This window comes from Bos grunniens, chromosome 13 (assembly GCF_055505025.1).
Source record: "Bos grunniens cultivar Pamir isolate PY7600 chromosome 13, Bosgru_T2T1.0, whole genome shotgun sequence".
NCBI classification, from domain to species: domain Eukaryota; kingdom Metazoa; phylum Chordata; class Mammalia; order Artiodactyla; family Bovidae; genus Bos; species Bos grunniens.
This window is the reverse complement of record NC_141177.1, coordinates 77,426,337-77,542,890: the sequence shown is the minus strand read 5'-3', so window position 1 is coordinate 77,542,890 and position 116,554 is coordinate 77,426,337. Positions and strand designations below refer to the sequence as shown.

Genomic DNA, 116,554 nt, shown 5'->3' with positions numbered 1-116,554 from the left:
AGTCGCTTCAGTTGTGTCTGACTCTTTGCAACCCCATGGACTGTCACCGGTCAGGCTCCTCTGTCCATGGGATTCTCCAGGCAAGAACACTGGAGTGGGTTGCTGTGCCCTTCTCCAGGGCATCTTCCAGACCCAGAAATCGAACCCGTATCTCTGGCCTCTCCTGCACTGCAGGCAGGTTCTTTACCCACTGAGCCTCTTGGGAAGCCCCAAAGTGTATTGTAGGAACAATTAGAAAATTTTGAATGTGAATGTAAATTAGATATAATTGTATCGATGGTAAATATCCTGAGCCTAATTATATTGTGATGATGTAGGAGAATCCCTTTATTCCTAGGAGCTATACACTGAAATATGTGAGGAAAAGGGTTGCATTGAGCACTTTTTCTGTGTGACAAATCCCCACAAAAGAGCAGCTATGTATTTAGTTTATTTTTCTATTTAGACTCAGCTCCCCTGGGAAGTTCCTGTGAGCTCTGTTGGGGTCCCTTGTGTGTCTGTGATCAGCAGCCAACGGGTTGGACAGCTTTGCTTCTGGGGTGAGTCTGGTGGTTGGCTGGAGTGACTAGAACCCTGTCTTTGTCCCACCAGCAGGTAAGTCCTGATTATTCACAGGCAGAGGCAAAGTTCCAAGAAAGATACAAAGAGAGAGGAAGCCTGTGAAGTTTCTTGAGACCAGACCACAGAGCTGATACAACCTCACTGGTGATGCATTTTCTCAAAGCAGTCACAAGGTCTGCTCAGAGTCTGGGGGTGGATACCTCTGCGTCACAGTGGGGAAAGCTGAGAAGTCACATTGTAAAGGGCCTGGCTGTGGTGAAGGAAAAACTGTGGTCATTTGTGCCAACTACCACAAGGATGGATTGGTGTTCCTTCAATTATACCTGAAACATTTCTATAGGATTAAAAGCCTTCTAAATATAAAGCTTCAAAATCACTGTGGATGGTGACTGCAGTCATGAAGTTAAAAGATGTTCGCTCCTTGGAAGAAAACCTATGACAAAACTGGCAGCGTACTAAAAAGCAGAGACATTACTTTGTCAATAAAGGTCCGTCTAGTCAAAGCTATAGGTTTTCTGGTAGTGGTGTACGGATGTGAGAATTGGACCATAAAGAAGGCTGAGTGCCATAGAATTAATGCTTTCAAACCGTGGTGCTGGAGAGGACTCTTGAGAGTCCCTTGGACTGCAAAGAGATCAAACCAGTCAATCCTAAAGGAAATCAACCCTGAATATTCATTGGAAGGGCTGGTACTAAAGCTGCAATACTTTGGCCACCTGATGCAAAAAGCCAACTCATTGAAAAAGACCCTGACGATGGGAACGATTAAGGGCAGTGGAGGCTGGGGAGGGGTGGCAGTGAATGAGATGGCTGGATGGCATCACCAACTCAATGGACATGAGTTTGAGCAAACTCTGGGAGACGGTGAAGGACAGGGAAGCCTGGCGTGCTGCAGTCCATGGGGTCACAAAGAGTTGGATATGACTGACTGAACAACAACAACAAATAAAAAGTTGAAGAGAGAAATGGAAGATAGCACTAGAAGTGAGATACCAAGAGAAGTTGTGCTGTGTGCTTAGTCGCTCAGTCCGACTCTTTGTGACCCCCTGGATTCTAGCCCACCAGGCTCCTCTGTCCATGGGGATTCTCCAGGCAAGAATACTGGAGTGGGTTGCCATGCCCTCCTCCAGGGGCATGTAACTTGTAAAGTTAAGTTTATATTATTGTCTAAGTCCATTCAAACGTACAGTGATGAAAGTCAGAATATTGTTAACATCTGGGTAATGGGTTATTGGAGTGCTGGTAATATACTGCTTCTTGATCTGAATAATAAAAATTTCATGCAGCTGTATACACTTAGGATATGCACTCTTTTTGGTAGGTATGTCATACTTTAATATTTTAAACTATACTTTGAAAAGTAGAAAGAGCAATGGCCTTGAAGCGAAAACCTGATGCTGCCACCAACTCCTTCTGCAATACTGAAAATGTCCATTTAATTCCCTGGGCCTCAGTTTCCTCATCTGTAAAAGGAAACCTGATGAATTCTAGTTGGCCCCTACCCACCTCTAAACCCAGAGATGCAACTCTGATCAGTTTCCTTTCTTTCTGCCTAGAAATTATTTGTCAGAAGTTTTTAAAAAAAACCTATGATATATAATATATAACATGGTAATTATACAAATTATAATTATATATTTTCTCCTCCAGCTATAGCATGTCTGAGAATTTATTTTGTTTTGCACAGAAATAATTATAGCAAAGCCAAAGCAATAAAGGAGTCTCTTTTTTAGTACAGATGAGCACTACAGAGGCCAGCTATTTGCAGAAATCAGTAGATGGGCAGGACATCACATTTTAAGGTCACACTAGAAAGGTAGCCAAGGACCCTGCCACATAAGGAAGAACCATCGTGAACCCTTTCAAAGAGCCAACCCTATTTCACCACCACTCCTGCCCATGCCTGAGAAGAACAGCCCTCCCCCAGGAATGCAGCTTCTCCCCCTCCTGGGTCACACACTCAGGGGTCCCTTGGGCCCTGTGTACAGCCAGGGGCTCTAAGGATGAAGTGAAGAGAGACACAGCATCCCTCTGGTTCTCACACGTGTGTGTGTGTGTGTGTGTGTGTGTGTGTGTTAGAGCCTCAGGAGCTGGAACAACGCTGGAAGTCCAGGTGTCCCACCAGCCTAGCTGTTGCTTTAGTGGGTAGAGCCCCCAGGAGCACCTCTGAGCCTCTGAGAGTGGTGATTTTCTCACTTGTGAGCACTGTGACCCCTGCACAGTTCAAAGGACTCTAGTGGAACAACATTTTGGAGTTTTTGTTTGTGTTTCCTTCAGGGCTTAAAGTCTACCTCTCGGGATCCTGACAGCTACTATTTTCTGCAGTTTTCTGAAAGCTGCATCCATGGGAAATATATTTATGGAACCACCACCAAGTGACTTCATAAGTGAATGAGACAGACCAGTTCCCTGCCCTCACAGACACAACCTGGAGTCCTTCATCTATTGGACAGAGAGACCCAGAACCACTCATCTTGCCTCCTGTGGGAGTGACAGTGGAACCTGAGAACAGTTTACAGATGAGGAAACTGAGCCGTTTGTTGCTTAGTCCCTAAGGTGGGTCCAACTCTTTTGTGACCCCATGGACTGTAGCCCACCAGGCTCCTCTGTCCATGGGATCTCCCAGGCAAGAATACTGGAGTGGGTTGCTATTTCCTTCTCCAGGGGATCTTCCCAACCCAGGAATCAAACTCAGGTCTCATGCATGGCAGGTAGATTCTTTACCACTGAGCCACCAGGGAAGCCCATAAACTGAGCTGAGAGAGCTAAAGTAACTTGCCTGAGAGGTTACATGGCTGGTCAACAGAATCCATTCAACCCCATTTTGCTGCAAGTCCTCCATGGATGGCCCTGAGACGAGGTGGTAGAGTGTGTCCATCTCTTAGAACAGGGACTGGCAAAAGCTAAGTCATATGGTCTAGCTGTCTGCGTATTCTGCTGTTCAGTTTCTCAGTCATGTCCAACTCTCTGCAACCCCAGGGACTGCAGCACACCAGGCTTCCCTGTTCTTCACCATCTCCCGGAGCTTGCTCAAACTCATGTCTGTTGAGTTGGTGATGCTCCAACCATCTTGTCCTCTGTCGTCCCCTTCTCCTCCTACCTTCAATCTTTCCCAGCATCAGGGACTGTGCCAATGGGTCAGCTCTTCGCATCAGGTAGCCAAAGCATTGGAGTATACAAGGTCTTATTAAAACACTGCCACTCGGGACTTCCTGGTGGTCCAGTAGTTAAGATTCTGTGTTTCCACTGCAGGGGGCGTGGGTTTGATCCCCGGTCGGGGAACTAGGCTCTAGCATGCCACATGGCACTGTGGGGAAAAAAAAACAGCCACAACCGTTCGTTCATGCATTTTCTTTGACTGCTTTCCTGCTGCAACAGCAGAGTTGACCAGTCACAACAGAGGCCTGACAGCCCACAGAGACAAAGACATCTGCTCTCTCTTCAAAGACTTGCCGCCCGCCCTCACAGCACGTGGATTAGGGCAACGCGAGACCAGGAGCACAGCCTCCAAGTTTAGTGGCTTAACATATTCTTTCAAGTTTATTTTTCCTTAAAAAGCCAAAAATAGAGTTGCCATATGAGCCAGTAGTCCCATTCCCAGTCCCAGTAGGCATATATTGGAGAAAAAAAAACTCTAATTCAAGAAGATACATACACTCCTGTGATTACAGCAGTATATGATTCACAGTAGTTAAGGGATGGAAGCAAGCTAAATGTCCACCAACAAGTAAATGGATAAAGAAGATATCACTGCAGATGGTGACTGCAGCCATGGAATTAAAAGATGCTTATTCCTTGGAAGAAAAGTTATGACCAACCTAGATAGCATATTGAAAGGCAGAAACATTACTTTGCCAACAAAGGTCCATCTAGTCAAGGCTATGGTTTTTCCTGTGGTCATGTGAGAGTTGGACTGTGAAGAAGGCTGAGCGCCGAAGAACTGATGCTTTTGAACTGTGGTGTTGGAGAAGACTCTTGAGAGTCCCTTGGACTGCAAGGAGATCCAACCAGTCCATTCTGAAGGAGATCAGCCCTGGGATTTCTTTGGAAGGAATGATGCTGAAGGTGAAACTCCAGTACTTTGGCCACCTCATGTGAAGAGTTGACTCATTAGAAAAGACTCTGATGCTGGGAGGGATTGGGGGCAGGAGGAGAAGGGGACGACAGAGGATGAGATGGCTGGATGGCATCACTGACTCGATGGACGTGAGTCTGAGTGAAGTCTGGGAGTTGGTGATGGACAGGGAGGCCTGGTGTGCTGTGACTCATGGGGTCGCAAAGAGTCGGACACGACTGAGCGACTGAACTGAACTGAACTGATATATAGATATAGATATAGATATAGATATACACACAAAGGATTATTACTCAGTCATAAAAAAAATGAATTTGAGTCAGTTGTAGTAAGGTGGATGAACCTAGTGTCTGTTATAGAGTGAAGTAAGTCAGAAAGAGAAAAACAAATATTGTATATTAACACATATAAATGGAATCTAGAAAAGTGGTACCGATGCACCTACTTTCAGGGAAGGAATAGAGATGCAGATGTAGAGAAAGGACCTGTGGACGCAGCGGGGGAAGGAGAAGGTGGGAGGAACTGGGAAAGTAGCGCTGACATACAAACACGACCACACGTGAAAGATAGAGCTGGGGAGGCACTGTGTGCGCAGGGAGTGCTGTCTGCTGCTCTGTGACGACCTAGAGGAGTGGGATGGGGGGAGGAGGGAGGCGTAAGAGGCAGAGGATAAACACATAATTATGACTGATTCAGTTGTCGTACGGCAGAAACTAACACAACATCGTAAAGAAATCTCCCTCCAACTAAAAAATAAATTTAAAAAAATCTTCAAAAAAAGCTGTGGTAATATATGCAGTGGAATACTACTCAGCCATAAAAAATAATGAAATAATGCCATTTGCAGTAACAGGGATGGACCTAGAAATTATCATACTAAGTAAATTAAGTCAGAAAGAGAAGGACAAATACCATGTGATATATGTAGAATCTAAAGTATGATACCAAATGAACTTACTTATAAAACAGAAAGACTCACAGACATAGAAAACACACTTACGGTTATCAAAGGGGTAACAGGGGTGGGGGCAGGATAAATATTGAGTTTGGAATTAGCAAATACAAACAAAATATACAAAATAACTTAGAAGAGAAGTCAAAGACAAAGGAGAAAAGGAAAGATATACCCATCTGAATGCAGAGTTCCAGAGAATAGCAAGAAATAAGAAAGTCTTTTTAAGGAAACAGTGCAAAGAAATAGAAGAAAACAACAGAATGGGAAAGACTAGAGATGTCTTCGGATAAGGCAATGGCACCCCACTCCAGTACTCTTGCCTGGAAAATCCCATGGACGGAGGAGCCAGGTAGGCTGCAGTCCATGGGGTTACACAGAGTCGGATACGACTGAGTGACTTCACTTTCACTTTTACCTTCATGCATTGGAGGAGGAAATGGCAACCCACTCTAGTGTTCTTGCCTGGAGAATCCCAGGGACTGGGGAGCCTGGTGGGCTGCTGTCTATGGGGTCGCAGAGTCGGACACAACTGAAGCGACTTAGGAGGAGGAGGAGAGATGTCTTCAAGAAAATTAGAGACAAGGGAACATATCATGCAAAAAATGGGCACAGTAAAGGAAAGAAACAGTAGGCACCTAATAGAAGCAGAAGATATTAAGACAAGGTGGCAAGAATACACAGAACTATACAAAAAAAGACCTTAATGACCCAGATAACCACGATGCTGTAATCACTCACCTAGAGCCAGACATCCTGGAGTGTGAAGTCAAGTGGGCCTTAGGAAGCATCACTATGAACAAAGCATGAACAAAGCAAGTGGAGGTGATGCAATTCCAGCTGAGATATTTCAAATCCTAATGATGATGCTGTTAAAGTGCCACACTCAATATGCCAGCAAATTTGGAAACCTCAGCAGTGGCCACAGAACTGGAAAAGGTCAGTTTCCATTCCAATCCCAAAGAAAGGCAATGCCAAAGAAAGTCCAAGCTACCACACAATTGCACTTATTTTGCACACTAGCAAAGTAATGCTCAAAATTCTCCAAACTAAGCTTCAATAGTATGTGAACTGTGAACTTCCAGAAGTTTAAGCTGGATTTAGAAAAGGCAGAGGAACCAGCCATCAAATTGCCAACATTTGTTGGCTCATCAAAAAAGCAAGAGTTCCAGAAAAACATCTACTTCTGCTTTATTGACTATGTCAAAGCGTTTGACTGTGTGGATCACAAGAAACTGTGGAAAATTCTGAAAGAGATTGGAATACCAGACCACCTGACCTGCCTCCTGTGAAACCTGTATGCAGGTCAGGAAGCAACAGTTAGAACTGGACATGGAACAACAAACTGGTTCCAAATCGGGAAAGGAATATGTCAAGGCTGGTCACCCTGTTCATTTAACTTCTATGCAGAGTACATCATGCAAAATGCAGTACTGGATGAAGCACAAGCTGGAATCAAGATTGCCGGGAGAAATATCAATAACCTCAGATATGCAGATGACACTACCCTTATGGCAGAAATTGAAGAGGAACTAAAGAGCCTCTTGATGGTAAAAGAGGAGAGTGAAAAAGCTGGTTTAAAATTCAACATTCAAAAAACTAAGATCATGGCATCCGGTCCCATCACTTCATAGCAAATAAACGGGGAACAATGGCAATAATGACGGGCTTTATTTTCTTGGGCTCCCAAATCACTGTGGACAGTGACTGTAGCCATGTAATTGCTCCTCGGAAGAAAAGCAATGACAAATCTAGACAGTGTTTTAAAAAGCAGAGACATTACTTTGCCTAAGAAGGTCTGTCTAGTCAAAGCTATGGTTTTTCCAGTAGTCATGTATGGATGTGAGAGTTGGACCATAAAGAAAGCTGTGTGCCAAAGAATTGATGCTTTTGAACTGTGGTGTTGGAGAAGACTCTTGAGAGTCCCTTGGACTGCAAGATCAAACAAGTCAATCCTAAAGGAAATCAATCCTGAATATTCATTGGAAGGAATGTTGCTGAAGCTCCAATACTTTGGCCACCTGATGCAAAAAGCTGACTCACTGGAAAAGACCCTGATGCTGAGAAAGACTCAAGGCAGGAGGAGAAGGGAATGACAGAGGATGAGATGGTTGGATGGTATCACCGACTCAATGGACATGAGTTTGAGCAAACTCTGGGAGATGGTGAAGGACAGGGAAGCCTGATGTGCTGCAGTCCATGGGGTCTCAAAAAGTCAAACACATCTGAGCAACTGAACAACAACGTATATAAAATAGATAACTAACAAGTTCCTGCTGTATAGCACAGGGAACTATTACAATATCCTGTAATAAATCATAGTGGGAAAGAGTATGAAAAAAGAATATATATGTATAACTGGATCACTTTGCTGCACAGCAAAAACTAACAATATTGTAAATGAACTATACATCATTTAAAAAAAAAAAAAAAGGTTATTTCTAATCACACACTAGCCTAGCTAAGGTGTTCTGGGCAGAGTTGGAGTGGGGTAAAGGCTCTGTGCCAGGAATTCAGGCTGATCATTCGTCATCCTGCACAGAAATATCCAGCCACCAGGCTGAGTTCCACTAGCCAGGACTCAGTCACACGGCTGTATCTAACTGTAAAGGATATTGGGAAATGTAGTCAACTCGTGTGTCCAGGAAGAAGAGGAAACAGGTTTTGGTGAACATCTAGCAGCCTCCACCACAATCCCTAAATGCTAATCATTTTTACACCCAGAAAAGCCTCTGGTTTTGACTTTGCAAAAAATCTGATTTACACCTCACATACGGTATGCATGAGTGTAACGGTTTTTTTTAAATTGAATCCTTATCTTTTTGAGATATATACTCAACTATGTATCAGTGAAATGATATGTCATGGATTTGCCTCAAAATAATTTGACAATAGAAAGTTAGAGTACAGATTTGGTCACAAGTTTTGTTGAAGTTGGGTTATTTATTATACCCTCTTTCAGTTCAGTTCAGTTCAGTCGCTCAGTTGTGTCTGACTCTTTGTGACCCATGAATCGCAGCATGCCAGGCCTCCCTGTCCATCACCAACTCCTGGAGTTCACTGAGACTCATGTCCATCGAGTCAGTGATGCCATCCAGCCATCTCATCCTCTGTCGTCCCCTTTTCCTCCTGCCCCCAATCCCTCCCAGCATCAGAGTCTTTTCCAATGAGTCAACTCTTTGCATGAGGTGACCAAAGTACTGGAGTTTCAGCATCATTCCTTCCAAAGAACACCCAGGGCTGATCTCCTTTAGAATGGACTGGTACCCTCTTTACTTTTGTATATATTTTTAAGTAATAAAAATGTATTTTAAAAGACTATACTAAAACTACCCTTTGCTATCTTCCAACAGTTTTAGTAAAAAAAAAAAAAAAACTATATATATATATATTAAAAACAATAAAATCCTGATCATAATAGACTACAAGGTTCTCTTCAGTTATATTAACTATAGGTGTTCTGGCTTGTTAATTTCTCTTATTTTACCCAACTATTCCAGTCAAACAAGCCTGTCTGCAAAAGAAATGGACTAATAGTAAAAGATAAAATTTGTGAAAGAATAGTACAATCAAGACAGAAGAATTAATATTTACAGATCTGCTACTTATAGTAGGAATAGTCTAAGGAGAGTTAATTCATTAAGTGAGGTCTGTATAAAAATCACATGCTGTATCCATTAAACACAGATTAAACATCTACTTCACGCAAGGCTCTGTGCTCAGCTCTAGAAATATAATGAGAGGAGGCAGCTGTCCCGGTCTTGAGGATTGTACTTGTCAGGACAGGTTGAACTAGCTGCGTAGCGAACATCCCCAAATCACAGTGGTCTTGAACAACAAAGTGTATTTCTTACTACACAAGGTTACGTGCTGGTATTCCTGGTGCAATAGCTCTCTGCTGAGCAGTAACTCAGAGATTTGGGCTCCTCCCAACCTCAAAGTCCTTTGCCTACAGAAAGCAAAGAGAGTGTGATAGATGGTCACTTAGTGTTTAATGGCCAGATCAGAAAGTGACAGAGCTCTCCACCATCCCACCTGGACCCAGTACTGCTGAAAAGTGTTCTCTAGCTGTGAACAAAAGAAGAGAAAAAAAAACCTGGGTACTGGTGTAAGGGAGATGTGCTCTGGAATGTTCTGCCACAAAGGTGATCCAAGTCTGGTATAAAGGCAGACACACAAACAGACACATTCTACTAATGCACAGTTAGATCAATAATAAAAGATACGAATAAAGTGCTATGGAAACTCTTAAACAGGTAGGATTTTTAAAGTTTCCATTAACTGTTGGTATGATTTCCTAAATGTGCTCGACACTTAATTTGCTTGGGCTATTAAATTTATAATTCTTTTTCACAAAACTTGCAACCCAGTTTTCCCTAACTCCTCAAGAGCAGAGCACTGCCTGTAGCCTTGTTTGGGAACAGTCATCACAGGGCATGGAGATTTATCAATACTAGTTATGTGTGCTTACTAGAACATAAACTCACCTGGAATTTGGATTTCACAGCATGCAAGAATTTTAATAGGATTCATTCATACATTTGTTCGACATTTTATACAGACTTTAGTCCCCAAAATTCAATTTACAATTTTTACAACATTTTACAAAGACTTTGATCTCCAACTCTCCTTTTACACGTTTACAAGAATTTACACTCGCTGCAAGCATTTCTTTCCGATGTTTTTGTAAAAGTTATTTTTCCTAGGATCCAAAAAAATGTTCATTTTAGATGAGAGGAGAGGAGGCTTACATGTGGAGATTGTGTTTGATGGAAACACAGGATACAGCAGAAGTGACTGGATTCTAATTTAGACCAGCCTGCCTCAGGCAATTGGGAAAGTCATTTGTCCCTGTGTGCCCACATCACAATCTGGCACAACTGGGGGTTAGAGCCAGCCTAAACTCTCTCTGGACACAGGATTCCTGTTTGCCATCTTAATTTACACATTCCATCAATGTGCTGATTAGCCTGGACTCCCTCACATCTTTCTAAGTGATTCTAACTTGGAAACACACAGGAGGATCCCTGTGGGATCTCAGAGCCGCTGGGATCTCCTCTTTGATCTCCCATCTGAATCCGGGACCATCTATTGTTTCAAATTCTTCCTCAGCGCTCCAGTTGACAATTATTGGCATTTTAGAGCCTGCGGATTGCAATAGGATGCCTAACAGACCCGCTGCCTAAACATTTAAAGCGCTCACTCCCTCCCAAAGCCATTGCTCCCTTCCCAAAGCCCTCCCTGCCCACCACACACAAAATGACTGAAAAGGAGAGAAATGGAGTGCTTTAAGAATCTGTCAATGAAAGTGAAAGAGGAGAGTGAAAAATTGGCTTAAAGCTCAACATTCAGAAAACCGATCTGATCCCATCACTTCATGGGAAATAGACGGGGAAACAGTGGAAACAGTGTCAGACTTTATTTTTGGGGGCTCCAAAATCACTGCAGATGGTGACTGCAGCCATGAAATTAAAAGACGCTTACGCCTTGGAAGGAAAGTTATGACCAACTTAGATAGCATATTCAAAAGCAGAGACATTACTTTGCCAACAAAGGTCCGTCTAGTCAAGGCTATGGTTTTTCCTGTGGTCATGTATGGATATGAGAGTTGGACTGTGAAGAAAGCTGATCGCTGAAGAATTGATGCTTTTGAACTGTGGTGTTGGAGAAGACTCTTGAGAGTCCCTTGAACTGCAAGGAGATCCAGCCAGTCCATTCTAAAGGAGATCAGCCCTGGGTGTTCTTTGGAAGGAATGATGCTGAAGGTGAAACTCCAGTACTTTGGCCACCTCATGTGAAGAGTTGACTCATTGGAAAAGACTCTGATGCTGGGAGGGATTGGGGGCAGGAGGAGAAAGGGACGACAGAGGATGAGATGGCTGGATGGCATCACCGACTGGATGGACGTGAGTCTGAGTGAACTCCGGGAGTTGGTGATGGACAGGGAGGCCTGGCGTGCTGCAATTCATGGGGTCGCAAAGAGCCGGATATGACTGAGCGTCTGAACTGAATGTGTTAGTAAGATGCTAGGGTTGGTTAGGATTTTAAAGAGGCTCACAAAGCATCTCCAGAGCAGTAACTATCTCTTCTGGCCCTTCACACAAAACCAACCGGTGCACCAAGCTTTGGGCTTCCCTGGTAGCTCAGCGGTAAAGAATTCCCCTGCCAATGCAGGAGACACACGGATTCCCTCCCTGGGTGGGGAAGATCCTCTGGAGAAGGAAATGGCAACCCACTTCAATATTCTTAGCCTGGGCAGTCTCAGGCACAGAGGAGCCTGGCAGACTACAATCCACGGAGTTCCAAAAGAATCGGACACGACTTAGCGACTAAACAACCAAATACTACACTTTAACCACCGCTATTCAAATACTGTAAAAGGCCAGGGCGAACACTGCCCCCACCCCGACCCCCGTGAACTTTCGTAATGATAAAAGTGTTTTCGGTCTGAATTTGGTGAAGACTTGGCTGAGGTGCCTTGTATAAAGACAGGAACTCTCGGAAGGGAGTTGATTTAAGAATCTTACTTGAGTTTGTAAGGATGGGAGCGGGGGAAGGGGGCGTGTCGTAGAGAAAGGTTTGTTTGTTTAATTTCAGTCCCCAAGGGAGAATGGAGAGGCTCCATCGCCGGGACATTGGAATCCAGGATGCGAGGTGCGCTTGGAAATTGGGGAAATTTGGGAACGCCTAGGCTGAAGGTTCCGCTCGCGGGGAGAAAAGGACGGGGCGGGCACAGGGGAGGAGGCAAGGAGGGACCCGAGGGGAGGCGGTGGAGGCGGAGTATAAAAGGCCCGGCCAGCCCGGGCGCCCGCCACTCCGAGCCCCTTGGAGAAGGCGGGCGCCCGGGCAGGATGCGCGGCGCCGCTGCGGTGAGCTGAGCCCAGCCCCGGACTCGGCTCTCTCGTGCATCCGAGGCGAGGACCGCGCGCCCTCTGCTCGACCCTCGAGCCCTTCCACCGGCCGGCTGTCCCCTGCGAGGCATGAGCGGCGCGCGGGAGCCCGAGGTTTCAGCGCGGTCATGAGACGCTGGCCCAGGAGCGGCAACTGGGCGACGGCAGCCCCCAGGGCCCCTCCGGGCGCGGCGCCTCCGGGATGAGCCCCCCGACCCGCGCCGGCCTGAGCTGAGACTGGCCCCCACTGCCCCACCTCCGTCCTGCGCGCCCGAGCCGCGGGCACCTCACCCCTGCCGCTTCTTGCCGAGACACCTGCGCGCTGGACCAGACGGACGCCCGGCGAATCGGACTCGCCTCCCTTCCCAGGCTCTACCCACCGCCGCGGGCGCCTGAGCAACGGTGCTCTGTGAGCAGGCAGCCCACCGTCCGGGAGCGAGTGTCAAGACCTTTCTGGAACGACCCCGTCTCTTCCCCCTCGTACATACGCCAGCTGCAGGGAGGGGCGCACAGTCGCCGGCAGACACCTGGCTGGGCCGGTGCCCTCTCGGTTCTGCATCACCACAACTCCCAACTCCACTTGTCAATAAAAGTTTCCAACCTCGCCCAGGCACCCCCCACCACCCCAAAGCCCCGGGCCTCGGCGCGCGCGGGGCTCTGCCCTCGCCGGCCGCAGCGACCTCGGCAGCGGGGGCGCGCGCTCGGCGCAGCCCGGCAGGCGGACACGGACTCCGGAGGGGCTCGCGGGTCACCTCCAGTGACAGCCCCCGCGCACCCGGGGCCCCCGTCTGGAGCCGGCTCTCCCGAGGACTCGGCGGCGGGGCGGCGCGGCCCGCGGCCGGGAGGAGCGCGGGGAGGAGGGGAGGTGGCTCGTCGGGTGAGTGGCTACGGGCGGCAAGGGCGGGGGAGCCAAGCGTGGAGGTAACTGCGGGCCGCCGCTGAAGCCCTCCTCCTCCTCCTCCTCCTCCTCCTCCTTCTCCTCCTCCTCCTCCCGCTCCCCGCGCTCCTCTGGCGGCCGCTCCCGCTACAGCTGCGGCGCCGCGGCCACATCTGCGGCGCCCATGTGCGCTCGGGGGCTCGGCTGCGCCCGCCCCGCCGCCGCCCCCGCTGCCCGCTGCCCGCAGGGTGGGCCCCGGCCCGGCCCGGGCCCCGGGCGGCCCGCCGTCCCCGCCGCCGCCGCCGGGGAGCGCCGGGGTTCGCTCCGCCGCCGGCTTGGACGCCCCCGGCCCCGCCGTGGCTCCGCCGTGGTGCGGCGGCGGGGACGGCGGTGGCGGCTCCTGCTCCCCGGGCCTGGCGCGCCCCGCCGCAGCCAGCTCCAGTGCCGCAGGCTCGGGGAGCGGGGCCCCGGCGGGGGCCGAGGCGGGAGCCGCGCTGCCGGACTCCCGGGCTCCGACTCCTCCTCCCCCGCCGCCGCCGCCGCCGCCGCCGCCGCCCGCCGCGCCGGGTCCTAAAGCCGCACGCCTGCGGAGGATGGTGCGCCTGGCGGCCGAGCTGCTGCTGCTGCTGGGGTTGCTGCTGCTCACGCTGCACATCACGGTGCTGCGCGGTTCCGGAGCCGCCGACCGGCCGGACGCGGCCGCGGCCAACGCCAGCCGGACCCCGCTGCAGGTGAGTGCGCCGCCGGGCAGGGGCGCGCGTGGCGGCCGGGACCCGGGTGGCCGGGTGCTGACCTCGCACCTGAGAGATGCGGGGAGGCGGGTCCCCGCTCCACCAAAGAACAGATTGTTTGGGCAGTTGTTTGGCCGGGGCCACCCGTCTCCAGCCTGGACGGAGCGGGCTAAGTGCTTGGAGGCTGAACCATTTCGGAGGTCCGGGGGCACGCTCCTCCGGGTCTGTCCCCAGGTACCTGAGCGTGAGACGGGCGGAGGAGTGTGGAGCACGCATGTGTTGGCTTTGGGGTGCTTTCAGTCTTCGGTTGCCCTTCAGAGGCGAAGTGATGTTATTCTGAGAGGCGGGGGCGGGGGGAGGAGCGGGAGGAGACCTCAACTTAGGACAACCTCCAAACGAGGTCTGGGAGGAAGAACCCGGTTGAATCTGCCAACTCAGAAAACAGTGGCAAAGGTCAGGAAATAATTTCCCAGAAGAAAGTATCCCTGGTCGCCCACGTGGTCCCCGATCCAACCTTGCACCTTCCTAGCCTGCGGAGGGCGCGGAATCAAGCCACCTGTTGTACTTTGAGATGGCATTACCTGGGGCTTTAAAACTTGACAGCAAAAGACTTCTTACAGCGTTCTGCCCCTGTTGAAGGTCGCCTTAGGAATGGAATTCTGAGGGTCTGTGCAGCTCCAACGCAGTGGGGGGGGGGGGGGGGTCGCAACTAGGGAGGAGATAGCAGGCCTCAGACGCAGAATGGATTCTCCGGTTTCCAAATAAAGAGTTGCCTAGGTAGGGATTTTCTGCCGCTCCCTTGGAAAATACCTTTCCTTGGGTCTGTCAGAGGTGTTGACAACTGTCAACGTGGGGCATGGGTAAAGAAGTCAGCAGGGATTTTCCAAGGAGGCAGCAGGAATTCACTTCTAAAATCTCCTCCTCCAAGCAGCCCCTCTGAAAACTCTGTACTCTGTAATGTCCAGATAAGCAACATCCATTGTTGCCAAAGGGTTTTAAGATCATTGCCCTGTTGATTCTTCCCTCACATCTTTATGCAGTGTGTCACCTAAAAACCCTAGTGTAGAGAGATTCCCTTAAATACGTCCAGAGTGCTTTCCATGTGCTAGTTTTCAGTTCTTTGCAGAACTTAACTAATTTAATGATGTACTATATTGTTAATATCCCCCCTCCCCCCGCATAGATGCAAAAACCGAGGTACAGAGGTTAAGAAACTTGCAAAGTTTACACATCCCAAACTCGTGGTTTGTTACACCATGTTCTCTCTCTGGCAGGATGTTGTAGACTAAAGCAAGGTGATCTTTAGGCAGGAATGTAAAACCAGGAATGAAAAAGAATGCACCCCAGAGCCTAAAGTTCTTTTAACCTGGGGATATTTCTGAAAATGTCCTAATTTTGTGAGGTCCTCTCCTCTTCTCTGGTGGGCAAACAGGTTCAGTGAAAGCCTGACCCGATCTCTTTGGGGAAACTGAAGACACCCCCATTCCATAGATGGTGGTACACCCACCCACTGTAACACTGGGAACAATGCCTAATATCTTCAAGAATTCTGGAAGTCATATTCTATACATGATGCTTTCTTTCCTCATGGACTCATGAAAAGCTGTAAAAATGATGTTCTATGGAAAAGTAAATTTGGCAGATTTTTTTATGAGGTGTTTGCTATCATTAGAATAACCTAGGCTTGGCCTTTTCCGTTTGAATGTTAAAGTGATGAGAGAAGCAGCTGGTGGAAGTGGCCACTGCAAAGGGGAAGTGGATTAAATTCTCAAAAGAGCCCGGGGCTGAAGGACTATCCCAGCAGAGCAGAAGAAATGGGGGATTTAGAAAGAACAAGGCTCCTAGGAGTAGCTTGAGTCCCAAGTAGCTGGTAATCCATCAGCTTTCAGCTTATCTTGTTAATCATGTTTGGTTATTCTGTCCACTCAATTAACTTATTCAGACAGATTGATGAGTTTAACAGTTTAGTTCATAATTTTACTCTCTTTTGTACTTTGTTATTATAAAAGTTTTACATTCTTCCTGATTAAAGTTATTCCTTTGGCCCTCTGACTCTCAAAAGTATTACGATTCAACTGAAGAGAGTGTATTCTGCCAAGTGAGGAGGTCTGCAAAATACACTTATTAGTCTGTGGTTTTCAGGGTTCGGGATATGAATTCACTAGTAGCAGGTGTATTTGAAAACAAAACTGTGGGCACCATATTCTGTATGTTTACTGGTGATGTTTAACCCATCTTAAACTGCATTTAAACTTAAATGGCTGTGGGATAGCTTACGCTGCTAAAAATCATCCTTTGCAATCCAAAAGTTCATCAATCTTTATGTTACATTATTTTTATCTCTGCTTAAAATATTCTAAAATATGAGGTTGGAGTCAGAAAGACACAATGGTAGCTCTGTTTACCCAAACTGTAGTATATCGAGGAATATTGAGTCCCAGGGACAGGGGAGCCTGGTGGGCTGCCGTCTATGGGGTCACACAGAGTCGGACATGACTGAAGTGACTTAGCATAGTATTGATTATTTTTTAGCCTGGGGTATTTCAGTTGTTTTCAATGTTGTGTTAGTTTCTGCTATACAGTGAAGTAACTCAGCTATATGTACGCGTACATCCCCTCCTTTTTGGATTTCCCTCCTATTTAGTTCACCATAGCACACTGAGTAGAGTTCCCGTGCTGCACAGCAGGCTCTCATTAGTTATTTATTTTATACAGAGTAGTGGATATATGTCCATCTCAATCTCCCAGTTCATCCCTCCTCGCTTTTCCCCCTTGGTGTCCATGTATTTGTTGAAGGTCAAGTGTAGTATTTGTTCTTACCAGGTTAATATTTGGGAACATTTACAAGAGATGCACCTTTGTTAAAGAGCTGACATATCAAGGGCATCGAATAGAATAGAAGTAAGAATAACAATAGTAGCTAAGATCTGTCAAATGTCTTTTATGTGTCATGCACTATTCTTAGCACTTCTCATATGTTTTCTTTGTAAATCCTCACAAAAATCTCATGAGTTAGGCAATATTGTTATCCCTGTTTCAAATGAAAAAACTAAGGTTAGGTAACTTGGCCTGAGGTTGCAGAGCCAGAAGCTGCTTAATTTGTTGTTATCTTATGAGTATAAAAATCTTTGAAGAATATTTGTGTTCCAAGCTCTTGATAAAATTATGCTGGCTACAAAAGAAAGGGTAACAATTTACACTATCAAACACATCTTGACAGTGTTATTGTGTCAAATATGAACACATCTATCTGTCTGCATGATGTATACATACATACACACACACGTAAACATGACTAACCATGGGTGTTTTTTTTTTGGTATTTTCAACATGCTATGCTGTGCACAGAGTCGGACACGACTGAAGTGACTTAGCAGCAGCAGCAGCAGCATGCTGTGCTAAATCACTTCAGTCATGTCCAACTCTTTGCAACCCCATGGACTTTAACCCACCAGGCTCTTCTGTCCATGGGATTCTCCAGGCAAAAATACTGCAGTGGGTTGCCATGCCCACCTCCAGAGTTTCAACATACTAGGAGATAAATTTTTGACTTTGTAAACTGTCTCTATACCGTTAGGTATACTGTTATGAGGCAGTAATATAATGCTGTTTCTATTGGTTATGTGGTTCATAATAATAATAAATAAGAATGTTAGTCTTTATACTGTTTTCAGTATTTTAACATATAAGAAATTTTACAGTTGTCTGTAACAGCTATATAAAAATGCATAGAAAAATCAATTTTTTCACCTTTAAATGAAACCTTATCTCTTCTTGTCTCATGTTGATCAGATACTCAGATTAGCTCTTTCATATGTCTTTAATTGATAAATGGTAATAAAACAATTATATATAATCAAAAGCATCCTGGAAGACAGAATATCCCACAATAGACCCACAGGCAATGACAATAATAACTGTATCCCTTTAACATATGTTAGTCACTCAGTCCACTCCAATATTCTTGCCTAGAGAATCCTGTGGACAGAGGAGCCTGGAGGGCTGCTGTCCATAGGGTCGCACAGAGTCGGACACAACTGAAGTGACTTACATTGGAGAAGGAAATGGCAACCCACTCCAGTATTCTTGTTGGGAGAATCCCAGGGACAGAGTAGCCTGGTGGGCTGCCATCTATGGGGTCCCACAGAGTCGGAAACGACTGAAGTGACTTAGCAGCAGCAGCAGCAGCAGTCACTCAGTCATGTGTGACTGAGTCATGACTCTTTGCAACCATATCGACTAGAGCCCACCAGGCTCCTCTGTCTATGGAATTCTCCAGGCAGAATACTGGAGTGGGTAACCATTCCCTTTTCCAGAAGATCTTCCTGACCCAGGGATCAAACCCAGGTCTCCCTCATTGCAGGCAGATTCTTTACCATCTGAACCAGCAGGGAAATTCAAATGAGTGCTTCTCTACTAAAGCTCAGGTTCAGAATCATGAATTTTTATAGATTTTATATAGTAAAGCTAGAATTCATTCAAATAATGTGACTTAAGAAAGTATTTGAAATCATCAAACTATTTTTGCAATAACATTAAAGCAAGCCAAACTCTGAAATGTAACTGTTTTTGTTCTCTAACTCCTAACCCCCATCATCCATCTACTTGCCTTCAATAAAACTATTTAGTATCTTGTACTCACTGCTTCAGTCAAGAGTTGATCTGAGCTATGAATAGCAGTAAAAGCAAAAGCAACATTTATTTGTACTTAATGCTACTGAGTTTCTTTACAATGACCCTATGAGATAGATAGTATATATACCCTCATTTCACAGATGAGGAAATTGGACCCACAGAGATTTGAGTAACTTACCCAAGGTCATACAACCATGATGGGCAGGGCCAGGATTCAGACCCAGGCAGGCTGGAGTTCTTGTTCCAGTCCCTGACAAGACTCCTCCAGCTCTGAGTCAAGTCAACAACCTTTGTGTTTCTTATTTTGTGACTTGCCTTGCCCATTTTCCAGGTAGACTGTGTTCTCTTATCTCAGGAATTCTTTTTAAATTATGGCTAACTGGCTCTGCTGTCCCTGGGATTCTCCAGGCAAGAACTCTAGAGTGGGTTGCCATTTCCTTCTCCAATGCATGAAAGTGAAAAGTGAAAGTGAAGTCGGTCAGTCGTGTCCGACTCTTAGCGACCCTGTGGACTGCAGCCTACCAGGCTCCTCTGTCCATGGGATTTCCCAGGCAAGAGTACTGGAGTGGGTTTCCATTGCCTTCTCCAACTTAACTATTACTACATAATAAATCATCCCAAAACACAGTAGCTTAAAACAACCACATTTTATTTGCTCATGAGTTCATGTCAGCAATTTGCCCTGGGCTCTGCTGGGTGGTTCTTCTGCTGCTCTTGCCTAGGCTTCTTCAACTGGCTATCGCCTTCTGTTGGCTTGACATGGGCTAGGTAGTCTAAGAGGACCTCAATAGTACATTTGATAGTGGTGTTTGCTGTCACCTATGAGAAATAGATTTAAGGGCCTAGATCTAATAGATAGAGTGCCTGATGAACTACAGAATGAGGTTCGTGACATTGTCCAGGAGACAGGGATCAAGACCATTCCCATAGAAAAGAAATGCAAAAAAGCAAAATGGCTGTCTGGGGAGGCCTTACAAATAGCTGTGAAAAGAAGAGAAGCGAAAAGCAAAGGAGAAAAGGAAAGATATAAACATCTGAATGCAGAGTTCCAAAGAATAGCAAGAAGAGATAAGAAAGCCTTCTTCAGCGATCAATGCAAAGAATAGAGGAAAACAACAGAATGGGAAAGACTAGGGATCTCTTCAAGAAAATCAGAGATACCAAAGGAACATTTCATGCAAAGATAAGCTCAATAAAAGACAGAAATGGTATGGACCTAACAGCGGCAGAAGATATTAAGAAGAGATGGCAAGAATACACAGAAGAACTGTACAAAAAAGACCTTCATGACCCAGATAATCACGATGGTGTGATCACTGACCTAGAGCCAGACATCCTGGAATGTGAAGTCCAGTGGGCCTTAGAAAGCATCACTATGAACAAAGCTAGTGGAGGTGATGGAATTCCAGTTGACCTATTCCAAATCCTGAAAGATGATGCTGTGAAAGTGCTGCACTCAATATGCCAGCAAATTTGGAAAACTCAGCAGTGGCCACAGGACTGGAAAAGGTCAGTTTTCATTCCAATCCCAAAGAAAGGCAATGCCAAAGAATGCTCAAACTACTGCACAATTGCACTCATCTCACACGTTAGTAAAGTAATGCTCAAAATTCTCCAAGCCAGGCTTCAGCAATATGTGAACTGTGAACTTCCTGATGTTCAAGCTGGTTTTTAGAAAAGGCAGAGGAACCAGAGATCAAATTGCCAACATCTGCTGGATCATGGAAAAAGCAAGAGAGTTCCAGAAAAACATCTATTTCTGCTTTATTGACTATGCCAAAGCCTTTGACTGTGTGGATCACAATAAATTGTGGAAAATTCTTCAAGAGATGGGAATACCAGACCACCTGATCTGCCTCTTGAGAAATTTGTATGCAGGTCAGGAAGCAACAGTTAGAACTGGACATGGAACAACAGACTGGTTCCAAATAGGAAAAGGAGTTCGTCAAGGCTGTATATTGTCACCCTGTTTATTTAACTTCTATGCAGAGTACATCATGAGAAACGCTGGACTGGAAGAAACACAAGCTGGAATCAAGATTGCCGGGAGAAAATCAGTAACCTCAGATATGCAGATGACACCACTCTTATGGCAGAAAGTGAAGAGGAACTCAAAAGCCTCTTGATGAAAGTGAAAGTGGAGAGTGAAAAAGTTGGCTTAAAGCTCAACATTCAGAAAACGAAGATCATGGCATCCGGTCCCACCACTTCATGGGAAATAGATGGGGAAAGAGTGGAAACAGTGTCAGACTTTATATTTCTGGGCTCCAAAATCACTACAGGTGGTGACTGCAGCCATGAAATTAAAAGACGCTTACTCCTTGGAAGGAAAGTTATGACCAACCTAGATAGCATATTCAAAAGCAGAGACATTACTTTGCCAACAAAGGTTCGTCTAGTCAAGGCTATGGTTTTTCCTGTGGTCATGTATGGATGTGAGAGTTGGACTGTGAAGAAGGCTGAGCGCCGAAGAATTGATGCTTTTGACTTGTGGTGTTGGAGAAGACTCTTGAGAGTCCCTTGGACTGCAAGGAGATCCAACCAGTCCATTCTGAAGGAGATCAGCCCTGGGATTTCTTTGGAAGGAATGATGCTAAAGCTGAAACTCTGGTACTTTGGCCACCTCATGCGAAGAGTTGACTCATTGGAAAAGACTCTGATGCTGGGAGAGATTGGGGGCAGGAGGAGAAGGGGATGACAGAGGATGAGATGGCTGGATGGCATCACTGACTTGATGGACGTGAGTCTGAGTGAACTCCGGGAGTTGGTGATGGACAGGGAGGCCTGGCGTGCTGCGATTCATGGGGTCGCAGAGTTGGACACGACTCAGCGACTGATCTGATCTTATCTGATGCTCTTTCTTCATCCTCAAGGAAGTTATCCTGCATATCTTTACATGGTGGACTCAGAGCAGACAGAAAAGGCCGAAATTGCAAGGCCTCTTGATGAACTTATAGGAAAGTGAAAGTCATCAGTCATATCTGCCTCTTTGCGACCCCATAGACTATACATTCCATTGAACTCTCCAGGCCAGAATACTGGAGTGGGTAGCCTTTCCCTTCTCCACGGGATCTTCCCAGCCCAGGGATCAAACACAGGTCTCCCACACTGCAGGCAGATTCTTTACCAGCTGAGCCACAAGGGAAAGCCAAGAATACTGAAGTGGGTAGCCTATCCTTTCTCCAGCGGATCTTTCAGAACCAGGAATTGAACTGGGGTCTCCTGCATTGCAGGCAGATTCTTTACCAACTGAGCTATCAGGGAACACCAATCTAACTTCAGCCTCATTGTATTGATTAAACAAATCACTGAATCAGCTTAGATTCTAAGGGACCAGAAATTGACTCCTCTTGATGGGAGGACCAGCAATGGAGCATGTGTTCAGGGATGGGAGGAGTCATTGTGGCTGTCTTTGCAAAATACTTACCATATTAACCTTTTAGGTCAGAGACTGCAAATGTTGAACCACTCTTGTATTCATCTTTTAACATTGTTTATGCTGCCTTTGGTCATGCAGAAACTTTTTATTCTAAGTGTAATCAACTCTGGATCATTTCTAACATGACTTTTAGTTTTCAAGCCTTACTCAAGAAAGAGTTCCTCAAATAAAGATTGTCAAATATTGAAACATATTTTATTCTAATGTTTTTTAGTGTTTTTGTTTTTCTTGTTTAGAACTACAACTTACTTTGAAGTTATTTGTGGGTTTAAGATAAAGATAAAACTTTGATTTTTGTTGAAGTGAATAGCCACTTGTCCTATCATATTTGTTAAATATTTTGTTCTATATTTGTTAATACAAAATACCATTTTTAACATATACTAAAATTTTCACATATACATTACTGGGATATACATATATATATATATATAAATACATATGTAAGAAACAAATGTATATACATATACAAAAAACAAATGTTTCTTGACATTCATTTTTCTATTAATGTTTTATACCGTATAACACTATAGTTTTATTTCATGTAGTTTCATAGTATGTTTTAATAGGGAAAATATACTTTTATTAAAATTGTTTACTTAGAAATTCTTATGAAATGTCTATTTTCAAACAGATTTAAGAGTTATTTTGTTTAAAAACTCATTGAGCTTTTACTGAGAATTGCTATATATATTTTGGGGAGGATAAATTGACAAGAATTGAAAATTTTATAATATTATCCTCTGTCTCAGGACATGGTTTAGGTATCTCTGTTTCTTGAGTGAAGCTTCATAGCTTTCTTCATCTTTCTTTTCACATTTCTTTTGACAAGCTGTTTTCAAAGTTTGGCTGCTATTGTGAATTTTTCATTTTATTTCCTGTTATGTTCTCCAATTCATTAGTTTTAGAATCTAGGAAAGCTATACTTAGCAATATGCACTTACAGTTTTCTTGGTGTGTGCATGAGAGCTAGCAATATCCATTTCTGTAGTAATATCATTGTGGTTTCATGGTGTGCGTTAGAAACCCTTTTTTGTTCACTTTAGCACTTTAAATATTAAGAATTATCTATTTCTTATAAGATTGTTAGAATTCACTCATTGTTAGCCCTCTTGGGTTTGGCACCTCTTCGACTGAGATCACTGATTAATGTTCCATGTTATTCCCTGGTCAACAGCCTATTCAGATACTATAACTTTTCTCTAGTCATTTTTGATCATTTATACTTTCTCAAACATCATATGTTTTATTGGATTTTTAATCTATCAGTATAAAGTTTTATATAATGCATGCATATTTTGCAAATATTTCATGACTACACTTTATGATATACAGTTCTTTATGATATACAGTCTTAAATCTCTTTATAAGACCTATCAAGTCAAGGTGGTTAATTATACTGTGAAAACCCTTCATCTTGATTTACTTATTATTTACTTAATCTGCTTATTCCTCAAAGAATTCAATTACATTCTGACCCTACCACTGTGCGTTTTTCTGTTCTCCTTATCATCCATGAAGTTTTGCTTTACTTGTTTAGAATTCATGGTGTTAGGAGACAAAACGTCTTTTTTGGTGGGTTTTTGGGGGGGATAAGAGGGACCAGTCTAGTGGCTTTCAGGATCTTAGTTCTCCTACCAGACCAGGGATTGAACTCATGCCCTCCTCAGTGAAAGCAAGAGTCTTAACCACTGGACTACCAGGGAATTCCCTGGTGGTTATGTTTTTGTCAAGGTGAAATTCCTCATATATCTTTTTATTGACTTTTCAACATGTTTTGATAGTAATTTTGCATCTCTTGCTTATTTTTTTTCTCTTGCCATTCATTGGGTATCTTTTTCCAACCTTTATTTTCAGCCTTTCTCTCCCCTTTTTGTTTAAATATCTGTCTTATTAATAACCAATAGCCAGTTTTTCTTTTGTCATGTAATAGATCAATGAATGTAACCCACCTGTATTTATTGTGATTACCAGTAGATTTGAAGATATGTTTTCGGTTTTATTTGGTGTTTTCAAATTTTCTTCATTTTGCCTCCCACCTTCCAATTTATCTATGTGAACTTTGGCAAGAGAGTTGGCCTAGGTCTAAATGTCCTCATCTCTTAAATAGGTATACAAAAACTATTCCTTGTGTTGTAAGAATCAACACTGAATGCATGCGAGTGCTCTGTTAGAGCTTGGCACTTAAACGTTTAGTAAGTATTGAAATATTATTTACTTAGTTTATTATTCCTCAAGTTTGGAGAGGGTTTTATCTCTCCAATTCTTAACATTTTAGCAAATAGATTTGAAATCATACTTTTCTATCAATGTTGAGACTCAATGAGTATTTATAATATAACCTAAATTTTCCCTAGTGGCTCAGACAGTAAAGAATCTGCCTCCAATGCAGGAGACTCAGATTCAATCCCTGGATTGGAAAGATTCCTGGAGAAGGGAAAGGCAACCCACTGCAGTATTCTTGCCTGGAGAATTGCATGGAGAGAGGAGCCTGTTGGGCTACAGTCTAGGGGGTCACAAAGAGTCGGACATGAGTGACTTTCACTAAACTTTCCCAAAACAAGATTCTAACCTGCCATTTCTTTCTCTTATCTCTCTCAAATTTTAATCACATTATCTGAATATTTAGTGCTAGGTTATTCATTTTTCTTTCATTTCTAATATCTTCCTTCTTTCCTTCATTATTTTTCATTTTTGCTGTCTTAGGAATAATTTCTTAGCAGTAGTATAATTCTCCCAATCGTTCAGTTCAGTTCAGTTCAGTTGTTCAGTCATGTCCAACTCTTCACGACCCCATGAACCGCAGCACGCCAGGCCTCCCTGTCCATCACCAACTCCCGGAGTTCACTCAGACTCACGTCCATCGAGTCAGTGATGCCATCCAGCCATCTCATCCTCTGTCGTCCCCTTCTCCTTCTTCCCCCAATTCCTCCCAGCATCAGAGTCTTTTCCAATGAGTCAACTCTTCGCATGAGGTGGCCAAAGTACTGGAGTTTCAGCTTTAGCATCATTCCTTCCAAAGAAATCCCAGGGCTGATCTCCTTCAGAATGGACTGGTTGGATCTCCTTGCAGTCCAAGGGACTCTCAAGAGTCTTCTCCAACACCACAGTTCAAAAGCATCAATTCTTCGGCGCTCAGCCTTCTTCACAGTCCAACTCTCACATCCATACATGACCACAGGAAAAACTATAGTCTTGACTAGACGGACCTTTGTTGGCAAAGTAATGTCTCTGCTTTTGAATATGCTATCTAGGTTGGTCATAACTTTCCTTCCAAGGAGTAAGCATCTTTTAATTTCATGGCTGCAGTCACCATCTGCAGTGATTTTGGAGACCAAAAAAAATAAAGTCTGACACTGTTTCCCCATCTATTTCCCATGAAGTGATGGGAAAGGATGCCATGATCTTCGTTTTCTGAATGTTGAGCTTTAAGCCAACTTTTTCACTCTCCACTTCACTTTCATCAAGAGGCTTTTGAGTTCCTCTTCACTTTCTGCCATAAGGGTGGTGTCATCTGCATATCTGAGGTTATTGATATTTCTCCCGGCAATCTTGATTCCAGCTTGTGTTTCTTCCAGTCCAGCATTTCTCCTGACGTACTCTGCATATAAGTTAAATAAGCAGGGTGACAATATACAGCCTTGACGAACTCCTTTTCCTATTTGGAACCAGTCTGTTGTTCCATGTCCAGTTCTAACTGTTGCTTCCTGACTGGCATACAGATTTGTCAAGAGGCAGATCAGGTGGTCTGGTATTCCCATCTCTTGAAGAATTTTCCACAGTTTATTGTGATCCACACAGTCAAAGGCTTTGGCATAGTCAATAAAGCAGAAATAGATGCTTTTCTGGAACTCTCTTGCTTTTTTCATGATCCAGCAGATGTTGGCAATTTGATCTCTGGTTCCTCTGCCTTTTCTAAAACCAGCTTGAACATCAGGATCATTATTTAGACTTAACTATAAGATTTATTTTTTTTAATTTGTCTGCTGCTGCTGCTTCTGGAATCTCGTATCTTCATCTTTTATTTTGCTGGAATACATTCTCAAAAAGTTCTCTCAGAAAGGTTTTATCAAAAGATAAACTCTTAGGTGTTCCCCGGAGGTTTAGTAGTTAGGACTTAGCAATCTCACTACCTGGGCCCTGGGTTTAACCCCTGGTCAGGGAACTAAGATCCTGCAAGCTGTGTGGTGTGGCCAAAAGAAACAATGAAACAGATAAACTCTCAGATTCTAAAATTTTAAGTACATCTTTATGTGCTTCTCACACTTAAATGCTAATTTGGCTGTTAGTTTTTTTCTATCTTGTTTCCCCTCAGAATTTTGAAGATGTAATGCAAGTTTTTTTTTATAGCATCTCATGTTTCAGTGAAAAGTCTGATGCTTTTTCTTTGTAGGTGATTTTTTAAGTGGAAGCTTTTAGGGTTTTTCTCTTTGTTCATAATGCTCAGAAATTTCATTGGCTTGTGCTCAGAATTAGGGCCTTTGTTGTTAGTCCTCTTCAGCATGTGGTGGGTGCTTTCAATCTGAATCCTCAAGTTTCTCTTCAGCCTGAGAAAGTTGCTTATTTCCAATGTCCTTGTATTCATCTTCTGGAGCTCCTGGTAGACTTTGACACTAATGTTAGGATTTCAAAATCGAGCGGTCTTCCACATCTCTGATGTTTTTCTCTTTGCATTTTTCTAATGCAGTTCATGTCTTAGCCGAATCCTCCAGCTTTGGCAACCCTAGTGTAGCTCTTTCACTGTTTATCAGTTCCCTGCCCTTACCCTTTTCACCTAACTTCTGTAGCTTCTTCTCTTTTCTTCCCTTCTTTTCTCTTCCTTCCGTCCTCCCCTCCTCTGCTCCTTCGCTTTTTTCTCTCTCTACATATTTAAAACATTTTTAATGATGAATAATTTACATACAATAAGATGAATGCATCTTAAAGATTCAGTTCCATTTTTGACAATTATATATACCTATATAACCACTATCAAAATTAGATACAGAACATCTCCATCATCCCCAAAAGTCTTCGAGTGCACCTTTGTAGGCAATTTACACCCCCCCCCCATAAGCAACCAGTGTCTTACTCTTATCACCATGGATTAGTTTGCCTCTTTGAGATCTTCACGTAGATGGAATTGTATGGTGTGCATTTGTGTGTGTGTGCGTGTGTGTGTGTGTGTGTGTATTTGTGCCTGTGTATGTGTCTGGGTTTCTTTTGCTTAACATATTTTTTTTGGTATTCATTTTTGTTGCTGTGTACACCAGTAAGTTTCTCTTCTTTATTGTTAAGAGGTATTCCATTGTATAACTATGCCACAGTTTATTTATCCCTTTCCCCAATGATGGTCATTTGGGTTGTTTCCAATGGTTTGGATGCTTACTGTAAATAAGATCATATTAACTTTTTTGTACAAGCCGGGACATAGGTTTTCATTTCTTGTTAGTAAATACTTGCTAGTGAAACTGACACAGGCTCTATTCTTTGCGTTGCTCTGGGAATTCCTCTGAAGAAACGTGCTTCCTCTGGCAGTCTTTCTCTCACTTTCTCAACTCTGTAATGCTTCACTTTCAATTGGGTACCATCTGTTTCATATCTGCCAGAAATCATTCCTTCTTCTATAGACGTTCCCTCTCAGCTTTCCAATTCTGTTGGGAATTTATTCTTCTATTTCATCTTCTTTTTCAGTAGAATTTAGAGAAGGAAAATAAGTAAATGAAAATACCCAGTCTGCCACCTTGAATTGAAACACTGTAATTTTATTTTTCACTTCTTTTCCTGTATACAAACCAGAAGAAAGTTCTGTTATTTGTGCAGCCCCTTCATTCATTCTTTCCCAGCCATGGTCTAAAAGGCATTGATTTTGAGGCTCAGAAGTCATGAGAACTATCCATTCAATTAAGAAGAATCTATTATGTTTTTAAAGCCTCCAAAGGAAAGAATCCTGTTTGTACTTGCATAAGTACTTTATATATATATATACACACATATATACATATATATATATATGTAATTGAAGTATAATTGACTTACAATGTTTCAGATGCACAGCAAGGTGATTTGGTTATACAAATACACATATATCATTTTTGAAATTATTTTCCATCATAGATTATTACAAGATATTAACTGTAGTTCCCTGTGCTATACAGTAAATCTTTGTTGCTTGTTGTGTATCTATTTTTTAATTAGAAATCTAGCATTCTATTCACTCTAAGTCAAACAAGTGGAATCAAACTGTCATAATTTTTTAGCTAGGCAAAAATTCACGTTTTCAAAAATATATATATTATCCATATTTATATATGGATACAAAAACTTTTCTCCTACACTTGATAAAGTCCTGAGAAAGAACATCAAAAAAAAAAAGAAGAGATGGAGAAATTGGAGAACATAAATGAAATGGGAGCACTGAATTTGAAATAGAAATAGTGAAACAAACTAGCTAAACGATCATCATATAGTCCAGTTGTTTTTAACATGACTGCTCATTACAAACATATCTGGAGAAAAAAAAGCAATACCTGAGCATTTGTGTTTTTCAAAAAATTTCACGATAATTCTGATATGCATCTGGATTTTAAAAAGTGATTACAGGTTTTTTCTATTAGACTCTAGTTTTGGTGATACAGAGTTCTATTATTTTTCTGTTGACCAATCATGATACAGTGGTATAAAGTAAGTAATAGTTACATAATCACAATAATAAAAGATGTTTATCAGTTTTCACCATCAATAGCCAGACAAAAAATAAAAAATAATTACAATTGCAAGCCATAATGGAAACATGATTAACTTAACAGTATAAAGTAATCACTAACAATTTGGGAGAGTCAAGCAGAGTGACATGGTAAGTGGAAGTGCACACACACACACGTTTCCACCCACCCAGCCAGTCTATGTCTTTTGGTTGGTGCGTGTAATTCATTATACTTAAGGTAATGATTGATATATATGATCCTATTACTGTTTTCTTAATTGTTTTGGTCTTATTTTCTGTAGGTCTTTTCCTTTTTCTTGTGTTTCCTGCCTAGAGAAGTTCCTTTAGCATTTGTTGTAAAGCTGGTTTGGTGGTGCTGAATTCTCTTAACTTTTGCTTATCTGGGAAGCTTTTGATTTCTCCATCAAATCTGAAGCAGAGTCTTTCTGGGTAGAATGTTCTTGGTTGTAGGTTCTTCCCTTCCATCACTTTAAATATATCATGTCATTTCCCTCTGGTTTGTAGAGTTTCTGCTGAGAAATCAGCTGATAGCCTGACGGGAGTTTCCTTGTATACTGTCACTTTTCCCTTGTTGCTTTTACTATTTTATCTCTGTGTTTAATTTTTGTCAGTTTGATTACTATGTGTCTCAGTGTGTTCCTCCTTGGGCTTATCCTGCCTGGGACTCTCTGTGCTTCCTGAACTTGGTTGACTATATCCTTTCCCATATTTTGGAAGTTTTCAGCTATTATCTCTTCAAATATTTTCTCAGGCCCTTTTTCTCATTCTTCTCCTTCTGGGACCCCACTAATGCGAATGTTGGTGCCTTTAATGTTGTCCCAGAGGTCTCTTAGGCTGTCTTCACTGTTTCATTCTTTTTTCTGTATTTTGTTCTGTGGCAGTGATTTCCACCATTTTGTCCTCCAGGTCATTTATCTGTTCTTCTGCCTCAGTTTTTCTGCTATTGATTCCTACTAGTGTATTATTCATCTCTGTTTAGTTCTTCTAGGTCTTTGGTAAACATTTCTTGCATCTTCCCATTCTTTGCCTCCATTCTTTTCCCAAGATCCTGGATCATCTTCACTATCACTATTCTGAATTCTTTTTTTTGGGAAGGTTGCCTATCTCCACTTCATTTAGTTGTTTTTCTGGGATTTTATCTTGTCCCTTCATCTGGGACATAACTTTCTGCTTTTTCATTATGGTTAACTTTCTGTAATATGTTTTGTGACACTGTGCTTCTTCTTGCTTCTTCTGTCTGCCCTCTGATAGCTGAGGCTAAGAGGCTTGTGTAACCTTCTTGACGGTAGGGGTTGGCGATGGGAAAAACCGGGTCTTGCTCTGGTGGGCAGGGCCTTGCTCAGTAAAGCTTTAATCCAATTATCTGCTGATGGGTGGGGTTACTCTCCCTCCCTGGTAGTTGTTTGGCCTGAGGTGACCCAGCCCTGGGGTCTATGGTAGGGTTAATGGTGAAGTCCAAGAGGGTTTACGCCAAGGGGGACCTTGCAGTACCCCCATCCCTGTGGTGAGCCCCTGCCGACCCGCACCGCCACAGGAGGCCCTCCAACACCAGCAGGTAGTGGTGGTTCAGTCTCCTGTGGAGACACTGTTTCTCTTCTCTGGGTCTTGGTGCATGCAAAATTTTGTTTGTGCCCTCCAAGACTGGAGTCTCTGGTTCCCCAGCCCTCTGGAAGGCCTATAATCAAACCCTGCTGGCCCTCAAGGCCAGATTCACCAGGGATTCCCAATCCCTTTGTTGGATCCCCAGGCTGGGAAGCCTGATGTGGGGCTCAGAATGTTCACAACAGTGCAAGAACTTCCTTGATACTATTAATCGCTAATCTGTGGGTTGCCCACCTGGCGGGTATAGGACTTGATTTTATTGTGATTGCACCCCTCCTACTGTCTCTCTGAGGCTTCTTCTTTGTCTTTGGATGTGGAGTATCTTTTTTTTGGTGGGTTCCAGCGTCCTCCTATTGATGGCTGTTCAACAGCTAGTTGCAATTTTGGTGCTCTTGTAGGAGGAAATGAGTACATGTCCTTCCACTCTGCAATCTTGATCTGGAAGCCTGTACAAGTACATTTTTACAGCCATCAGTGACCGAATATTTTTTTCTCTACTGTGTCCTTTAAATCTTTTTTGACACATCTTAATATCATGTTAGCTGTTCTTTTCCCACTATTTATTCCCTTTTTAAGAAACATCTCATGCAGGACTTGAAGGTTATTATTTAATAGTTATTCTCCACATTTGATTATCTCAGTTTTTAACTTGTCTTCGTTGATCTAATTTTACAATGTTTTACTGGTGTACGTGATCCTCTTATTTCTCTTTCGTCTGCGGACATCTATGACCTTGGCTCAGGATTCTATGATTCACAATGGAAAGGGCAGTGATGAAGCCCCTTTCTTCAGTGACAGCTAAGGGTACCTCACTGTCTGTGCTCATTCCTCAAAAGGCAGATTATTTAAGGGCTGGGACTGGGATGTCAGCTTGGTTCCCAGGACTGAATGCAATGAGGTTGAAGAAGCAGCAAGGGAGTGTGTCACTGAAAAGAAAAACTCATTTTGCATTTTATTTAAACCTTGTCTGTACTACTCTTCCATAAGAACGTCATAAGAAGCCCTAGACATGAAAGATATAAAGCTTAATTTCTTTCTTTCTGTGGTGTGCCAGTGCAAATGTTGGGTAGAGTGCGATGCGAAGAAAATAGACGTGCTAAGTGCCCAGTGCTCCTCTTTGGACTAAGCACTCACTGCCCGTCCTGATCAGTGACCTGACCATGTAGCCTTGTGGCTCCTCCCCTTCCCCACCTCTTTCCCTTTCTCCTACCAGAGCTTCCTGGGGATATCTCCCAAGGACCGCTTGCTCTTTGTCTCAGGGTTTGATTCTGGAAGAAACTAAACTAAAAAGCGGTAGTCAAACCTCAGCCGTGGGATCACTGGCCACTTCTTCAGGTGCAGGAAGATGTACAGTGTGGGGTTTCCATGAGGTGCCTGCTGTTTCTCGCTGCTGTTAACAAGGCTGACGTCTGTTCACCTCAGAAAGGGATGACCAGTGAGAGCAACAGAATCAAACCATGCCATCCCCTCCCAGAGCGGCTGGGCAGAGCGGAATTCCAAAGTCGTAGGAATGGCAAAGGTCAGGCCTAGGCAGAGCCTGTGAATGGCTTGTGTGTGGAGAGATGACTGTTGTTTTCCTCAGGAGAGCCTTGTCCCGTGCTTGTTTGCCATTTTAGGTGGGAGGATGAGCGACGGTGGGAAGCCCTCAAGGGTGTGTGAGAGCACCTTCTAATGGCTCAAAAAGGTAGTGGTCAGGGTTCCTGGGTAAATGGAGCTTTGGGTCAACTCCCCAGGCACAGACCAGCATGTGTCACTGGAAAGTTGTTTCTGTAAACTGAGTAGAAGTGAAAACACCAGGTTCACTCCTTCCTGTTGAACTGACCCCGGCACATCTTAGTAAACCAAGTCATCTCACACAGAGCCCTGTCTCCAGCTGATGCACCTCCGTCAGACAGCAGCCCTCCTGGGCCCCCCTTCCCCAGAAGGAACAGCGCTTCAGGGCCGAAGGAGCAGGAGAATTTCAGCTTCGTGTCTGGGGCTCTGGGCTGCCAGACTCACAGTCTGGAGCACCTCGATCCCAGATGTGCAGCAGAAGTGACCCTGGAAAAGGCAGGTTGACTGTGAATTCAAGAGGCTGCTTCCTGCTGTACACTTCATCTCTATTTTTGAAAATACCAAGGTGTGGCTAGAACCTATATGAAGCACGCCAGGGGGGCTGGAAATGATGTCATAGGTCACCCAGGTGCTACCTTACTCCCACCAGCATCAAGAGAGAGCATTCACGCCAAAGCCAATGAAACAAAGCGCATGCCTTGGCTCCCAGCCACCTCTTAGAGACTGTGATGAGGAGACAACAAGGAGGAAAATGGCAGTTGTGTTATTATTTTTAAAAAATACTGTTTTATTAAGGTATAGTTGGCATACAATGAACTGTGCATACTCAAAGTGAACAGAGAGGAGTTAACACCTGTGAAACCATCACCGCCATCCAGATGATGAATAAATTCACCATCTCTGAAAGCTTCTTTGTGTTCCTTGGGGATTCCTCCTTCATTCCTCAGGAACCTCCACCACTGATCTGCCTTCTGTCACTATGGATCCGTTTTTACATTTCCTAGAGTTTTACATAAGCAGACTGGTACGGAATGTACAGCATGGGGAGCTCTTTTGTGCACCATAATGATTCTGGGATGCATCCACGTTGTTTGGTGCGTACGAGTTTGATCCTTTTATCGCCAGCTGGTATTCCATGGTATGTGTACACAATATGCCTTTCCATTTACCCAGTGAAGCATGCTGAGGTTGCTTCCAACTCGGGCCTATCAAAATAAGGATGCTACGAGTGTTTGGGTGTAAGTCCTTGCATCGTGAACATATGCTCTCATTTCTCTTGTGTGAATTCTTAGAGGCAGATTAGCTGGGTATATGTTTAGCTTACTTAAAATTGTGGCAGTCTTTTTTTAAACTTTTTTGAGGGAATATAATTGCGTTACAATGTAGTGGTAGTTTCTGCTGTGCAACAAAGTGAATCAGCTGTATGTATATGAATATCCCCTCCCTCTTGGTCTCCTTTCCACCATTCCCATCCCAGCCCTCTATGTCATCACAGAGCACCTAGATGAGTTTCCTGTGCTTTATAGCAGGTTCCCACTAGCTATCTGCTTTACACATGGTAGTGTATAAATATATATGAGCTTCCCAGGTGGCACTAGTAGTAAAGAACTTGCCCACCAATGCAGGAGATATAAGAGATCAGGTTTCAATCCCTGGGTTGAGAAGATCCCCTGTAGGAGGGCATGACAACCCACTCTAGTATTGCCTGGAGAATCGCCATGGACAGAGGAACTTGGTGGGCTACAGTCCATAGCATCACAAAGAGTCAGACGTGACTGAAGCAACTTAGCACACACACAATCAGTGTAATATATATGTCAATCCTAATATTCCAGCTTGCCCCACGATCACCTAAAAAATAATAATAAATAAATAAAATAAGATTGTGGCAATCTTTTAGAGGCACTCACATAACACGTTGTGGATCTATAAAACCCAGGACACTGTTAGAAAACGAGAGAATTTGGAAGTTTAGTTGCAGGATGGTATCTTCCTACAGCTAATACACAAGTGTATAATCCATAATATATTATGGAAAGCTGAAGGAAGGGGAGAAGATACCATTTCCTTGGAAAGAATTCTCCTACCTTTTCAGGATTCTCCAAATCAAAAGTTTCAGGGGGCTCAGTCCCCCAGGTGAGCATGGTTGCTGGTGATGGTGATGGTGGTGGTAGAAAGAAATAGTTGCTGGACAAGAACCAGTGGGAAGAGTCTCCTAGAAGGAGACTTGACTTCCTCTGTAAGCTGCTGTTTGATGTTCCCTTCATCTTCTTGTCCTGATGCCCTGCCTGACTGGAAGTTAACAGAACCAGAAATAGATTTGTATCTCCTGCCTGGAGACTCAATTACATTGTGACTTGGAAATCTGGTATTGGTTATGAGCCCAAAACGAACTGGAAGCCAGGTTTATTGCTGGAAATCTTCAAATTTCAGGAAGGACAAAAATTCAAAAAGGGAGATCTCATTAAGTGTTTCTAATCCTTAGTCCGGGAAAAAGACTGCAGGAATGTTAACATGAGCTGAAACTCTGGCCACGCTGGACATGAGAAGAGTGATGACTTGTAGAAACCCCCAGAGGATTCTTGCTAGAGGGCAAGGACTATTCTTTACTGACACACAAGGTGGCCCGTCCTCTGCCCCAAGGGACATGGAGCAGTCGTGACTTGCAGGTACAGGCGAGAAGCTAGGGGTGATTTCTCCACACTTGCACCCACGGTGTGGTTCATGGGGCAGCAGCAACAGTGTCTCCTGGGAACTCATTAGAAAATAAGAATCTCAGGCCCCACCCAGAATGACTGAATCAGGATCTACAATTTAATCAGGGCCCCCCGGTGAATCACATGCTCGTTACAGATTAAGAAGCTCTGGTCAAGATGCATGCTTTTCTTGCAAGTTGCAAGTCCCCAGAAGCACTCAGGACAGATCAGGTATTATTGCCCAGTTGAGTGCCACAACAACCTACCCCAAACCTCAGTGGGCTGTAAAAACAAGCATGTATTCTCATGCCTGTGGGTCTGTGGGTTGCTGGGGCTCAGTAGATCTAGGCAGGCTGGGCTCCAGGCTAAGGCTTGGGTCTGGGTTTCTTCCTGCATCTCCTGGATTTAAACAACTGGCAGGCTACCTGCCCTGCACTCCTCTCACGGTGATGAAAAATCACAGAAAGGCAGAGGCAAGCCCGAAGGACAGGTACACTCCAGGCTTTGCTTAGATCACATTTGTCAGCATCCTCTTGGCCAAAACTCATCACAAAGCCCAACAGAGTGGCCGAAGGCTTTGGATTTGTTTCAGTGCTTCCTCTGCTTCTCATGTGTGTGCCTTCAGCAAAAGTCTCACACTTCTCTGTGCTTCTATGTCCTGTTCAGTAAATGGGATAGTAAAAGTGGGATCCATGGGAGGTTATAACGCTGAAAGGACCGTCCTTGACGCATAAGGACACTTCGACCCATGAATCTGGTGCTACAGAGCAGCGTGACCTTGGACAAGTCACTTCAACTCTATGCATTTCATTTTCCTTATCTAAAAGTAGACTAAAAAAAAGTAAATAAAAATAGACATCCTAATGGGATAATTATACTGATTTTTAAACTTTATCTTCAAACATGGTGACAATGATGCTGATAGTGATATAAAAGCTAACCTTAAGCATTTATTCTGTGCCAAGAGCAGAATAAATAACAACTTTGTATGTATTTGCACCTTTTTTTTTTTTTTAAAATTTGCTAATATTTTATTGAGGAGCAATGGATTTTAAATATCTGAAAATATCATTATTTACATAACATTTTTTTTTCCTCTAATTTTATTTTATTTTTAAACTTTACATAATTGTATTAGTTTTGCCAAATATCAAAATGAATCCGCCACAGGTATACATGTGTTCCCCATCCCGAACCCTCCTCCCTCCTCCCTCCCCATACCATCCCTCTGGGCCGTCCCATTGCACCAGCCCCAAGCATCCAGCATCATGCATCGAACCTGGACTGGCAACTCGTTTCCTACATGATATTTAACATGTTTCATTGCCATTCTCCCAAATCTTCCCACCCTCTCCCTCTCCCACAGAGTCCATAAGACTGTTCTATACATCAGTGTCTCTTTTGCTGTCTCGTACACCGGGTTATTGTTACCATCTTTCTAAATTCCATATATATGCGTTAGTATACTGTATTTATGTTTTTCCTTCTGGCTTACTTCACTCTGTATAATAGGCTCCAGTTTCATCCACCTCATTAGAACTGATTCAAATGTATTCTTTTTAATGGCTGAGTAATACTCCATTGTGTATATGTACCACAGCTTTCTTATCCATTCATCTGCTGATGGACATCTAGGTTGCTTCCATGTCTTGGCTATTATAAACAGTGCTGTGATGAACACTGGGGTACACATGTCTCTTTCCCTTCTGGTTTCCTCAGTGTGTATGCCCAGCAGTGGGGTTGCTGGATCATAAGGCAGTTCTATTTCCAGTTTTTTAAGGAATCTCCACACTGTTCTCCATAGTGGCTGTACCAGTTTGCATTCCCACCAACAGTGTAAAAGGGTTCCCTTTTCTCCACACCCTCTCCAGCATTTATTATTTGTAGACTTTTGGATCGCAGCCATTCTGACTGGTGTGAAATGGTACCTCATAGTGGTTTTGATTTGCATTTCTCTGATAATGAGTGATGTTGAGCATCTTTTCATGTGTTTGTTAGCCATCTGTGTGTCTTCTTTGGAGAAATGTCTATTTAGTTCTTTGGCCCATTTTTTGATTGGGTCGTTTATTTTTCTGGAGTTGAGCTGTAGGAGTTGCTTGTATATTTTTGAGATTAGTTGTTTGTCGGTTGCTTCATTTGCTATTATTTTCTCCCATTCTGAAGGGTGTCTTTTCACCTTGCTAATAGTTTCCTTTGATGTGCAGAAGCTTTTAAGGTTAATTAGGTCCCATTTGTTTATTTTTGCTTTTATTTCCAATATTCTGGGAGGTGGGTCATAGAGGATCCTGCTGTGATGTATGTCAGAAAGTGTTTTGCCTATGTTCTCCTCTAGGAGTTTTATAGTTTCTGGTCTTACGTTTAGATCTTTAATCCATTTTGAGTTTATTTTTGTGTATGGTGTTAGAAAGTGGTCCAGTTTCATTCTTTTACAAGTGGTTGACCAGATTTCCCAGCACCACTTGTTAAAGAGATTGTCTTTAATCCATTGTATATTCTTGCCTCCTTTGTCGAAGATAAGGTGTCCATATGTGCGTGGATTTATCTCTGGGCTTTCTATTTTATTCCATTGATCAATATTTCTGTCTTTGTGCCAGTACCATACTGTCTTGATAACTGTGGCTTTGTAGTAGAGCCTGAAGTCAGGTAGGTTGATTCCTCCAGTTCCATTCTTCTTTCTCAAGATCGCTTTGGCTATTCGAGGTTTTTTGTATTTCCATACAAATTGTGAAATTATTTGTTCTAGCTCTGTGAAGAATACTGTTGGTAGCTTGATAGGGATTGCGTTGAATCTATAAATTGCTTTGGGTAGTATACTCATTTTCACTATATTGATTCTTCCAATCCATGAACATGGTATATTTCTCCATCTATTAGTGTCCTCTTTGATTTCTTTCACCAGTGTTTTATAGTTTTCTATATATAGGTCTTTAGTTTCTTTAGGTAGATATATTCCTAAGTATTTTATTCTTTCCGTTGCAATGGTGAATGGAATTGTTTCCTTAATTTCTCTTTCTGTTTTCTCATTATTAGTGTATAGGAATGCAAGGGATTTCTGTGTGTTGATTTTATATCCTGCAACTTTACTGTAGTCATTGATTATTTCTAGTAATTTTCTGGTGGATTCTTTAGGGTTTTCTATGTAGAGGATCATGTCATCTGCAAATAGTGAGAGTTTTACTTCTTCTTTTCCAATTTGGATTCCTTTTATTTCTTTTTCTGCTCTGATTGCTGTGGCCAAAACTTCCAAAACTATGTTGAATAGTAATGGTGAAAGTGGGCACCCTTGTCTTGTTCCTGACTTTAGAGGAAATGCTTTCAATTTTTCACCATTGAGGATAATGTTTGCTGTGGGTTTGTCATATATAGCTTTTATTATGTTGAGGTATGTTCCTTCTATTCCTGCTTTCTGGAGAGTTTTTATCATAAATGGATGTTGAATTTTGTCAAAGGCTTTCTCTGCATCTATTGAGATAATCATATGGTTTTTATTTTTCAATTTGTTAATGTGGTGTATTACATTGATTGATTTGCGGATATTGAAGAATCCTTGCATCCCTGGGATAAAGCCCACTTGATCATGGTGTATGATCTTTTTAATGTGTTGTTGGATTCTGATTGCTAGAATTTTGTTAAGGATTTTTGCATCTATGTTCATCAGTGATATTGGCCTGTAGTTTTCTTTTTTTGTGGGATCTTTGTCAGGTTTTGGTATTAGGGTGATGGTGGCCTCATAGAATGAGTTTGGAAGTTTACCTTCCTCTGCAATTTTCTGGAAGAGTTTGAGCAGGATAGGTGTCAGCTCTTCTCTAAATTTTTGGTAGAATTCAGCTGTGAAGCCGTCTGGACCGGGGCTTTTGTTTGCTGGAAGATTTTTGATTACAGTTTCAATTTCCATGCTTGTGATGGGTCTGTTAAGATTTTCTATTTCTTCCTGGTCCAGTTTTGGAAAGTTGTACTTTTCTAAGAATTTGTCCATTTCTTCCACGTTGTCCATTTTATTGGCATATAATTGTTGATAGTAGTCTCTTATGATCCTTTGTATTTCTGTGTTGTCTGTTGTGATCTCTCCATTTTCGTTTCTAATTTTGTTGATTTGATTTTTCTCCCTTTGTTTCTTGATGAGTCTGGCTAATGGTTTGTCAATTTTATTTATCCTTTCAAAGAACCAGCTTTTGGTTTTGTTGATTTTTGCTATGGTCTCTTTTGTTTCTTTTGCATTTATTTCTGCTCTAATTTTTAAGATTTCTTTCCTTCTACTAACCCTGGGGTTCTTCATTTCTTCCTTTTCTAGTTGCTTTAGGTGTAGAGTTAGGTTATTTATTTGACTTTTTTCTTGTTTCTTGAGGTGTGCCTGTATTGCTATGAACTTTCCCCTTAGGACTGCTTTTACCGTGTCCCACAGGTTTTGGGTTGTTGTGTTTTCATTTTCATTCGTTTCTATGCAAATTTTGATTTCTTTTTTGATTTCTTCTGTGATTTGTTGGTTATTCAGCAGCGTGTTGTTCAGCCTCCATATGTTGGAATTTTTAATAGTTTTTCTCCTGTAATTGAGATCTAATCTTACTGCATTGTGGTCAGAAAAAATGCTTGGAATGATTTCTATTTTTTTGAATTTACCAAGGCTAGCTTTATGGCCCAGCATGTGATCTATCCTGGAGAAGGTTCCATGTGCGCTTGAGAAAAAGGTGAAATTCATTGTTTTGGGATGAAATGATCTATAGATATCAATTAGGTCTAACTGGTCTATTGTATCGTTTAAAGTTTGTGTTTCCTTGTTAATTTTCTGTTTAGTTGATCTATCCATAGGTGTAAGTGGGGTATTAAAGTCTCCCACTATTATTGTGTTATTGTTAATTTCTCCTTTCATACTTGTTAGCATTTGTCTTACGTACTGTGGTGCTCCCGTGTTGGGTGCATATATATTTATAATTGTTATATCTTCTTCTTGGATTGATCCTTTGATCATTATGTAGTGACCTTCTTTGTCTTTTTTCACAGCCTTTGTTTTAAAGTCTATTTTATCTGATATGAGTATTGCTACTCCTGCTTTCTTTTGGTCCCTATTTGCATGGAAAATCTTTTTCCAGCCCTTCACTTTCAGTCTGTATGTGTCCCCTGTTTTGAGGTGGGTCTCTTGTAGACAACATATGTAGGGGTCTTGTTTTTGTATCCATTCAGCCAGTCTTTGTCTTTTGGTTGGGGCATTCAACCCATTTACATTTAAGGTAATTACTGATAAGTATGTTCCCGTTGCCATTTACTTTATTGTTTTGGGTTCGAGTTTATACACCGTTTTTGTGTTTCCTGTCTAGAGAATATCCTTTAGTATTTGTTGGAGAGCTGGTTTGGTGGTGCAGAATTCTCTCAGCTTTTGCTTGTCTGAAAAGCTTTTGATTTCTCCTTCATACTTGAATGAGATCCTTGCTGGGTACAATAATCTGGGCTGTAGGTTATTTTCTTTCATCATTTTAAGTATGTCTTGCCATTCCCTCCTGGCTTGAAGAGTTTCTATTGAAAGATCAGCTGTTATCCTTATGGGAATTCCCTTGTGTGTTATTTGTTGTTTTTCCCTTGCTGCTTTTAATATTTGTTCTTTGTGTTTGATCTTTGTTAATTTGATTAATATGTGTCTTGGGGTGTTTCTCCTTGGGTTTATCCTGTTTGGTACTCTCTGGGTTTCTTGGACTTGGGTGATTATTTCCTTCCCCATTTTAGGGAAGTTTTCCACTATTATCTCCTCAAGTATTTTCTCATGGTCTTTCTTTTTGTCTTCTTCTTCTGGAACCCCTATGATTCGAATGTTGTAGCGTTTAATATTGTCCTGGAGGTCTCTGAGATTGTCCTCATTTCTTTTAATTCGTTTTTCTTTTATCCTCTCTGATTCATTTATTTCTACCATTCTATCTTCTAATTCACTAATCCTGTCTTCTGCCTCTGTTATTCTACTATTTGTTGCCTCCAGAGTGTTTTTAATTTCACTTATTGCATTATTCATTATATATTGACTCTTTTATTTCTTCTAGGTCCTTGTTAAACCTTTCTTGCATCTTCTCAATCCTTGTCTCCAGGCTATTTATCTGTGATTCCATTTTAGTTTCAAGATTTTGGATCAATTTCACTATCATTATTCGGAATTCTTTATCAGGTAGATTCCCTATCTCTTCCTCTTTTGTTTGGTTTGGTGGGCATTTATCCTGTTCCTTTATCTGCTGAGTATTCCTCTGTCTCTTCATCTTGTTTAAATTGCTGAGTTTGGGGTGTCCTTTCTGTATTCTGGCAGTTTGTGGAGTTCTCTTTATTGTGGTGTTTCCTCACTGTGTGTGGGTTTGTACAGGTGGCTTGTCAAGGTTTCCTGGTTAGGGAAGCTTGTGTCGGTGTTGTATTTGCACCTTTAATTCTCACAACAGCCCAGTGAAGATTCTTTCCCATTTTGCAGCTGAGGAAACGAAGGCAGAGCAGTGTCATGAAATCAAGGTTTAATATCTGATTGTCCTGAGCACGTTGTGTGGAGGGAAAGGCATCGCAGAAGGGAGGCAGTCCAGGCTGGCTCCATGTGCTGGTGCCTATTCTGCCTCATGTCTATCAGTGATGCTTCTAGAAAGGTTACTCCTGGTGGCTTCTCTCATGTGGGAGAAGGAAAGGAAAGAGCAGGGGGCAGCTAGGGAGAAAAGGCTGGGAAAGAGCTGGTCTCCTGGTTAAACAGGCCCTTCCCACCCTGGGCTTCCCACATGGCTCAGTAGTAAAGAATCCACCTGCCAATGCGAGATGCAGGATCGATCCCTGGGTTAGGAAGATCCCCTGGAGAAGTGAATGGCAACCCACTCCAGTATTTTTGCCTGGAGAATCCCATGAACAAAGGAGCCTGGTGGACTACAGTCTACGAGGTCTCAAAGAGTCAGATATTACTTAGCGACTGAACAACAAGAGTAACTTCTGACCCCACCCACCATGCAGCCATGTCAACATTCCAAGAAACGGATGCTGGAGGGATGTGCTGAACATTTCCAGTGGGACCCAACCGGTAGCCAAGGCTGTGTTGTGCAGCTGCTGGACCTGGCTTTGGGCTGGAATCAGACTGAGGGGAGGAAAGAAGAGGCGAAAGGGTTAGTCGCTCAGTCACGCCTGACTTTTTGCAACCCCATGGACTGTAGCCCACCAGGCTCTTCTGTCCATGGAATTCTCCAGGCAAGAACACTGGAATGGGTAGTCATTCCCTTCTCCAGGGGATCTTCCCAACCCAGGGATCGAACCTGCGTCTCCTGCACTGCAGGCAGATTCTTTACCATCTGAGCCATCAGGGAGTGGGGCCTGCAGGATCCTGCCTCTGAGAAACCAGACCCAGAAAGGCCACCGGTTGCTCAGTCCACACTGGATTCCACCAAAAGTGGTTTCTGAGTCAAGAGACATACGCTTCTCTCTTTCCATCTTCCTTCTGCCTGGTCTCTCTTGTGCAGTTTCACTGCTTAAAAACGGTGTGTTCCGTGGTGGGGGTGGGACTGTGCCCACGGATACGTTATTCATCACCCGTGGGCTTTAACGACCAAAGCCGGCAACACCTTTGCAGGGCGTCCCTTACGAAGGGGCACCCTTCCCTGCCTTCCTTTCTCAGACCTAACAAGAGAAACAGGCAGACCTGGGGACAGGAGTTTTGCCAGCTCTCTGAGCTGTGTATTCTGCTTTCCAATTACAGTTTCTGGCCAGAAGAATCTTTTCCTTGTGACTAATCAGATTCTTCCCTTTCCTTGGTGTGTCACAAAGTCCTTTCCCTCAAGGTCTTCTGAGGAGAGAGTGGTCAGGAATTTTTAAGTGTTTCCCATAGTTGAGAGGAGTATCGTACTTCCTTTTCTGGTTGTGGCGTTACACCGCTAGTATCTAATCAGCTTGTGGGCCACCATGGTTCTAGACCTTTCCCTGTCGTCCTTCCCATGTCTCTGACAGCCCTGTACCCCCAGTGAATTTTATCCTTTGTTTTGCTTTGCTTCTGACAGAACTTGTCTCATACTTTGGATATGTTCTGTAGTGCCTTCTCCCTTCTCTCTTTGCTCCTCAAACGTTGGATTGGGACCAGTCTCGTGTCAATGATCTTAATAGCTTAGTAACTTTGTGATTGTCACAGAATTGAGAACTGACTAGGTTGATGGCTTCAACAGAAAAACAAACAAAACTTAAAAAAAAAAAAAAAAAGTATGACCACTAGAAGTGTGAAATCACTATTTTATCTCACAGAATGGCAAAATGGAAACAGAAACTAAAGACTGTTGGCAAGAATGTGGAGCACCTATAGGGAATACAAACAGATGGGAACACTTTGGAAAATTGTTTTTCCAGAGTAGCTACTAAGACAGAATATATATGTACCCTCTGACCCAGCAGTCCCATCCTGGGTATATTCCCCACAGAAATGTATTCCTCCGTGGACTCAAAAACCTAAAAAAGAATGCTCACAGCAGCACTAGTTAAAATAGACCCCAAACTGGAAAGACCCAAAGTGCCTATCCACAGTAAGACGGATAATAAGGCAGTAAGTGCACACACTGGAAAAGAGCAAACAGCCACACACAACATGTACAACTCCACAAACGTCGTGTCATGCAGAAGGAGCCAGTCACAAAAGCGTACATGCAAGAAAATTCTGCTAGTGTTAAATGACCAGGAAAAGCTAATCTATGCTGTTGGAACAGAAAAAACACCAGCCACCCTCATTAAGGGGACACGAGGGGGCATCTGGCTGCTGCTAATATTGTTTCTCAGTCTGCGTGTTGGCTACACGGTTGTGTTCAGTTTGAGAAATCTCACTGAGCTGTATAGTTATAGACATGCATTTCTCTATATGGATATCATCCTTCAGTTAAAAATACAGTAAAGAGGGAATTCCCTGGTGGGCCAGTGGTTAGGACTCCATGCCTTCAGTGACAAAGGCCCAGGTTCAATCCCTGGCAGGGGAACTAAGATTCTATAAGCCATGTTGTGTGGCTAAAAATAAAAATTAATTAGTTAATTAATTTTTTAAAATACAGTAAAGAAGGTAGCAGGCAGGGTAGATAGTATAGGAGAGATGGCCTTTTTTCACTGGGAAAGGCAACCGGCAGCCCAGAGTCCACTCCCTGTTCTCCTTGGTGTATCCTGCCCTGCAGGCTGCTCTCCAAGTTTTAATGAGTGTGGACTAGTTTCAGCGTCGGGGGGATCCTGCTCTGCCTCCGTGGCCCAGTACTATTGTCATGACATCAAAGACCAACTGCTGGCTAAGATACAGTCCATGTGAAAAGAGTGACCAGCAAATTTACTGCTTGACTTCACCCCTTTAGATGGAACTGGCCCCGTGGTCCCCTTTCAAAGCTCAATTGTGGACATATATCTTCTTTATAGGACACCATGTACAATAAAGCGAGGCAATAACTTAAAATATTTTTAAAAGAATATCTTTGAGAGCCCTGCAAGATGGGCATTCCATCACTGTGGTTACATGTTCTCAAACACTCCTCAGGGTCTAACCATTGGTCTGAGAGCCTTCTATTCAATATGGTGACTTTTTTTGACTCATTGGGTTATATTTTTATGCTCCAACCCTTTCCCTAGGCTCTGCAAGGTCTTCGGAAAGTCATTAATGAGAGGAGATCTGCCTCAAGTGAGAGGGCCACATCACCCAAGTCAGGCAAAATAGCAAAGTTCATATCCCATTATTCAGTAACTTGTTTAGAGTTATCTTTTATGGAGTCAACATTTTTAAAGGACTGAGGCCAATCTAAGCTCCTGGATTGGTTCTGTGCAGTTCCCCAATAATCCACATGGACCGTATTTCTTTGCATAGCCCTGGTGTGGAAATCTCAGGCAGTTGTTAGCATTTACAGACAGTAGAAAAGGGCAAGGAAAGAACTGAGTTGTTTTGTATGATTCCCAGAAAATGAAGCACCTTATTCCCTTTCTAAGAGGGAAAATATTGCCTAGCATACTCGTAAAATGACTTATAATGTAAAGGATGTCTTTGGCTTGACTTGGAGTCTTTCTCCAGGTGGCGGAGACTGAAGCATCTGCAATCAACATTACCAGCCTGAATGGAACCATCCAAAATGATCCTTCCAATATGTGATCACTTATTACAGCAGGGAAATCAGTTCACAGAGGATACAGCATTCTAAAGAGTGGCCAAGTCAGTCCTGGCTCAGAGCGTCCCCTCCTGTTTAATCCATTACTCTTGAAAAGTGCAGCGCACCACACTTGGCTGGAGAAAGGCCAACAACTGGACAGAACCTGCTTTCCGGTTTCCTCGGCCGGCACGCTCAGTCAGACACAGCACCCAGGTGAAGCGGCTGTGACCTTCCTGCTGAGACTTTGACGGAGGCCAAACACCCGATTCCAAAGACACCTTGGAAAGGAGATCTCACCTGTAAGCGGGAGTAAGCATCAACTAGAAGATACTGGAAATATTCGGAGAGGCCGGAGAATCCCAAGAAAGTGACTGTCGTGTGGAACTGCAGGAGGGGGTGATGAGAGCCAGGCTCCCTGGAAGGCACCCAGGGGCCTCGCCCCCCTGAAGAGCCATCCCACGTGGTCGCCACACCACAGGTTTCAGTCTGCCTGCCCTCTGCGCAGTGCGAGGCTCTGGGATAGCCCTAACGTGCACATCCACGCCCTTGGCCTTCCGTTTGTTCATAAATCGGGGAAGGAGGGGAATAAGAGAAGGAAAGTGACCAGGGAACTCAATTACAGAGTGATGTGGCCCCGGGTAAGGGGGACACGTGTGCCTTGGGGCCAGGAAGAGCACAATTTATCTTCCTACCGTGAAGAGAGAATGAGGCTGTGAACACAGGGGGAAAAAGAGACAGAATCGTAGCTTCAAAGAGCCACCTCCTAATGAAGGAGACGCATTTTTCCTCTGGTACTGACTGAATGGTTGCTCCAAGATGGCTCAAACCATTAACTCAATTTACTTTACTTGGAGGGCTCCGGGGGGTGTCCATTGTTCTTTCGGGTTGGGGTTCTGCATGCTGCTTAGGATGGGGAATGGAAGGAGGGCTGTGGAAACCCGCCAGTGCCGTGGAGCCCGCCTGGATGCCGGGAGCTGCCTGAAGGCTACACAGGCTCCCTTTCGAAGAAAAACTCGGTATCCACAAGTGTTCTGCCTGGAGTGACCTCGGGGGGTCACCAGCAGCTTTCCTCCTGAGACCCAAGGAAAGCCAGATGCTGGCGGGGAATTGCTACGGCCGCGCCCCTGGAAGGTTCTGTCCTGGTCCAACAAGATGAGGAGGATGCCTTTTGTGTTGCCAGGATACCTGGGCACATGACAAGTGCCGTGCTTACGAGGGTCACTGCACGTGGGCGTGCGTGCCCACTGCCCTGCTCACTGGGCTGAGCAGGTTCCTCCGGCTCAGCACCATCCCCACAGCCACAAAGAGGCTCTCTGCTTAGAAGGCAGGCTGCAGATGAAACCCTAGAGTGTCACTGTTGGTGAGAAACCTTGAAAACTGAGTCCCAAACGTCTCTTTTTAGACACGAGGGATCAAAAACCTGGAGAAATGGAAGGACTTGCCCAGTTCCTTACTACTTATTCCAGGATGACTGACCCTCAAGCCAGTCCTGTTTCACAAAGCCCCACAAGCCCACTTCTGAGCACCCTAAGAGGTCTCATGGTTTTTCTTTGCCAAAGATAATTGGAGCTGATGTCCATTTCAAGTGCCTCGACCCTGTGATGTTACAGTTGCAGTTTTATTGTCAAGGGGAGTCGGAAGGAAACTAAGTGAACATGAATTGTGTTTCTTATTTTAGAGACTTTTGGGTAGCAGTCAGGTAAATGAAATAACATACATACATGTAAGCGTAGGACATGACCCACCCACGGAATAAGGGCTCCACAATTCCATTCACTCATTCAGGACTCACATATTGAATGCCCCTGCTATGCAGGGTTTGTACCAGGTGCTGGAGATTAATAGAGAACAAGCTTCTGATCCCGGTGTGGGAGAGCAGGTCAGACAGGTAAAGTGACAAGTACTGAAGCCTTAAGGTGGGAAAGACGTCAGCTTGACTAAGGGGCAGAAAAGAGATGGAAGGACCGTGTGTAAGGGAGAAGTGGTTTCTGAACTTGTAGAAGAAGGCAGGGCCCTGTAGGTCATGACGAAGAATCTGGCTGTTCTTTTGAGATTAGCAAGAAAGGAAGCATGAAAGAGATTTTGAGTGATGGCTTTGTCTGCTTTGTGGAGAATGGGAGGGAAGGGTACAGACATGTCAGGAGGTTTCATCATAAAGTAATCCAGGCAAGAGAGGAGGGCACATGGGCCAGGATGGAGTGGAGTGGACGGCTAATGCATGCAAGACAGAGTTCTGACACAAAGCTAACAGGATTTGCTGAAGGATTGGACTTCAGAGTCCCAGATAACTTCTGGTTTTATGGGAGGGGGCAGTGTATGGTGTCCATGTCAATGGACCTGTATCAGACATGCGACATTTGAGATGTTTGTGGATGTCTAAATGAAGATGATGAACAGGGAAAGGGGTCAGACTGACCAGGAACTGAGTCTGGAACATCATGACCAAAGTGGTAGAAGGAAAACCAAGGGTTGTGTCACAGAAGTCGAGGGAGGAAAGTGACTTCAAGCAAGAGACCTCCTGTTGAATGCTTCCATCGGAGCAAAGATAAGGACACGGAGGTGCCCACGGGGAGCATGACCATGGCTGGTGCCTCGATGACGCTGTTTCAGAGGCACTATAGGAACAGAGGAGCCGCTCCTGGATGATGGCACCACCAACCCGATGGACATGAGTGTGAGCAAGCTCCAGGAGATGGTGAAGGACAGGGGAGCCTGGCGTGCTGCAGTCCACGGGGTTGCAAAGAGTCGGACACAACTGAGCGACTGAACAACTCCCGGATAAACGAGCATGTGGGAAGTGAGGAAGTAGAAACGGAATCTAAAAGTAAGTCTTAGAGAAGTTTTGCTATGAAGGGGAAGCATGCCGATATGGGACTGAAGGAGGAGTTTCTGGTTCATTTGTTTCAAGATTGGAGATACCAGGGAATCTTTGATGCTGATGAGCCTGAGCCAATAGAAATGGAGAAATTAATGATGCCAGACTGAGAGGCAAGGACTGGGCACTGGAGTCCTCGAGAAGGCGAGAGTGTGAGCGTGGGAACTGGCCTCTGATCGAAGCAGGGGTGGCCATTCCCTGAGACAGCTGGGACGAGGGAGACGGTGAGCTACATGTACAGGTCAAGTGCTGGGAGCGTGAGCGTGACCGTCTGAGGGATGACTTCCGTTCCCTCAATGAATATGCAATGAGGACAATGAGTGGAAAGTTTGGAGAAAGAAGATACAAAACAGTCCATCTTGAACACTGGAGAAGGCAAGCTTCTGAGCAAACAGCAGTGGACATTGGAACAGTCCTAAGAGTTCATTAGGGGTCTGAGAACGTGAATCTAAAGTGCAGCGATGTTTTCACATCAGGATGTTTTATTTTTTCCCATCACCCATCTGCTTGGCTACTAACCTAGAGAAGTCAAATCCTTGGGTTCAACCAGAACTGAACTTTTGCCGGTGAATAGATCAGAAGGAGTGAAGGGGGCAAGGAGAGTTGAGGGGCAGGGGTTACAGAGGAATAGTTACAATAATAGAACCCATGTTGAATAAACAGAAGTAAGAGAAGGCTGAAGGATGGGGAGAAACTGGTATGGAGTGAAGATCGCATTGAATTTGAAAACTAGGGAGAATAGCTGATGGAGGTTCTGATGCCTTCTTAGCAGTCTCAGCTCAGAAGGGACACGTATCGCTTCTGCTCCCATCAGTCATACTTTGTGTCAAGGTGGCTAGAAAATGCATTCTCGTTAGGGCCAGGGCCCGGGGCCGGGGGCTACCTCCGCTGGGGAGCGGCGGCCCCTGTTGTTGGAGGACAGCTGGCCCTCTCTGCCTCATTGCTCATGGTGGCTTCTGCTCACTGCACTCTGTGCATGCACCTCCGGGTACCACACTGGGCCTGTGCGTTCATTGGTTTGCTTTCTTCCTGCCTCACCCCTCGGTTTCCTTATCACGTGACCAATAATGGACCATTATTTGCCACACAGCCCACCACTTCTCAAAACACCAGGCCTGAGTCTAAAAAAAGAGAAGGCCAGTCCTTCCCCAGAGCCAAAACCCAGGGAAGAAATTAAGCATGTCCACAATTTGAAAGTCACGTTTATCACCCTTCAGCATCTATTTGCACTGTGAATATTTATCTGGATACTAATCAGCAAAACACAGTTTGGGTAGGACTTGTTATAACCCATCTGATAGGGAAGAAGGACTTAGAAATTCACAATATTCGTGCATTAAGAGTAGCAGGTGCAACTTTCCCTGAATTATTCCAGCGTTAGAAGGAAAGATGGACTTATTTTCTCAACTAGCTGAATAATATGTTCGCTTTAGTGGAATGACAGAAGCCCCAGCGCTCACAGCGTTTGAGAAGTTTATTTATTACCACAGCTGCAACAGAGGTGGTGCTAATCTAGCCACAAGTGAAAGAGAGACCCGTTAGCCAGGTTTAAATGGTGACACTTAAGAACAAACACAATGCGTTGTATTGCAGGAGACACAGATTCGATTCCTGGGTTGGGAAAATCCCCTAGAGGAGGGCGCGGCAACCCACTCCAGTATTCTTGCCTGGAGAATCCCATGGACAGAGGCGCCTGGCGGGCTGCAAAGAGTCGGACACGAGCGAAGCGACTGAGCACAAGCACAGACACGTGAACAAACACCAGCGGGATCCTTTTCTGTTTTCCTTCACTCCCAGACAGGCGAGGGAAACTCAAGCGCAGAGAAAATTTGCCTCAGTCCTGGACGAGATGCAAAGATCCGCTCGCACTCTCAAAGGCTGAAAGACCTCCAGGAGCAGGAGGGGATTCGGAACAGCTCACCTCTGATCGGCATGCAGGTGACAGCCCCTCAGCACTGACGTGACCCCAGATCTTGCCAAGTGTCAGGTTCAAATGCAGAGTCTCTGTTTCCACTGCCAAGGAAGATCCATATGCGAAGACCAGCCTTAGCTGCTAAAGAGAGTGTGGTTACTTATTTGTGCACAGCATATCTTCAGGCTCTACAAAGTATGTGGCAAGATAGTTCTGTAATTTCTTTTTCTCACAGCAAGAGGGCAGATGAAAAGAATTTAACTACAAATAATTATATCTCATACAAAAATAATTAAAAGGTTTCATATTGAGGTTTATTTCTCAGTTCATAGGCATGATATTAACTTTTCTAAATACATCCATAATTCAAACACATATGAAAAGCAACTTCCCTAGCAGTCCAGTGGTGATGACTTCACCTTCCAAAGGATGAAGTGTAGCGGGTTCGATCCCTGCTCGAGGAGCTAAGATCCCACATGCCTTGCAGCCCAAAAATCAAAACATAAAACAGAAGCAATATTGTGACAAATTCAATAAAGACTTTTTAAAAAAGGGTCCACATCAAAAAGTCTTTTTAAAAAACAACAACAAAAACCCATAAATGAAAAGATAACGAGATTTTTTAACAATCCCTGGACCAAGTTTTTTAGCTGTCATTCAAGTATTTTGGTGCCATTCATGTGTTTCTTCCCTGGTGGCTCAGATGGTAAAGAGACTACCTGCGATGCAGGAGACTTGGGTTTCGTCCCTGGATCAGCGAGATCCCCTGGAGAAGGGAATGGCAACCCACTCCAGTATTCTTGCCTGGAGAATCCCATGGACAGAGGAGTCTGGCAGGCTACAGTCCATGGGATCGCAAAGAGTCAGACATGACTGAGTGACTCACCCCCATGCGTTTCTGGGATGACTCACTATATGTTAAAAAGGATATGTTCCCATTTTAAGACCCCTAAAAGCAAACACCAATGCAAAATCAAAGGATGGTAAAAGGTGGACGAAGGAAAGGTGTGTTTCACCTACGTGTCAGTTTCAGAAGCATCTGCCTGGCCTGGTGTGTATGGCATTAATTTCCTGCCGTTTTTCTATTGGAATGCCCCCCTGAGTCGCTTGAAGTTGAAAATCAAGTCATGTTTCTTTAATCAGCCCTAGGAAACAGTGAAAGAAAGGGATGGTGGAGAGATTCCTTTTTATGAAAAGTTTCTAAAATCAACAAAGCCTAGAAGAATGAGTATGTACAACTTTGGGCCATGAGTCTGGGATTTTAACTTCAGAGAATATCTGTTACTCACCATCCCCAAGTCAGTTAAGTATCTTCCTCCCTGTATTATTTGTCTCCTGTTCCAATATTTAGCAGCTTGATATAGTCTCAGAATTTATATAGAGAATAATCTCAGAATTTCTGTGCATCAGGAAATTGAACACTCTTGGTCCAGGGTCTCTCCTAGCCTGATGCAGTGTATCAGGCAGGGCTGTAGTCATCTCCAGGCATGGCTGGTGGAAGACTGGCTTCCAGGCTGGGTCATTGGCAGGATTCTGTTTTCCCCAGGGCTGTTAACCGGAGGGTGCCCTCAGGTCCTTGCCATGTGGGCTTCTCCATGGGGCAGCCCAAATATGGCAGCTGGCTTCATCACAGCCAGAGAGTGCTAGCAAGATGAAACTCGTGGATTTCTGCTACCTAATCACAGTGACTTCTGATCACTTTTGCCTTATTCTGTTTGTTAGAAGCAAGTCACTTGTTCCATCCAATACTCAAACGGAGTGAACTGCACAAAGGTGTGAATTCCAGGGGATGGGTTCACATTCCCCTGAACTCGGACATTGCTCCCTGCCCATTTTTGTTGTCCCAGGGATGACAGTTCCCTTTTGCTCTCCGGTTTGGTGACCTGCTCTTTCCTTTCCCAATCTCCTTTTCAAGTCTAGCTTCTCTATTCTCATGCTCATCAAAATATAGTAAATACTCAACTTCATCTTCTTAAAAATTGTTGCCCTCCTTGCTTAAGAAGTCCAGTGGTTCCCCCCATTTCTTGCCTCAAAACCGGTATTGAGGAGCTGTGTATCTGGAGTTAATCAGCTTTTCTTGCCCTTTGCTTTATAGGCGGAATTTGCAGCCAGATCAGGCTCTCACTAGTCCTTGCGCCCTCCTGTGCGCTTTCGCCTCTCTGCTCTGCCCAAAACTGCCTCCTCCCTCTTTCCAGCTGCAAAAATTCTAGACAAACCGCAAAAACTTCCTGTGAGCTGTGGAGGTAGAAATGGGTTCATGTCTGAACCCACTGCACAGCCATTAAATGAAGATTACATATGTACAGTTATCTATCTAGCTGTCTAATCTGTGTCTGTGCAGTGCATCCATTTATATAGATATATGTATCCACATGATGATTATATAATTGTATATATATATCAATATACACATAACTGTTTGTATATATATAATTTTATATATATGTAATATGGGCTTCCCAGGTGGTACTGGTGGTAAAGAACCCACCTGCCAATGCCAGACACATAAGAGATGCGAGTTAGATCCCTGGGTCAAGAAGATCCCCTGGAGGAGGAGGGTATGGCAGCCCAGGCCAGTATCCTTGCCTGGAGAATCCCATGGACAGAGGAGCCTGGCGGGCTATAGTCCATGGGGCCGCAAAGAGTCGGACACAACCGAAGCGACTCAGCACACACATGTATATAATACAATATAACGCAGCGTAATATAATATACTCATCCCTTCCCCAGTCTGCCTGCCAAATCAGAGTAAGAGTCTTGAGAACAGGGTGGCAGCTTACTTCTCTTTCCTTTCTCACAGCAGATACAGTAGCCCTTGGCGTGAGGTACTTGTTCAATAAAATCTGTAATGTCATACAGTAATGTGCTTTCCAAAATGCCTTCCCCACATTTGGGGAGTGGATATTGTTATTTTCATTTTATAGATGAGGAAACTGATACCCAGACGGTTTACTTACATGCCAGCAGTAGAGCCCTCCCTGACTAAATCCCTGAGTGTTCACAGTGGCCTGGTCTACAAGCAGGAAGTGACCAGTTTGGACTTCTCCATTCATATTTGTTTTGTTTTTTTTTTCTTCTAAATGTAAAACCACCTAATTTGACTTGATTTTTTAATGGTACAATTCACATTCACCAACCCCTGCACTATAATAAATGTCCTACTCTTTGAATTTTTTTCTTAACCACGACAAAGGATGGGATTGAAAAGAGATTTTTTAAAATAAATAAAAGACCCATCAGGGGCCGGAGGAGGGCCTGGATCTGTTTTTATGTGAATTAACCATTTCAGTTTACCCAAAAAAAGCAGTGTCAGGAAACATCACGTTCTTAAATGTCACTTTGTGCGTCTCTTGCTGTCCCCGATTCACTTCTGACCCTGACATGAAGGAAGCCATCATGCTGGTAGCCTGCACAGGTCAGGGAGGTTCTAGTGACCCAGGATCCCTTTGCCAGATGCCTTGGCAGCAATCACAGGCGTTTTTGTCAGGAAAGTGGCTTGTGTGTGTGTGTGTTGATGTGTGTGTGTGTGTGTGTTGATGTGTGTGTGTGATGTGTGTGTGTGTGTGTGTTGACGTGTGTGTGTGCTGATGTGTGTGTGTGCATAGGTATGCGGGAAGAAAGAGGGATTTACAAGAGGGACTGAAGCATGAAAGATAATTATTCCTAAACCCCACTGTTCAGACCTCTGTAGGCAACATTCTGAATCCAAAATGACTTTCAGCCAAGTTGTCTTTGCACCTGGGAACTGTGAAAAGGATTGAAAGCTTCTAAAGGAGATGAAACTTGACCGCCACAAGAAGTGACTTACAGCCCTAGAGGCTCAGATGTATTGACATAAGGTAGTGAAGTAGGGAAGAATTACAGTTTTCAAAAAGCAGTCGGCTCTTGGCTTCTCTTTTATCGCAGTGTGATGTGTGTGTCCTAGAATAAAACCCTCTAACCACAGTGCAAAATTGACATTCACGCAGCAGGCGTGGTTTGAATCCCTTTCTTTTGTGTGTCTGACACTAAGGAAAGTCGGAATTTCCTCTACGACTTTTTCATCATGTGTCAGTATTGTGGTTTCCAAACACTGTATGGATCTGATTTTGCCAGTGGCAGGGGGGCAACATGCTGCCTATGGCAGTGACTGAAAGTGTTGGAGGAATTATCTATCTGGATAAGTCCTAGGAATTATCCAGGCAGTGACCTGGAAACTGAGGCAGAGTGGCTGCCCAGTTCATGTTAGAATCTTTATTTTGTGCATGAATCATCAGAAAGCTTTATTCTCTAGCATTTCTTCACTCCGTTCTGCTTCAAGAATATTTCTTACTGCTACACTTGAATTAGGGGCCTGATGTCCAGTGAGTGCCTGCGTGCTAAGTCCCTTCAGATGTATCCAACTTTGTGAGACCCAATCAACTGTAGTCCACGAGGCTCCTCTTTCTGTGAGATTCTCCAGGCAAGAATACTGGAGTGGGTTGCCATGCCCTCCTCCAGGGGATCTTCCTGACCCAGGGATCAAATCTGCATCTCTTATGTCTCCTGCATTGGCAGGCGGGCTGTTTACCCCCAGCACCACCTGGAAGCCACTGACATCCAGTAGCTGGTGATTATCCAAAAAGCAGAGCATGAGCTGTGTGTATAGCTGTGAACCAACTCATGTGGCCATGACCAACTAGAAAATTTCATATAATTTTGACAAGTGGGTGGATCATTTATCTTAATAGATGTCTACACATCACTGGAAGCTATATAATTTTTTTCTGTTTCCTTTTGCCTGACACACTGTTTCCTGGTCTATCTCAGGAGCATCTCAAGTTGATCGAAAGTATGCTCCATCACTTCCCAGCAGGTGACTTCGAAATACATGAGACTGGGACTTCCCTGCCAGTCTGTTGGTTGAGACTTTGCCTTCCAGTGCAGGAGGCTGGGGTTCAATCCTTGGTTGGGGAGCTAAGATTCCACATGCCTTGAAGCCAAAATTAACAAAATATAAAACAGAAACAATATTGTAATAAATTCAATAAAGGCTTGAAAAATGGTCCACATTAAAAAAAAAAAGACATGAGACCATTGACCTTCACTCCTGGAGCTGGTTCCTGTAACACTATAATTTCTGCCACTATGCCCCTGTTCCCTGGGTGATCTTGTTTTCTCTCTCAGCCCACTTCTTTCCCTCTCCTTCACGTGATCCCAGTCTTAGAGGAACAACTTCTGATATCCTAAAGGGATGTCACATGATGACTTTTGATGCCATCTCTTTGATCCCACAAGATGTTTCCCTGTTCTGCATTACCAGCTGTTTGGGAGGAAAAGAAAAAAAAAACTGTGGAATAAATATATTTTCATCTACAAAGCATAGCACCAGCTTTGAATTTTAATGTTAAGATGCAAATGAAAAGCAGGTTAAAAGTATATGATGTCAGGAAGAGAGTTGATAAACCTGAAAATGGTAGAAAACCTTGTTATCTCTTAATCTGCTTGTATAGGAGAAAAAGCTATTTACCTTTGGGTGAGATTGACTTAATGCTGTGGGCCAAACTCTGGCTTCAAGTCCGTGTGGTCAGCCCATGAGTCCTGGAAAGAATCTGGCTTTGCTTTTATCCAAATATTAGTCATTGCTGAGTAGATTTTTTAGGATGATTTTTTTTAAAAAGATCAATAAAATAAGGCACAAAGACTTGGAAGAAAAGTCAGCTCGTACATGGAACCGGGTCCCTACGACTAGTCCACTCTCCCAGCAGCTGAGAGCGAGCGGAACAGGCCTGAGTGGGGGCCAGCAGAGTCAGCCCGTTGCACAGGTGGACCAGGACTCAGGAGTGGGTGCAGCCAGCGTGGGCCTACTGCCTCGTGATCCCCCATCCCTGCTTCTGCCCCCTAAACTGCTGCCACGAGGCTAGACGTGAAGCCAGAGCAGGCCATGCCAAATGGACGGATGCGGAGGGACCACACGGAGCCCGTTTTGCTCCAGCAAAGCAGTGATGTGTTCCAGGCAAAAACCCAATCTGGGATGTTTTGGCCCAAAGGAAACATTTACAACCAAATTATACACCTTGGAGAATAAATGAGCTTTCATTTTGGAAGGAAATCCTACCAGGCTCTTTATTATTTGCACCACAATCATAAAGTTGGTTTTAATCTCTATAGTGGAATGCTGCTGAGTTGGCCAACTGGCAGGCCCCGGCGGTTTGAGTGGGCACCACTTCATCCTCAAGAAGGTGCGATGGGAAGCAGGGACACAGCCTCCTCCTCCTCCTGGAACTTTTTTCTCGAGATCCATCATTTGCTTTGTTTTGTGTGTGTTCATTGCAACTTCAAAGCAGACTCTGCTTTTCTTTCTCTTTTCCTTTATTCTCATTTTTAAAAATTCTTGGAGCCTTCCAGAAAAAAAAAAAAAAAGACTTAATGTAATGTTTCCTTTCTGAATTGATGAAAATCCAGGAGTAGGTCCAAGAAAGTCTATAATGGATTTCCATTGATTGCTTGGAGGGGAACTGAGTATCAAAGCTCAGAGAGAACAGAAGGGAAGGGCTTAAGAGGCAAGTTCTCTTTTTCAACCTTAACAAAGACGTTGGGTGATTTAAACCTGCTGGGAGTCTGCTCCCAGGACTCATGCCATGAAATGACCTTATCAATATGGTAACTGGAGGGCTTAGGGCTTCTGGGATGGCCTGGCCTTCAAATATATTATACTATTATCATATCCGGTGTAGGGTCATGTGTCCAAGTTTCGAGTCTGGATTAAGGAAGTTTCCCTACTAGAATGTGAGGATGTGCTAGTTTTTTTAGTTAGGAAACTCCCTGAAAGGGCTCAGAGGGGATTGGGCTTACAGAGAGCTCTGCCCTTGCATTGAAGATCTTAGGATGCAGTCCTTCTGGGCTCGTGGAGGTTCACACCTGAGCAGGAGCCGCTGAGGTGAGCCATGGGCCAGGCTTCCACGCTCACTGAGCAGGCCAATCCTGGCAAGTCAGCTAAAAATCCTATGTGGTTCCCAAACTTTGCTATGCATCGGAACCCCTAGGGGTCTTTTAAAAGTACTAGTGCCTGGATCCTACCCAGACACCCTGATTTAAATGGCATGCAGTATGACCTGGACATCAGGAAGTGAGCAAAGTTTGGGAACCCCTGCTAGAGACTATAAACCCCATGAGGGCAAGGACTGTCCCTGTCTCCCCTCCATTGTATTCCCAGCACTTGGCATGGAGTCATTGGTGCTCAGGAATTACATGAGTAAATGAGTAAATGAATAAGGGTACTGATGCTCATCTGCCCACACACCATTAAAATGAATCCCAGCGAATGAGGTGATTTCAGCACCTAAATATTTGGGGTGACTGAGGGTGGAGGGTGCTAAAGTTCAAGGAGGACCTTGCCCCCATCCATTTCACCCTCTGCTTCTCCCTACTTACAGCATCCTGAGAATGACTGTATAACCTCTTCATGGACCACTTTTCATTTTTGCAACCTCTCAAGGGTAGGATCATTGATGCCTTTGTGTCTTTCATAGGTCAGGAATTTATACCTGAGCTCCCTGCTACCTGAATTTCCCTGTCCCTCCCCTGTAATGCTTTAATTATCCAGAGATAGATATACACAGGCGTTTGGCAGCCAGGACGTGGGGGCACCCTGCACCCTGCAGTTGGCCGCTCCGCACTTGTTCTCTAGTCTGACGCTCAGCGTTTCCACGTCCCCCTCCTGCAGATGCCGAATGCTGGCAGCGGATGAATCAGCTTTTATTGTAACAGTGTTTATGGAGGCTGTCAGTTCTTAACCTTAAAACTGAACCATGCTGCTTGTATTTTTCCAAGCGATGGAGAGTGTGAAGGACTAATGAGAGCGGAGCGTGAAAAGATCAAACGTGCGCCGGGGAATCTTTGTTCAAGACCTGGAATGGGCGAAATTCCACTCGGGGCGGGGGCGAGGATCCCAGCCGGGATCTTCTACTCCGCGAGCTTGAGGCCTGAGATCATGGTCTGGCAGAGAGAGAGCGAGGTGCGCGGGAGGCAGGGAACACGGACCGGGCATGAGATGCTTCCTCTCTCTTTGGAAAAGCTAGAAACTATTTCCTTTGGTCAGAGCGGGAGCAGATCCACTTGCAACAAACTGTCTCCTGACCCTTTAGAGCCTGCCTTCAAACTCAGGGTTTTGAAAGAAACCATTCATAAGCCCGTGTAATGGGCTTGGAGAAAGATGGAGAACTTTCTGCCGACTGTGTGCCTTTTCTGTAAGCTCTGGGGAGGGTGTTTAGAGCTCTCAGTGACTGAATTCCCAGGGATTTGGTTAAAAACGGGTTTAGCTGTATCTAGAAACCAGTCCTTCTACGTGCAGAGGTGTGGAGTGGGTGGGAGAGAGTCGGCCTTAAAGCAGACACGTGGTGTTGTCACAGGAAGAGAAACAGATTTGTTAGCTGAGTGGAGCTCTGCTTGCTACCTGAGCCTTGCCAGTTGGGGCCTGCGAGGCTTGTTGGAAGAGTGTTTTTGTGGGGTGGATTCCTGGCAGCAGTGGGTGCTGCCTACGGAGACTTCAGACCCCCAAGATGAAGGCATCCATCAGGCTTCTGTTTTCTGGAAGGTCTCCCTGAAGAATCAAGCAGGTATGCAAGTTGGTGAATGAACGCTCGTTCTTCGAGAAGGATCGTTTGGCTTGGATGGTGACTGCTGTGTATGTGTCGGGACGGATAGATCTTGCTTATTCAGCCTCACCCATGAGTCATTGCTTAAATCTCCTGGAAAACTGCAGGTTAGGAGTTGCACAGTCTCCAACTGATCCTTGCAAATGGATTTTCAGTGGCAGGGCTTGGGGACACCATGGAGCACTCAGGTCAAAGAGACTCCGTTTGCAAACCCAGCATCTCTCTTCCACATGTTTCATAAGCTGATGGACAATTTCTCTCTATTACACCTGCTTTGGGGCCCCCTTCTGGGCCTTGTTTAATCCTCTGCAGGCCCTCTGAGCTGGAAAAGTTTACCCAGTCGCCCATCAGGACACAAGCCTGTCCCTCCCCATGGACCTGTTCAAAGACGAGCCCACACAGCGTGGGGGAGAGAAATCAGCTGGAAATGCTCCGTGGCCCCACTTGGGGCCTGGCTGCCCAAGCAAGTGGGAGAGGCAGGGGCCCAGGGAGGCCGGGGCCCACGGGCCTCGACTCTCGTCGTTCAGGGTGCTCCCAGTCTTCCGGGTTTCATCTCCTCAGCCCCTGTGTCCATGGTGAGTGTCACTTGACTCAAGAACCCAGAAGGCGAGGGGTCTGCCCTTCCCCTCACGGTGTTCTCATTGTGGGGGGATCCGTGGCTACTCAGAGGGTCTCCCCAGGCTGAACTGGAGCTGGGGCGCTTTTGCTATTTCCCTGATCACATCTCCCTTAAAAAAAGTGTGTCAGCCCTTTGAGAGTCCTTCATTGTCTGGACCTCATTCCCTCTGCTAAAGTGACCCCAGGAGAACAGCTCCTAACTGCAGCTCAGCCACCCACTCCTCATCTTATCTGTGTTTGTGCTGAGTTTCTCAGACATTGGCCTGCATCAGAAACACAGGGAGGGCTTGTTAAAACACAGGCTGCTGGGCCCCACCCCAGAGACTCAGATTCTGCAGGGTGATGGTGGGGCCTGAGAATCAGCATTTTGAACAAGTTCCCAGATGGTGCCAGTCTGAGGACCACACTTTGAGAACCAGTAAGTCAAAGTGATAACCACATTTTCTTTTCTCTTTTCTCTGAGCTTGGTTGGGAAAGAGTGGGCTATTTAGGATATTTTAAAATTAAAGTAAAAATTAAAACAGAAATTACTATTGAAGCACACATATACATATGCATGCATCCTCAGTCACTCAGTCGTGTCCAACTGTTTGTGACCCATCGGCTGTAGCCTGCCAGGCTCCTCTGTCCATGGGATTTCCCAGGCAATAATACTAGACTGGGTTGCCTGACCCAGGGATCGAACCCACATCTCCTGCATTTTTTGCATTGCAGATGGATTCCTTACCCCTGAGCCGCCAGGGAAGCACATGTATCCATATGTGTATATATATTAAAAAATGTTTTTGCATTTATATACACACATATATTTATACAGATATTTATATACACAAATATATATTTATATACACTTATGTACATATAAGTCTGTGCATTTGTGAATCAGTATGTGTATGGATATACATTGATATAAAGTCTTAGAACTATTTGACATTGAAGAGAAGCAAATTCAGAAAGTGTTCAGGGTCAGAAGTGAATTCCAAAGAACAGCATCCCTGGGACCCTGTGCTTCCTCCTTCCGGATCTCCTTTCTGCCCCTCCCAGCCCACCCCACGCCCCCGGCTTCCCAACCCTGCACTCCCCGGAGGCTCCCCCAGGGCGGCTCCTGGCTGCGCTGACTGAGTGTGGAGCAGTGAATCGGTCCCACCCGGGCGGCTGTCACAGTTGGCACCCCCGGCGCAGTTTTCCACATTCTCTCTCTGGGCAAAGGGAGGCACCAGGTATGGCTCATGACGTGACTTGGGGGTTGGTGACCATACCAAGATGTGTGGCCGTCAGGTCAGTGGAGACCACGCCAAGAACCAAGTCAGAAAGACCTTCCTCACCCCTATGCCCCGGGACCCAGCTATGGTTTCAGACAGGCAGGGTGAGGAAAGTGTGCCTAGCCTATCAGACTTTAAACTCCTGCTTGTCCACGTAGTCGTGCATGCATGGATGCATCATCCATCCAGACGGCAGCAGTGAAGTCCTACACGTGCCAGGCTCTGGGCTAAGCGCCCAGACACAGAAGCGACGCAACAGACAGAAGCCCCGCTTCAAGGAGCTGACTCTCTGATGGGGGCCAACAAGACTGCATAAGACAGTTTTGTTTGTATGTAGAATAGTCTTGTCTTGTGGCACAGAGTATTAAGGACATACACGGAGTGATGGAAGGGAACTCCCTTGGGGGAGGGACAGTACTTGATGATTGCAGAAGTCCTCCGTCTCTGGAGGTGATATTTAAGCTGAGATTTGAAAGGCAGAGAGTGACAGTAGTAGCCTGGACTAGGACAATGGCAGAGGAATTTTAGAAATAGCCAAAATACTCAGCGGCCAAAGAATCCGCCTGCTATGCCGGAGACACAGGAGGCGCGAGTTCAGTCCCTGAGTTGGGGAGATCCTAGAGGAGGAAACAGCAACCCACTCCAGTGTTCTTGCCTGAAAAATCCCATGGACAGAGGAGCCTGGTGGGCTACAGTCCATGGGGTCACAAAGAGTCGGATGAAAATGAAGAGCACCCAAAGATAAGATAGGTCTATGAAATAAAGCCTGATTTGGGGGGGCTTCCCTGATAGCTCAGTTGGTAAAGAATCCACCTGTAATGCAGGAGACCCTGGTTCAGTTCCTGAGCCAGGAAGATCCCCTGGAGAATGGATAGGCTACCCATTCCAGTATTCTTGCGCTTCCCTTGTGGCTCAGCTGGTAAAGAATCTGCCTGCAATGCAGGAGACCTGGATTCAATCCTTGGGTTGGGACATTCCCCTGGGGAAGGAAACGGCTAACCACTCCAGTATTCTGGCCTGGAGAATTCCACGGACTGTATAGTCCATGGGGTCACAAAGAGTCAGACACAACTGAGTGACTTTCACTAAGGATGAATGGACTTGAAGAAGCTAATGTGGCTAATGTAATTTACCCCTTGTGCAGCTGTTTGCAGTTCAGTCAGTTTTTGCCTGCCTTAATTAGTCAGACACTGAACAAAAAATGAATAAAGTTCTAATAATGTATAAAAATACAATGAAAAGGAGCAGTATTCTTGCCAGGAAAATCCCATGGACAGGGGAGCCTTGCAGGCTACAGTCCATGGGGTTGCAAAGAGTCAGACACAACTGAGCAACTGAAGACATACGTCAATGTATAAAATACAAGAGAGGAGAACAAGGAGAGACTGATTCTGCTGAGCATCGGGGAAGGCTTCACAGAAACGGCAGTAGCTTCACAGGATTTGTAAGGAGACATAGGAGTGTTCCGTGTTGCCAAGGGAAGGAAGGGCTTTCCAGGTAGAGGAGACAGAGACCTTTGACCCAAGGGTTTCTATTAGCCTCTGTCTGAGTTACAGCAAGGCACCCCCTCTGGGGAGAAGACACCGTGTCCTCCAGGCTTGGTTTCAGCCCATGCTTGCCCCCCACCAGGCTCTTTTGTTCCATGCACAGCTTATACCACAGGCATGGTGGCCCTGAATGAAACTGCAGGGAGTCGACTGTGCCCACACCCATTGGGCTTTGAAATTTGGTTTCTTTACCCATCCATCCACTCAGAGAGCATTTATCAAGGTCCAGATTCATTTTGAGACAGCAACTCCAAAGGGAAAGCCTAACATTTTGTGATTCAGTCTCAGGAGACTTGTTGGGGCGGGGCCGGGGGAGCAGCAGGACTCTGCCACCAGAGCAGCCAGTTCCCTCGGAAGAGCCGAAGGCCAGGAACCAGGAATCTCGCATTCTGGACCCCACCCAGACATCCTCCCGTGTGCTGGCCCCTCCCCAGCCATACCCTGCACCCCATTCTGTAAAAAGAAGGCACTGAATTCTTAGACCCAGCTCATACCCTGCTCCCACTTGGTAGAGCTGGTGTAACTGTTTTCAGGACGAGCTGGATTTTCCTGTGGGATTGTAGGTACGAAAATGGCTTTAAAACTGATGCTGAATGCATCACCCTCCACAGCCCTCCCGAAGTCAGACATCTTTGGAGAGGCTGCTGGCCAGATTCAAGGGTCTCCCTCTGTATCCTGGCCACTCTTTAAAAAAAAAAAAAATTAAATTGAACAGTGTATTTGCATTTTTATTCAGTTCAAGAAATTTTCTCTCTCTCTTTTTTTTTTTTTTTGGCTGAGTGGCATGCAGGAGCTTAGATTCCCGAACAGGGACAAAACCCATAGCCCCTGCCGTGGAAGCACAGAGTCTCCACCACTGGACTGCCAGGGAAGTCCCTCCTGGCCATTCTTGACACTGGGGTGGTTGGAAGAAGTATTGGCCTTCTTCCCTGTGACTTTGGCTAACGCCAGCTGCTTTCTCTTGTCTCCATGGGTCCAGAATGAGCCCCCACCTGTCTCAGCCATATTTTACAGCCATGGTCAGCCCCAACTGGACGCTTTAGGAGCTGGTGACTTTGATGACATCCTCAGCTTCAGTTTCCTCATCTGTACAATGGGGGTGATGATAATGGTACCCATCTGGTGGGAGCTTTGGGAGGCATTGATTGAGATGATCCGTAACAAGTGTTTGGATAAGACTACCACAGAGTTAACACTGGAAAGGGGGGTGGAGGTGTAGCTGGTTATGATGAGGGAAGATAGAAGCTGGGCTGAGAAGCAAACATTCAAGAGAAAAGGTATCAAGGTAAAAGTGAGTCCTAGGAAAGGCCAGTGGGAGACGGGAATCATAAAGGGAGAGAAGTGTTTATGCTACAGGTAAGCTCCTCCTTTTAGAGGTGAGAACACTAGGTTATAGGGGAATAATGGACCAAGGTAGGGGCCCTCTGTTTTTTAAAAAAAACGTATTTTCCTGCATCCTTTATAATTCAGAAAATAGCAGTAACAGAAAGCTTGGCATCTTAAATCCCTGTGACCTTTCTAAGTGCCATTTCTCTATGACTCCATTTCTACTTTATTTCTCCTTGTGTTTCTAGTAGTTATTTAAGTTCAGCAGGTAAGTCTTGTGCATACAGAAGGGAGCACAAATCATACATGTACAGTTCAACCAGTTCCCTAAAGTGAACACGTTGTGTAACCAGCTTCCAGAAGTAGAATGTGAGGACTGCCCTGGTGGTCTGGTGGCTAAGACGCGACGCTCCCAATGCAAGGGGCCCAGGTTCGATCCCTGGTCAGGGAACTGGATCTCACATGTCACTAGAGATACCACATGCTGCAGCTAAGACCCAGTGCAGCCAAATCAATATTTTTTTTAAAGAAACAGAATGTGGCTCTTGTGGCCTGACCCCCCCGCTCTGCCACAGGGCTCCCTTTTTGTTACCAGCATCCCCAGGATCGCCACTGTCCTGACTTCTAACAGCATTACTTAGTTTTGCCTGCTTTTGAACTTTACATAAATAGAACCATACATTTTATCTGGTTTCCTTTGTTCAACATCATGTTTGTGAAATTCACTGATAATGTTTCATTGTATGACTATTTTATGCATATACCTTCCTTATATATTCTGCTGTAGATGGCCATTTGAGTTCCTGTCGCTTTCAAAGCTCACCCCAAATGCTTAGCAAATCTCAGGAAGAAAGTGATGACTCCTAAAGCTAATATCCAAAGCAATAGTGTGGGGCCCTGCTCTTTGTGGCCTGTTTTCTCCATTCTCTGCCTCATCTGGCTTCCCAAAATAAAGTCCCCTGCTTACTATATGAACAAATTTGAGAATGCATTTGTAAGTCCAATTTGTTCCCGAGTCCAACAAAGTTAGCCTAGGTACCCAACTAACACAATCGGCTATAGGGTACTATATTGGAATAGGTTTAAATACTTTTCACACAAATAACATGTACATAAAAGACAAACAAACATAAAGAATATAGCAGTTTTACTTTTACACTAAAGTGCCCTGAAGAGTGCAGAAGTATAACAGCAGCTGGCATACAAGGACTGCCACGCATGTTCACATCTTTCAAAGTTCACAGCTTGAAGATGGGTATGCGGGAGACTTGCTGCAGAGCCCAGAACTCTTGCACGAAGTATGATGTGCCGTTTCATTCCTGTCTTTCCCATCATTAGTTTGCCAGCATCCGTTGTAGTCCATGCTCATTATACCAGCTCTTTGTGTTGACCAGCACTTACTGACCCTGTGACGGTATCAGCCTGCACAAGCCAAGTGGCTTTGGGCTGGACTGGCATCTGGATAGTTTTCCTAAGAAAAGGTGGCCAGGACCCCCATAACAAACAAAGTAGGGGAGCAGAGCTGAGAATTAAATCAGCAACGTGCTGCTGGCCAGTGTTCTTGAAGTAGGCCCCTTGAACCCGTTGCCTGAGTGGAAGCTGCAGTGAGGGAAGATGGGAGATTCAAGGTGGCTGCAGACTCTCTTACTCTAGAAAACCCCTGGGAGAGAAATTAGGACAGCATACAGTGGGAGGAACAGGGTTGCGGTGCCTACTCTGCTAGCCAGAGGCCTCTCAAATTCAATTTCCTCCTCCTTGGAACACAAGCACTCGTGTCTGCTTCAAGGGGTGTTGTGAAGATTAGACACAGCGTCCCATGCCTGGCCTGGGTGGTGGTGTGCTTTGTCCCAGATACTTCCCGTGTGCCCAGTGTCTTCCATTCACCTCTCCAGACTGACCCCGCAGCCTTCCCCACCCTGTCGTGTGCCTCAGCTACATGATCTGTATGTATCGTATCAACGGACTCCCTTGATCTTGAGCTTCTGATTGGAATTGGCCGACAGTAAACATGACGAGAGAGGAGAGGAAGAAGAGGGAGGCATCCATATTTTGTAAGGCCCATGTACACACACACAACCCCCCTCGCACTGGGGAGCAGCAACCGCTCCCTTTCCTTGCCTTTCCAGGCCTGGAGGTATAAGATCTCCCTGGCTTTACCAGCCCTGGACACCTCAGCATCTTTGGTGGTTTCCAGCCTCCTTGTCCAGAGAAGGCAATGGCACCCCACTCCAGTACTCTTGCCTGGAAAATCCCATGGATGGAGGAGCCTGGTAGGCTGCAGTCCATGGGGTCGCTAAGAGTTGGACACGTCTGAGCAACTTCACTTTCACTTTTCACTTTTCACTTTCATGCATTGGAGAAGGAAATGGCAACCCACTCCAGTGTTCTTGCCTGGAGAATCCCAGGGACGGGGGAGCCTGGTGGGCTGATGTCTATGGGGTCGCACAGAGTCGGACACGACTGAAGTGACTTAGCAGCAGCAGCAGCCTCCTTGTCCACCCATCTGTCAGCTCTTCTTTCGTTAAGCTCCCTAGGTCACATGTACCTCAGTGCCACCCATTTTCTGCCCAGGTTCAGACAGACACACCCTCGTACCAGGATGTTTATCTTGGGGAGAGTAGCAGCACGTAAGTATGTGCTCTGGTGCACCCCCTTTCATGACCATCCCCCAAAGAAAGCCCCTAAGAAGCTCAGTCTTCTCTTTCCTTGAACCTCAGCTAACTGAGCTCAAGTGGGAGAATGATCTTTACGAAGAACAAAACTAGCAGGTGCTTTGTTTTTCTGGGGTCAGAATAAGAAATTGTATGGGGTCAAGGAGTTAACATCAATAAAGTGGCTGAAAGTGGTCCGGTGGGTGCCCTCTGCCAGTTGATGCTTGGCCTTCTGCTCTTCCCAATAGGAGGAGAAACCCACAAAAAGTCCTGCTTACAGATCATACTTCTCCATACTTGTTTCTACTTGTTAGTGCATTAGACAAGTATCCAGAAAAGGGTCTTTTAGAGAAAATGAAAGAACCTTAAATGGTTATTGTTAAAGAGTCAGTAGATGGTGAGCTGCAGAATCAGAAGTATGGATGGTTTTACTTCCTTATGTTGGACTCCTTCACTCTTAAAGAATTTCCCACTTTCTCCCTGGCATTTCATATGCAAGCATTTCTTAACTTCCCCACTGGAGGCTGGAGTCTTAAAGACAAAACCCTGTCCAGATATGATTTTCATAAGAGTCTCTTGTAAAATGGATACATAACCGGAATTCCCTGGAAGTCCAGTGGTTTAGGGCTATGTGTTCCACTGCAGGGGGCCCAGGTTTGATCCCTGGTTAGAGAATTAAGATCCTGCAAGCATGTGGCATGGTCCTAAATGAATAATAAAATGAATTCTTGTCAAAGCTTTATTGAACTAGCTAATGAGAGAACTAGAAAGATGCTAGTGCCAGTTAAGTGCTTGTGAGGAACAGATATTTATAAAATTAGTGGAGAAAATCATGACCGAGTAGATTTGGAGGGGCATTGACCCTATTATTCATTGTTGGTTTTTTCCCCAGTTTTGTTGAAATATAATTGATATATAACGTTGTGTATATTGAAGGTATATAACCTAATGACTTGAGATACGATACCTTGTCAATGATTAGCATAGTAAGTTTAGTTAACATCCATCACTTCACATACTTGGAATTTTGTCCCTTATGATGAGAACATTTAACAAATTATTGTTTCTACCAGACCAAAAAATAAATTATATTTCTACAGGGTGGAAATCTCCAAGTTCACGTGTAACAAAAAATAAATTATATTTCTACAGGGTGGAAATCTCCAAGTTCACGTGTAACTTTTAGCCTAAGCCTTTTGTGTGTGTGTGTGCGTGTGTGTGTGTGTGTGTGTGCTCACTTGCTCAGTTGTGTCCTATTCTTTGCAACCCTATGGACTGTAGCCCGCCAGGCTCCTCTGTCCATGGTATCTCCCAGGCAAGAATACTGGATTGGGGTGCCATTTCCTCCTCCAGGGGATCTTCCCAACCCAGGGATCCAAACCACGTCTCTTACGTCTCCTGCATTGGCAGGTGGATTCTTTACCACTAGCGCCACCTGGGAAGCCCTAAGCAATAGTAAATAATAAGTGAAACAAAGGTCCATTCTCCTAGAAAAGTAACCAGGGACAGGCCTGTCATACTATATGCTCTGCTGGGAACTGATCAACTCGCAACCACCCTTTTGCTTTATTTCCAAGTTTGGCTCATTTCTCCTCACAAGGTATACGCTATTGAACTGCCTCACCACAGGCTCACGGCACCTGGCCCAAAGCAGATGCCCACAAAATGCCTGTTGAGTGAACCTATGAATAGAGCAGATCTCCATCCATTTATAGAAAAAGATTAGCCAAGCGAAGTCCAGGGCCCACAGTCGCATCAGCTGCCAGCTTTCCGAGCAGGGATCAAACAGTTTCCCTGGAGGAGAACAGAACAGCAGTCCAAATAAGAACAATCTGTACCGGCAGGTGGGAAAGGGGACCGGTCCTGGTGGGGTACAGCTTTCTCTTCACCTCAGGCCATAATCGGCCTATGATGGCTCTATAATTGCTTTATAGTGTCAGTAGGGGTTCCCCAATAAATGAGCATTGCTGGTTTCTGGCAGCTAACAGAGCCATACAGGTGCATCGTGAAAGTGTGAGGGAGCATTGTTAAGTCTCAGCTCCAAATCTTTGAAACACTGGCTGTGGGGCTGTTAACAAAGCAGCCCCTGTGAATGATGGAAGCAGTAGGCAGGGGGATGTTTTTCAGCAGATCTGACCCAGCTTTGAGTCGGCAGGTGGAGGGATGGGGGAAGGTGCCGAGGAAGATAACATTTGCACTGCATGCCTTTAGAACCATCAGATTTTTGTTTAATTTCCTCACCCTCAATTTGATGTTTTTAGCCTTTTGGTATTGACTATTTGGAAAAGACTCTGATGCTGGGAGGGATTGGGGGCAGGAGGAGAAGGGGACGACAGAGGATGGGATGGCTGGATGGTATCACTGACTCGATGGACGTGAGTCTCAGTGAACTCCGGGAGTTGGTGATGGATAGGGAGGCCTGGCGTGCTGCGATTCATGGGGTCGCAAAGAGTCGGACATGACTGAGCAACTGATCTGATCTGATTTTCTTTTAATCATTGGAAAATTTTTTTTTTTCTGGGACAAGTGTCTCTTGAGGATTCTATTCCTAGGAGGTGAGATAGATGGATTGGGAGCTTTTCTCTAGTTCTCATCCTATGTTGATGAGAACAACATACTCATCCTCATACCCATTTTACAGAAGGAATAGCTGAGGTCCTGTATCAGTTAGCTTCTGCTGTGTAACAAACCACTCTGAATTCATTAGCATAAACCACAATGTTTACTGTTTCTCATGATTCTATGGGTCAACTGGGTGGCTTTTCTAGTCTGGATTAGCTCAGGTGGGGCCAGATGGTCTAACATAGTCTCCATTTGTGTGACGAGTCATTGGCTGGCTGTTTAGTCTAGGGTAGATTATCTGTTTCACCTATCTGCCTTCATCCCACAAGCTAGCCCAGGCCTCTTCACATGGTGGTCTCAGGATTCCAAAGAGCAATTTTTAAAAAAAAAAGTCGAGCTCCAATATACATTTATCTCTGCTTACTCTTGTCCATCGGCCACAGTAAGTCACATGACCAAATGCAAAGACAGTATAGCAGACCACTACCCAAGGCATAGATAGTTACAGGAGGAATCTGCGGACGTTTTCGAAAACCCTACCAGTCTAGGTGCAAAGGTACAGAAACTCGCCTAAGCTCACAAAACTAGGTAGGGGCAAGGCAGGGCAGAGACCTAGGCCTCAGACCTCATGGCCCAGGCCCCTTCCTCAACATCATAAGCCCTTTTCTAGGATTCCAAGGTGAAAGTCCAGTTCCCTCTAGAAACCTAGTTTACAGGTACTGGGAGCAGAGAAATTCATGGTAGGTTTCAGTGATGGGTCTTCACTTTGGGTGTTGAGAGAAATCCATCTTCTTAATTAAAACAATAGCTGAGCAAGGGTCCCTCGGGCCATCCCCACCCCAGGCCAGTCTGAACTCTGCCAGTCTTTACCGTTTGACTTGCCTCCCAGGTTCCGACAGCAGAACACCAGCCTTGACTTGGTCTTGGGTGTCCCCCTTGCCATGTGGGGAGACGCTGCATCACTGCAGGGGCCTCCACCTCTGGGGTCTCCTTGTCCTGTTCTGTGCTCTCCCTCTGGTCATGGGAGGACTTAAGACAGCTGGGCCCTTTAGGCATGCTAATAATTTGATGTCTCTGCAACTTGGGTCCTGGAAAAGGATCTGGAGAGTTTACCACTCTGTTTTCCTTCCCAGATAATGGAGAAAGCACAATTTTAAAAATCCACAATAATCCACATTCATTAAATATTTGCTTCAACTTTGGCTTAGAGGGGGAGCTGATCTCCAATGGCCGAAGCCCCCTGGTGGCCACCCTTGACCTGTTCCTTGATCCCTGAACAAGTTCAGTCAACCCTTAAATTCCAATGCCTCTCTCAGCACTCAGCAGACAAGACCTTCCCTTAGCTTACAGGGGCACCGGGCAGGGGGAGTGGGCAGCACGCGTATCTCACACCCCAAGAGATGTTATTTATGCAAGTGTCTCATCTAGGCAAATTCACCACCTCCCTGGAGCAGAATTCTGGAAAACACAGTCTCTCCATCCACTTCCATTGGCAGAGATGGTTCAGATGATGTGTGAAGGTTTCTTTGGCCAAATTGGCTTCCCAGCCTTGAACTCTGCTTCTTACGTGTTTTCTTAGACTTGAAAGAATAATTCGCATCCCATTTCTGTCCATTCTTTAGTCTAACAGGACATAAAGGAAACGGGGCCCGGGGAGCTCTCACTCTGCTTTCTTCGCCAACAGCGGAGAAAAGCACAACTTGAAAAATCACCAATAATCCACACATTTTCAAGATCAAAGCTGTTTACAGAAGCATCCAAGACGAGCTAGTGGGGCGTTGACTCCCGTTTTGTCAGCTGGCCCCAAGAGCCTTCAATTAAGAAAGAAGCACGGGGGTGGGAGACTCTCATCAGCGGCCCCTTCCCCTCTGGAGCCAGCTCCATGCCCAAGTGCAAGGAGTCAGCCATTCTTCATGCCTTCCAAAGCATCACCCGAGATCATAAGCGAGGTCACTCCCAAGCCCTAGAGTAAACAGCCCTCTGATACATTCTGCCCCCAAAATGGAAGATTCCTCAGCTATTAGTCAGACTTTCAACAGAAGGCTCCATTCCCAACCAAGATGAAACACTCCGGCATTCCTGAAATGTGATGTGCCTATGTCACTAGCTCCCAGGGTTGTCTTCAGGGTCCGACAGCAAAGATCGGAGTACAGTTATGGCCACTTCCCTCTGCCAGGAGTTTGTCTTTCCCTGCAAAGGGGCATTGCGTGTTCATGCTTGCTGTAACATACAGCCATGGATGTCTGCTCTGTTCCCGCTACCTGAAGGGGTATGATCACCATCACTTGCCAGCAGAAGGTGGCCAACCTCACCATCAGTGTCTTCAACAATGCGGGCTTCCCCCCAGAGATCTGGTTCCTTCCTCCCAGCCTGCGCTGAGCAAGCCTCCACCACCAGTGGGTGCCAGGCCTGTGGTCACCATCTCACAGCTGTCTTCCTGAGTCCTAAGAACAAGCAAGCATCCCCCACCACCTCCTGAGAAGGCAGCTTTTCTGCCTGAAATTCACACCGTTCATCCTTTGATTTTCTCTTCCTGGGAGCGCTCACACCCCCAATCATGTGAAAAGATAATCACTGTGCCCTTTTATCCTTTTTTGCTCCCCAAACAGGGAAACTTGTGCTCTTCCCTTTGAAATACCACCCATGGCATTCTTGAACTTATTTTTAGACGTGTGGAAACATTCCAGACAAAAATCGATGCCCGGCACAGATAAAGCCCCGAGTGTGTTTATCGTGGGGAGAAGAAAACGGAGTGTTTTAATGTGGAAGGAGCGTGGCCATATGCCTGGATGCAGCGTGGCTGCCTTTAATCTGCAGAAAGGAAACAAGCATTGTCGATAATAATATGCAGCTGTCCAGCCCAAATGAGGACATATTGCTAATTAGCTATATTGTTAATATATTTTAAGGAGAGAGGCTGCAGTGACGTTAATTATAATCTTTGTTGTTGGTTGTTCAAAGTCTATGAGACCAAAAGCCTTGCTAATAATATCTTCTTTAATATCTTCAATAGAAGATTCTTGGGTTTTTTTTTCTTTAGAATCCCACATAAAAGCCACATTAGGGGTAATGAGGCCTGTAGCCTGAGCCTAATTAAAACAACATCTAACTAAGCCTGTGGCCATCATTATCATCAACTAGTACTTATTGGGTGCCCCCCGAGCTCATTTGGAATTGGAGGGTGTGGGGTTTGAGATTGCAGATACGGCCTGTTCTTTGCCCTCCAGAAATTTGCCATCCCGTCTGCCTCCAAGAAGTCTGCCTGGTTGCGTTAATCTGGGAATAGTTACCACAGCCTTGAAAGAAAAGAAAAAAAAAAATAGGCATTAAAACTGTCCAAGCCAGCCACAATTTGTTACTAGTGTGTGCCTCTTCTGAGGTTCTGGAAGTGGTCAGATCAGCCCTGGTTTTCACACACCGGCCTTTGGTTGAGGTTTATGGAACAGGGCAGGTGGCAGTGATTCTGAGCACGGTTTTTCCAAAGGTGGACGCACAGCTCCTTTTCACAGCTTGATTGTCCTCCCTGGAGCTGATCACCCTAAATAGCTCTGGGGCTTGGTTCTCCAAAGAACCCCTGCCTCTCTCAGTCCTGTGCCAGATGAGCAGCTGCCGACTCTGCTGTGAGTGCTCTGACCTCGATGTGGTCCATGGCGGTCCACCTTGGTCACAATGTAGCCAAAGGGATGGATCCCCCCCGACGTGGCTGAGGGCGGCGGCCGGACGTCCCGGCTCTTGGGCAGGGGATGTCCCGTGGAGAAAGTACACGAGGAGCAAAGTGTCTGGGCCTGTCATCTTGGAAACCGCACCAGGGCTGCCGACGAGAGGTTTCCTCAGCCATCTTGGCAGAGCTTTCCTGGGAGCATTCAGAGCTAGTGACGGGAGCCAGGGAGGCGATGCCCGCCCATAGAACGCCAGCAAGCCTCCAGCTGACCCAGAGGATGCCACCAGGGAAGTGGTGGCCTAATGGAAAAGTCACAGCATGCTAGGAGAGAAAGCTTTCAGACCAAAGGCTGGTGGGTGCAGACATCTGGGGTTGGGCCTGGCATTTGTATTATTTATCCAGTGATCTCTTACTGAAGACAGCAGAGTGGCAATGAGCCTAACCCCAACTCCATCCCAGCCTGATGGCCCTTGGGCCTCAGTGCCAGGCCCTGGGAGGCCTTGGGGAGTCTGCACACTCCGTGTCCTTCGCCAGGATCGCCAAGTTCACTGGCCCATCTCCCTGTCTGCTCTGTGATCGTCACCTGCTTCCCAGGCTTCACGGTACTCATTTGTTCAATCTTGGTTCAGACATTATTTCCTCAAGCAAACCTCCATTTCTCTTTAATACAAATGTTCCAAGTAAGGAGTTTTATAAACCCTACCTCAAGTGCGGATGATGGCTTTTCCTGGCTTCCTCTGTTTTGTGAGTATCATCGTAGGTTCATTGAATGTCACGGATGCAATGCATGGCAGTCAACGACAATTTTTGTGTTTTGACACCCAAAGTATCTAATCCTGGTGCACCGAGGGCCCTTCAGGATGGCTCCCATGTTGTTCCGAGGGAACACCATTAATTCCTGAGTCTTCCTTGGTTCCTGCCACAGGAGAGCATCCCAGACTCACTTGACTTCCCCACCCCAGCTCTGGAATCAATCATTTGTCCAAGGAGATCTGGATTCTTTGAGGGCAAACACCTCGAAATTTTTTAGTGATAGGATTTTCAGACAAATGAAAGGAAATATGACATTACCCAGCAAGTAACGGGTTTGAGAAATGCAAGGTACAGATGCTGAAACAGTGAGAAGATTCTATATGTGGAAGGAGGAGGGAGGTGGTAGAGGGCAGATTTGGAAAGTCAGCAGCAAGGCTGAGCTCTTGTAACCTGGCTGACACCGTGAAGGTCTTGGAAATGATTCACTAAATGCTCGGTTGGTACCCGCATAAGCTGGGGATGGTACCCAATCCTGAGTCACTTTGCTGAACAGGGCTTTTCTCCCTTTATTGGTGGTCACAGTTCTCAAATTAGAGTCACACAGGGAACATTGCTACTCGCGCCTCAGTTGTCCTCAATGTTACTGTTTGTAGCAAGGGTGCAAGAAGTTCAGAGGTCATCATTCCAGGGCTAGTATGAAGGCTCTCGTGTGTTACCAGGGACCTCAGCCCCTCTATCTTGCCATTCAGCCACCTTTAGAGAGTATCTTCAACCTCATTTCAGCAGCCTCATTTCACTTCAAACACTCATATTATCCACACTTCAGGCAGGAGAAAATGAAAGAGAGAAAAGAGGCAAAAGGTAAACTGACTCTGCCTTCTGTCTAAGAGTCGTATCAGGGACCTTCTACTTACATCTCATTGGGTAGAACCGTGTCACATGATCATCCCTTCCTGCAGTAGGTGCTGGGAAATGAAGTTTTAGCCAGGCGTGTTGCCTTCTGAAATCAACCCTGAATTTAAAAAAAGAAGAATGGATATTGGAAATTGCAATATCTGCCACAATAATACTGCCATCTAAGGCAAAACACCAGGCTACATGAGCACAGAGCCTATTTTATTATTACTGTTAGCATTTTATTATTACCTTATTCCTATTTTTAAATAAGAATAAATTACAGAAAAAATAAGTTGTAGAATAATGGAGGGACAGGAGCTATGCACAAAGGTGGGAGAGTCAAGTGGCAGCTGAGTAGTGTGGCCACCGTATGTCATTCCCCTCACAGTTGAACAATGTGTGAGTGCAAACCACTTACTAGCTTTAGTTCTTCTGTTTCTTTATTAGTGGTCACGGCTCTCAAATTAGAATGTTGCTCCTAGAGCTGCAGCAATGTCACAGGTCGAAGGTCAACTCAAAGACACATTGTGGGCAAAGTGATATTTTCCCAAACTGAACTGATGCCTTTGTCTCACTTGGATTCAAACCAAATGAATCAGGCAGTTCCTTGGAAAGAGTGGTACTATTTCTTAAAGAGCAGACTCTCTGAAGCTCACGTTTTCAGAGAAGGATGCTTGCTTTGCTGAATAAAACACGAACTGTTTAAATCTTCATTTTGCAATCCACCCTTCATGAGAATCCTCGCTCTGCTAGGATTGTTATGTGAACTCGGTGAGTGAGTTTGGCCCTGCAAGGAGGTCTTGCAGATGGGGCCTCTGCAAGGAGTGTAGTGTGTCTTTGAGAAAGGATGAAGAAACGGTGTTTTCCTTCCTTATTAGCAGACCCAGTCTACTGTCTCCTGCCCTAGATTCTTGATTATCAAAATAATGGTTGCTCCTGAATCTTGTTATTGATTGAATAAAGTAGAGCTTCATTTTATGTGAGCCATTGTAAGGCACCCTTCTCCTACCTTATCAGTGCTGTGTTCAGTCATGTCTGACTTTTTGTGACTCCTTGGACTAGCCCCCCAGGCTCCTCTTGTCCAAGGAATTTTCCAGGTGAGAATACTGGAGTGGGTTGCCATTTCCTCCTCCAGGGGATATTTCCAACCCAGGGATCAGACCCAGGGATCAAACCCACATCTCCTGCATTGGCAGGCAGATATTCTACCTGAGGGCTTCCAGTTTCCAAACAGTTTGAGAGTGTACCAAGGTTTGGAGGGAGCCAAGTTTTCCAGGTCAACATGTGTTGTAGAAAAGCAAGAATAATTCAGATATTCAGAGATCATGATTAGCACTTTTTATGATTTCCCATTCCCATCTTTTAGACACTTTGCAAACGCTGAGCTTGTTTGAGGGGAGGTGGGGGGAGGCAGGAGGAGAAGGATTGGGGAAGGATGGAGAGAGGCCACAATTGTGTGCATAGTTCAAGCCAAAGCATACTTTGTGCCCCCATCTTCCCAGCACAGGCACTTGTGGCCTGAATCGTCCAGCCCAGTTGCCCTGACTCTACATTCCTCTTTTCAAGTGTAGACCCAACCCACCCTGAGTTCTCTGGACCATCCTGCTGGGACAGTGTGGGATTCTTCTTATTGCCTGCTTTGCTTTCCGTGGAGGATCGTTCAGCCACAGAGAGTCTTAGTTCATGTCTAAGCCAGGATGACTGTGTGCCTCTCCTCCCAGGAGAAATTCCAGAGTCAGATCAAGAAACCCGTCAGAACCCCAGCCCTTGTTTTATCAGCCAGCTAAGCCAAGTGACAAATATGCAGCCCAAATACCTTTCCTCTCTCTCAGAAGCAATGAACATGAACTTGGGCAAACTCTGGGAGATGGTGAGCGGCAGGAAAGCCTGGTGTGCTGCAGTCCCTGGGGTCACAAAGAGTCAGACACCACTGAGCGACTGAACAACAACAACATCTCTTCTTCTAAAATAAGAGTTGTTGTAGTAGAAAGACTGCTTCATCACAAGGGAAAGGAAAGGGGGCACCATCTTTTAAAGATTTTTTTTTTTATGTGCACTATTTTTAGTCTTTATTGAATTTGTTAAAATATGGCTTCTTTTTTACATTTTGGTTTCTTTCTTTTTCTTTTTTTTTTTCTTTTATTTTGGCCAAGAGGCATGTGACATCTTAGCTCCCTGACCAGGGATCAACCCTCATCCCCTGCATGGGAAGGTGAAATCTTTTTATTTTTTTTTAATTAATTTATTTTTTAATTGAGGATAATCGCTTTACAGAATTTTGTTATTTACTGCCAAATATCAACATAAATCAGCCATAGGTGTACCTATGTCCCTTCGCTCTTGAACCTCACTCCCAACTCCCTCCCCATCCCACTGCTTTTGGTTGTCACAGAGCCCCTGTCTGAGTTCGGTGAGTCACACAGCAATCCCCACTGGCTGTCTGTTTTACATATGGTAATGTAAGTTTCCCTGTTAACTCTCTCCATACACCTCACCCTCTCTGGAAGGTGAGCTCTCAACCACTGGATTGCCAGGGAAGGTTCCCTCTTTCACCCAGTCTAGCAGTGTGTTCCGGTTGCCACTATGAAGCCAAGGCAGGATTTGCAGGGTATCCCTCAGGGTGTGGGAGAGCAAATCATGCACCCTTTCTGAGAATTAGATTCCCAGAACCTGCTGCAAGAAATTTTCCATGAGAAGTCAGATGTCCTCACTAACATTGCTGGGGATCCAGGGAGAAAAACAAGAGAAGGAGTGCATCCAGTGAGCTTGCCCCAGGCCACGATAGAGATGTTTTGTGTTGAGGAAAGAATTAGCCTGCCTCTCTCTCACTCTCTCTGCGTGCTGGATGGGACAAGCTGGGCATAATGCATTTGGCCTCTGTTGTGTTGAGCAATGTCCAGGAATGCCAGGGCAGCTCTCTCTAGGAGGCTATGCCAGGAGACGAAAGCATGACAGAGAGGTGACTGGAAAGGTGTGCAAAGACTCTGCCCCCGGCCACATCTCCCGAGCAAAGAGGAAGGGCAGGCAAAGACCTGATGAAGGGCAGCAGCTCTCCCCTCCCTAACTGCACGTTTTAAAGAGGAGCTAGCAGACAGGCTTCTTCCTAGCTCCGTCCTCTTCTCAGCCTCTGGGAACATTCACAGACGCGATCTCTGCACCAGGGAGTTTATTCCCCATCCCATGTCTGTTTAGAGAGAGAGAAAAATCCAGCCCCTCAGGTCAGCTGTTTAATGAGATGGTCATCCGCTGCATGTGTTCTGTCCTCAGCCCACTCTTGACCTCGGGTGCTCAGAGTCAGGAGTGTTTTGATCCCAGATGTAACCCCTGACTGGGTCCGAGGCGCTGCAGGCAGAGGGGGCGGGGAGTGCGTGCGGAAGCAACGTGCTGGGATATCCACTCCAAAACCCCCAAACATGCCCAAGAATAACAAGGACATTAACCGCTGACCCAAACGCGGGTGAAATTCTATCTCCACATCGCCCTCCACCAGTAAACACGAAAATGCTACCCCTTAGGGGATGGAGGAAGCCTCCAACCAGAGGGCCAGGGAGAAGGCGAGCAGAAGCTACTCTGGGAAAGAAGTCCAGCAACTTCCACGCTCTCTGATCACTGGTAAAAATTTTCCCCCAGTGACAACCAAACACAGACCTTTTTTGCTAGCCTGGAAAAACAACAGACTTGCAACTTTTCACGATAAAGACCCTCAATTTGAGAACGCCTTTGTGTGACTTTTTCTTGGGCTGTCCCCCACCTCTCCATCCCCATCTCAGGTCCTTCTCCCCCGCTTCGCTCTGTCCCAGCCTCACTGGCCTTCTCTCTGATCCTCAAGTGAGCCAAGTCATCGGCATCCCAGGACGGTCTTCCTTGCTTGTTTCTCTGCTGTGTTCTTTGCTCAATAATTGCAGCTGTTCAGGTTTCACTTTGCAAGCTGCCTTTTCAGACAGGTCTTCCTCAGCCACCTACATCATGTTGTCCCTGACCACTGTCTGTTATTTTTCTTCTGAGCAATCACTGTTCTCTGATCCGACCCTATTCATGTGTGTATTTGTGGTTTATTCCCCCCGGTTAGATGCGCAGTCCAGTAGAACAGGGCCCGTGACTGTCTTGTTCATGGCTTTCCTATGCCTAGCACATGGTTGACACGTGTTGACTGGATGGCTGGAAGGATGGATGAGTGGATGACTGAAGACACTGAAGGCAGGAAGGAGGGAAGGCAGAAAGGAGGGAAGAAGGTTAAGTAGGTTGATAAGCAGATGGATGGAAAAGATGATGGATGGATAGATGGATGGATGAACAGATGGATATAATCAATGATTTGACTGAAATATTTTCAGATCTTTTGCTAACCCACACCAAAGAAACAAGCTCTGGACACTGGGGTTATAACTAAAGCCAGAGTGGTTAATCAATTGAAGCTGTGATAAGCAAACTATAATTTGATTCCAGTTCTAAATGAACAACTGTTCTCCATTAAGCACTTCAAGCTCCATCAGGCTCTTCATGTTGACATATGTTGATGTTGGATAAATATCCCATAATACACTGTGCTATGCTAAGTCACTTTAGTCGTGTCCTGCTCTTTGTGACCCTATACATTGTAGCCCACCAGGTTCCTCTGTCCATGGGATTCTCTAGGCAAGAATACTGGAGTGGGTTGCCTTGCCCTCCTCCAGGGCATTTTCTTGACCCAGGGATCAAACTCATTAGCCCTCAGAAAATCCCCAAGTAGCAAGCTAGGAAAATTTTTCTGATAATTTAGCTTTTTAAAGATGGGAAAACTTAGCCATGGGAAGAACAATGATTTGGGAGTGCAACCCTGGCTTAATTCCAACTCCTGGAATTGTCCTCGTCTCAAATTTTTAAGGGTAGCATTTCTAAATCATGCTTCTCCTGTTTATTTATTTGCTTGTTTGTTTGTTTCAGAATAACCTCAACGTGGAAAGTGCCTCGACATCAGAAACCAGCTTTCCTCTGTCCAAAGAAGCACCCGGGGAACATTCAGACCACCAGGCTGGGCACCAGCCCATCCCCAGACAGCAATTCCAGCAAGAGGTTGGGCACCCTTCATTGCAAAGAGATGGCCCCAGATCCTTTCTCCTTGACCTACCCAACTTTCCAGATCTTTCCAAAGCTGATATCAATGGACAGAATCCAAATATCCAGGTAATGCTGGGCAACTGAAAGGTGGAAGAAAATGAAACAGTCTATGCCTTTGTTTTCTGATCCCATCCCACCTCCCTTTTTCCCTTAGCCCTTTGATGAATCCTGTTATCTCTGCCAGAGCAATGTTACATCGCATCTGTGTAAACCCTGGATTGTAAGATGCATCGTTATTTTCTGAACCACTGAAAAAAGAAAACAGTGCTAATTAGAGTATGGCACATCCAAGATTATAAAATTTATCCAGATCTGATTTCAGAGCTGTTGAAATAGAAAAATAAAACAAAATAATATGCTCTGAAATTGATGAAAAACGGTAGCTATAGGGAAAGGCCAGTCTAACGCGTGAGTAGATGAGGCAAATTATCATGTGATTTCCAAGACGCTCAGGAATACAAAGCCTCTCTGCCTTGCCTTGATCTCCAGAAATTCCTTTAGGAGGCAACAACACTTCAGTTGTCGCATTAGTTGCGCTAAAGTGTAAAACAACTGATGAGAAATTTCGATAAGAATAGAGTGAAAAATAGAAGTTCCTAGCAGATAGCGGAATGCATGCCATTAGGATGGAGTGGGATGAAGCTGAAGAAACAGGAGGTTAGGGAAAGGGGCTCCTGGAATTGAAATTAAGAACTCTCATCGGCACTGAAATAGCACAGTCTACTCAGCAAGGCAAAGGCGGATCTGACTTGACTCTCCCAACATGTTGAAGCCAAACATGTTGTCTTCTTCCGATATTATCAATAACGCAACTAATTCTCCGCAAGTTACCATTTGGTTTGCTTGCCCAAAGTCACATGGCTAGTAAACAATAGTTGGGGCTCAAACACAAGTGTTCAGGCTCCCAAGAAAATTCACCCTACCAGTCCGTGTGTCAAAGACAAACTCCTCATTTTGAATTTCACTTGCCCCTCCCTCTGTTTCTCCCCAGAGATGGGCCTCATGGTGGTGGAGGGAGGCCCGTCTCCCTGGGCCGCCTGGCCCCTGCACACCCCTGTCCTCAAGTGCTGGCTTCCAAACTTGTAAGCTTTGTCCTCAGTTCTTTCCACTTGGGGAAGGGCAGTTCAGTTCAGTTCAGTCGCTCAGTCGTGTCCGACTCTGCGACCGCATGGACTGCAGCACGCCAGGCCTCCCTGTCCATCACCAACTCCCAGAGTTTACTCAAACCCACGTCCATTGAGTTGGTGGTGCCATCTAGCCATCTCATCCTCTGTCGTCCCCTTCTCCTCCTGCCCTCAATCTTTCCCAGCATCAGGGTCTTTTCCAGTGAGTCAACTCTTTGCATGAGGTGGCCAAAGTACTGGAGTTTCAACTTCAACATCAGTCCTTCCAATGAACAGTCAGGACTGATCTCCTTTAGGATGGACTGGTTAGATCTCCTTGCAGTCCAAGGGACTTGTAAGAGTCTTCTCCAACACCACAGTTCAAAAGCATCAATTCTTTGGCACTCAGCTTTCTTTACAGTCCAACTTTCACACCCATACATGACCACTGAAAAACCATAGCCTTGACTAGATGGGGAAGGGCAGCTTGTCCTTATTCTTTCTCTGTATCAAATTCCAGTTGACTTCCACGGCAGAAAGAGTACACCTCAGCTAGAACAATACACCCACCATTCCCCTACCTCCCCATGTATAAAATGTTGTGTTAGCTACTGGGAAGTTAAAAAATGTCAGACCTTAAATGTAAGGTCTTCCCTCCAGGAAATGACCTGGGTGTGAAGGTTCCAACTGCCACCTAAGAGAATGCCAGAAGGATCGTGGAAGCGGAGCAGAACAAGTGCTGTGCTCCATGGAAGGCGGACCCAGATAGACGGAAGGGTTGGGAAGGGACCTGATCATTAGGGCGGGGCAGAGACGAGGGCAGAGAAGTGAACAGTGCTCCGGAAGTCAGGCTTTGACAACCCGTGTGCTGAAATCATGTGCACCAATTCAGGTTTCCGATAGGTCTTGTATCAATCCAGCTGATTAATCAGAAAAACAGGCCATTTTCTCCATTGTCCTCTCTCCAGGAACTGTCCACATGGCTCTCTGATAAAGAATACAGGACCCACTTGGGGGAGGTGCAGACTGACCAAAAAAGGCATAGATAACCCCTTACTGTTGCTCAGTGTGACTCCCCATCCCTCCTTCATTGACAGGAAGTGATTTTTCCTTGTTGATGGATTCTTTTGGCTGTAGGACCAGACCACCCTTATCCCAAGGGTGCTTAGCCCATGCCCAAAACAATTTGAGGTTTGCTGCGGCTTGCAGTTTTTTTTTTTTTTTTTTTTTTGAGAGATGGGCAATCTCATTGTGGAGCTTAATGCTGAGGACTGAGCTATTAATGCCATCAATTTAAGAGTTACTGATATAAACTTACAAGAAAAGGCCTGGATACAGGGGACTGGAAGGTTGCAGTCCCCACGTTGGAAAATTACCAAGTTCATGGGCTCCACCTAGGACTGAATTTCTAGGAGAATTTATCTAGGAGAATTTCTCTCTCCCAGATAAGTCCATCAGTCAGGAAGTCCCCAGACATCACTTGGGTCTTTTTAAAATATTAGCTGAAATGTCAAGGAAGAACAGCGATGCAAAGGCAGTTGAGATTCTCAGGTCTGGGAAACCCTGACGACTTTTCCATAAAAAGAAAAGGGCAACCATGAAATGCTAAGCCCACGCCAGCCCACACGATGGATTTGTACATGAGCTCAGAAAAGCCCCAGAACTCACAATCCATTTTTCATCAGCATAAGCTGTGCTGTTTAACCAGATGAAGAGAGCTTTGCAACAGTACCGCTGGGCTTCCTGAGGGGTGAGGAGGCTGTTGGGGTTGATGGAGAGAATTATAAAGCGAGACCAGGGAGCAGAGAATACATGGAGGATGAATCATGAGAAGACCACTCTTGAGACCCTCTGACAAAGCCTCTTGGACTTGCATAAAACACAGTTTTTATAAAGTGGAAATCATTTGGCCTTGTCCCCTCTGAGCCCACAGCCACCTGTTTGTACAGACTTCTAACAGGTACAAAGCAGTCAGCGTTTTGCCTTCCACTGGTCTCAGCACTGCCCCAGTACCTATGGGAAGCTCGCCTCCATGCGCCTTCAGAATGGGCTGCTTTGGAGCACAGGGTGGGAAGGGAACCAGGCTACTCCTATGAGTTCCCTAGATGTTTCTTGAGTTTCCTTTTGTACAGAAGAGATCACTATACCTCCCAAGAGTATAGGTTTCCCCATTGCTCCAGCAGGGCAACCCGTTCCTGGAAAAATGGACTTGAAGCAAAAGATGCTCCAACCCAGATACCGTCACACCCAAGGACCCAAAAAGACCAAGCCAGTGCGGTCCTGCTGCCTGTTGGCCAGTTGGGTCATCCCTCTGCCGCTTTGCACAAGCCCAGTGACTGATAACTGCCTGGGGCCAGTCAGAGGAGTAGAGGGGCCTGTGTTTTATTGATCTAATGACCTGTTGGCCCCAAAGAAAGGAATACTGAGCTGTGTTCCTGGCCTTCTCTCTCTGGGAAGACCAGCAAAGAAGAGCGTTGGTTGCTCAGAAAGATGCTCAAAGAAAGACCGATGTGTGCTACCCCTGAGAGCTCCAGCCCTAGGTCTGAGTACAAGTGTGTGTGAGTGCGCATACACACACACACACACACACACACACACACACACAGCTGGCTGCTGTAGCCTCAAGCCTCACCACACGAGTAAATCGGCTCCCTGGTAGTCCTTTAAAAGGTGAGGTGCTTTCTCAAAGGGGGTGATGGTTTTCATGCTGACAACTCTTGCCCCTTCCTCAGAGCTCTACCATTTTGCTGAAATCCACTGGCTTGACACAGGGCTGATGCAGCCAAGCAGACAGCCCCACCAGTCACCCTGGGCCATCCTCTCGTCCCGGGGAGCGGACTGCAAACAGGTGAAGGCGTACCGGGGTCGGCTTCCACTGCCGGGCGGTCTGACCTCGTCTCCCCCTCCCCCTCTGGCAACCTGCCCCCAGCCCCCACCCAGCTAGCCCTCCCTGGAGCGGGGAGTACACAGGCATTTGATACCCCTGTCTCTGAACCACACCCCAGCCCCGCCCCCTTGTCTGCAAGCACTTCCCACGCTCCAGGGCTGGGGTCCACAGTCTCCCCCTACGACCACCACCAAACCGCCCACACCTTTCCAAAGAGACAATGCTGAGCTGGGCCTCTTGACTTTTAGGAAGGGAAATCCTTTCAAAAGCCCAGCTTTTCAGAGCTTTTTTTTTTTTTTTTTAAGTCGCTGAAGCCAGGTGGCCTCTGTCCCAAGTGAATTGGGCTCTTCATTTTAAGACTGGCTTCAGGCTGTGGAAGTGAGTAGGGGGTGGGGGTGGGGGGGAAAGCCCAACAATGCACAAAATAGAAAGAAATAGCTTCAAACTCTTGAACCCAATCTCCATATTAAATTTAAAACAAAACTAGAAGTTGGGTTTTGGCAACAAATAAATAAATAAACCACTCAGGAAAGAAAGTAAATCCCCCAGGGCAAGTTCAAGCAGAACGTCAGTATCCTTGGCTGGGTTTCTGCTCCGCAGCTGATGGTCAGATAGCAGATGCAGAAATTTCTAAAATAAACTCATTATTAGGCTCACTGCATCAATTCCTTACCACAGTAGCTATTCACCACCAAATATTTCTCTTTTCTGGGTCCATCTGAGATTCGTATTCATTTCAACCAATGTGTTTCTTTCTTTTCTTCCATTGAGGGAGACTTAAAAATAGTCTTCTAAAAGCCCTTTTTTCCCCTTGTGCAGACTTATTTACACGACTGCAGGCCTCTTGATGTAATCAGATGAGTTGGCCAGGGCTACAGGTGTTGTACGTGCTTCTACTTCTGATTTTCCCACCTCCTTTCTTCCCAAAATTCTTTTGGGATGGCAGGCCTGTCCAAGTAAGAACCAAGAAATCACTGTGCCCAAGACATGGACCCACACGCTCCTGGAGACAAGCTGATTCTGTTCTGATTCTCAAGGGGGCCCTGCTGTCCCCATTGTGAGCCCGAGTCCACCCACCTCTCTTTGGGCTCCGGCAGCACCATTTCTGTCAACCAGGCTTGGCCTCTGTGGCTGCTGAAGGTTACTTGACCTCCATAGGCCTCAGTTTCCTTGTCTATACAATGGGAATAACAATCTAGGTGTAGTACCTTTGTAGGACAATACTCCATAGTGGTAGGGTTGTGCGGATTAAATGGGCTTCCCAGGCGGCTCTAGTGGTAAAGAACCCACCTGCCACTGTAGGAGACATAAGAGACATTCGATCCCTGGGTCGGGAAGATCCCCTGGAGGAGGGCATGGCAACCACTCCAATATTCTTGCCTGGAGAATCCCATGGACAGAGGAGCGTAGTGGGCTACAGTCCTTGGGGTCGCACAGAGTCAGACACACGGCTGAAGTGACTTAGCTTCTCATTAATCACAAGAATTAAATGAGATCATCCATGGGAAGCACTCAGCAAAGCGATGCGGGATGCTTCCCCAGATTGGTGGACGCTGGCTGGTGATGGCAGCAAGTGTGAAAATGACAGAGGAGACCAGTATAAAATAATTAAGAATCAGGAGATCTCGTTTTGAGAGCAGCTCTCCTTCCTTGCTGTTCACCTAAGGAATGTGAACTCTCCAGGCTAGTTTCTCTGCCTGAAATGTGGGGCTAGCTTTTGTAGAACAAGAAGTGATCCCTGAACAGGTATGCTGGAAGGCTCAAAGCATTCATGGCGCTTACCTGGAGCTGCCAGAGTTGTTTTGAGAGCACCAGTGGGTCTGAGAGGGAGGGATTATATATCTTCCTGGTCCTTTGTGTTCTTTCTTTGGCATTTGTCAAGGAAGAACGGTTACATTATCGGGGGCGTAACCGTTTGCTGCTCTGTGCTGTTGAGGAATCATTTCAACTCCCAGGGCTTCTCTTCATCTCTGGGAAATAAACACAAACCCAAACTACCTGGTCACCGAAGCTCTCAAGCTTGTTAGTCCTCTAAAAGGGCCAACAAGTTAGAAGATTCTAGAAGATTCTCCTGAGTTCCGAAGATCAAGCCTTCTGTATTCTCAGTGTCGTTAGTTTATTGCTGATTAGACTAAGAATTGTGTTCGTTTCCCAGTGGAAAGTGCTCTTCAGTGCTAAAGAGTGTGTTTCTAATAAATGTTTGAACTTTCAAGAGGAAGAAAGAAACTGGTAATAGTGCAAAGGATTTTACCCTTTCCTAATTTTGGACGGAATTCTCAAACTTGGCACTTATTCTAGTCTCTCTTTCTTGGATCTGACAACATTCAGCAAGAAGTTGGACTTGGGTCTTTTGGAAAAGTTATTTTTCTTTTACTGTCTTGATTCATGGTATGGAAAAATCCAGAAGAAACAAATATACTAAAGATGCTTCAATGCTGTGTATTGAAGACGCCAAAGGTAAGATCTAGCTCGTCAGCCTGGAAATCCACTGTGCTCCCTGCCACACCTTCAACTCGTCACACTGATTATTGTTCAAGACATTTTTATGAACAGATTCTTTGATGCTAAAGAACATGTAAATAAGAGTGAGAGCAACAGGAAGCATAAAACTGATCTCCGTCTACCTCCTTCCATTCGAGAAGTCACAATCATGCTCATTAAGTCTTTTTACTTGGATGCCTATGAAATTTCACGTTCAAGATTAGATTTGTTCTTTTGATATCAGTCCGAGGTTTCCACATTCCTAACTGCAGGGAAGGGTGGATCCTAAGGTTTGCATGGTTTTTGTTTTGTGTGGGTTTTTTTTTGTTTGTTTGTTTGTGTTATTTTTAATTCAGTTGGAGCAGTGGCTAGAAATGAAAGGGGAAAAAGAAACCTCTAAGCTGATGAGATTTAGTCATCGATAATAGTTTTTGGAGTAAATTTGTATTTTGCTACTCATTGCCTGGCCAGGCAACAAATCTGTTTTGTTTGGATCCAAGCAGCAGTTTGGGGGGAAAAAGAATCATATTGACGGTAATAGCTTAAAACATGGAATTGTTTTGATTCCCAGCTTGGAGAAATTGCAGGGCACGTTTTGTTTAGGCAATCCCTTTGACTCCAGCCTGGATACAAACGGAATACCAAAACTGTCCAGCCTGTTCCCCCTTATCTCCTACCCAGAGACTGATCTTATTACCATAATTGCAGGCTTGCCTGGCTCTTGGCAGCCTCACGCCTCCAAGACCCTTAATAGCCTTGCAGACAATTGTTGCGGCTCAGTTGTTCTGTCTGCAGGCATGGGGGCTGGGACTGCATAGGAGAAAGGTTGTGTCTTCAAAGGCTGGGCATCATGGTATCTCTGCTGGCTCAGGTCCATGCAACCCAGCTGTGCATGCCTTCCACTACATCCTTGTAGGGTTGCGTGTGGGTCCTGGGCACTGTCCCTCTCCAACAGCCATCCCTCCAGCAAACAACAGTGATACAAGATGAATGATGTAATTCTTCTTTTTGTCCTTTTGGGGGATTACTAAAAGTTCCATAATTATTTATAAATATGCAAGGGATGCTTACAAGACTGGGGTGATGGTGGTAGCATGGAATCAAGCCAATGGTGCCCTCGTAGGCATCCCACACCAGAGGAGATGCTCTCGGCCTGCCACGGCCCAAGTGTACTGGGGTAGAAGACCACACCCTGGACCTCGTGTCTGGACCACACAAAGCCACCATGAGCAGGGCAACCTCCTTTGAACGTCGAAGAGAGTAGAATTCAAACTTTTCCATTCCTGAGACAAAAGGAAGGGTCTGTTTATCTCAGGGATTGGCATGACCCGGTGCAATTTGGCAAAGCATCTCAGCAAGCCTCTCAGATGTCGAGTTAGGGCAAAGCTAGAAGAGCATCTGCCCAGTACATCTTGCGCTGATTACTTGGAGCGCATGTTTCTGATTCATTTGCACATAACTCATCCAGGGGTTGTTGCAAGAGCCATGTGATGGCCAGAGGAACCCAAGGAGTCTTTCATTATGTTTTTAAAACAAGTTTCTCTATGTTGATTGTCTCTCGGAGCCAAGAAGCTGCATTCTTTCAGCCCTGTGACTTCCAAACGAGGCTCCGTAAATCCAAGAGTGAGTTCTGACCTTGACTCTGGGACTGTCTGCTCTGACCCTGAGGGTGGGTTAAGGAGGAGTCTGTGCTGAGTCTGGTTTCCGAGATGAGTGAAACTCACAGCTGGGACAGCATGGACCTTATGCTCACATCTCTACACGACCTGTGGCATCCAGCCCCTACCAGCATCAGTGGGCTCTGGGCTCACCTGGTCACAAGAGGGGACAGGACCTAGATGACTGACTTTTTGAGAGACATTTGGAAAAGTTCATATGAGGACAGGCTCTGGAGCTAGAACACCCATGGCTGCCAGTTACTAGCTGTGTGATCTTAGGCAGCCTGTTAACTTCCCTGTGTCCAGTTCTTCTGTCTATAAGAAGCTGTCTAGCCACTACTCTGAAATTTAACAGCTTGAAACAACAATCACTGGACTGCTCGGGTGCTGTGGGTCAGGAATTTGAGCAGGGCTCAGCTGGGAGAGCTCGTCTCTGCTCTAAGTGCTATCAGCTGGGGTGACCCGGTGGTGCTGGAAGATCCAAAATGGCTCCCAGCTCAACTGACTGGGGCCTCAGAGCTTTCCAGGGACTTGGGGAGCCTTTGTTCTCTGCTGTATGGCTCCCTCATCGCATGACGGTCATGTGCACAGTAGTCTAGACTGGGCTTCCGTACGTAATGGTAGGAACTTTCTGAGAGAATGCAAATGGAAACTTCAAGACCTCGTGTGGCTGGTCACGTTGACACACCTACCACATACTATGAGTCCTTAGGCCAGCCCAGACTGCAAGGGAGGGGATGTAAACCCCGCCTCTTGGTGGGAGGTGCGGCACCCACAGAGCAGAATGGGAGGAGTGGCAAAGATCCTTTCAGATCAGTAACCACAAGGGCCGATCAATAGAACCAACACTATAGAGTCGTTTTGAGGATGAAGTACATTAATATATGGAAAGCCTTTAAAACAGCGCCTGGTACATGGTTAGTAAGTGTTCCGTTTTATGAGTTGTTCTAGTGCCATTCATGGTACACGTTGACTCCTTGAATTAAAGACTTCCCAGCAACGTAGTCATCCGTAAATCAGGGGCCCTGTGATACACTGCTTCCTCCCAAGGCAAGGCCCGTGGGCATCGGTTCCTCCGGGCGTCCCTGGAGATTCTCCCGCCGCCCTGTCACTGTGCAGCCTCTGCTTTCCCTCCCGCGGGAGGCGCGTTTCCCTCCCCAGGGAGCCACGTTTCCCTCCGCTCTCAGACTTTCTCCCGAGGGTCACCCGGCGTGGAGGCTGTTGACTCCTCCTTGACCCTGGCCTGTTTTGAATTCCTCAGGTCACCATAGAGGTGGTGGATGGTCCTGACTCTGAAGCAGAGAAAGATCAACACCCGGAGAATAAACCCAGCTGGTCAGTGCCATCCCCCGACTGGCGGGCCTGGTGGCAGAGGTCCTTGGCCCTGCCGAGGGCCCAGGGCGGTGACCAGGACTACAAGTACGAGGGCACCTCAGACGACAGCAACTTCCTCAGCCCCCCCGGCGGCTGGGACCGGCCGGCCCCGGGCCACCGGATGTTTGAAACCAAAGAACAGCCAGAATATGGTGAGTTTACCACCCAGCAATATAAAATCCGTGCAGAGAATAAACGAGGACGATGAGGCCAGTGGACGTGGAGCCAAGCAAAACCCTGTTTACAGTGTGTGGCTTTGAGTCTTCAACAAGGCAGACCTCATACAGACTCTGTCCACCCCGTCCACAGAAGGCCCAAGAGGCCCCCTCACCACATTTTTCTAGAAATACTATAATTTTAAAATAATGCCAATTATCCTCGGAAAGGTTTTTTTTTTTTTAAGTTAGGGATCTTTGAGGTCCTGCCTTTTTTTTTTTTCCAAAAAATGACGAAACCACTGAAATAACTTCCTCAAATAGTGTGTGCGTGCTCAGTCGTGTCCAACTCTTTGAGACCACATGGACAGGAGCCCAGCTGCCTTCTCTGTCCATAGAAATTTCCAGGCAAGAATACTAAAGTGGCTTGCCATTTCCTTCTCCGAACTTCCTCACGTATTTGACTGTAAAAACCTGTATTGAAAATCCATTTAGTGAAAAAGATGTGCCCAGCTGTCTCCTTTGACCAGGCAACTATGTTATGTTTACCACTGGTAGTGCAGTGGCCCTTAGAAACCCTCATGGACATGTATGTCTCAAGTTATCAAAGTGAGGCATCCCCAGCAGCAAATTTCAAGACCCCGAGTTGGGACTTTCAGTTTCCCATGCTTTTAGAGTAGGATAGGTGAGACAACAAGCAATTTCTAAGTTCAGTGGCTTAAAATAATCCATGTTCATTTCTCACTTAAGCTGGGATGGAAGACAGGGTCAGGGGAATGTGGCTCCACCCAGTCATTCGGGGACCCAGACTCCTTCCATCTTTAAGCCCCACCAACTGTGAAGGCCTGAGAATCACCCACTGGATGCTCTGCCTCTGAGAGAGGCAGTAGAGAGACAGAGCCTGTAAAAGGCTCTCATGCTTTCAACCCCCTCAGCCTGGAGAAGACAAATCACATCTGCCCAGATTCTACTGGCAAGACGTTGTCATATGATCCCATGTAGATGCAAGGGAAGCTGAGAAATGTTTTCTGTGTGAACTAGATGAAGAGGAAACCGATTTGGAAAGCATCTGGCCAGTCTTCATGAAGAATCAGGCAGGGTGCCCCACGTTATAAGAGTATTTAATATGTTACAAATGCATCCACCATGATGATGGCCTTGTGGTTCAGCCTCAGCAGACTCAGGAGCAGACGGTCTACAAGGGTGACTTGTTTTGCACCATTTGCATTCTCACCCTTACCCCCATTTTCAGCAAAAAGGCCACTTGTATATTGGCAAGTCGTTTCTGCCTGCTAATAGATGATCCTAAGCAACGTCCAAAAGAGTAGGACTTTCTTCCCAACCACGTCACTTAGTCGCAACTGACATTGAACACATCTTCTGCCCATCATTCTGCGAGGTACTGGGAATCCAAAAAAGATTAAGACATGGTCCTTCCCTGAAGAGCATCTCACCTGTTTTTGAACCAAAGGAGAAAACTTAGTAGATGGAACAAAAGAATGCCACAGTAGAGATACACAGTAAATGCTAGAGAAGAAGAAAGAGAGCTCCCAGACCCCACCCAACCGCTCATAAAACCTTCCCCTTTCCCAGAAGTCCAATTTATTTTCCAGGAAGGATTGGGAACATTAGCCAACCTTTCTGTAGCAGTTGCCTTCCACAGTCCCTCTTCATAGCAGCTCTCAAAAATTAGCTCATTTAATCAGCTCACTGAGGCAGAGACCCCACTTTACAAATGGGGAAACTGAAGCCTGGAGAAGTTAAGCAACTTTGACCTAAGATTCATCTCAGACAGTCTAGGTACGGAGTCTGTCCTCTTCATCACTGTGTTATTCTGCCTCTCGGGGGCAGAGGGGGCAGCACATCCTTTAGGGCAGTAAAGTGGATCTATAAAGGGACAGTTAGATTGGAAGATAGGAATGGGAGTAGAGCTCAGTCCAGGGCTGAGCTGTTGAACAAGAGAAATACCAAGGATCCCAGAGTGCTCGCCTGACCCTGCACAGGACTGCAGCTTAACCTGTTTGCCCAGGCCACATGGAACATGGTCTCTCTGAATGAGGCTCAGACCCTCAACATCACAATCCATCCACTGCCTGTGAAAACATAATGCCTATCCTGGGCCCAAGCCCCTTCCCTACATATCTCCAGGTATGGTCCCCAGGCCAGTAGATCAGCATCCTCAGAGACCATAAAAGAAATGCAGACTTTCAGACCCCACTCCAGGACTGTTCAATTTCAGACACGCTAGAAAAATGAAAGTGACAGGGTCAGTCGCTCAGTCATGTACGACCCTTTGCAACTACTATCCATGGGATTCTCCAGGCAAGAATACTGGAGTGGGTAGCCATTCCCTTCTCCAGGGGATCTTCCCGACCCAGGGATCGAACCGGGGCCTCCTGCACTGCAGGCAGATTCTTTATTGTCTGAGCCACCTGGGAAGCTCCTGATCTGGAAGCACGAGGCCCCACACACCAGTGTTTCTCAGTATGGTTGCCCATACTCCTCTGGGCATTTATTTTTTAAATCCCAATGCCTGGACTTCTCTCTAGATCAGTTAACTTGGAGTCTCTGGGGTGGGACCCGGGCATCAGGGATTTTTAAAGCTCCATGAATGACACCAGGGTGCAGCCCAGATCGAGGGCCACTGCAGTCCTTCCATGGAATGTGCAGGAGTGAGACCTGGAGTCCTTGTATGCTTCTTTCTTTTTTTAGTCAAGGTCAGCAGGTGATTCTCATGCTCATGGAAGTTTGATGATCACCACTTAGAAACAGTTTTTTCATCTAAAGTTTTTACACAATATATTCTGCTGAATTTATGAACATTAAGAACCTCCCCCTCCATTTCCATCTTGAGGGTAGAATTTGCCTCTGCTGGAGCAGTTACTTTCGCTGTCACAGCCACCTTCACCCCAGATTTCTAGATCTACAATACCTGGGGGTTGGGGGGGTACCCTGTGTCTGCATCTTACAGCATCCCTGGGTCGTGGAGAGACTTCCATCCTGATGATTGTGAGGTCTCTCTTAGTAACACTGCCATCATTAAACTGTGGTTCAGTCATGTCTGACTCTTTGCAACCCCATGGACTGTAGCCTGCCAGGCTCCTCTGTCTACATGAACAGACCGTGGGGTCGCAAAGAGTTGGACATGAGTGAGCAACTAACAGACACACACACTCCCACATTGCAGGCAAATTCTTTACTGTTTGAGCCACCAGAGAAGCCCTAGACATCAGGATTCCTACTTTATAAAGTAAATCTGGTCCCTTTATGGAATCCCTAAAGCAGTGCTTCTCAGACCTTTGCTGCTGCTGCTGCTGCTGCTAAGTCGCTTCAGTCATGTCCGACTCTGTGCAACCCCATAGATGGCAGCCCACCAGGCTCCCCGTCCCTGGGATTCTCCAGGAAAGAACACTGGAGTGGGTTGCCATTTCCTTCTCCAATGCATGAAAGTGAAAAGTGAAAGGGAAGTCGCTCAGTCATGTCCGACTCTTAGCAACCCCATGGACTGCAAGCTACCAGGCTCCTCCATCCATGGGATTTTCCAGGCAAGAGTACTGCAGTGGGGTGCCATTGCCTTCTCCGACCTTTATATGCACACAAATCACCTGGGCATCTTGGTAAATGCCGTGCCTGAAGCCACAGATGAAGAAAAGGGGCGGGCGACCTGGTGAAGCCGACCCTGCTGGTCCTCGGACCACACTTTGAGAAGCAAGACTGTAAGTGTGTAGCTTACAAGCTACAGTCACTCAGTAGCATTTGCAATGTGGATGAATCATTACTGCTTCTCGGTATGGCTCACAGGGAGTATACAAATTCCAGAATTCTTTACAGGATCAGATGAGCGAAGTCCCCTTTTATTTCAATCAGCAAGAAAGTATAGAGCAATTTCTAAGTGTTTATCCCTGTGTCGGGGGCCAGGGAGGATACAAGGAGAGAATATTCAGCCCAGAAAGGTGAGGTTCATGCAGTGGCAAAGCAGCACCCATCACTGGGCTTTTGGACTTGCTGCCCTGTCTGAGGCCAGCTACAGTTGCCATAGGAACTGGGCTTAGTGGAGGCTATCAATTGCAAACATTTGAAGTTAGCGTTTTTAATAAGAATGCAAATGTCTGCAGCCAGAGTATTTCAGAAAATCCTTGGTGAAATAAGTAGAATGTAGCAGCGTCTTTAGAATAAATTATAAAATACACAGCAAAGTTCACTTCAGTCACTCAGTCGTATCTGACTCTTAGCGACCCCATGAACTGCAGCACGCCAGGCCTCCCTGTCCATCACCAACTCCCAGAGTCTACCCAAACCCATGTGCATTGAGTCTGTGATGCCACCCAACCATCTCATCCTCTGTTACCCCATTCTCCTCCTGCCTTCAATCTTTCCCAGCATCAGGGTCTTTTCAAATGAGTCAGCTCTTCACATCAGGTGGCCAAAGTATTGTAGTTTCAGCTTCAATATCAGTCCTTCCAATGAACATCCAGGACTGATCTCCTTTAGAATGGACTGGTTGGATCTCCTTGCAGTCCAAGGGACTCGCAAGAGTCTTCTCCAACACTACAGTTAGAAAGCATCAATTCTTCACCGTTCAGCTTTCTTTGTAGTCCAACTCTCACATCCATACATGACCACTGGAAAAACAACAAAAGATAGACCTAATGTGTGATGGTGGAAGCATGTAATGACCATGAGTCAGCTCACCCTTGGCCTCTTTGTGTTTGAGATACTTAAGTTGTCACCCAGGGCAAATAAAGGATCCAAATAAGTATCTTTCTGTCAAATAATAGTATACCATCCCCAAGATTGCTGTAAATAACCTGATAATGCAATCAGATGAACACAGCCAAGTGTAATTTGGGCTGGTAGTCGATTCTTTGCAATTCTCTGACAGACTGTGGTCCTGTTTTAATAGATTTCACAGTGATTTTTTGGGAAAGGTTTTTCTTTGTCTTGTTGAATTATAGCCACATAATGGGTATGTTGGTCTTCTCTGGTGGCTCAGATGGTAAAGAATCCACCTGCAATGCTGAAGACCCGGGCTTAATCCCTGGCTTGAAAAGATCCCCTGGAGAAAGGAATGGCTACCCACTCCAGTGTTCTTGCCTGGTGAATTCCATGGACAGAGGAGCCTAGAGGGCTACAGTCCATGGGGTTGCCAAGAGTCAGACATGACTGAGCGACTAATGCACTCACATACAATAGGTATCTTAAGGAAGGGCTGTTTGGGCCAGAATCAAAGCTGCTGGAATATCAGGATATAGAGCAGGATATGGCCAGAGCAGGCAGCTCTCAGATCTCATCCCAGCCCTGCCAAGTTTGAGCTGTGTGACCTTAATCAAGCACCTTAACCTCTCTGAGCCTCAGTGTCCTTATCCATAAAAGGTGAGTGTTTCCACCTACCTTGCAGGGTTATTACAGCAGTTCAATCAGGGTGTTTGATTGAACACCCTGGTTCAATCAAACAGACAGAGCCGCTGGTTAAGGCAGGGCTTCAGTAAGTGGCAGTCACAATCGTCTAGCTAGGATTAGTGGTGGAGGTTTGCCAGTGGCTCAGCCAAGACTCAAGTCACTTCAGTTGTCCAAATACTGTAACTGGACCGCAGAACTCGAGTGCCCTGAAAGTATATAATGACCACTTTAAAATGTCAAATGACATCCTAGAAGCCCAGCTCTCAGCCCACTGCCCTGTGGATTGTTCTCTGCCCTCACTCAGCTCTTTGGTGTCACAGACAGGGCTGCCACAGCCTCACATAAACGTTCACAGGGACTAGTCTACTGTCTTTGTTGTCGTCCTTGTAATTACTGGGGCTCAAGTTCATCTTCTGCTCTCAGCGATGCTCCCTGGTAGGTAAGCCAATGAAAATAGGCTTCTTTTATTATAGCAGAAGGGAAGATTGCCCTCAGAGCTTTGTCGCCTCCCCTACATCAGAAATTCCCTTTCTGTCCTTCAAATACATTAAACAATAGAAATCCCTGGGAGGAGGGGCTTGGCTGGGATGCTCCTCCAGGGCTGTGTGCTCTAAACACTTCTGGCGAGTGGACTGACGTGCCCACTTTTTGTTTCACTTCCTTGCTAGGCCAATAGGAACGATCAGCCATGTGGAGATATCAGTGTTCCATGTCTAACTTTGGGGGCCCAGCGTAAAGAAGTGTTTGGAAAATAAATGGCTTTGCTAGCTTTTTTTTTTTTTTTTTAAGCCATGGAGAAATCCACTTCAGATCAGATCAGATCAGTCGCTCAGTTGTGTCCGAGTCTTTGCGACCCCATGAATCGCAGCACGCCAGGCCTCCCTGTCCATCACCAACTCCTGGAGTTCACTCAGACTCACGTCCATCGAGTCAGTGATGCCATCCAGCCATCTCATCCTCTGTCGTCCCCTTATCCTCCTGCCCCCAATCCCTCCCAGCATCAGAGTCTTTTCCAATGAGTCAACTCTTCGCATGAGGTGGCCAAAGTACTGGAGTTTCAGCTTTAGCATCATTCCTTCCAAAGAAATCCCAGGGCTGATCTCCTTCAGAATGGACTGGTTGGATCTCCTTGCAGTCCAAGGGACTCTCAAGAGTCTTCTCCAACACCACAGTTCAAAAGCATCAATTCTTCGGCGCTCAGCCTTCTTCACAGTCCAACTCTCACATCCATACATGACCACAGGAAAAACCATAGCCTTGACTAGACGGACCTTTGTTGGCAAAGTAATGTCTCTGCTTTTGAATATGCTATCTAGGTTGGTCATAACTTTCCTTCCAAGGAGTAAGCGTCTTTTAATTTCATGGCCACTTACTGAAGTAATAAATCCTTGATGGTTCCAGAGTCTCCAAGCCATTCAGAGAGCATTCATAGGGAAGGTTGTTCTGGTGTATTTGTGACAGCTTTTGCTACTTTATTGTTTTCTTTTAAGAATTAAAAATAGTATATTTATTTTTTGGCTGTATTGGGTCTTAGCTGCCCGGTGGCATGTGGGATCTTAGTTCCCCAACCAGGGATCAAACCCACATTCCCTGCATTGACAGGTGGGTTCTTAACCACTGCACCACCAGGGAAGTTCCAGTTCTTGCTACTTTAGAAACCACTCAACAGTAAAAAAAAAAAAAAAAATCCATCTGCAATGCAGGAGATACAGGTTCAATCCCTGGGTCGGGAAGATCCCCTGGAGAAGGAATTGGCAACCGACTCCAGTATTCTTGCCTGGGAAATCCCATGGACAGAGGAGCCCGGCAGGATACAGTCCATAGGGTCACAAAAGAGTTGGACACAACTGAGCTACTAAACAACAGCAATCTAAAACTTACTGGCTTAAAAGCACAAATGTCTTTGAGAGAGAGAGTCTGCAGGCTGTCTGCACCATTGTTCTGCTCTGGGCTGACTTGGCTGGGGCTGTGTGCTCCAGCATGGCTTCATTCCCAATGGTGGGATCCCTGCTGGCCAGCTGGGGTGCAGGGACCGGTGGGCCTCTCCCCCTCTGGCCCCACACCTTCCGGGCTCACCGAGGCTCTTCACGTGGTGGAAGAGTTCCCTCAGGGACAAGGCAAGCCCTGAGGCGCCGGCACCTTTCTAGCCTCTGTGTTGCATCATGTTTGCTGTTTTTTCAGGGGCCAGAGCAAGTCACGGAGAAGGCAATGGCACCCCACTCCAGTACTCTTGCCTGGCAAATCCCACGGACGGAGGAGCCTGGTGGGCTGCAGTCCATGGGGTCGCTAGGAGTCGGAAACGACTGTGCGGCTTCATTTTCACTTTTCACTTTCATGTGTTGGAGAAGGCAATGGCAGCACATTCCAGTGTTCTTGCCTGGAGAATCCCAGGGACGGGGGAGCCTGGTGGGCTGCGGTCTACGGGGTCGTACAGAGTCGGACACGACTGAAGCGACTTAGCAGCAGCAGCAGCAGCAGAGCAAGTCAGAGGCCCAGGGCTGGGGTGGGTGTGAAAGGGGGTGGGTACATAGAGAATTATGGAATCATCTTTCACAGAATTTGATACAGTACTAACGTTCAATAATTTAGACCAAAAAAAAAAAAAAAAAAACCATAAGAAATTACCTCAGGCAGGGATTCCAAGATGGTATGTTTAATGCTAAAATCTCAACATTCAGAGACAATATTCCCCCAAGCTAGCTTTCCATCTTATCATACCAGGGAGGACGTCCTGCCAGAGAATTCTAGGTGGCTGAGGCCCCTTTGCTTCTGCTGAGCCGAGCAGGATACCTCTTGGCATCACTTGGATTGTGTCTTAGGCTGAGACCCACCCCACAGGGGACAGCAGCTCTTCCTCCGTGAATTAATAAGCTTTCTCTGACTCACCCACTGCCCCCTTTTTATGAGTGTGAAGACAGTATCACCTGACTGGTGACTTTTTGTGGTGGTGGTTGTTCCTTTTAACAAATCAGACCCCAGGAAGAGCCACACGGGAGGTGCTGAGTGTGCTCCTGCGTGCGTGTAACACATGGATACACCCACCGACAAGAGTGTGAGCGTGTGATTGTTTCAGGCACATCCTTTGTGTCCTTGGCGAGTTTACCAAGAGGCCTGGGAGGTGGCAGCCCCGGCCCCCTGCTCAGCAATCTCTCCGGTTCCACTGCACTGATGCTCAGGAGGAGATGGAGAGATGGAGGCAGCCAGGGTGGGAGGGGAAGCAGACCCGCCTCCCTTGCACGAGGCAGGAGTTTCAAACATCTGCTTGGCCACGTGGTTGGAAAATCATGTCTTAGAAGGAAATCAAAATTCGGAAAAACCCCTTTGGGGGAGTCAGGAGAAAGGGATGGGGCCCCCGGGGGCAGGTGAGGTGTGGCTGGACTCTCAACCGTGGGTTAGGGGAAAGGATTAGGACTACCCCCACCGACTCTCACACTGGGCTAAAGTCAGTGGCCCTGGGTTTGCCTGAGACTGAACATGCTGTAAACACAGCCTGGGAGTCTGGCCCGGGTCCCGCAGTTCAGGTAGAAACATGTGTGGACCGCATTCTTGCCAGGCCTGCGTAATAACAATCACCGAGACCTGTTCTGAGCGGAGCAGGACCCTACCCTGTGAGGCCAATGACTGGGGCTGCATGCTTGGCACTGGCAGAGACCCCAGGGCTGGAGGAGGATTTCAATAAAGCGGGAAAAAGTAGTTCAGACGAAGATGCTGCAGAGTCAGGCTTTCGAGCAAAAGCGCTTAGCACTAGGGCCCAAGCTTTCTTTTCTCTTCCCCTTCCCCTTGAGTGGGTCATCCATGCACTCCAGGACTTAGTTTCCTTACTCCTAAAAAGAGGAAATTAGGTGAATTCCCTGGTGGTCCAGTGGTTAAGACTCCAGGCTTCCAAGGCAGGGAGTGTGGATTTGATGCCTGCTCAGGGAACTAAGATGCCACATGCCAAGCAGTATGGCCAAAAAATTTTTTTCTAATTTTTTTTTTAATTAAAAAATAAAAAGAGCAAGTTAGTCTAGATAACATACCAACCTCTCTCATGGCCCTCAAGCCCCCAGTCTGGTTCATTTCTCCTTTTTCCTTACCACTCACTGATTTCTGATACACTGTATAATTTAGTCATTTTTGTGTGTGTTTTTTGATTATTGTCTGACTCTTCTCACAAAACTATTAGTACCACAGAGCAGAGATCCTTGCAAGTTTTATTTAATGATATATCTCATATACCCAGAATTGGGCCTGGCACATAATAGAGTATTTGTTGGATGGATGTTGAGTGATGACCTCAAAGAACCATCTAGCTCTACCATTATGTATCAGTTATCAGGGCTTCCCTGGTGGCTTAGCTGGTAAAGAATCTGCCTGCAATGAGGGAGACTTGGGTTCAATCCCTGGGTTGGGAAGTTCCCCTGGAGGGGAGCATGGCAACCTGCTCCAGTATCCCCACGGACAGAGGAACCTGGCAGGCTACATACAGTCCATGGTGTCACAAAAGAGTCAGACAGCGACTAAGCACACATCAATTGTCTACTGCTGCATAACAACCATCCCAAAACTTGGTGACTAAAACATCAGCAGTGTATTATTTCTCTACAATTCTGTGACTCAGAACTTCAGGCAGGGCTCCACTGGGCAGCTTCTCTACTGCCAACAGCATCAGCTGCATTTAGCTGTCCCCTGAGAAGTGCCTGGAAGGTCCAAGAAGGCTTTATTCCCATGTGGAGTGTTTTGGGGCCCATTCATGTGACTCCTCTCTGTGCATGTGAAGGAACTGGTGGTTGTCATTTTGGAAAATCTTTACAATATTACTGCATGGCCCCAGGAGAAGGCAATGGCACCCCACTCCAGTACTTTTGCCTGGAAAATCCCATGGATGGAGAAGTCTGGAGGGCTGCAGTCCATGGGATTGCTAAGAGTCGGACACGACTGAGCGACTTCCCTTTCACTTTTCACTTTCATGCATTGGAGAAGGAAATGGCAACCCACTCCAGTGTTCTTGCCTGGAGAATCCCAGGGACGGGGGAGCCTGGTGGGCTATCGTCTATGGGGTCGCACGGAGTCGGACGCAACTGAAGCGACTTAGCAGTAGCATGGCCCCACGCTCTGTGGATGTGTACATTTTCAATAAGCACTTACTAGGCATCTTCTGGGCTTCCCTTGTGGCTCAACGGTAAAGAATCCACCTGCAATGCGGGAGACCTGGGTTTGATCCCTGGGTTGGAAAGACCCCCTGGAGAAGGGAAAGTCTACCGACCCCCGTATTCTGGCCTGGAGTATTCCATGGACTGTATAGTTTCTAGGGTGGCAAAGAGTCAAACTGAGCGACTTTCAGTTTCAGACATCTTCTGGGCTTCCCCAGTGGCTCAGTGGTAAAGAATCTGCATGCAATGCAGGCGCCACAGGAGACTTGGATTTGATCTCTGCGTCAGGAAGATCCCTTGGAGGAGGGCGAGGCAACCCACTCCAGTATTCTTCCCATGGACAGAGGAACCTGGCGGGCTACAGTCCACAGGGTCTCAAAGAGTCAGATTTGACTTAGCATGCACGCACACAGGCATCTTCTAGGGGTCCGAACCTCAGAGAGAGGCCCTGCTAACATGAAGCTAATCCCTGCAATGAGCTCTGGGGCCATAACTTTTCGCCTCTGGCTGGCACCTGGTCCCCTCCAACAGTGGGGACGCTGCAAGTGGGCAGTTGACAGGCAGCCGGACGGGGGCTGTGAGGGTTCTTTGGGCGAGGCTGGTGACCATCTCCCTGCTCCCTTCCAGATTCCACAGACGGTGAGGGCGACTGGAGCCTCTGGTCTGTTTGCAGTGTTACCTGTGGGAATGGCAACCAGAAACGGACCAGGTCTTGTGGCTACGCGTGTACTGCAACCGAATCTAGGACGTGTGACCGTCCCAGCTGCCCAGGTGGGTGCACTTGGGGTGTGGCTCTACGTTCCAGAGAAGCTTGTCCTTTTTGTTCTATTTTCTAGTTACACAATTTCCAAGTGTTATAGTCCATTTACAGTTATAACAAAATACTGGCTATATTCCACGTGCTGTATAATACATCTCTGTAGCTTATCTTACACCCGAGAGTTTGTACACCCCACCAACATCCCAGCCCTATGGCGCCCCTCCTCACTCTCCCCACTGCTCACCACTAGTCTGTTCTTTGTGAGTCTGGTTAAGGTTGTAGCTTCTATTTAAAAATTTATAGAAATTGACTGTTTACAAGACAACCATTTTCCTAATGAGAATTCTGACCAGACTTGGACAAGAGACAATGAGCTTAGAGGATGAAAAGATAGAGTTTCTGAGCCTGGTATGCAATTGCAGTAAACATGACCTAGAAGACAATACTACCATGTACTTAATTTAAGGAGTGATTCTGGTTAACCTGGCCCTTTGATGTGGAATTGGTTGTACCTTAAAGAGACACATGAAGATGGATGTTCGTGGGCTAATAAGGAAGCCAGGATCAGAGGCTTAACGGCCATCTACAGAAAAACCGTGTATTAGCCTGAGAGTTGCTGGAAGTTCCAGAGGGAGCAAATTGGGGCACCTTGGCATTTAATTATTGCTTTAAACTGCATTGTCCATGTTTTTTAAAACTTAACTAATAATTGCAAACTTAGTGAGAGGCCATATTGGAGTAGATAACAATTGTGACTGTAGTAGTATCGTCAAGCCACCGTCTAGTCTTGTTTCTGTATGGCCCACACATTTTTAAAGGGCTGTGAAGAGAGAGGAGGAGGAAGAGAAAGAAGGATACGCAACCAAGTCCGAACGTGAAATGAATTTATTTACACAATGTAAATAGATGCATGGACATAGAAAACAAACTTACGGTTGGCAAGAGGGAAATGAGTGAGGAAGGGGTAAATCAGGAGTTCAGGATTAACAGATATATCCTACTATAGATAAAATAGATAAACAACAAGGACCTACTGTATAGCACGGGGAATTATACTCAGTATTTTGTAATAACCTATAATGGAAAAGAATATGGAAAAGAATATATATGATACACATGTGATACCAAATGTATATTCTTATTGTTTTATATATATATATGTCACTTTGCTGTATACCTGAAGCTAACACAACATTGTGAATCAACCGCACTTCAATTTGTAAAAGACCATATGTAACCTTGCTTGCTTGCTTGCTAAGTTGCTTCAGTCGTGTCCGACTCTGTGCGACCCCATAGACGGCAGCCCATCTACAAAGTCTAAAATACTTACTTTCTGACACTTTACCTAAGAGTTTATCAACTCCTGGTCTGTGGTTTTCCATCTACCATGTTCCCCACAGGCAGGTAGAAAACCAGCCTAAAATACTGTCTCAGGCTCGTCCAAGAAATCACACTTTCCAAATGATTTCCTCTGAAAAAAATTTCAGGGACAGACCATTTGATTCCCCACACCCCAGACTTCCTTTTTCTACCCCTAGAAACTTTGTTCTCAAACCACAAGGCCGAGATTTAGAACAAAAATGTGGGGGAGCAAAGGGTTTTCTGCCAGTAGCGAAGATCAGATGGGGCACGCGCGTGGTAGCAGAGGGGCGTGCGCAGAAGACGGGGCTGATGTGGGAGAAAAGGCCGTCCTGGACCCCGTCAGCCGTGCGGATGGATTTCCAAAAGTGCTTGATCAGTTTCCAGCAAGAGGTCTGTCCTGATCTGTCCCGTACTCATCACGATGAAACAGAGGTAGAAGTCTGGTGGGATGGGTAGAAATAAACCAACAAATAATAACGAGAAGGAAGAAGAGGAGGAAGGTGGAAGAAAGTGAAGAGGAGAGGGAGAGGGAAAAGAAGATGAAGACAAGATGAAACAAAAGAAAATGAAGGTAAAGATTGGGAAGATGAGGAAGAAAAAAGATGATAATGAAGGTCATGAAGAGTAGAACTCTTTGAGTATTTCAGTATCAAGCAAACTTCTAAGGTCTTTGCATGTGTTATTTCGTCTAATCCTAACAATAATGTCATGAACCAAGTACTGATGATGGTGTTCATTCGGCAGCTGTGGAAACTGGGTCGCGTGGGCTAATTTGTCTAGAGTCATGCAAGAAGCAAGTGGTCCAGCTGGAATTTGAATCCAGGCAGTCGGATTCCAGAATCCATGTTCTTAGCCATTAAATTCTTCCACCACCACCAGGGTGAGGGGTACTGGGCTCAGGCACATGTGATTACAGACAGCTTTTCATGTCAGGGCTTGGCAGCTTGCCTGTTGCTTTCTCCTCCAGAGTTGGCATGCAGACACAAAACAGTGGACCTAGATAACTTGGTAGCAGGTATCATCTCTCCTCCCATTTTGAATGTTTTCTCTCACTGCTGAAAGCGGCTTGGCCAGCAGCCCTGTTCATGCATTTCCTTCTCATCTGACCTGGCTTCCGTCCTTTCTGCCTTTCTGTTCCTGACTCCCCCAGCTTTGCAGGGCTCCCTTGAACATGAAGGATCTTCTTTTGCACCATCTCTTTCCTTTCCTGATGTCTTGATTCTCAGCCTCACTGGAAAGACTTAAGGGCCAGGCAGCCTCCCTGGCCTGGTGGTGATGACGCTGTAAAAATCTGTCCCCTAGGCTGACCGTACAAATAAGCTCGAAGGGCCTCACATAAAATCAGAGCGAGCCCCTTAAAAGAAATCAACTCACACCCAGCAGGACAGCCAAAGTTCTCCAACAAATAGTCCACATTCCACTGTTCCTCCCTCCTGACTGCTTCCACTTGCCGGGGGTTCCTGTTTGCAGAGGAAGCCTGGGTGGGGATGGTCATTTGAGTAGGGGAGGGGGCCAGGAAACGTGAGGCAAACTAGGTTTAGTTGCTCAGAGCAAGTAATGACAAACCCAGCATGTTCTTTTTTTAACATTGAATTTTTTTGTTTTTAACTTTTTAATATTTATTTTATTCAAGTATAGTTGAATTACAATGTTGTATGGCAAAGTGATTCAGTTATACATACATATATATATATATTTACACTACATTCTTTTTCATAGTATTTTCCATTACAGTTTAATCATAGGGTATTGGATATTGTTCCCCGTGCTATACAGTAGAACCTTGTTGTTTATCCATCCTATATGTAATCGTTTACATCTGTTAATCCCAAACTCCAATCCATCCCTCCCCCAGCTTATTCTTTTTGCAGCATCATCAGCGGTGCTGAAAGTCCCAACATACAAGAAATGGGTCTTTTAGCTGTGGACCACTGCATCCTCAGAATGAGCTAGGCAAATATTCACGGAGAAAATGTCAGCCAACACTTACTGCTTCTTAGCTAAGTGCTTTCTTTATGCATAACTCATTTAATTCATTCAAGGCTCTAAGGAAGCTTGTTGGTTCTCCCTCCTTATGGATGTGAAACCCGAATCACCCAGAGGTTCTGGGGCTTACCCAAGTCACTCACTTGAAACCCAGCGAGTCAGTCCTTAAGACCAGTGTTAACCACTAGACAGGTTGTTAACACTGGACTTCCCCGGTGGCACAGTGGATAAGAATTTGCCTGCCAGTGCAGGGGACGTGGGTTTGATTCCTAGGTCGGGAAGATTCCCTGGGGAAGGAAATGGCAGTCCGCTCCAGTGTTGCTGCCTGGGAAATCTCATGGGGAGAGGAGTTTGGCAGGCTGCAATCCATAGGGCTTCAAGAGTCGGACACAAGTTAGTGACTGGTTCACATTGTCACCCTGACACCTCCAGACAAACACACATCCTGACGTGTGTCCAGCACCGCCCAAAACCCCACTCCTGGGACCAGGGAATGAGCTCCTTAGGACATTCAGGCACATTTGGATCTGATTTCATGCCGCAAATGGTATCTGGGGTTTTAATATATTTTATGCTCTATACCTGCTTTTTACTGTTTCCTCTGTTGGCAAGTTTCTGCCCATGAGTAGTAATGAATACAAAAAAGGCTTTGTTCAGGCGTATTTGTTTTTTTATTTGCCAGTGGGGCTGGGGCGGGGGGAGGGGAGGTGACTTTTTCCATATAACTAGAGAAAAAAGAGCTCCTGTCTGTGTCTAGGAATTGAAGACACCTTCAGGACAGCTGCCACTGAAGTGAGTCTGCTTGCGGGAAGTGAAGAGTTTAATGCCACCAAACTGTTTGAAGTCGGTATGAAGAGTTTTCTTTTCATTTTTCATCCAAATATTGATCTAGTGCCTTAGAGATTCCTTTTGCCTTTGCCATGTGGTCCTTGGACCCATTTAAATGTTGCATCTTCCTCTTACGGGGTCCAGTGCTGTCGGCGTTTTTCTTGCTTACCAAATATAAACCAAGCAAAAGGCAGCCTCCTGCAGTGACAGAGCCCAGCAGCCTTGCTGCGTCCACCCCAGCACGCGGGTGGGACCACCCTGCCCCTGGCATGGGGCTTACCCATCAGGGGGCCTCAGGCCTCATGGAATCTCTTCTCACAGCCCTCACCAAGTGTCCCCAACGAAATAAAGAAAAGATGATGTCAGCTTCCCAGCAGAGGGTCACGGGGAGGAAGGAAGAGAAAGGGCTTCCTCAACGTTATGCCTTCCCCATCCCAAGCCCGCCCCCAGCCCCCCACCACATGAGTTTTCTGTAAACCTTTGTAACACCCTGCTACTCCTCTGATAGAAAGTGCAGAGCAAGTACAATAAACATGGGCCAAACAGAGTTAAAAGTGTCTACTCAGCAAGGGGAAATCCTGCTGTATAAAAATAGCTGCATGTGCTTCTGGATGTGATTTTATATTGCAGAAAGGTAAGATTCCTTCTGTCGCATTTCTCATTTGCACCCACTTCTGCTCTCCTCAGCCAAGCTGGAATCAGTTTGGAAATTCTGTTGCCCAGGGCTTCCATCACAGTCCTTCATGTACACCCAGCTGCCACTAGCAGAAGCCTTCTGCAAACACAGTGCATTTGATCCCCCAGATTTAAAGGTTGTGGGAGTTTTGCATAAAATAGTAAAGCAGCAAGGCAGGCTTTTGGGGCAGAGAGCAACTCTGTCTTCCCCCGTTTCCTGCCCCACAGGCAGGCAGCTGCTTTGCCCTTTCACAGGGGATGGGGCCAGGTGCCCGCCCTGGGCAGCTCAGGGCACACCGGATGAGAAGGGGTGGCATGTCAGGCAGGTTCCGGGCAGGAACAGGCACAATCCACGCTCAAATCAGGTGACAGAGGAGCATTTGATGAGGATCTGTTGGCAAAGGTGTGAGCAGGTGGATGGAAACCAAGAAGGGCTTGTATAGCACTCTGGGACTGGCAACACGGGGAGCCCGCACCACCCGCTGGACTAAAGGGGCTAGGGGAGGGGTCCCGGAACCACTGGGTGGAGTGGACACACTCCTGACTCCCAGAAGGATGTAGCCAAGGGAGGGAGGAGCCTCAGGGACCGCACCCTTACCTCGCTCCTTCTTCTTTCTGCCACCCAACCTGGTCCTTCCATCGGTGTACCCCAATTAGAAACTAGGGGTCAGGGAGTCCACAAATCAGATCCACACAGGGAAGCCTTCCAGTGTAAGGAAAAGGGAGATGAGGAGACAGAAGGACAAATGGAATATGCCCAGCAGGGGTGAGAAAAGCTTGACTCGCATAAGGTCAAATGTCTTAACCGACTCCCACCTCAGTTTTCTGATCTGAAAAATGGTCTAAGGTAATGGTGTCTAGGCTTCCCTGGTGGCTCAGATGGTAAGGAGTCTGCCTGCAATGCAGGAAACCTGGGCTTGATCCCTGGGCCAGTAAGATCCCCTGGAGGAGGGCATGGCAACCCACTCCAGTATTCTTGCCTGGAGAATTCCACGGACAGAGGAGCCTGGTGGGCTACAGTCCATAGTGTTGCAAAGAGTTGGACATGACTAAGCGGCTAACATTTTCATACTTTTAATGGTGCCTACCTCCTAGATCTATTGTAGAGTTGAATGAGTTGATACTCATAAAGCACTGAAAACATTCACACTGAATACTCCGTGTAAGTCTGATTAAAAAAAAATATAATAAGTCAATGGATGCAAGTCCTGTGTGTACATGACTTTTGATGCCCTTATGCCCTGGAGGGAAAGTGCAAAGCTGTTTTCTGGAGCCTCTGTGAATCTTATTTCTGAAAACCTTGCCCTCTGAGGAGGACCCCCACTGGCTCTGCAGACCTGCACTTCCCGGGATAGACCTTCCATTCTCTGCAGCAGCGCACTCAGGAGCTCGCTGGGGTGGAGTCCCAGAGTCTGGTACCTTCCTGCAGGTGGCGTTCCCCACCCTGTTCTGTGTATGGTCTGCTTGCCTTCTGGTTTAACCCTCCTGGGACTTTCTTGAGATGGGTGCTGTTTTTATGCCCAGTTTAGAGATGAGAAAACTGAAGCCCACCGAGGTAGCATGCTTTGCACAAGGTCACAGAGCTACTAAGTACTTGAGCCGGGATTTGACGCAGGCAGTCTGACACATGCTCCCACACATGCCATCTGAGGCCAGGCCTTTCCCATGCTCCTGAGAGGTGCCCCAGCTCTCTCTTCCTCATTTCCCTCAAGCTGCCAGCTGGCTCCCAATCCTGACCGCTCAATTTTCACTCTTGACACCACCAGCTTCCCAGGACCCAGGTCAGTGGTGGGGAGTCACTTCTGACACCTCCCTCCCTCCAAGGCCTGGCAGCCCCACCTCCCCGACTACTCCTGATTCCACCCTCCGTACTGGCCAAGCATCTCACTGGGACTCTTACAATTGGCATTGAAGAGCTTGCTGTCGCTCAAAAACCATCCGTGCTTCCCTAGTGCCCTCTGAATGAGCCTAAACCACACTGAAGACCCCCAGGTCCTGACACCAATGATCTCCCTTCTGTACATCCTCTGCTTCAGGGAAACAATGTGTTCCCTGCCCTCAGACTCTCTCTGCTTAACCGTGGGCTTCACAGTTACCGCCAACCTGGCTGGCCCTCCTCTCTGCTCTTGGACGAAGTCTGGGTCCAGTCCAGCCCTCTGAGATGGGATTGGACATTCAAAACCCTCCCTGGGGGAGCCCCCCGCCTGCGAGGGACAAAGGCATGGGAGCAGCAGGAGGCGGGGAGAGCTTTCAGACGGAGGGGTGGGCCTGACCCCTGCCTAGGGAGGGAAGGAAGGAGAGAGGACCGGGAGGCAAGAGCGTCCGAGAAGCTGGAGAAAGTCTCACCTACACGCATGGGGAAGCCAGCAAAGGCTGCCTCACCTGGGAGTCCCCCCTCAGGCAGCACCCTGCCTGACCACAAGCAGCCTGAAGGGAGCACAAGCTGGATGCGAACTCCAGGGCAGGTGCACGGCACCAGGCACCCCTGAGGCCTTCTTGCAGGAGCTCTGAGCGAGACAACTGTGGCCACCCCTCCAAGCCTCCGGGCCAGCCCAGGGTCGCTCACCCCTGGAAGCAGCCCCTGACTTGCCCTGATAGAAAATGACATTTTTTAACACTGGAGGGATATTTTTGCTTTTGCTCCCCACCACACACCCCTGCATTCCACCATGGAGGGTTTCCTGAGATATGGATCATCCAACCCAGTGCAGCTTCCTGAGCCAGACGCTGCAGGAAACCTGCCCACGCCTCATCCTTACACCCCAGCAGCCCCTGGGGGTCTCTGCCTGTGGGCCTGTTCTGGCCCCCAGAGCCCACCAGCCCATGAATGCACAGTCATCCAGAAGTCCAGGAGCAGCCCCCAGTCAGTGACGGATACCCAGGCCCCTGCCGAATAAAAATACCTCTCTTCAAAGACTGTATTCCAAGGATTATTTAGTGCAAAGGGCAAGGGGCCTGTTCGCGATAGAGAGAACACTGCATCTAGAGGCCTGCAAGCCTCTCAAGGGTTAGGGCTAAAGAGCTTTCTTTGATAGAGGAGCAGATAAGGCTGCAAGAACCCTGTGAGGGGGCGTGAGATGGAAGAGTGTCAGAATCAGACAGGACATCAGAGAGTGCTCTACTGGGAGACCAGCCTATTTTCGGGAGGCACCCCTAAGGAAAGGCCCAGGCTGAGGGCAGGCCCAAGTTCAGGGACTTGAAAGAAGGAGAGGACATTCACTAAAGTTTGTTTGAGATACATTTTGCTCTAATTGATCGGTGGGGACGAGCAGTTTAGCTAATCATTTATCAGGCAAAGAAAGGGAATCTGGAGCGTCTACGTCTGGGTTTGGTTTTGTTTTGTTTCTATTTGGCTGCATGGAGTCTTGGTTGCAGCATGCGGGATCTCTAATCGTGGCATGCAGGGTCTCGTTCCCTGACCGGGACGCAAACCTGGATCCCCTGCTTTGGGAGTGCCAAGTCTTAACCACTGGACCACCAGGGAAGTCCCTGTGTCTGGTTTTGTCACAGGAAAACACAGGGGCAGCCGTGAGACTTACCATGTCCTGTGGGGAAGAGGGTTCTTACAGTCAGTGGTTTTCCAAAATGTGCAAAAGTGGGGAGATTTCTTAACCTTGGCTGTTCCGCAGGATCACGGACCTTAGGTAAAGGTCCACCCTGACTCTGAATGGGTTTCCTGGGTCCTGGGAAAAGAGACTCCAGTCTCTCCAGTGGTTATGTGTTTGATCCACACTCCACACTGCCCCCCTCCTTCCCTGTCCTGCCTCCTTCCCTGCTGGTGTTTCCCAGAATCACCTCCCAAAGAACTGTCTCCACTGCATCTTTGTCTCAGCGTTTGGGAAAACACAGACTTCACCAACCCAGAAGCCCTAGACTCTGACGACTGAAGGACCCAGAGTGAACACCCACAGGGACAGGATCAGGCAGGGAAGGTGACAAGCCGGCGACCTCCTGCCTTGACCAAGAAGTGGTCACTTGTCCCCTGTTCACAGGACCACTTGTTCCCATGGGAACAATGTAGGCCCAGCATCGGTATATCTTTTGTTTTTCCAAATGGAACAGGGAATCTACATGAGTAAATAGAATCAACTAATTCTTAAATATTGGCAATTAATTCATTATTTTTAAATACTGTAACGGCCAATCACGATACACCTCTGATGACAAGTTCTGGCTATAAGCCTACAGGTCAGTGGCCTTGGGCCAAATGTTAAATTCTCTGAAACCAGGGTCCACCAGCCTCTTCTTTAAGGCATCGTTCATGGAGATTTGCATATAATGATTATTACTGTTTCCTGCCCAAGGTTAAGAGGTTAGGCCTAGTTTAAACAAGACAGTGAGTGGTAGAATAAAACTTAGTCTTACAAGTATTACTTTGAGGTACTTTCTATCACTCGTTGCTTATTTAAAGGGAAGATTCAAAATGGATCTCTGAATTATTGTTCATTTGGTTATGAGTAATAGATAATGGGCTTATGGTTATTCAGGAAACCATAGAAAATACACCTTGTTTTTTTTTTTTTTTTTGTAGATGCCTGCTAAAACTTGTTTTTCAGTCACTAAACCATGTCCAGCTCTTGCGACCCCATGGTCTACAGCAGGCCAGGCTCCTCTGTCCTCTACCATCTCCTAGAATTTCCATTGAGTCAGTGATTTTGTCTCACCATCTCATCCTCTGCCACCCCCTTCTCCTCCTGCCCTCAATCTTTCCCGGCATCAGGGGCTTTTCCAATGAGTTGGCTCTTTGTACCAGGTAGCCAAAGTATTGGAGCTTCAGCATCAATCCTTCCAGTGAATTGAAATCAACCTTCCAGGGTTGATTTCCTTTAGCATTGACTAGTTTGGGAATAATAATATTATATATTTCCAAAAGAAAATTTTAAGGAGGGTAATATAATGATGATTGAGTCTAGGTGATGGCATCTAGGCAGTCATATAAGTATATTTTCTCTCCTGTGTATCTGAAAGTTTTTTCATAATATAAACTAAGGAATTGGTGGTGCAGAGAACCTTGTGGACAAAGAAATTCCCAAGTTCAAGGACAATGAGTGTGTTCACCACACCAGGGGCTGCCACTCAGAATGGAGAGGTTGACTTTAAAAGTCATCCTGCTCCCAGTTTTGCACGTGATGAGAAGTTTCTCTGTGGCCTTTTTCAGACACGGACAGCTGTGAGCGCTGGATGAGTTGCAAGAGCGAGTTCCTAAAGAAATACATGCATAAGGTGATCAACGACCTGCCTAGCTGCCCCTGTTCCTACCCCACCGAGGTGGCCTACAGCACAGCTGACATCTTCGACCGCATCAAGCGCAAGGACTTCCGCTGGAAGGACGCCAGCGGGCCCAAGGAGAAGCTGGAGATCTATAAACCCACAGCCCGGTATTGCATTCGCTCCATGTTGTCCCTGGAGAGCACCACGCTGGCTGCCCAGCACTGTTGCTACGGCGACAACATGCAGCTTATCACCAGGGGCAAAGGGGCGGGGACGCCCAACCTCATCAGCACTGAGTTCTCCGCGGAGCTCCACTACAAAGTGGACATCCTGCCCTGGATCATCTGCAAGGGCGACTGGAGCAGGTATAACGAGGCTCGGCCTCCCAACAACGGACAGAAGTGCACGGAGAGCCCCTCCGACGAAGATTACATCAAGCAGTTTCAAGAGGCCAGGGAGTATTAAAGAGACGCCGCCTCTGGTGTTCCCGACACAAACGCCCCGTGCTGATCGCAGCCCGGCGGAGAGCAGCTCTCACCAGTGTACATGTACACGTGTGTATATACCACATTTGTCGTGAGTTACACGAGGGCTTGGCGCCAGCCCCTCGCAACTGCCATCTGAAGCCACCGTTGCCATCTTCAATGTCAACATTCCCCTTGGAACTCTTCCGAGGGAAGGACGTTCTCAGGAGGATGTAGAGAAAGAAGCCAGAAGAAGAACCTGGAAGTCGTGGTGGGTGGAATTCAACTCACCTCGGATTCAGTGGTTCCCAGAGAAGCAATGGGGCAAAGAGACTGAAATTGTAAACGTGATAAGCAGTTTTATGTATAACTTATTTAATATGAATGTGATTTATGCATAACCTTCTCTCTGGAGTTGTCATCCCGAAATTATTTAATCACTTCTATGAGAGTTCAGAAAGAGGCTTAGGGAGGTGGAAGAGAAAGGGAATTTTTCCAGGAATGACTTCTTAAAAATGAGAAATGCAATAGAAGGATATCAACATAAGAAAACCTGAAACCAAAGGTGAGTTAGCCAGTGAAGTACCTTGCTAAAGTCTCAGCTGCCAAAATGCCCTTCCCTCAGACTGGTAGAGGGTAGAGGGGGAGCAGCTGGATATTTTAAGAGCAAATCTGAGACCTGGTTTTAAATAAGCTTTAAAATATAGGATGATATTAGCACAATGCTGTAATTCTACTAAAAGACCCCAGAATGGTAGAATTTCTGCTCATGCCTTAATAGGTTCAGAAGGCTACAGGAAGGTCAGACTTAAAAACAAGGATTAGCACTTTTCCAAAGAAAACTGCAAAATAAATGGAGAAAGAACATGAACTTCATTTCATCTATTTTATTTTCATACCATCTTAACAATTTTTTTCTCCACCAATATATTTCCAGTAAATAAATATAAAAATGAGGAAGGGAACTCATCTAGAAAATCCTAATTTTTTATGTTTTAAGAAAGGAAAAAAAATACATTATTTTTGTAAAGTATTTATTGAGTCACTGAGTCTTGTGCATCAAGCAATTATAATATTGGCCTGGTTCTGTAGGGTGGAACTTAGGACAAATAAAGAGTTGGTTCTTATGCAGTCTTTACTTGCAAAACTCCAGGAAAAGAGATTATATAATAAAATCATAATAAAATGTGTTACCTGCAGTAAATGTGTTACCTGCATATATTTATGATACAAATTCCACAAATAGCCATGGTAAAGCAGGGTTTCAAGGCAGGGGAGAGGAAGGTTCAAAACAGGTGGGAATAGAAGGTTCATTGATTGATGTAATGGTGAGTGGTGTGAGTCAGTACCTTTGGCACCAAGAACATCAACCCAGTCCCCAAGAGACCGAAGCTCATTGACACACGTGCAAATTTTTGCCCATCCAGAGCTAAGAAAGCTCTGAGAAAGCCAAGCCAAATCAAAGGCTTAAGACAAGCCCAGGTGAATGGACCACTTCCACACAAAATTTTGCAATTACAGTAATAAATAGAATTCTTCATCCTGCAAGTGATTCCTTTTCCAGATGAGGAAACCAAAACTCAGAAACAACAGGTCAAATCGGGCCCATCTTTCATTTCCTAGTCCAGTGCTCTGTCTACTATATCAAATTTTTCACGTCCTTATATTCCTAATCCTACCCTTGGGTTCTCTTAGTAAGATCTTGTTTTATGGGAAAGCTCTTTTCAGTCATTTATACTTGAGAATAAGTTATACATATATTGCCCACTCTCAGGATATTTATATTTGAGATCTATTCCTAACTATGGGAAGAGAATCTGTATTCCGATTTGAAAGAATTTTAGGCAACTGAATTGCTGGGGAGAGAATCAGTAGGTTCATATATCAGGGAAGATTTGGTTCCTAATAATAGGAAAACCATTTTTGCCAAGAGAGTTGGTTGCGATGGAATGCATCGCCTTCGAGATGGCGAGTATCTCAGGACAGGTATTCAAGCAGAGTGAGTGAAGATGAATCACGTGAGAGGCTCATTTTAGTGATGAGGAGAGACACAAACATACAGCAATCACCCCCTCTGATAAGTGTTCTGTAAAGGATAAGTAGAAAGTCCTCTGGGAAAACAGAGGCAGGAAACGGGGCAGTACATCCAAGGGAGGAATGTTAGAAGAGGGAGAGCAGGTGGATGCCTTCAGAATAAGGAGACACGGTAGGCAGAGGCAAGGAACCAGGCAAGAGCATGGTGATTTCTGAAAACTGGGATGTTTAGAGTGACAAGCCAGAGGGATAAGAATAGCAGGTTATGGAGCCAGGTCTAAGGTGTTTTTGTTAAGGATTTAGCATGGGCTTCCTACATGGGCTGGTGGCTCAGCTGGTAAAGAATCTGCCCACAATGCAGGAGACCTGGGTTCGATCCCTGGGTTGGGAAGATACCCTGGAGAAGGGAAAGGCTACCCACTCCAGTATTCTGGCCTGGAGAATCCCCTGGACAGAGGAACCTGGCAGGCTATAGTCCATGGGGTCACAAAAAGTCAGACATAACTGAGCAACTAACACTTTCACTTCACTTAGCATGGAAAATGAAAGCTCTTTCCTACTATAGTCCGAATAGCTGATATGAGCAACATTTCCAATGGGCTCCTTGCCTCTTAATATCAGACCTTACTGACAAAATGAACTGAGAGTTAGAAGATGAGGTGAATTGGGAGCTGGGGAGGGTTCCTGGGCCCTTCACCTGCTGGGAACACCACTAGCCTCCCATCCATCATCCAGACATTGCCATCCTGTCTGGAAATTTGCTGAACTATAATTTGCCTCTATCCAGATGTCCCTCATTCACTAAGGGCCCCAAGCCAGCCCCAGGGTAACCTTGGGTAATCCCTTCATGGAAAGCAGATCATGTGCTCAAGGGCCAACTTTGCCCACCGCAGAGTAGTCTGTCTGCTCCCTCGCCTGTAGCACCAGTGACTGCAAACCCCTCTCATTGAAAGCCTTGCTCCTTGGCTGATCCTTGGAAAGAGAGCCCTTTCTCCAGCAACCCACTGGGGCTCTGGGGGGCCGTGGCTGAGCAAGCCAACAGCCGTGGACAGAGGAGCCAAGGCCCTCTGGTGGCCGTGTGTGGGAAGGATGAAGACGAGGCCCCCGAGGAGCTGGGCAGCTTCCTGGCCCCATTCAAGCATCTACCATGATTGGTTTCCAAGTCTTTCCAACTTTGTAGCTCTGTGGCCAAGGAGTAGATTTCCCCACCCTGAGACCAGGGACCACAGATCCAAGAATAGGTACCAGACCAGCCACCCTTCCAGAAGACACACTTTGTTCCTCTGTGCTGATCACTCTACCGTGGAGTCAAGCAGGTTACATCCGTTTTACAGACAAGGCACCAAAAGCCCAAGAAGGTCCTCTAACCTGCCCAACCTCATGAGGCTGTGTACATGGCAAAGCTGGTTGCGGCCCATTCTGTCTGATCACTAAGTCCATGTTCTTAACCGTATCCCCTACTCAACTCTTTTTCTAATTCTTCCCACCACTTAGGATTAGGGGCTTTGCTCCAGCTCACTCTGCCTTTGATCAGGTTGTTCAAATCTGCCAAATGTCCCTCCACCAACCTTCAGGATGTCTCACGTTGGTGACGGAAGGCCTGGCTTCAGCTCTGCCCAGTCCTTCCATATTCCGCAAGAGGATCTGAATCCTATAGCTCAGCCCTTTCTCAGGCTGGGTGGTCAGCAGAGCCTGACGTTCTAAAAGACAGCCTGCCCCACGGATAAGAACAGAGACCAGCCTGTTTCCCCTGCTGCACCCAAGCCGCATGTCAACCACTGCTGTTGGCTAGACCTTAAGGGCAGATGCAGGGTCTCATGCATTCCTTGGCTCCCAGCCTCAGGCTCGGTACCTGGCGGATGTCATCAGGCAAGGGATGGGGCAGAAGAGTATGAGGACTGAGTCAGACTGCCTAGATCCCAGTCCTGGCTCCCTCAGCTGGGTAGCTTTGATTAATTCAATCAGTTTCTGCATATTCCAGTTTCCTCAAACAGTTGTTTGGAGAATGAAATAAGAGATATGAAGTTCCTAGCATGGGGCCTGTCATGGACCCTGTGCATTAGTGTTGAGTCATTGAAGAATTAATTATGGAGTGTATACTAGTTGTGAGGCATTGTTCTAGATGCCAGGGATGCAGCGGCATACAAATCCAAGTTTTCTTGGTGGAGGGGAGATGGCTGATAAATAAATAAGTGACTGATCTGAGATAATGGTAAGTGATAGCCGGAAAAATAAATTTTTTGATCACATGTGTATGTTGCATTATTTAAATTAATGCTAGTTGTTATAATAGATAAGCCTCAAAATCACAATGGCTTAATACAAAAACCTCCAAAAAAGTATGTTTCTGGTCAAGTGACTCCCTTCTAAGAGAGGAGTGGCTCTTTCCTTCTTCAAGGTGTGACTCTCTCAGTTGCCCTAATGTGTGCTAAGTCACTTCAGTCAGGTCCAACTCTTTGCAACCCTATGGACTGTAGCCCACCAGGCTCCTCTGTCCATGGGATTCTCCAGGCAAAAATACTGGAATGGGTTGCCGTGCCCTCCTCCAAGGGATCTTCCCGAGCCAGGGATCAAATCCGTGTCTCTTACATCTCCAGCAATGGCAGGCGGGTTCTTTACCACTAGCACCACCTGGGCAGCCTGATAGAAGCTCTGCTAGACTTCAATACCATACCGTGTACTTTTTACAAGATGAAAATACACCCCTAGTCTTTATGATGAGGGGCTTCCCAGGTGTCACTAGTGGTAAAGAACCCACCTGCCAATGCTAGAGACGTAAGAAATGCTGCTTCGATCCCTGGGTCAGGAAAGATTCCCTGGAGGAGGGCACAGCAACTCACACCAGTATTCCTGCCTGGAGAATTCCATGGACAGAGGAGCCTGGCAGGCTGCAGTCCATGGGGTCACAAAGAGTCGGACACGACTGAAGCAACTTGGTATATCGTTAGGTTCAACAGGCAGGAAATGATTCTACCAAATTCCTCTAAACATTTCTGAACACATTTTCTTAATTTTTAACTTCATTTCTTGTGGACTAAAGACGAGTCCTGCTTCAAGGGACCACACTTTGAGTAATACTGCTCTAAGCACCTGAGTGACGGTGATCAACGCCCCTTGAGTGTTGACTTAATTCTGGCCCGATGGACAAAGAGTCATGAAAAAACTTCCCAGGAAGTGGAGGGGGTGGGGGGAGGAGCTAGGGCTCTTTCTTTGTCTTCCATTTACAATTTCCAATGGAAAAATGTGTGGGTTGTCACCATTATGCCTGCATGGTTTCAGACAAATTAAAGGCTTGCCTCAGTAATTACTGGGTGGGTATACTCAGAAACATACATCCATGTCTACAGATCCTGAATACAGTAGTGTAAATTAAGGCAGAAAGCTTACAGCCAGTTGCTTTTCTGAGGTTAAACATTGGTTTACTGTATAGGATTAGAAGAAGTGGGGTGTTTTCCAGAATCAGAAGATAAGACTTTTCAGGAACAAATTTATGGAAACAGCAACCTTTTTTTGCTCCGGAAGAACAAAGCTTAGATAGAGACTTTTTTTTTTTTCATATCTCCATGTAGAGATTTGAAAAGCCAGCATATAAAGACCAGTGCCTTGCTGGTAATGGCAAAAACAACATCATCCTTAGCCATTTTAGCAGCAGGGGGATCTGTGGGGGGCTGCACTGAGACACAGCTGCAATAGCAAAGCTGGGTAAGAATTTTATGGCTTTGCTAATTTTCTATCTGTTCTGGGAGTCATAAATGTGCCCTTATAGATATTCATGATTGCTCTTAAAATGAAAAAAAAAAAAAAATTTCAAACGGCACAGAAAAACCTTTCATTCTTGAGGCATGCAATTCATGGACGATTTTCAAAATGTCATGTTTGAGTTGGGAAAGTAACATTTCTTGAACTAATCAGCCAATAGCTTCAAGAATATGACTCAAAGGATATAAAAATTTCAAACCTGACTTTCAAAGAAGAAAAAGAATTCTTTTTTCTCTGCAAGTTCCTAAGTTTATTTTTTCGCAAAGGTCATGGCTCAAAGTTAGGTTTGTTTGCCATGGAAAGGAACGGTCTAAATGAAGTAAACTTTTAATTCCTTAGTGAAAGGGAATGGTAGCAGATCTTGAAAGGCACCATTTTAAAATTTAACACCAGTAGACAGGGAGGTTCAATTTGGTTAGCTGTACCCCTCACCTCTTTAATCCCGACTTGGTTGGGTTTTAGGTTTGTTGGCGGGGGGCAGTTGGGTTCTTTTAAATCTTTGGAGAGATGAACAAATGGAGAAGGAGAAAAGCCAAAAAGATAAAAAGGAAAATGAAAAAGAAAAAAAGAAGAAATATTCAGGATCTCCAGGATGAAATTCTCTTTGGAACCTCTATTAATGTAACTAAGGTAAGATCCTCACAAAGGGGACGCTGGAGAGACCCACACCATTGATGCACCTGCCCTCCAGGAGAAGTTCCATCC

The 116,554-nt window shown here is 45.8% G+C and overlaps 1 protein-coding gene across 3 annotated transcripts; it reads left to right on the top strand.

The window, feature by feature from the left end:
• Positions 1-12,398: 12,398 nt before the first annotated feature.
• ISM1 (isthmin 1) lies at positions 12,399-111,260 on the top strand. Of its 3 annotated transcripts, none has more exons than XM_086331237.1 (6): positions 12,399-13,355; positions 78,407-78,646; positions 87,971-88,235; positions 99,398-99,541; positions 103,636-103,725; positions 109,540-111,260. In XM_086331237.1, the coding sequence occupies exons 3-6, from the start codon at positions 88,205-88,207 to the stop codon at positions 110,055-110,057; spliced, it is 783 nt and encodes a 260-aa protein (XP_086187363.1). In that variant the 5' UTR covers positions 12,399-13,355; positions 78,407-78,646; positions 87,971-88,204; the 3' UTR covers positions 110,058-111,260. The 3 variants fall into 3 exon arrangements, with proteins under 3 accessions (XP_086187363.1, XP_086187361.1, XP_086187362.1); XM_086331235.1 differs by lacking the exon at positions 12,399-13,355 and adding an exon at positions 13,751-14,086; XM_086331236.1 differs by lacking the exon at positions 12,399-13,355 and adding an exon at positions 48,996-49,616.
• The last annotated feature ends 5,294 nt before the right edge of the window (positions 111,261-116,554 follow it).

Coding starts and splice junctions, on each gene's coding strand:
- ISM1 (XM_086331235.1), top strand. CDS start 13,949: ATGGTGCGCCTGGCGGCCGAGCTGCTGCTGCTGCTGGGGTTGCTGCTG. Junction 88,236..99,397: donor CAAAGAACAGCCAGAATATG/GTGAGTTTACCA, acceptor GCTCCCTTCCAG/ATTCCACAGACGGTGAGGGC. Junction 103,726..109,539: donor CACCAAACTGTTTGAAGTCG/GTATGAAGAGTT, acceptor GGCCTTTTTCAG/ACACGGACAGCTGTGAGCGC.